Source organism: Mauremys mutica, chromosome 3 (genome assembly GCF_020497125.1).
Source record: "Mauremys mutica isolate MM-2020 ecotype Southern chromosome 3, ASM2049712v1, whole genome shotgun sequence".
Classification (NCBI taxonomy): domain Eukaryota; kingdom Metazoa; phylum Chordata; order Testudines; family Geoemydidae; genus Mauremys; species Mauremys mutica.
The window spans coordinates 150586185-150708080 of record NC_059074.1 but is presented as its reverse complement, the minus strand read 5'-3'; the positions used below and the strand labels follow the sequence as shown (position 1 = coordinate 150708080).

The 121896-nt window shown below is 44.9% G+C and overlaps 1 protein-coding gene and 1 long non-coding RNA gene across 2 annotated transcripts; both read left to right on the top strand.

Annotated features, from left to right (window-relative positions):
• Window positions 1–311: 311 nt before the first annotated feature.
• KCNK5 (potassium two pore domain channel subfamily K member 5) lies at window positions 312–64403 on the top strand. Its single transcript, XM_045011048.1, has 5 exons — window positions 312–625; window positions 54685–54796; window positions 56087–56253; window positions 57349–57517; window positions 58749–64403. Exons 1-5 carry the CDS (start codon window positions 440–442, stop codon window positions 59567–59569), a joined length of 1455 nt encoding a protein of 484 aa, XP_044866983.1. The 5' UTR covers window positions 312–439; the 3' UTR covers window positions 59570–64403.
• Window positions 64404–104303: 39900 nt separating this feature from the next.
• LOC123366079 lies at window positions 104304–110028 on the top strand. Its single transcript, XR_006577907.1, has 3 exons — window positions 104304–104409; window positions 106093–106193; window positions 109977–110028. It is a non-coding gene; the product is annotated as an uncharacterized LOC123366079 (long non-coding RNA).
• The last annotated feature ends 11868 nt before the right edge of the window (window positions 110029–121896 follow it).

Here is a 121896-nt window from a genome sequence, read left to right as displayed (position 1 = left end):
CCTTCCCGGATCTCCGCGGTGCGAGCCTGCCCCGGAGCGGCTCAGGCGAGCCGGAGAACTTTCCCCGCCCGCCGCCCCGCATGCGCCGTCCGGGAAGGGGAGGGGGAGAGTAGGGGCACCAAATTCAAACAGCCGCCGAAGGCGCAAGGGGGGAGACGGAGGCAGCCGGAGGGAGAGGGGAGGGGAGGAGAGGAGACGGTGGGAGGAGAGAGAGCGGGAGGCCAAGGGGAGGGAGAGAGGGAGCCACACAGACTAAAAGGGAGGGAGAAAAGAAAGGTGTGGGGGGAGGGAGCGCAAGGCAGGAGGAGGAGGAAGAAGAGCGTCTCAGTCACTCTCCAGAGAGAGCCCAAGGCTGCTGTTCCTTCCCTTCCTTGCGCCCCGCCACGGCACTGCCAGCGCCCTGCTTGTCACTGTCCCCAAGCCGCCCCCTCCCAGCACCATGGTAGACAGGGGCCCCTTGCTGACTTCTGCCATCATCTTCTACCTGTCCATTGGGGCAGCTATCTTTGAAGTCCTGGAGGAGCCGAACTGGAAAGCAGCGACGGACGATTACAAGGACAAGAAAACTGAGCTGCTCAAGGAGTTTCCCTGCCTGAGCCAGGAGGGGCTGGAGAAGATCCTGCAGGTAAGTGGGGGAAGCTGCCTCCTCTCGCCTGTTCGGGCTGCTCTGGGGGTGACTATGGAGGCGTGGCCGTTTGGGAGTTTCTCTGCATTGTCTGTGACCCTTTTAACGTGAGGATCTCAAAGCGCGGTTAAGAGAGCTTCACAAATCCTCCCTGTGAGGCAAGGCAGCATTAGTAACCCGTAGCTGAGACAGGGAGAGCTAAGGCTGATGTCTCCTTGACCAACATCCTCCCAGTAACAAGACACGTGTGCGTGTCATGCGATTACCCCTCTGAGCCAAAACTTTGAATGAAGGGCTACACCGCAAGAGTGCTTTGTTTTTCCCGTAAATGTCTTACAAGTCTCTTTAAAAGTCCCTGCCCCAAGCAGGTTTCTGACGCCTAGTTGGGACGCCTGTCATGCAAAACCTAGGTCCTAAGTAACTCAAAAGTTTACCTCTGGGGTAAACTTTTGAGTTACTTAGGACCTAGGGGAGATTTCTAACAGGGGAGGGCCGCTCTTCGGGGGGGGGGGTGTTTTGGAGAGTAAATCCCCAAGTAGGGTGCACTTAAAACAGGTGTATGCATGTCTTTAAGGAAGGGGGAGGGGAATTGGTTTTCTAACAAAGTATTTTAATTCATACCTATGAATTTTGAGATTTCATGAAGAATTTTTTATTTTTAAAATGAGAAAGTATTTGTCAAACTCCTTTCTCTTAATTGGTGTATTGAGTTTGAATCCACTTCCTATAAATTTCCCACATTGCAAAAGTCACAGTGCTGAGCATTCAAGGTTTTTTTTGCCAGTTGCAGGCTGGGCATTTGTCTTCCCTGAGGCACTGGCCAGCAGACTGGATTTATATCAGCAGGTGATGTGCTCGGTAGGTTTTTTTCCCCCTCTTTTTTCCTTTTAAGACAATGCAGTATCTTGTATAGTTTTAAAACACATCTCACTGAAAGGAATAGTTGAATTTACAATAAAAATGCAAGGTTTTCCACCAAAGGGAGAGATGCTAATTTTTAAAATGCAGTTGGTTTACTGTAAGCGTAATTTGCCTGTACTGTCTGTGAAACAGTGGTTAGAAAGTTAATTTCATTTCCCTTGGTTTAAAAAATGTATTGACTCCTCCTTAGGCTGCCTCAATAAGGTACTACTCTGTGGAATTACACTACTGAACTGTTTGCTGATGCATTACTGTAGCAACTCTTTAAGGGATGAGATTAGTAGAGCTACCAAAACTAACAGATTCTCCTTTCTTTTTTTTAAACTCAATGTGGATACTTTTGGATATCTGAATGGACCCTAGGTGGTGGCATGAGAATCAGGGAAACAAAAGATGAAGCCAAGCAATTGGTGCACTTGATCCTCTTCTTTGCTTGGCCTGTTTTTGTTTTTTCGATGGGCTGTGGCTCAGATCAAGTGTAGTACCAGTTCTACTTTGAAAAGTTTGCCTGGGATCTGTGTTTAGCTCTAATAACTTGGTCTAGGAAAAACTTGGGTTAAGGGGAAACCAGTCAAAATTGTATGGTTTGCTTGTTTGAGCTTCATTTTTATGAAACTTAGTATGTGTGAAGGGGTAAATACTAGATATTTTAATACACCAATTACTGAGAACCCCTTTATAATATGGTGAGTAAATGAAGCGTATAGTTTAATCTTTGTAATATATAGCAAGTCTATTCTTTGCATCTCATTTAACCTCCATAATTTGTTACATCTATAGCACTGGACCGCTTCCTAACCATAAAGAGTGGTTGGTGGTGGAGGGGACGGGTTCCATGTATGTATAACTCCTCTTTACAACTACTTAATAAGACTCAACAGATCATGCTGTAATACTAACCTGTTAGTGCCTTGCTATGCATCTAGTGTGTGCATTAATTAGCAAAACCATGTAGTCTGTCTTTTCAGAGATCATGCAATAGTTTCTACATGTAAAAAACCCACATATGCTCAGTGAAGCCATGTATGGAGGTGAGCAGTGCGGAACAGAGAATTAAGAAAATGGGGTTGGCCATATGTTTGGTCCCAGCAGGGCCAGATTAACTTTTTGTGGGCCTGGCGCCAAACATATGTGTGGGCCCCTATGGGGTCAATGGAGCATGGCATGGGGGGGGGTGTCGGTCCCCGGAGTGAGGGGCCGGACAGGGGCATGGCATGTCCGCCCAGCCCAGTGTGAGGGCACTTTTTACAAACCAGCAGTTGCCAGATGCACAATGGCCCGCCTGGTCCTGTGCTGCCAGCATGCCCCTTCCCCTCAGGGATGGGCCCATGCTGCGCCACACATCATCCCCACCCCCCGCCAAATACTGGAACACGCCCCCACCCCAATTCCCTATGGCCAGAGCCCCCTGGACCTGCTATGCCAAGCAACCCCCAGACCCTGCCACAAATGCACAGCACCCTGCACAACATCACCCCTGCCCAGCACCCCACACAGAACCCCCACTCCATAGAGCCCCAACTCACAGAGATCTTCTATGCCCCCTCACAGCCAAGCACCCCCTCCAGACCTCCCAGAGACCCACTCCCCCACAGCCTGCCTCCTGGCCACAGTCACTGGCCCTTCTGGAAGGTGACTGTGTCTGCCGGGCTGAGCCAACAGCACAGCCCTGTCTGGTCCTGGGGCAGGGAATCGCTCCAGAGTCTGGCAGAGTCTCAAGGCACAGTGTAAGCAGAGCAGGCCGTGGCCCCTTCTGAGCATGGACCCAGTTCCATGGTGCCCAAAAGGCAGTTGCAGGGGGGTTGCAAGGTTATTTTTTTGGGGGTGGGGTTGCTATACTGCCATCTGTACTTCTGTGCTGCCTTCAGAGCTGGGCAGCTGGAGAGCGGTGACTGTTGGGCAGGATCCCAGCTCTGAAGGCAGCGCCCCACCAGCAGCAGCACAGAAGTAAGGGTGTCAGTACCATACCATGCCATCCTTACTTTTGCGCCACTGCCTTCAGAGCTGGGCAGCCAGAGAGTGGCAGCTGCTGACTGAGGGCCCAGCTCCGCAGGCAGCAGCGCAGAAGTAAGGGTGGCAATACCTTACTATGCCATACTTACTTCTGTGCTGCTGCTGGTGGTGGCTTGGCCTTCAGAGCTAGGCTCCCGACCAGCAGCCACCGCTTTCCAGCTGCCTGGCTCTGAAGGCAGTTCTGCTGTCAGCAGCAGTGCAGAAGTAAGGGGAGCAGTACTGCAATGCCCCTACAATAACCTTATGATCCCCCCCTCCCAAACTCCTTTTTGGGTCAGGACCCCTGCAATTACAACACCATGAAATTTCAGGTTTAAATAGCTGAAATCATGAAATTTATTATTTTTAAAATCCTGTGACTGTGAAATTGACCAAAATGAACTGTGAATTCGGTAGGGCTCAATCTATGAAGCATATCCTTGTGGGCTGTAGGGGAGAGGATTGATGAAAGCTCAGGAGTGTTAAGGGATCCATGAAAGTTAAGTATGCGTGTGTGTATGTGTAAAGACGCAGAGACAAAGAAAACAAGAGCCTGCTACCTCTATCACAGTTGGTCGGGCTCTCCTCCTTGGGCTTTTGTGATTCTGTGCTCACTGAGATCTCGTTCTATTTCTGTAATGCTCCTTCAGCATCTGCCTCTGTGGGTATGTCTTCTCTGCACAGTTAACCCAGACTCTTGCCTTCATTTTAGCCCAACCATCCTTACTGTCCATTCAGAAAAACCTCTGACCTGAGTTTAGAGATGTTTAAACCTTGGACTAGTTCATAAGGCTGGGTTGTAGCTTACTGCCTAAACTCCTCTTTAACTCAGACTGGAACCCACCCACATTGCAATGAGGATGCAGGCAAAATCACTCAAGTGCCAATAGTCCTCCAATGCCCTTCCCACAATTCCCCTCAAAGCAGTAGTGTCAATTCAGATATTGGGTGTGTGTGTGGGGATTCTGGTCCTTCCCTCCCTTCTGACCTACCCCTACCCCCCAGCAAGGACCCCATTCTGGTCCCCATTTGTCCTCCCCATCGTCCTCCAGCAGGCATGCCGGGTCTCCCCCAGTCGGGAGACAAAACAGTTTGTTTACATTGACTGTCCGCAGCTGCCAGTGGCTGTGGTTCGCCGTTCCCGGCCAATGGGAGCTGCGGGAAGCAGCAGCCAGCATGTCCCTGCATCCCGCTCCACTTCCTGCAGCTCCCATTGCCCGGGAAAGGCGAAGCATGGCCACTGGGAGTTGCGGGCGGCCGTACCTGCAGATGGTCAGTGTAAACAAACTGTCTCGCAGCCTGCCAGCGGATTACCCTAATGGGCTGTATGTGGGTCACAGGCTTCCCACCACTGCTCTACACCCTTATCCCTGTTAGACCTCTTCAAGCTCTTATGGCTTCATTCACCATCTCCATGTAGACTACTTCCAAAATAACCACACTTTTCAATATCTAGTCCCACCTCTCTGATAGCTCTTCCTGGGTGTTCTGTTGCGAGCTCAAACTCAACATGGCTAAAATGTGATGCTGATTTTCCCCTTCTCTCACTTCTCTTGGGCCTGGTCTACACTGGGAGGGGGTCGATCTAAGGTACGCAACTTCAGCTACGTGAATAGCGTAGCTGAAGTCGAAGTACCTTAGCTCGAATTACTTACCTATCCTCACGGTGTGGGATCGACGTCCGCGGCTCCCCTGTCGACTCCGCTACCGCCACTCGCTCCGGTGGAGTTCCGGAGTCGACGGGAGCGCGTTCGGGGTTCAATATATCGCGTCTAGATGAGACGCGATATATCAAGCTCCGAGAAATCGATTGCTACCCGCCGATCCGGCGGGTAGTGAAGACGTACCCTTGGTAACAGTTGATGATAATGTTGCTATCATCCAGGTCATCTAGGCTTACAATATTGCTGTCACTATTGTTAGACTATTGTATATAGTGTCACAGTGTGCATGGCATTTCTCACAGAGAATGAAAACATGGAGTGACATCCAGCCCCACTGAAGTCTATGGCAAAAATCCTGTTGATTTCAATGAGGCCCAGGATTTCGCCCATGGTAACTGCATCACTTACAGTCTGGGTCATATTTAAATTTTCTTTCTCCAACCAGTATCTGTGCTTTTATTGACTCCTGCTGGTTCTTAAAACATCTCTAAACTCCATCCTTTTTTTGTCTGTCCATGGTCATCCTGCCTTAACCACTGGAAACCTGTCAACTTACTCCCCCTCCAGCACATCCAAAACTACTATGCTGGTAAAATTATCTTCCTCTCCCACTGCTCAAACTGCCATGCCTCTGTTTGAGTCCCTTCATTTGCTTCCCTGAACTTGTCTTCAAGGTCCTGCATGACTCCAGGCCCACTCACATCTTTACTTTTGTCTCTTCCCTTCTCTCCCTCTACTCTTCTTAAGCCTTCTGCTTGGTTGCTCCTTTTGTATCCTTTCCCTTCAGTACTTGCCTTCTGCAATGCAGCCCCGTGAGGCTTTGAATAGCCTCCTTGATCTTGTGTGTATCAGTCAACTGTCCTCCCTTCTTTAATATCCCTTCTTAAAACCCACTTCTCTGTGAAGCCTTTCGACAAGTGTCCACCAAACTTAGCTTATCTTCTAATAATCAACTCCAAGGAAACCACAAAAAACATGCAGAAAAGGTTAGTTCTGCTGCCCTGCTTTATGTAATAGGATGGTGGGAAAGAAAACAAAAATAACAAGAAATAACTTTGTCCCAAGAGCAGGGCTGCATGCTGTCTTGTCTCATACCCAGCACGCTGTGTTCTGATTTAGTGTCCAATTAAGTAGACACATTGGGCACAGGAACAATGGAAATTCTTTTTGTGGAGTGGCTGCAGAATCTGGTCCTATGATCTTAAGCTCCAAGGAACCAGGGACCTTATCAATTTATTTGCTTATCAAGTCCCATTTAGACTAGCATTTCTATATTAACAGACTAAAATTGCTTTTAAGGGGGATAGCGTCAGGTCAATTTGGCCTAAAATTTAGATTCTGGAAAACAAGGTTTCACTACACTTAATAATAGAAATGCACAGAATTAAAATACATTCTCATGGAAAAAGGTTAATAAACATTCCCTACAGAATTTACAAATGACACATTGCAGTAAATGCTAGAGCATGAGAACCTGCAGATGGATCCAACCAGTCTGTTTTCACCACCAGCACTGAGAGAAAAATTACTCTTCGAATAACCTTATGCAGTGTTTGTAAAAAAGGACACTTGTTCCCTTTTAAGGATTCCTAAATGCTATGTTTGAAGTGTGTCTCACTGAGGCATGTAGAATTATACCAATGTGCACAGTGAGTCTCTAGGTTGTGCAAATGGCTGCTTTCAGCCAGGTGACGCTATGCTTCTAGATAATGCCGTTAAGCCATGTTTCAGCTTTCCTCTGATCAAACCCTGTGTTTTTATTTTGACAATTTTACATACGCCTGCAAGGAAATGTTGGGGATTAGTGGGGAGGCACTCACATACTCAGTGATGGAAATTGGTGTCTGAGGGTCCACTCCCAAAACTTCGTGAAATGCCTTGTGTAATTTTCCACCTCCAAGAAGATTCTGAAGAATTTCAAAACTGCATGTGTTAATTGGTCATTATCTGGAATAACTATAATTTACAGTTAACTAAATTACCAACAAATGATGAACACACAAAGTAGAGGGCCCCAAATGCCCTTGAGAATTATATTTTTAAGTCTTTGCTTTCTAAATCTGCCAGAGCTAACTCAACAGAAGCTGCATGTTGTTTCCAGTGAGGAAGGTTGTCATTTAGCTTCGCGGGGCCAGGCAGCATGATTTTTGTAGTTGAGCTGGCTACCACAGGAGCATAGGAGAGAAGCTTGGGATAGTTTACAGCAGTTCTCAAACTTTATTGCAGAGTGACTCCCTTCTGACAACAAAAGTGACTAAATGAGCCCAGGAGGGGGGATTGAAGCCTGAGCTCACCCAAGCCCTACCACCCCAGGGAGAGCCGGAGCCAAAGCACAAGCCCCACTGCCCTGGGTGGGGAGGTGGGCAAAGTCCTGCCACTCCAGGCAGTGAGGGGCCAAACCCAAAGTCCAAGCCCCGATGCCCAGGGCTTCAGCCCCAGGGAGTTCGGCTTGGGCATTGGCTTCAGTCCCAGGCCCCAGCAAGTCTTACACCAGTCCCAGCGATCCCATTGAAATGGGGTCATGACCGAGTTTGAGAACTGCTGGGATAGTAGCATAAGGCTTGGTCTAAAACACAGTTTTTGTACTGGTATAACTATGTTGGGAGGGGGTTAACCAGTATGGTTGTATTGGTATAACCCCACTACTATGGATGGAGTTATACTGGTATCAGGTGCCTTATACCAGTATAGCTTATTCCTGTTCCTGTATGGAAATAGCTATAGTGTAATGGACCCTTTTATACCAGTATAAAACTGCATCCACTCTAGTGGGGTTGTAGCACTTCAACCATAATAGTATAAAATGGTACAACTTTTTGTGTGCAGACAATGAAATCTGCAAACTTGTATATGCAACCTGCTGTTGCAGCCAGTTGCAGGAGGAAGCCTCTGATAGAGCAGTGAGGCCAGGTGGTGACTTCTGAAGACCTGCTGACTGCTTTTCTTCCTCTGTTGTGGGAGTGCATTTTCAGAGCAGGGGTAGATATGAGGCTATGCAGTCTTCCCCCTTCACTCCAATTTCTGTCTTCTGCTCTTTATTGCCCCACCCAGCATGTGAAACACTGAGGTAACCATTGGGAGCTATACTCATGTGGTGAGTCTTACCGACCTTGATTATTGGGAACTTTTTCTTTTGGCGGTGGTGGGGGCAGTCAAAATATTTATCTTTGATAAGCCAAAAAGTTTGGCTGGTGGCAGTGAAGGAAAGAATTCAAAGCTGTGTGTAGGAAACTTGTTTTGGGAGAAAAAAACATACAAAAGGAAGAGAGAAACTGCCTGTTCCAGCTAGTGATGTTTGCTTCCTTTAGGTTTTTGAACAAATAATTAAGGTCTTTATTCAAAAATCTTACAACGCTATAAACAGAAGGCCTAAAATATATCTGAAGTAACTAGGTAGCTTGACTATTTGGACCAGAGCCCAGGGCTATGAAGAAGTGCTAGAGAACTTCAAGGAGAGCTTGGATTAGTGTGCTTGGGTGTTTTTTGGGGGGGGGAGGGGAGTGTGTGTGGGGCGGAGGGGGGTTGCTAAAGAAAAAAATCTGCAAGGCAGTTCAGAGAGTATGCAAACAGGAGGATATAGAAGTTGACAACTTCAGGCAGGATTTAAGGATTTTGTCTCAATACCATTTTGTAGATGTGGTTGTGGTGTTTTGATTCCCTCTCATATTGCGTTTCTTATAAAAGAAATAAAATACTTTCTTTTGAATGCTCTATATCCAGGGTTCATTACTTCAAAGTTAACATCATATGGTTTAATTTTGCATACAATATTTGTCAGGTTTGAGAGTATCTGTCAACTACTTTTCCAAAACTTGAAAGGCTATTAAGATTTAACTCCACTTGCTCAACGCTCAGTAAAGGGAGTAGAGATTTTTAGTGGTGATTCATTCCCTTCCAAGTTAAGAATTGTGTTGCATGTAAATTGGACACATTGTGTCACAGACCACATAGCTGCCCTGATTTCCTGATTTGCTGCCATCTAAAGAATTGAGGGGAGGGGACAGAATTTAATAGTAATCTGAACTTCATAGTTTGCACCAGGCTGTCTGATTTTTCCCAAAGCAAAATACAACATAGTTTAAATCCATGAAATATTTCCAAATCTTACATGGTTTTTAAAAAATAAAATCAAGCCACCTCCCGCAGGAATGGGACAGGAGATTGCTAATACAAAATTCTTCTTAAGGGAAAATATTATCGTTGTTAATATCTAGAGCCAAAGAATTTTTAAAGCACAAATTAAGTCTTATCTCTGAAAGGTAAGTATTAGTTTACACATTTTAGAAATAGGGGAACTAGGAACTTGGGCCTTAATTGACTTGTTTGAGGTTGCTCAGCAACCAGTTGCAGAGGTGGGAATGGAACCTAGGACTCCTGTCTTCTTTAGGATTGCCAACCCTCCAGGATTGTCCTGGAGTCTCCAGGAATTAAAGATTAATCTTTAATGTCATGTGATGAAACCTCCAAGAATACAGCCAACTAAAACTGGCAATCCTAGTCTTCCTGCTCTAACTACTAGGTTTTACTGCTTAATAGGCAATATCTATACTAGGAAAATTGAGACCCACAATTCACCAATAGAAGACAGCACTGCAATACTCTGTAGTTTAGGTAACTTCAGAGTGAGTAGGTGGAGGCTGGGGAAGGGCTGGGTGTCTTGTGGGCTTTTTTTTGTTGCTGTTTTTTAGTTGCTTTATTGTCTAATCCTATTTGGAGCAGGGTTAAATGGCAAGGCAGAAAAATGCCTGAACCCTATCAATGCTACAGCCTCCCCTATTGCCACTATCTGTGGAAAACTCTTGAGACCTAGTTTTCCTAGCACAGACTACATAGTCTTCCTCTGGTTATTTTAGGAAATAATGCATTACACCATGCCACCATATGTCTGTTGCATCATCCCCCCCCTTGCTTCAGAAGCTTGTAAAAATTCAAGATTACATTCCATTTTTCACTGATCTGCTTTTTGGAACAAAATGTTACTTTCACCATAAATAAGAGTTCAGTTTGTTTTCAATTAGATTTATTTTCCCACAATGCTGTTAAATCCTTAGAACAAACATACTAACAAAACAGAGATACAACCAGAAACAAACTACGTTGCAACTGACATTAACAGTCAAGCAACTGTGCAGTCTCTTTAATAAATAACTAAAACATTTGTTGCTATTAAAAAAACAACCCACAAACCAAAAAAAAAAAAATAGACGTAGTTGGGACACATGGCTGAAAGTTCATATTTAGTCCCTCTTTAAACAAAGTACTGCATTTGTAGCCCTCTCACGGAGTTGTTAACATAGTGCTATATTTTAAAAATGCTTTTATGGTGGGCAACATGGGTGACTGCCTAGGAGACCATGGTTGGGAAAAGCGGGGCACAGTGATCCAGAGAGTGCTGGCACCTGGGCAGAGTAACCCCTGCCACTTGTGGGTGGCTTCATTGGCCCATGCAAAGTCCCAGCTCAGCAGAGCAAGCAGGTGGGTTGGGCCGGCTTCCAGGTTGGAGAGGGGGCTGAAGTTGCAGGTGGAGGGGCTGTTGCAACTTTCCCCTGGCGAGGGTCTGCCCCAGAGATGATCTAGGGGAGCCCTGGTGGGTGCCCTACAGGGCAGGCTGGAGCCAGGGCTGGCCTTGCCCCCGGGGCTGTGCCATGCACTGGGGCGGGGGGGCCAGGAGAGGGCCAGAGGAAGAGCTACTTCTTCCTGGTGTCTCCTGCACTCATGCTGGGCTGCCTGGCACAGTCTGCCAGCCAGGGTAGCTGCTCACCCGCCCCCAAATGCCCATGGAGCAGGGGCAGCTGGAGTGCGCCCGGGCTAGTGGCGAGAGCTCCTGGGAGCACACAGCAATGCATGAAGTTGAGTGGCACTGAGGAGCGGAGCCGGTGGGGCTCCCTGGGGGGTAGGTTCATGGCAGTTCAGGGAAACAGACCCTGTGATGGACGTGTGCTGTGCTAAGCTTCAGTTTGTGCCTTGCAGAGCTGCCTTCCCCCCACCCCAGCATGTCACACTGTCTCTAGCTTGGCATGCTGCCCACTGGTGCCAGGCACTGCCAGTGCCTTTTGCAACGGTCTCTGTGGTAGGTGCACACAGTCCCTACGGTAACTTAAAAGCTTCTCCAGTAAACTCAAGGAGTGTGACCGTACAGCGTATCTGTACTTAAACACAAAGAAAGGGAGCCAAAATACAAGTTTGTCCAGAGTGCCATTTTCTGTAAGGCTGGCCCTGCTTTTACTTGAACCATGTGGTAGCCTTCCTGGGGGGCTAGTAGTTACAGATATAGTAGTTTCTCAGCAGTGGCTCTCAACCTTTCCAGACTACTGTATCCCTTTCAGGAGTCTGATTTGTCTTGCGTACCCCCAAGTTTCACCTCACTTAAAAACTACTTGCTTACAAAATCAGACACAAATACAAAAGTGTCACAGCACAGAAAATATGCTTACTTTCTCATTTTCACCATCTAATTATAAAATTAATCAATTGGAATATAAATATTGTACCTACATTAGGGTGATCATACGTCCCATTTTATCTGTGGCAGTCCCCTTTTTAAGCCCTGTCCTGGATGCCCCCACTTTTTTGGCAAAAATGGGTATGTTGGGGGGAGGGAGAAAGAGACTCAGGCCAGCCCCGTGCAAGCACAGGTCTCAGGCAAGCATCGCCACCTGGCAGCTTAGGCTAGCCCCATGCAGTGTCCTGTTTTTACTTTGGGAAATACGGTCAGCTCTAGTATGTAGAGCAGTATAAACAAATCATTGTCTGTATGAAATTTTAGTTTGTACTGACTGCTGGTGCTTTTTTATGTAGCCTGTTGTAAAACTAGGCAAATATCTATATGAGTTGATGTACCCCAGGGGTACATGTGTCCTTGGTTGAGAACTACTATCTTAGAGGGATCACCTTGTGCAGCAAAATTCCTTTAAAAATACTAACCCAACTGAAAATCCAGGTGACTTGGTTTCTAAAGGATGTAGGTCATGCGAAGACTTCATTTTGACTATAAGTGGAGTATATATTGGAGGAATTATTTGGGTGGCAGTGGTTTGGTTTTTTTAATGTAATGATAAAATCTATGGGGGAGTTTATGTTCATCAAAAATAAACTGGAATTTCAAAATGTAAATTTGTCAAATGCAAAATGGAAATTCTTGAATGCTCATTACCTATCACTTAATATTTTGCTACTAACTTTTTTGACAAGTTTCCTAAATATAACTAACTGCATCTGAATTTTTTTCCCAACTACCTTGGCTTAAGACCTCGATTAATGACTAATTAATTTAAAAAAAAAAGAAAAGTTGTGCACATCATTTTAAGCAAAAAGGCCCCAATTCATAAAATCACTTGAACACATGCTTAAATTCTACTGACCATCTACAGGACTTAAGCATATGATTTGCTGAATCTGGATGCAAGAGCTGGTTTCAGGCCATCTGGCAAGCAGGGACTTTTATGTGCAGAAAACCAGATGTTGTGGCATAGGTGGACTGTGGAGTTTTGGTAGCATGTTGGGGGGCCTAAGAAAGAAAAAGGTTGAGAACCCCTGTTCTGGGATCATGTTGCCTTCTGCCCAGCTCTTACCTCTCTTCTAAGGCTTGCACAAGTTGGCAAATGCTGAAGGGATTCTGTTAGTGTTTTATGAATGCATCCTCCCACGATTATGTATAACCAGTTTCCAGCTGCTCAGAAATAAAATCCAAGCCTTTCAGACTTGTGTGTCTGCTTGATGTATATATAAACTAGCTTGTTTTTGAAGTCACAGCAGGTGCAATACTCTAATAAAATTAGATAATGGATATGTCTGAGTTGGCTCCATCAAGGGAAACTTCCTCTGCTATCCTAGAAATATGAATCGTGGCTCTCTGTAACAACAAGGCTCTACATATTTATCTGTTGTTTAATGGTACTTTGGAGTCCCAAAGCAGCTTTCATCTGACAGTCTCTATAGTTTACAAACTACCATAAGTGACGACTCCTTAGCACCCATCAGCAGTCAGCTCTTCCCCCTCCCCCAAGTGCCTCCTGCCTGCCAGCAGCTCCACCAACCAACTCCTTCCCCTCCCTCCCAGCACCTACCGCCTGCTGCGATCAGCTGTTCTGCAGCATGCAGGAGGCCCTGGGGGTGGGAGGGAGTGGGAATGGAGTGCGCTCAGGGGAGGGGGCGGAACTGGGTGAGGAGTCCGGTGGCACCTTAAAGACTAACAGATTTATTTGGGCATAAGCTTTCATGGGTAAAACAAACGCAGATCCATGCATCTGAAGAAGTGGGGAGGTTTTACCCGCGAAAGCTTCTGCCCAAATGATTGATAGGTTCTGTCCTGATGGCCAAAAAAGTGTCACTAAGTGTGTGTGGTTTTTGTTTTTAATGTGGGAGCCTTCTTGGCTGCCTGTCTTCACCTTAAAGCAGCAAAAAAGGCCACAATCAAGTTCACTGTACCCCTTTGTAGATAAATTGTAAAGCAGGTTTAGATTTTCAAGGCATGATCATAAGAGAAAACGATTGGGTCTTTGGGACAAGGACTATCCTTTTGTTCTATGTTTTATACAGTGCCTACCACAATGTGGATCCTGGTCTTTTACTGGGGCTCCTAGGTACTACAATGATATAAATAATAAATATACTACACCCATCACCTTCGTGTTGTATATGTGGTCTATTTGTGATAACTTTGCTGTACAGTATCTGTTTGGAAGGTCCTAGACCTTACGTCTTACTCAGTAACACTAGTGTAGATACACCTCTTTTATTTTACTTCCGTTAAAAGTAAAATTTAGCTTATATTTTTGGAGCGTCCTGGCTTTATTGGCAAACACTTAAGAATGCATGCTCAGCTTTGCAGCGATATGGCCAGCTGGTCAGTTGGACAGATGTCACAACAGCTGCTTTCTCTTTTCCGGCTGAAGAATGTTTTTGTAATGTAGTTTCAGACTAGATGCTAAAAGAGCTTGCTGCTGAACTTGTGTGTCTTTGAGAGGAAGGGTGTGTAGTTCATCTGCTTACAATTTTTCTAGGGTTCTGATGACCTTCAAAGTGCCCTGATGGTGAGCAGCTCTTAAGCTAAAGATGTTTCTGCATAGCAAAGAGGGAAATTTAATTGAGCAATGACTTCCTTTATCCTGTGGCATGTAAGGAGGAGTAAATAGTCACTTGCTGAGTCTGTTACAGAAGCAGGAAGGAGAGAGAGGGTAGTAAATGGAAGCTTGCAATTTCACAGTAATTGTGCTAGCTAGGTGATCATTTCTTCAGTTAGAAGATCAAGTGTGACTCAGCTTTCCATACCCTCTGGGTTGTTTTTTTTCTGTGCTGCTTATCCTTAAATACACCGCTACCCCGCTATAACGTGGTCGTGGGGAGCCAAAAATCCCTACCATGTTATAGCTGAAACCCTGCTATATCGGGGTAGGGGCAGCAGGGCTCTGGCGGTGATTTAAAGAGCTCTGGGCTCCAGCCACTGCGGGGAGCCCCAGGCCCTTTAAATTGCCGGTGGAGCCCCGCTGCCACAGCCCCGGGGTAGGGGCGGCAGGGCTCCAGCAGGATTTAAAGGGCTAGGGGCTCCCCGCAGCAGCTGCAGCCCCGGACCCTTTAAAGCGCCGCCGGAGCCCCGCTGCTACCGCACTATACGCGAACCCGTGTTATATCGGGTCGCGTTATAGCAGGGTAGACGTGTATCAATATTGCATATTGCTATTGGAAGCAAAAGGCAATCTGTTGGATATGTAAGAATATGCTGCAAATACATAGAAACTATCTTGCTTGTCTAGAAGTGCACACAGTTCAACAGGCAATAGCTCTCATATGACATTTTGGACTTGTTCCAAATACATTAAAACTGTTCTATGCTAAGTGCTGCTCTTGAAATTAAGTGATTACTGCCCCACAGTTTACTTTACTGCGTTGTAAAATCCACTAGCTGAAGTGGAGTCATTAGTGAAATCTCAGACCTATGAATTTGTATGGGTTTTGATTGTTGATTTAAGTGTAATCTTAAATGTTCTTGGCATTTAGTTAAACCATTTGCAAAGAAGTACTATTTATGATGTCATATAGGACATATGGGAATTTATTTAAAATGTTTGTAGGTTAATTTCCAGTTAGCTCCTTTGACTTCTTACTTTTTCGTATGTACCCGCTGACTCCCCTTGAGAGGAGAAATCAGGAATTGTAGATGGAGGGTTATTTAAAAATTATATTTACTTCATGTATAAAACTAACAAAAGATTCCAGTAGTTTCTACGGGGATCTTATGCAATTGTGGAGGTGGTCTGTGAGATAGCAGATTGGAAAAGGAAGTGTTCATGAGGCAGTGTATTGTTAAGATGAGGTCTGTAGTGTGAAAAGCTTTGCGAATCCTTGAGGTACTGTGTACTTCACAAGTCCAGAAATGAGGAAACTAGAACAAAAGTTACCTTCACTTAATTGTTCCCTCTTATTCTCAAGGAAGTAAATTTAGTTCTTACTTTTGTAGTGTTAGGAGGATATAGATCAAAATAACCTTGACATATGTGTCCCAGCTTCTCGATGAGATTAAAAATTAGATTGGAGCTTTCATTATAGAGAGGTGCAGCATGACTTCCTTTTATGACCTGAGTAGCATGATGAGCAGCTTCATATCAGCTCCTTCCAGCAGCCAAGGATTCCACCTCCATGCCTTTGGCAATGTTCTATGATATTTTTTTAAAACACCTGTGAAGTTCTTCAGTTGTTCCAAGTGTCATAGAACAGTCAGCTTTGGCCATATACCATGGAAAACATCCACCTGCTATAGTGTGTTTCTGCTCATAAAGAGAAATTGGAGCAAAATGCTATCCTCAACCAAACCAATTTCAAGCACAAAAAGCAACTATAGAAATTAGGTTATTTCTGAGGTGGGAGAGATTTAACCTCCTGCTGAGGAATATTTGCAAGTATAGATGTGAAAGACGCCACTGAGACTTCTTCATTCCTTCCTACACCATTATGCCACAAGCTGTGGATTCTTTAATAAAACAAACACTAAAGGAGTGGATCTGGTCACATGCTCTCTGATGTAATTCCATTAAGTTACACCAGTGTCAGAGAGACTGGAATCGAGGCCCAAGACTTCTAGAGTCTTAGGGGGATAGTGGCTACTGTAAAACTATATAGTGACACACACAAACGGGAGAAGGTGCATCATTTGCCTTATGTGGCTTGAATTAACTGAAGCTGGGATTTTGACTACTGTACACTCTAAGGCAGGGGTCAGCAACCTTTCAGAAGTGGGGTGCTGAGTCTTCATTTATTCACACTAATTTAAGGTTTCACGTGCCAGTAACACATTTTAACATTTTTAGAAGGTCTCTTTCTAGAAGTCTATAATATAGAACTAAACTATTGTTGTATGTAAAGTAAATAAGGGTTTTAAGATGTTTAAGAAGCTTCATTTAAAATTAAATTAAAATGCAGAGCCCCCTGGATTGGTGGCCAGGACCCAGGCAGTGTGCGTGCCACTGAAAATCAGCACGCGTGCCAGAGGTTGCCTACCCCTGCTCTAAGGGGTGGCCAAACTGCAGCTCATGAGCCACATGCGGCTCTTTTACAGTTAAAGTTGCGGCTCACAGAGCCCCCCACACCCTCTCCCCTATTCTTCACCTCCCAGACTGGGGGGTGTGGGAGTGTGGAAAGCTCAGGGCTTCTGCCCTGTGGGGGGGGAGGGGGGACTTCTGTCCAGCTGGGAGGGGAGTCTCGGGGCTTCAGCCCTGTGGGGTATTCCTGCTGGGGCTCAGGGCTTCAGCAGGAGCAGCGATGAAGCCCTGAGCCCCAACAGTTGCCTCCTGCGGGGCTGAAGCCCTGAGGCTCGGCAGGCGCACCCCATTTCTTGAACTTCTGAAGATTGTCATATTGTTGCTCTGAGGGCCAGAAAGTTTGACCACCTGTGCTCTAAGCTCTTGATTCAGGCAAGGAAGGCTCATGATTCCCCCCCCCTTAGGGATTCCCTATCTCCCTCCCCTCAGATTATTTATTTTTCCCAGTCTGGAAGCTGGCTGTCTCACTTAATGTACACTAGAAAATCACCCTTGTTGTGAAATGTGTTAACATCATTACCACCTCTGGGGACATAACGATGCAGCTTTGCATGATGGCACAACTTTGAAATATCTTGCAAGATACTGTCATGCTGAAACCTGAACAAATCTAGTCTTGTTTTTGAGGGTAGGAGTGCATGTTAAAACCAGCATGTGAGAACTTTGTATTTCTAAGGCTCAACATGAAGATATAATCAAGTTAACCACTGAGAACTGTTAATTTAATAAAGCAGTAAAAACAATTATAGGCCAAACTTTAAAGCTGAACTCAAGCTGTGAAAGTAAGTTTGCTAAAGCTGTCACAGTCAAACAAAATGGCTTTTTATTTATTTATTCAAGATATTTTCCACAGGATATATCCCAGTTAAATGTGACAACTTATTTACAATGGGTTCTTGCCCAAGGACTGAATGTGATGCAAAACTGACAAGAAACTGCTTAGAAAAACAAACTTATTTTCCTGCGCATCCTTTCTTTGTGTGTTCGTGTGTCTGGCTTTTAGGTTGGATGCTCTTTGGGGGCAGAAAATGTCTTTATTCTTGTGTACTGAACACCACAGAGCACAGTGTTAATAATACAATTGTGCTGGACATAGTAAGAGTAGCTAAAGAGTGTATGTTTTGGTGGTGGTGGTGGTTGTTTGTTGTTTCACTTGTTCACAAATATTCATCAAAGATGCACAATACCTCTTTCATTTTGAAAGCGTCCAGAGCTGAGTGCGGAACTTGTGTTGGAGGGAATCATGACACGACAGATGGGACTGCGGTGGATATTGGCCAATGTTTTGTCCTAACAATTGGGAAAACTGGGGTCATTGTGGTGTGGTGGTCAGGACATGCATTAAACTGGATGCATAGTAACGTAAGTCTCAAAGAAAAGTTAGCCTGGTCTACACTGAAAACTTGGGTTGTCCCATCTATGTTGCTTGGGGTGTGAAAAATTTACACCCCTGAGAGATGTAGTTAAGCTGACCTAAGCATACGAATTGGTTGCCAGAAAAATTCTTCTGTTGATCTAGCTACCACCTCTCGGAGGGGTGGATTAATGACAGTGACAGAAAAACCCCTTCCGTCAATGTAGCTGTAGTGTTTGTAGTATAGATGTAGCCATAGTTTTTCTGTGGAATTTTTCCCACTATTCCTGTTAAAATAAAACTATCACCTCGCTGCTCTTAAAATGCATCCTGTCATTGTTGACATTGGAAACTTGCCCTGCTTCCCTCTCTCATTTGTTGAAATGTTACAGAGCAGAAGAGTAACTAATGTGTTTAAGACTTGATTTTTCAGCAGAAGTATTTCCATGGTAGTTAACTAGGGTGACCAGATGTCCCGATTTTATAGGGACAGTCCTGATATTTGGAGCTTTTTTTAATATGGGCTCCTATTACCCCCCACCCCGTCCTGATTTTTCACACTTGCTATCTGGTCACCCTATAGTTAAGTAGGTGAAAGTTAGTAAAGGTACTGCATCGGAACACCTGTATAGCCTACAATGCAGTATCTGCCTCTGTTTTGTAGCCCAAAAAGTCACCCCAATAAAAATGCCATCACCTTACTTAGCACCTATGCACCCTGTGTGTGTTTGAGTCATATCTGCTGATCTTACTTCTGTTAGCTTGTAGCACCCATGGAGCTGTGGAAGAGGAGTAGGATTTTATTCTTCCACAGTTATTAGGCCAATATTTTTGTTCTGCAGACACAGTTACTGGAGATATCAGTCCCCCGTCCACAGACAAACAAAAACCACCAACAGCAGTGGCTTGACTTTCAAATTCTTGATAATGTTCTGGCTCATCCCGCTGTAGGTTTCGGGTTGCCACGCATTAGGAAAATATCCTATTTGGATTTGTAAACTGAGAAAGTTCTTAATGTAAGTTGTTGTGTCTGTTAACTTTCTAACTGTGTGCCATATCTTGGTAGTTTTAAAGTGGGAGGACTAATGTTAATCAGTCCTTCTTTGATTTAAAATATCTGGACAGTATCTTCCAGCTTTCTTCCTTAACGAAGCAAGACCTTGACAATAATGGCTAAATTTGCTAACCTTCAAAACTAACTTGAGACAAGTAAAATCTTTAACCTTTTTACTTTTAGCTGTGTTAGATCTTTCACATAAAAGTTAAATCATCTCTCTCTTTCAAATAACCTCTAGTTGCCTTCACTAAGGTCTGATCTATGTATAATATATTAGTTACTATAGTAAAGTGAGAGGTTGACGGATACAAACATCAATGTGTTCAGTAGCTTATACCACAACATATTCAGTGATTTAAGGGGGTCTTTAGAATTCTGTAGGTTAAGTTGCTAGATAGCTTGGTGGTTCATCTGAATTTTTTCTCATTTTGCTTAATTGTATCCAATTGAAATTATAAGGGGAAACTTTATTCTTCAATTTTACTTCCTCTCCTAGAGACACTTCTATAGCTGCATTTTGCAAATGGGTAAAGTGGTATAGTGAAATTAACACTGGGGTGCTAGTCAAGAGCTCATGAGTTCTTGTCTGCTTGAGGGAGTTGTGCTACTTGAACGAAAGGTGCACTTTTTTTTTAAACCAATTTAGTTTTGGTTTAAACGAGGCTTTTATTGGTTTGGCTTAAGTCTATTAAAAATCTGTTTAAGCTAAATTGAAATAAGCCACTCTTAAACTGAAATAAGTCTCCATACTGGTATGCACCTGTTTGACCAAAATCAGTTTAAAATCACACCTTTAGTTAAACTATACAGATTTCTTGTGTAGACAAGGTCTTAGTCTTGGTTCTAATCCTTGGTATGTCACTGACTTGCTGTGTGGGTTTACCTTTTGTTCCTCCACTTCCTTATCTATAAAATGGGAGGCAACAGCATTTACCCAAGCTGAGCCAGAAGGGAGGTATTTACCCATCATATTGGTATTTTGTTAGATCCACTGGCAGACTAAATTTGCCTCCTTACCAACTTCTTGGTTCAGCTGATGCAACACAACAATATTTGAACAACCCTTCTTCCTTCAAAAGAAAGGGCATGTCTATATGGGGACACTCAGGAAGATTAAGCCAAATTAACTGAAGGTGTGAATTTAAAGTGCATTAGTGAAAATACCGTGATTAAATCCCTGTGTGGATGCTCTCACTCAGAAAAGAAAGTCAGTTCACTTTAGCTTAATTCTATGGCCACTTTCTTTTTTCAATCCGAGCATCCTCTCAGGGGTCTAATGCACCTTAACAAATGTTCTTTAAATTTATACATACAGTTAATTCAGCTTAATTTTCCTGAGTATACGTGCCCTAAGAAGCATTGATACACACAATTATGCCTCATATTTTCATGTCCCGATCATGACTAAGGTAAGTCTACACTACAACCTTTTGTGGAATAGCTGTGTCAGTCAGGGATACAATGAGATGAGATTTGTGACTGACATATCTGTACTGGCAAAACTCACCAGTGTAGACAGTTATACTAACCTATATTGGCAAAAGCATAGTTTTGCTATTTCATTTGGGGGACTGAATAAGCTATGCTGGCAAAAATGAAATTTTTCTGATACAGGTAGTGTCTTCACTAAAAGCATTGTGCTGTTACTATATCAGTATAACTATATGGCAAAGCACTCCTAGTACAGACTTGGCCTAAGTAAATGTCCCAAGTACTGACTGAGGAAAAGGAGTCTGAAGCACTCCATACGGAAGAGGAGACTGAAAGGCCCTGTTAGGGTTCTGTTTTCATGACTTCTGCTGTCATGGGTCAACCAACTCTGTTAATGAAAACTAGGTTTGGTCAGCACTTAAGTTTAGCTATGAAAAATCACACCCTTAGCTGACAGCTAGACCAACAAAAGAGTCTTTTTGCTGATCTAGCTTATTTCATTCAGGAAACTATACTAGTAAAAATGCACTCTTGCCCGCATAAGCTGCATCTACACTAGGAGGATTTGCCGGTATAAGTATACCAGAAAACCCTTTCTAGTGTAGATACAGCCTTAGCTTCCTCTGCTTCTTAATCACAAAAACAGTGATTGTGAGGCACTAAATGGCTACTCAGAGCATTAATTTCTGAAACTGGGTTCTGATCTAGGGCTTGTTTACACTGCAGATGCTATAATGGCACAGATACCGCACTGCTGCTGTAGCACCGTAGTGTAGACTCTTCTTACAGCAATGGAAGGGTTTTTTCCATGGCTATAGTAAGGTCGCCAGAAGAATTCTTCCATCCACTCTAGCTGCGTCTACACTAGGGGTTAGGTCAACCTAACTATAGCTCTTGGGAGTGTAAATTTTCACATCCCTCAGCATCATAGCTAGGTCAAACTAGCTTTTCGGTGTAGACCAGGCCCAGGTAAAAAAGCCTAGCCTTCTTGCATATGTCGTTAGGTGAGAGTGAGTGTGTCTGTTTTCGATAGTCAATGTTGGCCCTTAAACTGTGTAGTCCGTGTCATCTGACAAAGATGCCAATGGCTTATATAGAGTGTACAGCCCTTTTAAAGTACTTCACAAGCAAATGAGGGAAATTCTGTATTAAGTGAAGTAGCATTTGACTGGCTGATATATACATGTGGGATTTGTGAGTGTCGGGGGTGGTAAGTTCTGCAATGACAGAACAGTTCCATCCAACTAAAACTCATAATTCAGCAAGTTATTGTTTAACTCTGCAGAAAAGTACAAGAGGAAATCACCTCTTTGCTCTCTTCCCATTAATACCCCTCACTTTTTTTGTCTGTCCTATGAATTATGGCTTTATAGGAAAACTGTCTGGCATTCTTCATACACAAGCAGATCTTAAACAGTACTTTCTGTGAAAATATTGACATGCCTCCAAGAGATAAATGCACAAACCTATCAGAATTCTTGCCCAGAGAGGATAGTAACATATTCAGTTATTTGTACTGAATGCAGAATGGAAGTAGAGCTCCAAGTTTTAACCTCCCCTTCACATTTCATTGTTCTTTCTCCTGGCAGTGCTCTCTGTCTTCCTAAGCGCTTAAGTGATTTTTACTGTCATGTTCACACTTCATCTTACAAATGACAAATACTCTAAACTTTACTGTTTTATTTTTATTTCTCTGTTGTTCCAAGAAGTATTAAATCACTATATCCCTTTCATGGTTGCTACTGCATAGATCTTGGGACCAACAACAGCATGACTTCTTAAGGACCTGTAATACTACGGGGAAAGGTGGGCAGCAGAGCAGGTTGTGCTGAGGCACTGGAGACCCTGCAGGCTGTCTGCTGCTTTAGAGGCTGAATCTTTTGCCTGTTCCGTGTGGGGCTGGGAGGACCCCATTGTGCTGTACAAGAACAGTGGTTTTGGCCCCAGTGTGAGGAAACCTGTCTGGAGTGAAACATGCAAAATTTTTGCCTTCTCTTACCATTCTGTATCTTTTTGGTAGAGTAGAGAATGGTCTTGTCTTGTTAAAAAATTGGTTAGTTCAACCCATTAAAGACTTGCCTTACAACAACTTTGAAACTGATTTCTAGCAATAAAGGTGCCTCTTTCAGCCCTGCTGTACCTTCCAGTAGGGACGCAGTAGTTACATGAAGTGAAGTAAAACTGAAAAAATGACAAAAGTGGCAACACCCTAAGAGGCAACAGAGTGATGCACTGAAAGAACAACCGATATTTCTTATCTAGGAACCCAAATACAGTCCCACCTCTTTTTTTTTTTTTTTATGGTCATCCCATATGATGATTGTTTTTCATATGTCTTGTTTAGTACATTAAACAAGAAACAAAAATGCTAACGCTTTTTGCTTTCTAAAAGCAGGAGAGAGACTAAGACCTGGTCTACACTTTTAAAAATTACATTGTGCAGGGGTGTGAAAAATCCATGACCCTGAATGACACAGCTGTGCCAGTCTAACCCCTTAGTGTACATGCAGCTAAGTCAGTGGAAGAACGCTTTAGTCAATCTAGCTATCATTGGCTGGGGAAATAGCGTTCCGTCAGTGTAGGCTGTGTCTGCAGGTTTATGCCAGCATCGCAACAGCACCATAGCTAAGCCTGCATAGTCCTGGTAGTGTAAATATAGCCTAAGAGCCGTGGTCTGGTCTCTGCTTCTCTTTTAAAAGGGAGAGAGGGAACAAAAACTAACGCTGGTTCTGATGCTGAACACCCTTATGAGAAAGATTATAAAAAAATCATTCTGGAATTCACTGTTGTGAAAGTTAAATCTCTTTTTGGGGGCGAGGGAGAGAGGAGTGTAGGGGCTGCATGGCAAGAAAGGCTGGCGCTATAATTGCTGCAAATTTCACTTGAATCTGAAGAAGGAATGCTAATATCCATCAGCAGGAATCAAGCTAGAACTCGGCAGAGTGCAACTAAGGTTTATTGTTTACAAAGTGGGGATAATTTTTTTAAGCATTTACATGTTGACTAAACATCTCTCCAACTGTTTCATTTATAAACACACTATATTTTGAGTTTATAGGAATCTCTTAAAGTGGAAGTAATGAAATTGGTGTCTGTCTTGCCACAACAACTATGTAGACAACACTCTGCTCTTGTTTAACGTGTAGCTTGGGGATATCTTGATTTTTTTGTTTTGTTTTTTATTTTTATTCCTTTTTTATAGTTGCAATATACGCCTTGATCTTGATCCTATCTCCATTAACAAGTTAAAATATTTAGATGCAAACTTTCCTTAATCTGAGGACAGCTTTGTATTTTATATCAGCTGTGTCCAAACTTTTGATAATGCAGAAGTTTGTACAAGTAAAGAATCATACGGATTATCACAAAAAGAAATCTGCAGTTTGGTTCTATTTTTTAATAGCAGAGGTTTATACTGAACTATCAAGACTTCATAAAACATTATGTATAAGTTTTGGAACCCCACTGAAACACATGTCAAGAGAAGAAAATATATTTTGTGATTCATGCTCCTTGCTTTTTTAAAAATTTGCCCAAAGAGTTAGCATCTTGTAATCAGTCTTCCAGACAGAAATGCAAATGAGCAAGTTTCTATTGCGTGCTGTTTGTTTTGTTTGTTTGTTTTTTATTAGCTATGTTATTTCCATAGTGATGTGCCCAGGTGATTGACTTTCACCCTTTGGCCTTCCTTTGTTCTGATACATCTTTGTAACATTTTGGCAGCCCTTGCGGGAGAATTCCTGCATATCTTTGTAACATGTTGGTGGAAAGGTGTGATTGTTGGATGTTCCTTGTATGCTCTATACAAAACTTGCTTTTTGTTCCAAAGCTGTGAATAGTATTTAGCAGAAACTTTCAGAGCAGTCATCATCATGAGAATTTCAGAGCTGGAATGATTTGTTCCTCAGAATACATCACCTTTGTCTTATCCTCATTCTTTTGAGCAGCCATGCAAAACTCAATAAAATCGATCAGCCAGGCAGAAAATCCTACTCTCCTGTGATTTACAATTGATAATGTTAACAACGTACTTGTCCAATGGAGGGCAGTGGGGAAATAACTTGCCATTGGTGAGTAGAACTTTTCAGAGCTCGTTTGGAAAATGCAACTGGATGATGAACCACAGAGGGGCCTTTTTCACATTAAAGCAATAGAACTATTCATGTGTACAGTTAAACTTGAGTATAGATGTTTGCAGAATCAGAGCTGAAATCAGTTCAGAACCTATGCTGTCCACAAACCCCGTGAGGTGGTAATGCTTGGCTATACTCAGGATTTCTATTTTATTATTAACAGCATGTGCCATAGAGCAATATGAGTGATCTCCGCAAAGGCATTTTTCCTATGGCATCACTCCCATATCTGTTCATTTTTAAACTATGCAGAAAGGTAAATCCAACATGCCTGATGACTGCTTCTATCATTAACCTCTCTGCTTACTGAAGGACTGCAGTGGCTTATCTCAAAACGGTACACTACAAATTAAGGACCTTTAAATGGCAAATTAAATTTAATGTGAATTAAATGTAAAGTAATGCACATTGGAAAAAATAACCCCAACTATACATATAATATGATGGGGGTTAACTTAGCTACAACTAATCAGGAAAGAGATCTAGGAGTCATAGTGGATAGTTCTCTGAAGACGTCCACGCAGCGTGCAGCAACAGTCAAAAAAGGATAGAGAATAAGACAGAGAATATATTATTGCCCTTATATAAATCCATGGTACGTCCACATCTTGAATACTGCATACAGATGTGGTCTCAACATCTCAAAAAAGATATGCTGTCATAAGAAAAGGTTCAGAGAAAGGCAATTAAAATGGTTAGGGGTTCAGAATGGGTCCCATATGAGGACAGATTAAAGAGGCTAGGACTTTTCAGCTTGGAAAAGAGAAGACTAAGGGGGGATATATTAGATATAAGGTGGTCCTCGGGAGCCAAAAATCTTACCGTGTTTATAGGTGAAAGTGCGTTATATCGAACTTGCTTTGGCCTCGAGCATCTCCGTTATATTAATAGTCAGCACATAGCCCAGCCTGCTATCTGACCCCCACCTACTTCCTGCCCCCTGACTGACCTCTCAGAACCCCCAACCCATTCAACCCCTTTCTCCCCCCCCCCCCTGTCCCTAATCACCCCCAGCACTCCCACACTGAGCCATGCGCCACACAGGGACGGGCACTAGGACCTGGGAAGCCGGTGCACGGAAGCGCTCACACCTGCTCGACCACATCAGCTGGGGTGAGCCCCATAGGGGTGGGACAGGGGGAAGTGGCCTGGCGGCCGCTGCCCTGTCCACAGAGCACGCCCAGTCTGGCACGGCGGCTGAGCCCGCGAGGGGGAGCAGGGTGGGCAGCCTTGCCCAAGATGCCCACATGTGCCTGATCCCCACCCCGTGCCCATGCAGTTCTGGGGGGGTGAGCCATCAGTGGGCAGCTCCTGCCATGCATGCCCACGCTCAGCCCATCTCTCCTCCTCCGCAGAGCCCCACTCAGCCCGTCTCTGGTGAGGACACTGCAGCCAGCTGCTCGCTGGGGCACATGGAGCCCCTGACTGTGGGCAGGTAGTGCAGCACTATGGACCCAGAGAGCCTGCCTGGCGCTGCTGCGAATGTGGTACAGCCTGCCAGCTGGGCCCGCTGTGTGCCAAGCCTTCCAGATCCGGGACAGGGGCACCTGCACAGCACCATCTAGGACAGGCATCTCCTGCCCTGGATCTGCAACTTCCCTGCGTGGACCAGTCTTCCCCAACTTCTCGGCACTGTCTGGAGCCCGTGTGATGTTCCCCTGCACTGCAGCTCCCCGCCTCGGGCTGTGGCTCCCTCTTGTCCCCTGACCACTCCCCCAGGACCCTCTGGCCCTTATCCAGCCTCTTGGCTCCAGCCCGGCACCCTTAACACACCGCTCAGAGCAGCATGTCGGAGCCAGACACGCTGATGCGCTGATCTGCTGGAGCACGCAGCCCCACCTCCCAGAGCGTTGCTTTACCGCGTTATATCCGAATTCGTGTTATATCGGGGTAGAGGTGTATATAAAATCATGAGTGATGTGGAGAAAGTGAATAAGGAAACGTTATTTACTTGTTCCCATAATTTAAGAACTAGGGTCCACCAAATGAAATTAATGGGCAGCAGGTTTAAAACAAATAAATGGAAGTTCTTCACACAGCGCACAGTCAACCTATGGAACTCCTTGCCTGAGGACATTGTGAAGGCTAGGACTATAACTGGGTTTAAAAAAGAACTAGATAACCTCCATGAATTTAAGTCCATTAATGGCTATTAGCCACGATGGGTAAGGAATGGTGTCCCTAGCCTCTGTTTGTCAGAGGGTGGAGATGGATGGCAGGAGAGAGATCACCTGGAGTGAACCTAACAGGTAATCATCCTGTGGGGCACCTGGCATTGGCCACTGTTGGTAGACAGGATACTGTGCTGGATGGACCTTTGGTCTGACCCAGTATGACCATTCTTATGTTCCCGTTGAAGTTGATGGCAAAACTCCTATTGGCTTCAAAGGGCATAGGGTCAAGGCCCAAAACAGCGACGGAGTTTTTGACATCATCTTCTCTACTTTGATTCTGTCTTCAGACCAGCAAGAGAAAAGTTGTACCCATTCATCTGCTTTGTAAGTCTCATCTTGCCTGAACCTGCTTCCTTCTGTGAGAGGACAGAATTAAGCCAAGTCAGCTGGATTCCCAGTGGGTCTGTTTTTGTGTCTGTATGTTAATCTACCTGGACAGGCACATTTCCATTGGCAAAGTGTGTGTGTGTGTGTGTGTGTGTGTGTGTGTGTGTGTGTGTGTAACATCCATCACTTAATAATACATCTGTGGCTTAAGTGCAGTTAAAATCCCCTCCCGGGACTCCTGTTTCTCAATTTGTGACTTCTGCAGTGTTTAAAGATTAATGAAAAGGGGGGTTGGGAGGGTTAAGTGAGGGGAGATTCACTTACTCTCCGCCTGTTTATTTGTAATAAGATAATGTCCCACAGGAGAGTGTTTTCTTGTCAAGTCAATGATCATTATTTCCCAAGATATTTTCCATTTCCTTTAAAATTCTCAGCCCTTGTTCTCTATGCCAAGGAACAAAAATTAAAACAAAAAAGAGAGAGGGCATTTATGTCTCAGGAAGAATCCTGTCCTCAGCTAGATTCACTGCATTAGTGCTTCTTGTTCAGCGGTAATTTTCTGTGTGATAGTTGGAAATGTCACAGAATTCCCCAAAACTTCTATTCGCCCTCCTCCCCCTACACACACTCTGGGAACAATACCAGCATCAGTCAGAACTGGTGGTGCCAGAGTATTTTTATTGGAGATGCCAGCTAACGCTGGTTGAACAAATAGTTTAGACTACCTTACAGTGGCATTGAAGGACACTGTCTCTCTGAAGAGATATAGATCCCTTGGAATTCATTGTATCTAAGTGCATATTTTATTTTAAGGAGCACCTGCTAACATGAACTCTTAAGGCAATTAGCACGTAACTGTCTGATCTGGATGGAGTATACTTTGCTCTCTTGTATTTAGACTACATAACTTTTAAAAGTATGCAGAGAATGAGCACACTAGAAATTCCCAAGATTAAATTGCTCATCTCTTTGTACCTCGTGCACTTTCTCCCTATCTATCCTGTGACTAACTCTGATTGTAAGCTCTCCAAGGCAGGAAGTTTATGTATAAAGCAGTGTCTCTGTGCATGCCTGGTGCTGTAGAAATAATGTCTTAAAGTCGAATACAAAGTAGCTCTTTGAGTCGCTTCTGATGATACTTTAAGAATCAATCACTCAGGGCTTGTCTAAACATAAAGTTATTCTGGAATAATACATGTTACAAAATAACTCTGTCTGGATATTCTGATTCCAGAATAATGATGATTCCTAGCTCAGTAGATATCAAAACACTTTACACAGGAAGTCAGTATCCTCCCTTTCTTACAGATGGGGAAACTGAGGTTGGGCCCACCCCCGCACTCACCAGCAGCAGCGGCAGGAAGCAGAGTGACCAGGCCCCAGCCTGCTCCACCAGCTCCCAGCCGTGTTGCTCCGCTTCCCGCTGCTGCCGCTGGTGAGTACAGGGGTGGGCCTCATCCCTTCCTCCAAGCCCCCTCCCCCAAGAAAAAGGGCTGGGAGTTGCGGGAGCAGAGCGGGCTGGGGCCAGGTCGCTCTGCTTCCTGCTGCCACTGGTGAGTGCGGGAGCGGGCCTGACTGGCGCCAGGCCCCTCATTAATCCTCCGCGCTGCCCTGGGCCTCTCTGCCCTGCTACTGCCCCCCACAGCTCCTGCCCCCGCGGCACTGCAGCCCTTGAACACAGCTCCCTACCCCCTGTGGAGGGCTTCCCCCCCCCCGCCCCAGCAGAAGGGGTGCAGGGGCTCAGGCTGTGTAGGGAATCACCATAGATAGGGATGGCCCTGACTTTTTGTATATAGTTGTTTAGTCCCGGACGGTTCATAGCTTTGGGACAGATCATGCCACGGTCCCTGGGCTTAAAGTCCTGTGACTGCTGCAAGACACCTGTGCCAGTCAGTGATCCCCATAAAAGCTGTCTAAAGTGCTTGGGGGACACCCACGTGAGCGACAAGCGTCGCATCCTTAAGAGCTTCAGCCCTCGAACAAAAAAGGAGCAGGACATTCGTCTTCCAGCACTCCTTATGGAGTCGGCCGTCATACTGGCATTGGAGCCGACTAGATCAGACTCTGCTCCGAGCACTGCAGCCTCGGTGCAGAGCGCGCCGCCGGCAGCAACCTCAGACCAGTGCTGATCCCCATCCCCAGTACCAGCTGAAAAGCAAAGAAAGGCTGGGAGGGGGCATTCTCCTGAGTCCTGTAAAGGGAAGGAGAGAGCTGGAGGACAGCAAAGATCCCGAGTGGCGGCTCTATCTCTGAGGATGGTGGCTGGGCTCCAGCACCTACTGAGCTGTTGAGCTCCCTTTGAGACCCGCCCACCACCCTAGAAAGTGGCAGAGGCACTCGGCACCTGACAGTGCCATCCATGCCAGAGGCCTTTCAGGCTGCTAAGGATATATTGTCCCTGCCAGGTCCGCCCATGCCAACTACTGAGGTGCCTCATTCAAGGGGAAAACCCGCCTAGGGACCCTTCCAGCCATATCCATCAGTGCAGCACCATTCCCCACCACAGGGAGTGTCCCGCCAACTTTCCACCTGAACAGCGCCACCACCCCCCGGAAGTGCGTCGGCTTACCTGCCAGAGTCCCTGGCGTTATTCCCCACTCTCTAGGCAGTGTTCACTGGGATCTCAGTGTCAATCGCCGGCTGCCTGGCGCTGACCCTTGGAGGCATGTCCCCAGAGGCCTAGCGCCTGGAGTGTCCAAATCTGTCTCCAGGCTCGCAGCACCATTCCGGAGGGTTGATATGCTGTCCCCAGAGTCCCGTCTCCAGTTCGCCAGTATGGATCCCCACAGGTGCGTCGACGGTCTCCAAAATATTGATCCTCCAGCTCCCGTTCTTGCTTCCGGTCCACAGAGCACCACCGCTCTCCTAATGTGAGACGTCGATCGTCGGGGTACTGTCGACAATCCACTGAATGCAGTCACCTGAATCGCGGCACCGAGAGACAATGCAACTCCCCAGCAGAGGTCCACAGAGCGAGCCAATGGGAATGGGTTAGACTGGCGACATCAGTCCTGTCCTGGTCCCCCAGACAAGCCTCCCCATTCTCAGGCTCTGAAAAAGTGAGGAGGAAGAACTGCCTGCGGGCCAAGGCCACCTCTGGAACCCTTGGGCATTTCCCCCAACGGTCGCAGGGGCATCAGTCGGTCTCGGGCATCAGAAATACGGTCAGCCACAGTCCCTTGCCCACCTCCGACTCAGAAACGGAGTCAGAGAAAGCTCCCCAGGGATAGCCAGCTCCAACCGAAGCTCCCTAGGCAGATGCAGTGAAGTTACCAGGCCCATCTATACCTGCCTCATCATCATCTTTGCCTGATGAGGCGATAGTGAGGTCCTCTCACGCAGTCCCCTAGGATGATGCAAAAACCCACCTGAAGCTTTTGAAGAGGGTGGCATTGAACCTCAGGCTGGAAGCCCAGGAGCTGGCAGAGCCCTCAGACTCCCTGTTGGATGTGCTGAGTGCAACGGCCCCCTCAAAGGTGGCATTACCAGTCCACAAGGGAGTTGTGAAACTGATCAAAGCCCTTTGGCAAACCCCCTCCTCCCTGCCACCTTCTCTAAGCAGACGGAGTGGAAGTACTATGTTCCCGCTAAGGGGTTTGAATACCTGTACACACACCCCGCCCTAAGCTCACTGGTGGTGTCAACAGCCAATGAGTGTGATAAACAAGGCCAACCTGGATCAACCCCTAAGAATAAGGAGGCGAAGAGGCTCGATCTTTTTGGTAGAAAGATTTATTCTATAGCCAGCCTCCAGCTAAGAGTGGCCAACCATCAGGTCCTATTTGGCCACTATTATTTTAACATTTGGCAATCAATGGCCAAGTTCGCAGAGTTGCTGCCTGAGGAGCCCAGGAAGGAATTCCTGGCTATTCTAGAGGAGAGCAGAGCAGTAGCCAGGGCAGCCCTCCAAGTGCCTCAGATGTGGTGGACTCTGAAATGGCCGAAGCCATAGACTGGGCCACAATGAGGCGGGCATCCTGGTTTCAGTCGTCAGGCTTGTCAGCAGAGGTCCAACAATCCATCCAGGATCTTCCCTTCGACGGCTTGGTGCTGTTCGCAGAATAGACAGACACAGCAAGTTGCATGGAACTAAAAGACTCTAGTGCCACCTGTACATGCAGGCGCCCGCAAGGAAGCGGTTCAAGCCACAACAGTCCCACAGGTTCAGAGGCCCTTCCCATTCAGAGCCCTTCCATAAAAAGGGCATGGGCTACAAGCACTGGCAAGGCCATCAGCTGGCCTTCTCAGCTCACTCGAGCTCTACCCGTACCCAACTGGGTAATAAGCAGGCATTTTGAGGGTGTGCTCAAGAGCGACCTTCCAGCCTCTGTCTTGGATCCAACATCCCTATTTATTTGCAACGGCCTGTCTCCCCTCCTCCCTGCCTGAGCCTCTAGAACATCAGACTAGTGGGTCCTCAGCACAGTAGCAGGAGGATATACCCTCTACTTATTTCTATTTTCCTCCCTCCTACCCAGTCCCTCTTCAGGGACCCGTCTCATGAGCATCTACTCAGTCAGGAGGTGCAGGGCCTTCTGCAGGCAGGAACAGTAAAGGACGTTCCTCTGCACTTAAGGGGAAAAGGGTTTTACTCCTGCTGTTTTGTTTTTTTTATTCCAAAGGCCAAAAGGGATCTACACCCTATCCTTGACCTGCGGGCCCTCAACAAGTATCTCAAGAAGTTGAAGTTCCACATGGTCTCCCTGGCCTCCATCATTCCTTCCCTGGATCTGGGAGACTGATACGCTGCCCTCGACCTGAAGGACACCTACTTTCACATATCGGTATTTCAGGGACATAGACGGTTCCTACGTTTCGTAGTTGGGACCACCCACTACCAATTCGTGGTGCTTCCCTTTGGCCTAGCAACGGCACCAAGGCTATTCACAAAGCGCATGTTGGTGGTAGCAGCCTACCTCAGACGTCAAGGTATCCAGATCTGCCCATACCTCGGCAACTGGCTTATCAAGGGCCATCCCAGGTCCAACGCAGTGTGGAAGTTGCAGGCCACTTTCCAAGCTGTAGGCCTGTTGATAAATGATCAGAAATCAACATTAATCCCAGTTCAAAGGATAGAATTTGTTGGAGCAGTACTCGACTCTATCCGAGCCAGAAGATTCCTGCCAGAGACCAGGTTCAGGGCAATAGCAGATCTGATCACCAGCGTCACGGCCCATCCGCTAACCGCTGCCTGGGTCTGCCTCAGACTGTTGGAGCACATGGCAGCTTGCATGTACATTGTCCATCACACTAGACTCAGTCTGCATTCCCTCCAGATGTGGCTGATGTTGGTCTATTGCCCGACCATACATCACCTTGACGAGATTGTCACAATCCCACCACAGGTCACAATCCCACCACAGGTACTTATCTCCCTGCAGTGGGAGTCCGATCCAACTCTGGTAATGGAAGATGTGCTGGTCATGAGCCCATGACCTATGGTCTCTCTGATTTTGGATGTGTCCAACCTCGGTTGGGGAGTGCATCTCCATGTACTGCAGACACAGGGATTATGGTCACGGAAGGAGCTCATGTTACATATAAATGTCAGAGAATTCAGAGTCATCCGCCTGGTTTGCGGAGTCTTCCTTCCCCAACTGTCTGGGTGGATGGTGCAGGTGTTGACAGACAACACAGCCTCTATGTTCTCTGTCAACAGGCATGGGGGAGCTCATTTGTGGCTCTGTGTCAAGAAGCCCTCCGTCTATGGGACTTCTTCATTCAGCATGCAATCCATCTGGAAGCCTTGCACCTCCTCAGCGTTTGGAACACGCTGGCAGATCACCTCAGCAGGTCCTTCTCTCACCATGAGTGGTCCCTTTACTGGGAGGTCGTCAGGATGCTCTTTCAGAAGTGGGGAGCTCCCCGTGTGGACCTGTTTGCCACCAGACAGAACAGAAAGTGTCCTCAGTTCTGCTCTCTGCAAGGTCTAGGCAGAGGCTCGCTTTCTGATGCCTTTCTCCAATTTTGGTCAGGAGACCTGATGTATACCTTCCCACCAACTTCGCTCATCAGCAAGGTTCTCTTGAAGATCAAGAGGGACAAGGTGCGGGACATTATGATTGCCCCAGCATAGTCGCATCAGGATTGGTTCAGCATGCTCATGGACCTGGCCATAGCGAACTACTCTTGCAGGATCACGGTCAGCTCTTGCACCTGAACCGTGCCTCTCTCCACCTCATGGCTTGGATGCTGTGTAGCTGAACCTAGTGGAACAAGCCTGCACTAGGTACAGCAAGCTCTCTTGGAGAGCAGAAAGCTCTCCACCAGACTTACCTGGCAAAGTGGGAGCATTTTCTCCTGCTGGGTGTCGGAGTGGAATATTTTCCCCAACCCAGACATCTCCTACAGTCCATCCTGGATTACCTGCTTCACTTGAAACAGCAGGACCTCACCTTTTCCTCGATCAAGGTGCATCTGGCTATCATATCGGTATTCTCACATGAGATGATCGTTGTCCTGAAAGGCCCTGAAAGACTCTCTTTCCGCTGATCCGGGGCCCAGTTCCCCAATAGGACCTTAACCTGGTCCTCTTCCAGTCTCACAGGTCCACCCTTTGAACCTATGGCTTCTTGTTCCCTCTCCCACCTCTCATGGAAGATTGCATTCCTTGTAGCCATTACTGAGGCGAGGCGAGTCTCCGAGATTAAAGCCCTCTCTTCAGAGCCCCCATATACAGTATTATACAAGGACAAGATTCAGCTGTGGCCCCATCCAGCCTTGCTGCCGAAGGTGGTGTTGCACGTCCATGTCAACCAGGATATCTTCCTCCAAGTGTTCTGCCCAAAGCCTCACACGACCAACAAGGCGAGACGCCTGCACACTCTAGATGTCAGGCGTGCCCTGGCTTTGTACTTGGAGCACACCAGGCCTTTCTGCAGATCGACTCAGCTCTTTATTGCGATCGCTGACAGGATGAAGGGCCTTACGGTGTCCTCTCAGAGGACTTCAAACTGGATCACCACCTGCATCTGCACTTGTTACGGGTTGGCGCAGGATGTGCCTCCACCGATTGTGAAGGCTCACTCTACTAGGGCTCAGGCATCTTCAGCTGCCTTCCTGGCGCATGTCGTCTTTAGTACACACATTGACCACGTTACACCATTATCCAGCAGGCCACAGATGATGCTGGATTTGGCAGAGCTGTGTTGCAATCGACACGTCAATGAACTCCTGCCCGCCTCCAGAGGTACTGCTTGAGAATCATCTACAATGGAAAGGACATGAGCAATCACTCGAAGAAAAATGATTACTAACATTTTGTAATTGCTGTTCTTCGAGATGTGTTGTCATGTCCATTCCATGACCCACCCTCCATCCCCTCTGTCAGAGTTCAGGCAAGAAGGAAGTTGGGTGGGGGGAGCTGGTGGCACCCCTTATAAGGGTGCATACACGCGCCACTCCGGAAGTCGCCAGAACCAGTCCCCTACGGATAGCACTGAGGGAAATATTTCCGGCACCGGTGCATGTGGCAAGTGCACACACCTACAATGGAATGGACATGAGCAACACATCTCGAAGAACAGCAGTTACAAAAGGTTAGTAACCGTTTTTTCTGTCACTGTATTAACTGTCTACACTACAACAGCAGCACAGCAGCTGTGCCACTGTAGCACTTGTAGTATAGACCTACCCTGAGTGTCCCCATGTAAATGTGCTTGTGGTAAAAATTTCAAAAGCACTTCAGTTCCTAAGTCCCATAAAGTCAATGGAATCTAGGAGCTTTTTGAAAATGTTCTCTCTGTGAGTAAGAGCCTAGAAATCTATCCTACCTTTGCAGAGGTGCAGAAGGGAAAGACTCACTGATCTAGTGGTCTTTTCTACTCTGATTGGTACCATTCTGTTTCCAGGATTTCTTAAATAGGTCTTTTTCCCCCTCCTTCTAAGTGCTGTTGACAGTATTTTTCTCTTTAGACCAGGGGTGGGCAAACTATGGCCCATGGGCCACATCTGGCCCATGAGCCATTTTAAGCCATCCCATGAGCTCCCACTGAGGAGCAGGGTCTGGGGCTTCCCCAGCTCTGGTACTCCAGCTGGGACACAGGGTCAGGGGCTGCACCACGCGGCTCCCAGAAGTTGCGGCATGGCCCTGCTCTGGCTTCTATGCACTCCAATGGCCCCTTCCGATGCTCCAATGGGAGCTGCAGGGGCGGTGCCTGTGGATGGGGCAGTGCGCAGAGCCACCTGCCTGTGCCTCTGCGTAGGAGCTGGAGAAAGGACATGCCATTGCTTCCAGGAGCCGCTTGAGGAAAGCGCCGCAGTCACTTGGAACCTGCACCCCTGAGCCTCTCCCCACTCCCCAACCCCCTGCCCCAGCCCGGATCCCCCTCCCGCTCTCCAAACCCCTTGGTCTCAGCCCAGAGCACCCTCCAACACCCCAAACTCCTCATCCTCCACTCTAGAGCCCACACCCCCAATCAGAGCCCACACCCTCACCCCAACCCCAATTTTGTGAGCATTCATGGACCACCATACAATTTCTATTCCCAAATGTGGACCTCAGGCCAAAAAGTTTGCCCACCCCTGCTTTAGACCCTTTCTTTTATACCACATTATGAATTATCTGTATGTTTATATGAGAATTTTGTGGAGAGGGTCTTATGAGCAATAGAAAGGAGAAAAAATATGGTTTTTGGTGGGAGGGAGGATTTTTAAAAACCGAAACTGTTCTGGGTGCTGAGTATCAAGCTTATTACTTCATTTGTAACTGTTCCAGCAGCTGCAGTTCGAGAGGAACTTGATTGTTCCGCTTGTGAAACAGGAACATCTGCAGTAAAGACAGTGGCTAGAGGCAGAATCTTAATCCACTGTTTTTTGTATTTATGGTGTTGCATCATTGTACTTGATTTCTGAAGAGGGATTCAACCAAACGAACTCCTACCCATTTTCCCCTGAGAGGTCACAGAGAATCAGTGTTGTGAACAGGAATCTCTGTAATAACCAGGAGCATTCACTTTCTCTTGTTTAGAGAGGTTGCTCATTTGTTTCTTGTCAGAGGTTTACAATTTAACCAGAATAGGTGATCCTTAAAAAGAAGATTGGTTAATCAACCCCTTATCAGAACAAGTCATTCTCTTCAAGGATGACCTGTAACTTATTAACCAGAAATGGCTAGTGTTGGTCAGAGTCAAAGTAGTAACAAAAGTTTTCTTCAAATACAATGATGTAGAAATGAAAGGAGATTCCTTTCCTATGTTTTTCTACTTGTTGTATAGACTACGCAAGCAGGTCTAAAGCTCAGTGGAGATGCAAATAACAATGTCTGTATGAGGTTGATCCTGAAACCCTTTCAATAACTTTACTGAGGCTAGTGCTCGTGTAGTCAGAGGCTGCAAGATGGAGTCCTGAACAACTGACTTACATCCGTGTCTTCCTTAGTCCAGTTATGATATGTATCATAGTGGTTTTGGGCACCCAGAATAGATACTCTTGAAACTCAAAGCCTTGTCAGTTGTTGGTCATCTCCCTTAGTTGTTCTTCACACCTGTACAAAGCCCTGAAACTAACTTCCCCAGGACCACAATAACGTTAACGTTGGTGTTGTAAGAGCATGGCTTTTTTTTCCCTTTCTTTCTTTTAATCCCCTGTTCTAGATAACCATGTTGATTTTTATTTTGGAACTAAACATAGCCTTCCTCAAGGCAAGGAGTGGGTGGTGCAGTCATTGAGGCAAGAATATTTTTGCCATATCAAAACTCATCATTAGGTGTCTTAGTATCTTACGTGCTTTGCTGTGTTTGTCATCTTGGTCTTCGTGTATTTATGCTAGAACAATCTGTTCCGTGGTTGTGTGTTTTGTTTTGTTTTTTTTCTGGCTAATCAGTGATTTTTGGAAGAACCTCCAGCACTGATCCTTAGTCTCCCCTCCTAATCTATGCTTGATTGCTTTCCTTGGAACCTGACTGGTTCTAAAGTCCTGTGCAGTGCAAGCTGATTAGGGGTTCTCTTCCTTCTGCGAAACTAGCCAGTCTGCTGATAAAGCAGTACTGCAAGGAGTAGAAATGGGGAAGGAAAGAAACAAAAAATCCCCATTAGTGGGGTTTCTAAAAACCCATAGGGAATTCTGAAGATACTGAGCAATTAATTAGTAGACCTACGCTGTAAAAACAGCAGAAAAATAGTTTGGCCTGTCACCTCCCAAATCATATCTGGTTTGTTGTCCTTTTTCAAAACCAATATGCAAAGCAGCGACCAGGCATGTATTTACTTGCATGCTTTAAATATCAGACTCGAAGGCAAGGACAGCTCTGTATGAAGCTGGAGGCTCTTTATGTGCTGGAGGCTCTATGAGGTAAGGAGAAATTTGCTCACATTTAAGTCCTGGTTGTGGACAGAGTAAAGTTAGGAGCAATAACTACAAGTAGCGTAACTTGGATCCTCCAAATATCTATGTGCAGAGCTGCACTGTTGCATAATTAGCATGAAAAGCCGAGAAACTGACTGGGCAAATGGAAAAAGAGCAGCTTTTTAGCTTAACAACTTACAGGTGTTAGGTACCATGGAGCCAAAGTTCTTTGTTTTTATTTTTTATCTTATTTTGATAAGAGTTAAATATTTGATAACTAAATTGCATACGACTCGTCTAAGGGCTCATTAAAGCTTCATGTTCTGCCTGTAAAGTTATCTGTGGTTTGTTTAAAAGAATTGCTAGTGTAGGTAGCAGGAAGTTGCTGCTCATCTTGTTAAAACTTGTCACATCATGTTGACTTGACCCCTATTTAGAGAATACATTCCCCTTCCTCTGAGGATTGAGGAAAATTGAGCAGGTCACTTGCACACTTCAGAATTGTACATTAAAATGTTGACACACCCGTGACTGGATTATGTTTGCACCCTAAAGTAAAAGCCTGTTAGTGTCCCACTGTAGTACACAAAGCTATACATTGAATAAAACTGGGAAAAGAGCAGTTGAAACTTAGTTAACTTTGCTTTTGGCCTGCTGTGGGAATCTATTAAGATAAAAAAATCAGTTAAAACAATTGTTGAAATGATTGTTGCTAGCTGATATCATTTAATCACTGGTTTTGGCCCCATTGTGTCATAAACTATTCAATGCGATGATCATATGCTGCCGCTAGATGGAATCCTGCTAATGTTCTCCTTGGGAAGAATAAAACTACTACAGGAATTCAAGGGTCTCTGCATATCCTAGAAGTCTGGAGTGCTGGGATTAGATGGCTGGGAAGAGACACCTCTCAAAGCATCTTCTCTAACTGAGGGTCTGTTTACAACACGCTCAGTTGATCAGGAATTGAATTTGTGCTGCCAACGGATGTCTTATTTAAAAACTGGAATTTATTTCTCACTGGATTTATCACTCACCATCCTTCCCTCATGCAGGTGCAATTGAATGCTGCTGCTGACTCATATCCTGGAGGCTTTGCCCCACACACCTCCTAACAGCTACAATCTACATAGATCATAAATGACAGTTAAACTCTCACAGGTTTGTACGGCACCAGGGTGTTGCCTGTTAGTTCAAGACAATGTGGTTAACCTGTCTTATTTTTATTTCTACAAAAAAAGTCACAAGCCATTCCCACAAAAGCAAACTAGGAAATCCAGGACTCTCTTAAAAAATTTTTCTCATCTGGCATGGCTGTTATCCTGATGAACATCAAAATCATATTCCAGCCCCAGATAATGCTGAAAGAGAGGGGAAATGAAAGGTCAACCATCCTAAGTGCTGTTGATCTCCAGAGTCGCAGAGACACTTTATCAAGTGCCTGAGGCTTCCTGAAAGGCTCTCTTGCTTGGCTGTGCACACTGACCTTGGTCATGTGCCAGCATGTTTCAAGCAGCCGAGGATTGAGGGGCCAAGTGAACAATCATGATGATGCTGTCATTGTGTCTAAGATGGAAAACTGGGATGGGCAGTAACCAAAAGTGTGTGCTTTCCTGCTGATTTAGATCCATTTGGAAGGAGTCGTTGTCCTGTATTCCTGAGAATTCATACATTACACACATACCATGAACAACTTACCTCATACCAAATGACTGGGAGAAATATACAAAAGTAGAAGGAGAGTCTTAAAAGGGTGCAGCTGTTTTGTACATGGCTACATGTGCTTTGGTTCCTTCCTTTGCAGCTTTCTCAGCTGTCCCTGAAATCATGAGCTATAGTCTCCCCCTTTGCCACCATTCTTGCATTTTTGCTACACAGACCTTCCGTTATAACCTTTTAATCAAGAGGAAAAAGGCAGAAAACAGTTTGTCTAAGTTTACACTTCGATAAAGCCACTAATCAGATTATCACCTTCTCTTCCACCCCTAGCCCAAGAGTGTTTACAGATGAGAATATTTATTTTACCCTGTATACTGTATCAGGTCACAGTACATAAAAGGACTCTGTTGGCTTTAAATCCTTTTTTGTAGTACTGCAGGTCACACAGCAAAGGCTAGATTGTGAGAGTTCATAAAATGAAACTTTCACTGCTAAAAACACAATGATCTGTGTTTGCTACACACAAGTAGGGAATGCTGTCCACCAGTACTGATACACTCAAGGTTTGTTGAAACCTTCAGACTTTAATTCCATCATATGTAATGTGCCTAAACTCATTGACACTTACTGTGAATCTCCCAAAAGAAGGTTGCCTTAGTGAATAACTGAACCTGTGAATCAGTTTCTTGTTTAATATTGCAACGGTCAACATATTATTATATTCAAGCTGCTGAATGTATAAACTCTCTGATTATTTTCAGTGCCAAACACTTATTATTTCTTTACTAGCATACAAAGAGCTTTGCATCCTTCTAATATTGTTTCTTGGTTTCTGGGCTTACCCATATTCATTAGTTGCGCAGGTTTAATCCTAGGTGTGTCTTTAAACCAATGTAGTTCAAATTGTGCAAAATCCTGTGCCGACACTCTCTTAATTCTGTTTAATTTAGGTTAATAAACTGGTTTATATTGATTTTATTTTAATTCAATTCCATAAATAACGCCTAGCGTTAAACTGGTGCAACTCTGAATATAGACTAGGCCTCTGTCTCTAGGTGGCTGGATATGGAGATAATGCAACATGAATTGCTTTCACCTGTACACATTGGGATTGAGTCTCTTATTGTCCTGGGAATGTGCATACGCTCACCTACATTAATATAGGACTTTCTGGAGGGGTCTGAGCAAATGCTTTCCAAGTACCTTTATTTTATTTTCCCCTCTCTTAATGTAGCTCCCTCCTCCATAGCCTGCTCCGTCATTACCATTGCACCCCACTTCAGGTTCTTTCTACATGAATGCTTTTACTACAGAGACTTTCCTGACAGCCAGGGATAAAAAAAGAGGGATGGAAGTTCTCTTTCAGTAGGTACAGGTGGAGACTTCACTCCCCTTGGACTGAGCCATTGCTACCCTGTGGATGCATACGTACAAGCATATCTGGCTCTTCCTCCACCCTGGGGCTCCTTCCTCATTTGTTGACTTGATCTCTCTTTCCCCTCTTGAAATGGGATATAGTAAAATCAAAGATGTGACTGTGGTGCCGATTGCCTGAGGATTAGTTGTGTCCTGCTATTTCACTCTGTTGCTGCTGGATTCTGTTAAAATAAAAACTGCTGAAAGAGGAATGGCAGTATAAAGTTTCATCTGATTATAAATGCAAACCCCTTGCCTCTGGACTGTGATTGGCTAAATTGTTGGTATTGTATGTACTCGTGATTAGATAACTGATCCACAGTGTTTTTTCTATCTTTAAATTTACGTTCAAGGCTCTGGATGTAGGCATGAAAAATGAGATCTCCGTTAAAATCTGAGGTACAGCAAGTAATGAAAAGAAACATGAGCAGGTTATGGGAATTCAGAGCTTTTTGGTGACTTAGGCCAGTAAATGTTAACTGAGTCTGCTGTAAAGGAGCCAAATACTAAGTGCATATTATGCAGAAGGTAGTTGATCAGGAAAAGGATTTGACGATTGCATACAAATCTTTAGATGCCTGCTTAGCATATGTTTCAGAGTGTTTGTGAGGTAAACAATCTATAGAATAGGATGCAATCCCAAAAAGCAATACTGTTACTGTACACATTATCAGTTAGTTTTCATTTACCTTATGCTTTGCATTTGTCTAGCATATTTTTACTGGAGGGTCTCTAAAGCACTTTGAAAACCTCTTGGAACACCCCTGTGGGCTGTCCTAATTTCACAAATGAGGAATATATAAGGTATTGAGAACTGAAGTACAGTTTTGTCTATACTGTGCACCTTTTAGTGACACAGCTGTGCTGCTATAGCCGTGCCATTACAAGGCACGCAGCGTAGCTGCTGTTTGTAGGCAGGAGAGAGCTCTTCTGCCGACAAAAAAACTTCCACCCCGCAATGAGCAGCAGCAGCTTTGCTGGCAGGAGAGCGCTCCTGCCAACAAAGCATTGTTCACACCGGCGCTTTTCTTAACACCCCAGAACAACAAAAGTTTTGCCGACGAAGTTCCGGTGTCAACAAAGCCCAACGTTTTAGGGTCATTCAGTGTTGGGGTCAGAGCAGGGGACAGAGCAAAGGGCTACTGACAGGGCACATCACAACCACTGCTTTAATCAATAGAGTGTGCTCTCAAATGCAGTATTCAGTACTGACCACTGTGGCATATAGAGTAGACATGGTGCTGCCAGGGTGAGAGTATAATGAAAGCTGACTGCGCTGATTCTAGGCTTACAGGATTCGGTTACTCCGACCTGCTCTGACTAAAGAGAATTATTTCATTAGGACAAGATCATTGTTCACACTGTGGAGTTTTAAAATGCCATGAAAGAAACTGGGAAACTTGGAGAACTGTTTTGCTCAATGAGTGCAACATAAAACAAATTGCAAGTTAAAGCCAAGCTGAATCTAATGGGTAAATGTAGGAAAGGATATGCAGAGATTATCTATGCAACTGCCGCTGCCTTGTGTGATCAGATCTGCCCAGTATGACTTTATATAATGACTTGAGTGTGTTTATGGGAAGAGAGGAAATGCAGCTAAGGGTTTGGCTACACTTGCAGGTGTGCAGCGCTGGGAGTTAAAGCTGTCTTCATACAGCTGTGTAGAGAAAGCGCTGGAGTGTGACCACACTGACAGCTACCAGCGCTGCAGTGTGGCCACATTTGCAGCATTTGCAGCGGTATTGGGAGTGGTGCATTATGGGCAGCTATCCCAGAGAGCACCTTGTCCCATTTTGGCGCCGTGGGTTGTGGGAAGGGGGCGGAGGGTGCGGGTCATTCTGCTTCCTGTCCCAACGCCCCGTGATGCATCGCTTCACATTCCAGCAATCCCTGTTTTTTCCGTCCACGTTTGGCGCCATCTTGACTCTCTCAGCGGTTTCTGTGCAGCGCGATTTCTGTGGGAAATGGAGGCCGAACTGCTGAGGAGTATGCTGACGAGTCTCGCTAGCACATCACGTTTGGCAGTTGAGCTATTCCTTAAGATACAAAGCGATGAGGAGTCTGACTATGATAGCGAGTCGCCTGATGCGTATGACACTAAATTTGCTTCTGGCATTCACGGAAATGCTCAGCATCGTGGAACGCCGCTTTTGGGCTCGGGAAACAAGCACTGAGTGGTGGGATCACATCGTCATGAAAGTCTGGGTTGATGAGCAGTGGCTGCATAACTTTCGGATGAGAAAAGCCACTTTCATGGGACTGTGTGCTGAGCTCGCCCCGACCCTGCAGCGCAAGGACACGAGATTGAGAGCTGTCCTGACGGTGGAGAAGCGGGTGGCTATTGCAGTCTGGAAGCTGGCAACTCCAGACAGCTACCGATCGGTCGGGAATCAGTTTGGAGTGGGAAAGTCGACCACTGGAATCGTGTTGATGCAAGTTTGCAGGGCCATTAATCGCATCCTGCTAAGAAGAATCGTGACTCCGGGGAACGTGCAGGACATTGTGGATGGCTTTGCACAAATGGGTTTCCCTAACTGTGGAGGGGCGATAGATGGGATGCATATTCCTATTCTGGCACCACCCCACCTAGCATCCGAGTACGTTAATCGGAAGGGGTATTTCTCTATGGTTCTCCAGGCGCTTGTGGATCACCGTGGGCGTTTCATTGACATTAACACAGGCTGGCCTGGAAAGGTGCATGATGCACACATCTTTCGGAACAGTGGCCTGTTCAGGAAGATGCAGGCAGGGACTTTTTTTTCCCAGACCAGAAGGTCACAGTAGGGGACGTTGGAAATGCCCATTGTGATCCTTGGAGACCCCGCTTACCCGTTAATGCCTTGGCTCATGAAACCGTATACAGGGAAGCTTGACAGGAGCAAGGACCGGTTCAACTACAGGCTGAGCCGGTGCCGAATGACTGTGGAGTGTGCTTTTGGCTGTTTAAAGGGGTGCTGGCGATCTCTGTATGGGAAGCTAGACTTGGGGGAAAGCAGCATCCCCGCGGTTATATCCGCGTGCTGTACCCTCCATAATATTTGTGAAGGGAAGGGTGAAAGATTCAGTCAGGCATGGACCTCCGAGGTTCAACGCCTGGAGGCTGAATTTGCACAGCCAGAGAGCAGGGCTACTAGAGAGGCCCAGCACAGGGCTTCAAGGATTAGGGATGCCTTGAGGGAGGAATTTGAGGCTGAAAACCAACAGTAATGTTTGGTGCCTTGCACGGGAGTGAAGTGCAGTGGTTACAATGTTAGTAGGAATCTGTTTTTCCTAAGCTGATTTGCAGTGCCTGTTTCTTTTCTGGGCTAAGGTATCTTTGACTTTCTGCAATAATAAAGACTCTTTTCAAAGCCAAGAATTCATTTATTGAAAAGAAAATAACTTTACTGACAGACACACAACATTTTGGGAACCTAAAAGGGCAGGGGGGTGGGGAACTGTACAGGCACAGGTTTGAATATGTCCTGTCTGGAGTGCTGTGCAATGACTGCTGCACTTCAGAATGCCTATACTGCATGGTGATGGGGGTTGAGTGCAGAGGGTAAGGGTCGTAGTTCTCAGGGCTGGTTGGTGAACGTACAGGTGTTGGAGGCAGCTGGGGGTGGTAAGAACCTGGATGCTGGGGAAGGTGGTTTTGAGCTGCCATTGAGGCACAAGGGAAGGAGCTTTGGGACGGGGGCGGCGCGGCGCGGTAGTGCTCTGCCTGCATGGCTATGAGCGCCTGGATAGAGTCCGCTTGGCGCGCCAGGATGCTTATCAGCTGCTTTGTGCTTTTCTTCCTGGCCGCTGTGTTTTTCTGGCGGATCCTGCTTTGCCTTTCCCTCCAGTCCTGCACTTTTTGATTCTCTGTGGCAGAGTGCTGCATAACTGCTTGCAGCAGGTCTTCTTTGCTTTTTCGTGGCTTCTTCCGGAGGTTTTGGAGTCTTTGAGCTGTTGATAACACGGGCAGCCGAGAACTCAAGGTTGCTTGTGGAAAGGCAAAAAAGGCAACACTTAACAGAGGCAGCATTCTTTATATCAGACAGTTATTCCCACACAGTGAAGGAGTAACATTCTTCACAATAGCATAATTTTCCCATAATTTTCCCATAATCCACAGGAGACCCGAAATGGTAAGTAAGGAGAACTGATTGCTTCAGGGCTGTACTGTCCTCGGGGTTTCTGTGCGTTGGGGAAAGCAAACAGCTGCAGGGGGCACCTACACTGAACACACTCCCAACATTTTCCACAGGAGTTGATCCTGGAAGATATCTCGCTGCTGCAGGTCACCTGGGAAGAGCAGGAGGGTCTTCTACAGCAATGCAGATTCCGCTCTGGTCCCTATGCAGCTTGCCTGTGTGCAGCAATGGTCCCCCCAACCCCTCGCTATTCCACATGTAGGCATGCATGCATACAGAACCCTCCCTCCTCTCCCGAAAAATTTCCATCCTGAAAATAAAAGCCACTCACCGGGAACCCGCTCCTCTGTTTGTCCTCCACCAAGTACCGGCTGCTGCGACTGGCTACCTTCCTCCTGGCTTGAGAAGAGCTCCTGGCTGCATGCCTCCAGGGACTCCGGGGTGTCTCCCCCCACCCCAGTACCCTCACTCTGTTTCCTCCTCCCCCCCTTCTCCTCCCCCCCCCCCGCTCTGAAGTGTCCATCGTGGTCCTCGGATTGGCGGTGGGGTCACCCCCAAGTATCACGTCCAGCTCTTTGTAAAAACGGCAGGTCATGGGAGCAGTGCTGGAGCGGCGGTTTCCCTCGCGGGCTTTGCAATAGGCACTCCGCAGCTCCTTCACTTTAACCCTGCACTGCAGCGCGTCCCGGTCATGGCCCCTTTCCAGCATGGCCCTTGATACCTGCCCAAAGGTATCGTAATTCCTATGGCTAGAGCGCAGCTGGGACTGCACAGCTTCCTCCCCCCAAACACTGATGAGGTCCAGCAACTCGCCATTGCTCCATGCTGGGGCTCGTTTGGCGCGTGGAGGCATGGTCACCTGTAAAGATTCACTGATTGCACTCCACACCTGGCTGAGCAAACAGGAAGGGGATTTTTAAAATTCCCGGGGCATTTAAAGGGTGGGGTCACCTGAGGCCAGGGCAGTAGAGTTTGAACTGATGAGCAGAGTGGCTGAACAGGCATTCTGGGATACCTCCGAATACCTCTGGAGGCCAATAACAGCGCTTTTGGTGGCCACACTGGCGAAGCAGCGCTGCATCACCAGCGCTGCAGTCGTTTATTCCCCAGGCCGATGTGGAATATAGCCAGCGCTGTATATGCCTTGCAAGTGTGGACGGTGTGTAAGTTGCAGCGCTGTAAAGCCACCACCAGCGCTGCAACTCTCTAGTGTAGCCAAGCCCTAAAGGGGGATCTAGTCTTTAGGCCAAGTGGTTTCTTGCTGTCCTTTCCAGGCAGAAATAAAGTGCTTGTTGGGCAGGGTGAACTATTCTGGCTTGTAGCATCCCTGTAGTTACCTACCATGTTCAGCTCTCCCACCTGGCTAATGCTCAGGAAATCTCCTTTTCTGTTGCTTATGTAACCTTGCCCAGCCATTCCTTTCCAAACATATACAAGTTTACTTTATTTAAAAAAAAAAAAAAAGATAGGGGGCGATGATTCCTAAAGGGTTAATGGGGACTGGTTCATACAACCCTCTCGTATTCCTTAACTCTTACTGTAGTATTTCTTACTGGGTGTTCTACTTGCACTGAAATTCAATCAGCCTTGTGCCCAAGGACAGAGCGATAACAGGCATTACCTGGCCAAAACCTGTTGCTGCTGTAACAAAGCAGATTTTTTAATGTACATCTCATTCTTCTGCCTTATCTGGGCAGATTAAAATTTTGAATGTACTGACTTATCTTCAGATAATGCTGTGCTAGTTACAGCCATAACACTCCAATTAAAGAGCTTACCTGGATGGGAGATGAGCCAGAAAATCACTGCAGGTGTCTAAACAAGGAGACAGTGTGTGACCAATGTCAATTTTTTTTCTCCCTCATGAAGAGAGATGTAATGTGGATTTTTTCCCTCATGTATATGTGACCAGACTTTCCTAAAACAAAGTGTCCATTTGCTCCTGAATGGTATTCTGTGGTTGTAAAGGCCCGCTGTGTTGCAGAATTGACCACATTTGTTTAACAAAGTTGCATCTTATTGCTGTGGATGTAACCATAACTATGTTACATGTTTGGTTTGGTTTGTTTAAAAAGAAGCGGGGAAGGAGCCATGTACAGGTTTATTTGCAAAGGCAAAATGTAAAAGTCTACTTTTTTTAAAGTTTAAAAACGGGGGCTAAAGCAGCATGCTTTTTGTATATCTGGCTACAATATGGCTCACTCCTATTCACATAGGCAGGGTCCAACTGTTGTAATTTAACATGGCCAGGTGGCTTTGATTAATAGCATAGACAAGCCCTGGGGGTACTGTGGCCAAGTTTGCTTGTCATTCTACAGTTGTATTCTTCATCCAAGTCCCCACCATTCTCTTGCTCTTTTCTCAGAGGGCTGGGTGCATGCTCTCCTTTGTCCCCTTTGCACTGACCCAAAGGTCTTGTCTACAGTACCATTTTTATTCAAATTTCCGACCACTGCACTAACAGCAGGTCTGGCAATAGTTGAAACAGACCCACTGGCAGGGGCGGCTCTAGTAATTTGGCCGCCCCAAGCAGGGCGGCATGCCGCAGGGGGCGCGCTGCCGGTCCCGCAGCTCCGCGGGATCTCTTGCAGGCGCGCCTGCGGAGGGTGCGCTGGAAGGGCGGCAGGTGGCTCTGGCGGACCTTCCGCAGTCATGCCTGCGGGAGGTCCACCCGAGCCGCGGGACCAGCGAACCCTCCGCAGTTATGCCTGCGGGAGATCCGCTGGTCCTGCGCCTCCGGTGGACCTCCCGCAGGCATGACTGTGGAACGTCCGCCAGAGCCGCCTGTCGCCTGTCGGCAAAATGCCACCCCAAGCACGTGCTTGGCGCGCTGGGGTCTGGAGCCGGCCCTGCCCACTGGCTGCTTTTGAACCACCTTAAAGACCTGCTCTGAGCATAATCAGACAGCCTGAAAGTTGAAATACAAGTGGCTTGTCTTTAGTGGCACATTCATCCTTGCTAGCACTGGAGCTGTGCTGATATTGCAGTGATGGGAAATTTGAAAGGAAAATGCTGGTGTAGGCACAGCCAAAGTATATGCGTGTGTGGTTTTGGTTGTTTGGAAAGGCACAGCCTCCTTACACATTCTTGTTTTGCTATCTAAGCTTTCTTTCTCCCTCCTTTCCATACTACCAGAAAAGGAAGATGTCAGGAGAGAGATCCCTCTATCCATCCATAATATCTGTTTTTCCTTACTCTTTTATCTTCCTGCAAACTAACTTTTTTAAGTGCTCTTTTGTTCTTGTTTGCAGTCATAACCTTATTTTGATTGTCCAATCAAATACCAATAGTAATAGTTTTGGTCCCTACCAAGAAACTTTCACGTTGTGCTATTTAAGGGACATTACTTCTATACAAAGTGGGGGAGGGAAGGAGAAGGGCATGTTTTATCTTATGTTTCTACAGCTGGGTTGTAAAAGGTGAATGTGCCTTTTGGCCTCACATCCACACGCAAGCTTATTACAGCCAAAAAATACTAAGACAAGAATGAAAGTGGAGACGGACAGGCAAGACTGCAGTTCATAGATAATTGCATGTCATTGTGGACAAGAGGGAGGTGCGGCTTTGGTGGGGGGGGAAGTCTATGAATCTAAATTGTGAAGTGTTTACACAGCATTGAGAAGAGTTGGCCCTGTGTCTTTCTTAGGACATTAATTGAATCATTGTGAAGGTCACTAAGCCAGGGGTGGGCTTCTCTTCCATTCTAGCATCCTTCTTCCTCTTGAGTTGTCTCCCCCTCACAGGACCAAAACCACCACCACTTGCAGATAGTGCTCTTAACTGCTTTCACAGACTGGTAAACAGAGCTCCTTAGCTCGAGTTGAGGGTGCAATAATGTGGTATGATATAATCGCCCAATGACCATGAAGACTGAAATTTCAACATGTAGGATTTAGTGTGTATTTTGAGGTCAGTTGTCTTGTGAGGAATTAAACTAATTCAGTATATTTTTGGAGCGTGGGATGTAATTGGAGAGTGAATGTATTAGACCAACATCTAGTGCTGTTTTAATATACATCTTCTCCGGGTGATGGATGAAGTTCAGGCATCCATGCAGAGTTCCCCATATCTGTCAGCTGCCTTGGACACCACTGATTTGTGAGGTTTGAAGCTACCTGCAGTCCCTAGCAAGAGTTGAAGCCCATTTTGGAATGGCTCCATTCATCTCCCCCAGCCACCCCCAAAAAAAGGGGAGGACAGAGGATTGTGTAAGCAGTTCATCTGTTCCAAGGGTTTCCTCATTTTGGGATTTCACTGAGGTTTTGTCTACACAGAGAAAGCGCACTGTTGAACTTAAACTCATACAAAGCCCTGTATGGACATTCACTGATCTTGGTGCAAGAGTAGCTTATTTCAGTTTAACTTAAACCTATTCCCAACTGACTTAAACTAAACAGAAAGGCCATTCTTGCATCAAAGAAGTGTCCATGCACGCAGTTTAACTACATCGGTTTAAACTGACACCTTAGTTTATACTAGGTTATCATATTTGAACATTCAAAGAAGAGGACACTCCACGGGGGGTGTCGGCCCCGCCCATAGTCCACCCACGCTCTGCCCCCACTCTGCCCCAGGTCCTGCCCCCTCCCGCTCGGCCCTGCCACCGCACCCTTCCTCACCCCCTGGCCTGCCGCTGGCTTGCTGCGTCCCTCCTCAGTCCCTCACCCACCGCCCGCCTCCTCCCACCTGCCACCTACCTCCTCACTCCCCAGCCAGAAACCCCCATGCCCACCCCGAGAACCCCCACCTGCCGCTGATCACCGCTTCTTGCCTCCTCACCCCCGCCGACCGCCCACCCACTGCTGGCTCCCTCACTGCTCGCCTCTTCAACTCCCGCTGGCCTTTTCACCCCTCCCCACTGCTCACCTACACACCCCTCACCTACTCAACCCCTGCTGCTCACTGCTCGCCTCTTCACTCCGCCCCACTCATCTACTCTCCCCTCCTGCCGCAAGTCCCTCTGGCTCCTAGGATCAGGGGCAGCCGAGGGGTCTCCACATGCTGCACCTGCCACAAGCGCAAGCTCCGTTGCGCCCATTGGCCCGGAAAAGTGCCTGTGGGAGCTGCCGGAGCAGCGGGGCTTGCAGGCACTGGCAGCACGCAGAGACCCCCTCCGCCTCTAGGCTCCTGCCGGCGGGCGGGCGCCAGGAACTCCCCAAGGAAGCGCCGCCAGCCCTGGAACTTTGGACTTAGGGTTACCAGATGCCCATATTTTCCCGGATGTTTTTAGATATTTAAAAATTCTTCCCAGATGGCGATTTAAGAACTAAAAAGCTGGACATGTCTGGGAAAATACGGACGTATGGTAACCCTAGTTTATACCAGTGCAACTTTCTCATGTAGGCCTTAGTTTTCTCATTTCCTTCCTGCTCAACGTGTATATGAGGAGCGTATGGGCTGTCAGCTGGCATTCAGCTCTGCATTTCTATTTCGTATGATCTGCCTGGCTGCTGCAATTAGGGTGACCAGATGTCCCAGTTTTATAGGGACAGTCCCGATTTTTGGAGCTTTTTCTTACATAGGCTCCTATTACCCCCCACCTCCTGTCCCGATTTTTCACACTTGCTGTCTGGTCACCCTAGCTGTAATTGAAAGACTTAGGCCATGTGTATTCAGTGTAGGCTACAGCAGCTTAACTGTGGCACCATAGCACAAATGCTTCCTACAATGGAAGAACAGGTTTTTCTATCACTGTAGGAACTCCAGCCTCTGCTGTGTCTAGAACAGGGGTAGGCAACCCATGGCACGAGTGCCGAAGGCGGCACACGAGCTGATTTTAAATGGCACTCACACTGCTTGGGTCCTGGCCACCGGTCCGGGGGGGCTCTGTATTTTAATTTAATTTTAAATGAAGCTTCTTAAACATTTTTAAAACCTTATTTACTTTACATACAAGAATATTTTAGTTACATATTATAGACTTATAGAAAGAGACCTTCTACAAACATTAAAATTTATTGCTGGCACGTGAAACCTTAAGTTAGAGTGAATAAATGAAGACTCGGAACACCACTTCTGAAAGGTTGCTGACCCCTGGTCTAGTACACCTGCCTCTTCTAGGGGCACTTGTGGCTTCAACAAATCTGCCTACAGCAACACCCATCTTTGTGGTTTCTATAAACTGATAACAGTCCTCAGCAGGCCAGACCTGTTTTCTACCTGTGTCTCTAGCTATAACCTTTAGCCTACAACAAATATTTTACACAATCTTGCATGCTTGTCAAGCTTCCCCAGTAGAGAGCTCTGTAGTTCCTTCATCCAGACTCCAAAGCTCCCTTCTTTTTATCTCTAAATGGGCTCCAATAGTGAAATGCATTTTAATTTTAAAAAAATTGTGTTTCTCCACCACATACCCAATAAATGCACTTTGAGGACAATGTTGTTGCAGGAGGGGTAGTTGTATGTATTAGGGCCCAAAATTAAATAACCTGGGGTTTATTATATTTATTTAATTAGTGCTGTGTGTTTGTTTATTAATTGGGTTTGAGTCTCTGTGCTAAGTACAGTATCTGATCCACATTGGCAAGGAAGGAAGGGTAGGTGCATGGGTGAGAGAGAGAGACTTACCTGCATGGTGTTGGCCAGTGTAAGGAGAGTCTTCTCAGAAAACCCGTATATAATGTACTGAGCTATCCCTCCCCCATGTTGTCTCTGACCCTAGAAGAGATCATTTCTCTGTGCTTAGATTAGACTAGCCTATATTAAAAGTGCCTGGAGTGCAACCTCAGAAGTCCTAAATTGCATTTTGAATTGAAGAGTGAGGACTAACTAATCAGTTATGGATTTCTATTAAGGGCTTGTCTTCACTAGACTTTTGAATTAATTGAGTTAATTGCCAATTAAGAGTAAAGAACAAACATTTATAGTCAGGATCAAACGTGTGGGGAAGGTGCATGCCAGCTTTTACAAATGTGTTAACTACCTCGAATTAATTGTAATCAAAAGTCTAGTGAAGACGTATCCTAAGGCCATATCTACACTACCACTTTCGTTGGTATAATTTGTCGCTGAGTGACATAAGTTACACCAACAGAAGTGCTGTGGAAGTGGACAGCACTATGTTGACAGGAGAGCTCTCTCCCATCGGCGTAGAGCAGCTACACAAGTGAGCTTACAGCAGCGCAGCTACACTGGTACAGCTGTGCTGTTGTAAGCTCGCTAGTGTAGACAGGGCATAAGAGTAAACTGGGTAAGCAATTTCTAGTGAGGAAGGTTCAAGTATATATCAGAACTGTGGTCAGATGCATTATTTATTTATTTAAAATCTTGTACACTTCTATACAAATTATCTGTTGCCACTGGGCTTTGGTGTTTCCAATGCAGCCTCCCTGTGTTTCAGTTTGAGAAATGCTGGGCTAGGCTAAAATACCTCCAAAGATTGTCCCCACAAATGTGAGGATTCTCCATGAGTCTTCAGTGCCCTGTAGGCCTGAGCTGATTTGCTAGACTTTTGATTTGCTAGCTCTGCAAAGCAAAAATATTGACCTTTCCGACCACAAAATATTATAAACAAACATTTAGCATTCAAATCAGCTCAGTTAATACAAAGACATGTTATGAGGAAAAAAAAAAGCTGAATGAGAAGCAGGGCTGATTCAAGAAACTGGAGACCAGATAGCATGAAATAACTTGGAAAAGTTAAGCAAAGGAAAACAAATTAAAAGGACCCCAGTTTTGTGCTGGCTCTTCAGCCTTCGCCAGGGACAGCAGGCGAAATAGCACTTGCCTATGCTTTATTTTGTTTGCATTTGTGTAACTTGGCCAAAGGATTCCATTAGGCCCTGTGCATGTCCAAGCTACTCTAGGCCTTGTAACAATGTTTGAAAGTTTTACAATTTGATTGTTTTGCAGAATATGTTCCCACTAAACCATATTCAGTAACCGTGCTAGACATCAGCTGAATACTACTTCACCAACATAATGTGGGAGTTAGCTCACGAGCTGCGTGGGGAACCATGTAACTCTAGCTATAGCTTATTCTCAAGTAAACCTGTTTAAACACTGCTACAGTTTTGCAAAACTCTACTTGTGTGGAGAGAAGTTTAAATAGCTAAGAAAATTTTCATTAGTGGATTGGGCAATTCTGAGGAACTGGCCCAGATTGAGGTGTTATTGGAGGAGATTTTGGAAAAAATTGATAAACAGTGATAAATCATTAGAACCAAATGGTATTCACCAAGAGTTCTGAAGGAACTCAAATATGAAAGTGCAGAACTACTAACTATGGTATGTAACCTGTCATTTATAACAGCTTTTGTACCAGACGACTGGAGGATAGCTAATGTGATGCCAATTATTAAAAAAGGCTCCAGAGGTGATCCCAGCAATTACAGGCCGGTACGCCTAACTTCAGTAACAGGCAAATTGGTTGAAACTTTAGTAAAGAACAGACTTATCAGACACATAGATGAACATTATTTGTTGGGGAAAAGTCAACATGGTTTTTGTAAAGGGAAATCATGCCTCCCCAATCTACTAGAATTTTTTGAGGGGTCAACAAGCAAGTGGACAAGGATAATCCAGTGGATATAGTATACTTAGATTTTCAGAAAGCATTTGACAAGGTCCCTCACCAAAGGCTCTTAAGTAAAGTAAGCTGTCATGGGATAAGAAGGAAGGTCCTCTCATGGATCAGTAACTGGCTAAAAGACAAGAAACAAAGGGTCGGAATAAATGGTCTGTTTTCAAAATGGAGAGAGATAAATAGTGGTGTCCCCCAGGGGTCTGTACTGGGACCAGCACTGTTCAACATATTCATAAATGATTAGGAAAAAGGGGTAAACAATGGAGTGGCAAAATTTGCAGATGATACAAAACTACTCAAGATAGTTGAGTCCCAGGCAGACTGCGAAGAGCTACAAAAGGATCTGTCAAAACTGGGTGACTGGGCAACAAAATGGCAAATGAAATTCAGTGTTGATAAATGCAAAGTAATGCACATTGGAAAACATAATCCCAACTATACATATAAAATGATGGGGTCTAAATTAGCTGTTACCACTCAAAAAAGATCTTGGAGTCACTGTGGATAGTTCTCTGAAAACATCCACTCAATGTGCAGCGGCAGTCAAAAAAGCAAATAGAATGTTGGGAATTAGGAAAGGGATAGATGATAATATAGAAAATATCATATTCCCTCTATGTAAATCCATGGTATGCTGACCCCTTGAATACTGTGTGCAGTTCTGGTTGCCCCATCTCAAAAAAAGATATATTGGAATTGGAGAAAGTACAGAAAAGGGCAACAAAAATTATTAGCTTCCATTTGAGGAAAGATTAATAAGACTAAGACTCTTCATCTTGGAAAAGAGATGACTAAGGGGGGGATAGGATAGAGGTCTATAAAATCATGACTGGTGTAGAGAAAGTGAATAAGGAAGTGTTATTTACTCCTCATAATGGAAGAACTAGCGGTCACCCACTGAAATTAATAGGCAGCAGGTTTAAACAAAAGGAAACATTTCTCCACACAGTCAACCAGTGAAACTCTTTGCCAGAGGATTTTGTGAAGGCCAAGATTATAATAGGGCTCAGAAAAGAACTAGATAAATTCATGGAGGATAGATCCATCAATGGCTATTAGCCAGGATGGGTTATGATGCAAAACCACGCTCTGAAGTGTCCCTAGCCTCTGTTTTCTAGAAGCTAGGAATGGGTGACAGGGGATGGATCACTTGATGATTGCCTGTTCTGTCCATTCCCTCTGAAACACCTGGCATTGGCCACTGTCAGAAGACAGGATACTGGGCTAAATTGACCATTGGTCTGACCCACTATGGCCATTCATGTGGTTGGTTGTGTCTCCTTCTTTCCCTCTTCCCCCAGTCTTAGCAAGGATGGGTGAGTAAACTTTGTACCTGGTGTCCAGTAAAATTTCATTACCATTTTTCAAGGTTGAACTAAGGGGAAGTCTTGACTGGTATAACTTTCTACTTCAAGCTTCGTGTTGGGCATTATGTCCAGATGATTTTATCTATAAATTGTTTCCTTGTAGGTGGTGTCAGATGCTGCTGGGCAAGGGGTTGCTATCACTGGGAACAACACCTTCAACAACTGGAATTGGCCTAATGCTGTCATCTTTGCTGCTACAGTAATCACAACAATCGGTGGGTATTTAGTATGTAAAGTCTCCTGGCCTTTAAGTCCAATGGGCTGGTACCCTCTCTTGTCCAACTGGCTGTCCACTGAAGGAAGATAAAAGCTTATAGGAAGTGGATACAAATCAATAAAAACCTTAGAAAATGTATCTTTAAGGCACATTTGGTGAGGCGATCACAGTTTTTCAGTTTGTGTCCACAGAACTCAAATCCTTGAAATACATAATAGAAATATTTCCCTTGCTGAGTAGTTACAATCCTATGTGCTGACAAGGTAGGATTAATGTGTTCTTAGTTCAAATCAAGGCTTACACTTGCAAGTCTGTGTGATATAAATTTAGCACAGAGTGTTGCCTTTAACTTAAAGGAATATTCTTTGGGGCTTGGCACATCCACACATGCATGAGATTTTTGTGAAACTCGCCTATCCCGTACAATCCCACACACTCCCAAACAAGCTGTTGATAAATGCATTGTCATTAGTGAAAGAGAGAGATCAGAAGGCCTTCCTGTTTGTCTCCTGTATTTCTTGGAGAAAGCTGGGCAGAATTGATGCACTCTCCTTAATCTCACTGCTGATTTGTTCATGTGGAATCCTATTGCACTGTAAGGCTTATTCCTCATCTCGGAAATGCAGACAGACTGTGCTGCAGGACTTGCAAAATCAGCTGCTACCCTTTTGCAAAAATCTGCCTTTGCTTTTGCAGAAGGTCTTTGCTGATATGTCGAGAGAACCCTGCAAGATGCAAGAAAACATATGGGGCACTGTTTGTTGTTTTTGTCCTGACAAGGAACACACACAGTGTTTGCAAACACAAATTGACCAGGGGAGATGGAAACCTTACTGCAAAACCAAATACAGCATCATGTTCTGCTTGTTACTATTATTAAAAACCTTTTGGGAAAAAAAACCTGACTTCATTATTCTTTAACTTCCAGTAAAAAGTTCAAGAAAGCAAAAACTGGTTTAAACAAGAGAATTCTGGCAGAGGGTTAGAAATCGGACTAGTTGCCCTTCTTGGGTCCGTGCTCAGAATATCTGCTCACCTCAGTTGCTATCAGAGGGCCAAAGCCCTCACCAAGGCAACTTGTTCTATCCCAACCTTTCCTCCACTTCTTCACTACCAGGCTTCCTTTATCTGCAGAAATACCAGGGCGAGGCGTAGATGTTCATAATGGATCTCATAAAAGAGATGTCTTACCTGGGGCTTCTTGTACAGCAGATGTCAGGGAACAATTCCCTATATGCTGAACTGTCTTGAATTGGCATCTGTGCAAATGGTCTTTTATCTCTTTCAGGCTATGGAAATGTTGCTCCTAAAACACCTGCTGGACGTGTCTTCTGCATATTTTATGGGCTTTTTGGAGTTCCTCTCTGCTTGACATGGATCAGTGCTTTGGGGAAGTTCTTTGGTGGGCGTGCCAAGAGGCTGGGCCAGTTCCTAACAAAGCGAGGAGTAAGCCTGGTATGGATTTCTGCTTGTTTTTCCTCCTGCAGGGTGTGGTTGGTGTGTGATTTGAACTTCTAGTTCTTCAGCTATCTGCTAATCTAGGTAGTATACTTGGCTATTAAGGACCGTATTCTGCAATGAGATTACATGGATTGAACTGAGAAAAAGACTCAGCCCTGTTTGTAAGTTTGCAAGAGGCAGGATCCGTGACCACTAGAGTTTGTACAGCACCTAGCACAATGGGGCCCTGATTGGGCCCTCTGGGTTATATGACAATACAAACATTTGATGATATCGTAGTCACTGTGGAGACATTTACAAAACATTGTTACAAAAATGTGTATAATCGGTATACGTAACTGAGTGTTAATGCAGTAAAACCAAGCAGGTACAGGAAACTATTGAGGGTGAAATACATGTATGTACACAAGCAGGTAAATAGGTTTTGTGCAGGCGTTGGGGGAGAATGGGAAGGAAAGTGCTAAAATTCTCTCCACATGTGCCATGAATTGCAGTGTGTATGGTGATCACTCTTATGGCTGCTCCAGCCACAACATCCCATCTCTCCAGCACAGAGCTTATGCGCTGTGGGGGCCACGTTCTACCTCTCTGTATCAGGATGAGTTTTGCCTATAGAGAATTAATAGACTGATATGGATTACAGGGCTGTTGTTCTCTCAAAGGTGTTAGTGGTGTCACCTACACCTTAGTGCAGCTTGAGTGGGTTGTGTAGTTCCCAAAACCCTTTGATAGAAATGAAGCCTAGGAATTCAGAATACTGCAGGTTTAGTTCATGTAACATGCCCTGGCTCTCCTTTTTCTCTTGAACCCTCCAGTGCTATCGCCTGTCAGTCCCATAGTGCTTCTTCACTGATCACTTGCTCCTATTCTGTCAACTGTGCTCCTACCTCCACTGGCCTTTTACAACCCCCTTCCTTACTACCAGAGCACTCCTTATCTTTTGCTCCAGGAGCCACTGTGCAGGGTTGGTGATATGCTCATGGACTTCAGTATTTGGGCTAACATTGATGGACACACTGTAAAATGCACTGGAGTGGAAGAAAACTTGACTTGTGTTTCTGAATAATTTTTTTTCTTTATCCTTCACAGAGAAAGGCACAAATTACATGCACAGCTATTTTCATTGTCTGGGGAGTCTTAGTCCATCTGGTCATTCCTCCCTTTGTCTTTATGGTGACTGAAGGCTGGGACTACGTTGAAGGTCTCTATTTCTCATTCATCACAATCACCACTATAGGATTTGGAGACTTTGTTGCTGGTCAGTTTACTCCCTATTTTATTATTTGTATATTGCCTGAGGTGTGTCTGTCTTCAATGTAAATATCAGTGCTCTGGTGTATGTGTTCAACTTCCTGAGGTCTGGGTGCATCTGGAGGCTTTTGCATTACTGAAGCTTTTATTAAAGATCAGCACTACTCCAAGAGACTCTGGAGCTGGCCCTGCAACTTCTCAAAATGGCACTTCCTAGACCCTGAGCTCAGTGCTCCGCAGAGGTTGTGGGAAACTGGCGTGGGGAGGTAAAGAGAGTTGTCTCAGCATTGTGGAGTGGGAGACGCTGCTCCATTCCTGCCCTTGCTTCCACTGGTCCTATCAACCACAAGATTTTGCTAGTATCTCATCATGTGGGAGTGACCCAGAGGGCTTGTGACCTAACCCCATCAGTAAAAAAGTATTGGGTAAGGCCAAAGCACTGGGAAACCATGGAGCCTCTAACTTTTAGGTGACATCAAGAAAATCCATTGAATTCTTTATACCTGTCTCAATAATCTTAATTTGAGTTAAGTATTCTCTCTCTCTCACTCACACTCACACACATTTAGAGCAATCAAAACTTTTAGAAACAAGCCTCATAGCATCACTGGGGTAAGCACAAGCATTGTCCCTGTTTCTCAGATGGGAGTAAATGAGGCACAGAGGTGTTGAGGCCTAATCTTTAAGGAGTGACCTTTAATCTTGGTTGCCCAACTTCAGCCACCTAGGCTCTGCTTTGGTGAGTTGTATTTGTTCCCCAGAAGTGCCAAGCGCTCATAACTTAACTGAAGTCAATGGGAGCTGTGGGCGACCAGCACCTCTGAATATTGAGCCCAAGATATCTAGAGTACAATGCCCTAGATTAGAGGGCACTCCTGAAAATTTGGGCATAGCTTGTCCAAAACCATGCAGGAGAGTTTGAAACAGAATCCGGAATCTTAATTACTGACCTCTGCTTTGATAACTAGATTGTCCTTTCTCCCTAACCCATTTAAAAAAAATGGTTTTTTTTAACGAAAGATCATTCAGATGCAGTAGCTCATTCTAGGAGAGTTTAAATGCAAACCTCCACATGTTTTCTGTTTCAGCTTTCCTCTTGGAAGGCAGGTATGAAAATGGTAGTCTGAAAACTCTTGAAGATTCTTCATTGGATTTCAAGTTACATCCAGACTAAAACTTCCTTAAACTTTGTATATACTTGTTGTTATATAACCTTTCTTGTTTTGAATTCATTATAGGTGTAAACCCGGACGTGAACTACCATGCCCTTTACAGATATTTTGTGGAGTTATGGATCTACCTGGGCCTAGCTTGGCTTTCACTCTTTGTCAATTGGAAGGTCAGCATGTTTGTGGAAGTCCACAAAGCAATCAAGAAACGGAGGAAAAAAAGGAAAGAGTCCTTTGAAAATCACTCTCCCTCTAAAAAAGCCCATCAGATGGGCAGCTCCAAGGATGTGAACATCTTCAGCTTCCTTTCCAAGAAGGAAGAGACGTACAATGATCTCATCAAGCAGATTGGGAAGAAGGCTCTGAAGACAACCAATGACAAAATGATTAAAGCAGAAAATGCCAAACCAAATATCCAGAATGCCAGCAAGGATGCCCTGGTGACATACACAAAGAGCAAATCATTCGATTATGACAGCGTTTCCCTAGGACTCAAAAACGGTCACATCATGAGGCACCTAAATGACAAACGCACTGGAGACAGCCCCCTGGAGGGCACCGTGTTTATAAACCAGCTGGACCGGATCAGCGAGGAAGAAGGGGAAGTTTGGGACTCCAGGGATTACCGACCCTTAATCTTTGAGAGTGCCAATATACATTTTGTAAATGAGGAAGAAGACGATGAAGAAGATCTTTCAGATGATGAGGAAACTTCAAAGTCCTCCATGGATGACAATCTTGCAGAGGAACCTGAGACTCCCAAAAAACTGGTGAATTTCCCATCCTCTGATGAATCTACCTTTACCAGTAATGAGTCGGAGATTTCTGTGCCTTATGAACAACTGATGAATGTGTACAATACAGTAAACAACGTAACAGCTACAACGTGAAGCAGCACGCATTTTGGCATAGTTTTTTGAAGGTGGTTAATACTGTCTATTCAAAATTTATGCAGGAGGAAGGCAGATTTGTTGCTAGCACCTCCTGTCTCTAACACCCAAACAAAAAACCTCCTATGTCTTAATGTCATCAACAGTTGTTAGCATTCTGGAGTCCAATCAGCTTTGCTTGTCTATGTTAGAACAGTTGCAAGATGACAATTTAAAGCTTGAGGCATCTTGCTTCCTCTTGGGACTCTAGTTCTTGAAGAAAGTGGGAGGAAATGACTAAAGTTGTTACACTGGACCTATTTTTTTTTTAATTGTGCTTTTCATGGGAGAATTCATTTGGGTGTAAACCTATACAGTTGCAGACAAACTGGTTTAGGCATATAGAACATGTTAGATTACTGCACTAGCCTCTCACCTCTGGAAAGCTGGATTCAAGTCCTGCCTAGCTCACAAGTGAAAACAAGTGTGAGGTCTTATCCTAGCCACACATCAACTTGCTACCACTAGATGTGGCATAACTGGTAGTCTCTCTCCAAGAGAAGCTTGGGATTGGAATAGCAGGATGTACTTAAGATCAGAGTTGAGGTGCATTGGCAGGGGTGAGTAAAGAAGCTTCAGAGCTACCATGGTGTTTGTCTGGGTTATGCCAGTGCTATTAGTAAAATGGTGAGCAGTGAATTTATGAACAAAATATTAAATTAAAAAAACGCCAAAGGAACTGACTTAAAGAGAGCCTGCTTCGCAAACAAGAACCTACCTGGGATGAAATCATCCTTAGGGACATGAAAAGCACTTGTGACTAAAGTTCACTGTGTCCAGCAGCCAAGACCTGTGCAAGAAGAAGGTGTGGAGGAAGCCACCGTGATCAAAGTAAAGAGGAGCACAAAGGATATGACAGACTTTTTACATGGAAAGTGTCCTTCCACTGTCCATATTTTAGAGAAAATACTTGAATACACTTTGTCTGTACAGATGAAGTTTTAGTTAAACTGTCCTTTTGAGTAAAATCACCTTTTGGGTATCAGATCCTGTCTGAATGTTGCAATGCCTGTCAAAGCTGTTACAGAAACCTGTACGGTATGATCACTATCGCTGGTTCAGAAACTCTTGCTGGACCTCCCCAACTTGATACTTCAGATTAGACTTGAAGTTGAGATGGTTTTAAAAACAGTCACATTTTGAATGTTTTTTTAAAAGCATGACCCACTTGGGTATTCAATGGTTATTCTACCCTACTTACAAGAAGGTTGTGTAATTGTAGACATGGGTAAAATTTTCAGAAGTGCCACTGACTTAGGGATTGTCTACTCAGAGGATTAGTGCGCAGCAGATAAGAATGTGAATCGATAGTGCGCTAGTTTGCTGCATGCTAGCTGGCCATGTGGACCCTGCTACCATGCACTAAAATCTCTTTAGTGTGCTTTGACATATTCCCATATGAAAGCATACTGTGGAACTTTGTGTTGTAGCAGGGTCCACTTGACCAGTTAGTGTGCACCGAGCGAGTGCACTGTAGATTTATACCCTGGCTTGCTTCATGCTAACTCTCTGTGTAGACAAGCCCTTAGGAGTCTGAGTCACTTTTGAAAAAGGGACTTGGGCTCCTAAGTTACTTGGGCATATCTGAAAATTTTACTTCTTGCTTCTAATTAGAGCTTTTGATTGGTTGTGGGGCACATGGGCTGTTTTTTTTTTTAAATGTTAACCCCAGATGTTTTGAGTAAAAAGAAAACGGTAATATATTTTTCTTCCCTTTAAAAAAAAAAAAAAAAAGATATCCATTCATACACCATGTAAAACTCTCTCAAATGAGCTCTTAATTACATGTTGGCAAGAGGTGCTGCTACTCTGGCTACTGGGGACACTGCGGAGGAGGGTGTGCTGAGGGAGGGGAAAGGACAGTGTCCCAGTATCCAAAGTATTTTTAGAACAGAGAATTGTCAAGACCTTTGGACTTAAAATGGCAAGCTTTTGTTTTTGTTTTACAGTATCTAAATCATTCCAAGATGCCCTAGAAATGTTGAAAGTTCAGAGAACAGTTAAAACTGAAATATATGGATTTGGGAAGGAGAGAGGTAAATATTGCTGCCTCTAGAACTCGGTGAGAAGGAGTGTGTGGAATTTTGTAATACTAATGTTGAATGACTAAATGTACTAATAACTGTAAATATTGGCCGCTGCTTGAATCATGGGTGTCTCCTTACATGTTAGGAGGAGAAACTGTGGGAACCCAGCACTCCAGTTAGATATCATGTTGACAAGAAGTTCTGAAGCCACCTACTGTAAAACAAGGAATGTCTATATTGATTGCTTTATGGAAACTTGTATTATGTTCATGAAGGTGTGTAACCTAATTGTAACAAAGGGCAAGATCCTACGCTGTTAAAAATGTTGGCAAAAATGTGGAATTAACTTTATTGGTTGCAGCGGTTATTCCACCTTTACAATATTATAGCTGAAGAGAGAATCTAACTCAAAGTGTAATTTCATACTTTTACTGCTTTTTGGAGTCTTGGTGACTAGGTGATCAGATTTGCAACAGGCTGGAATGAATGAGTGTCTGTACTAGAAAGGTTTTGATGAGTTCTAATAGGTTTTCTTTCCACAGCCTTTCATCATGACTCCAAGCCCCTCAGGTATGCCTCCTTGTGGAGAGGGTTTTGGGTGATAACTATTTCTTGATGCCACTGTTTTTGGGGTTTTTTTCTTCAACCATAAGAAATGGGAGGCAGTGCTCCATTTATAGAGGTGTGACTTTTACTGTGGCAGGTCTAATATTCTCATTAAAGAAATGCACATCACAAAACAAAACACTCCAAAAAACTATTCTTGTTCTCCAGCTTGTCTTCCATTGTTGACACAAAGATCAAAGGTTTAGTGACAGTTAATGCAGTGTTAGGGTAAGGCAGAAAGGGACACTGAAAAAGATGGAGAAAGTAAGTCCAGCTTGGTATTCTCTGTTAAGTAGAGAAGAGGAGCAGCCAAAGTGTGGTCCATGGAGCTTTAGAATGTGGCTCCTCTTTAGTACAGAAATTACATGACCCAGACACTTCTCTTGGCTGCTCTGACTGAGATGGAATATTGCACAATCTCCATATCAAATTGCAGCTGTGTCTTTAAAGATGTGGAGGGATGTAGTCTGTTTCATGTTATCAAGTTAGGTGCAGCTCTCTGCCTTCTGCCAAGCTGCTGACGTGGCCCTCAATTGGACCTTCCCGACATAAAATATAAAAGTCTACATTATAAACACCATAGATGTTCAGGTACTGATTAACTTTCCTGGAACTAAGTGCAGGATTCTTTTTTTGAGACATAAACACATCTCACTCAAGTCAACCCACCCACGTGCCTTACTGTAACGCTACTGGGCAAAATTCACCTCTTTGCAGTGGGCCAGCACAAGGGCTGTGCAGCAATTAAATCCTGCTTTGCACCTGAAGATTAATTGGGATTTAATTGGTACATTGCAGAGGGCCAGCACAAAACCGAAGAGGTGATTTCCTCCTCCCCCGCCAGTATTTTTCAGATCTGGTGCCATCTCAGAATTGCTCGAGTTCTAAGCCAGCCAGCCCTCTTTGTCCACCTGTCTTCCACATTTTAAGAAAAGCAACAGCCTGGGGCCTTAACTAGCATTGTCTTCTTGCCCTTTGATTCTCATGTAATGAATCAGAAGTGTGTCCAGTATTTTATCTCTTCAACATAAAAATGCCTATAGCTAGTTTCAATTCCCAGATGCTGCTTGGGGAAAATTTTGTATAATGTGAAGGTAGTTCAAGGAAACTTAAGTTTACTGTTTGCCACCATTTAGAATTTCACTGGGGTTTGTGAACTGGGGCTGTGGTTTGTTCCTCAATAATTTAAGTTTATAGGTGGGATTATGTGGGTCAGCTGCGAACTTTAATAAAAAAACAAATTTATGGCAGATATAGACGTGGGGGTGGGGGACAGGGAGAATCCTTCCAGCTGCTAACCTATTTCCAGCCACTTCTGGGCCATTAAATCTGAGCATGGTTTCCCCTTTCATGCCTGATTTCCATTTGCCAAGATGATCCAATGTTGTAAAAGGCATTGGCGGTTGCAACAAGGTCTTTATGTTGTATTTTAAAATGTTGTTCCTACATCCAAATTAAAAAGACAAGGTGGCCTCATCTTCCACTTTGCTCTCCCCTCTGTCTTATGCCAATTAGACTGGCTTGAGGGTGATTAAATGGGCTTCAATTGTGATTGTGTGTGTGTGTGTGTGTGTGTGTTTGTTTTCTGGCAGGCAGACTAACAAATCTGATACATTGGTACGAAACTGCTGAGTAATAGAAAAAAAAAAGCCGTGTTCTTCCAGTGCTGGGGGTTTGTGTGAATCCATTGCTGCCAATGGATGCCACAAAACTTAAACCAAAACCAGTGCTTACTGACAAACGCCTTGTCATCCTGCATAAGAGATGATTTTTTTTCTCCATTTGATTTGAGTGGTACAGATAAAAAATATACCAACATTCTCAGTAAAATAGGAACAAAAAAGTTATACAGAAACCTATTGACCTTAATAGGAGCCTGAGAGCTCTATCTTTTCTATACTCTTCTTGCCTTCTAGGCTTCAGTCTACTAATTTGATGCATTTAACTTAAATATATATATATATATATAAAATATGTAAAAGAGCCCCTAATTTTTAGTCTGTACAGTCCTGGTGATCTCACTTCTGTCACTCCGTCACATGAACAGATACAACATCTGTTTGTTCTTTGTTTGGTGATTGTCACTGGAATCACAATGTATGTAAATATTGGATAACTCTGTGTCAAATGTAATTTATTTTAATATTTTGCAATAAAACGTGAAATGTACAAGTTGTTTTCTCCAGTCATAATTGGGAGGGGAGTGGAGAAGTATCAAGGAACTGAGTCTTATTTCTATGACACTATACATTTGTATTGCAATTCACAGACAAGGCTGGTCTTGTTTCAAAAAGCTAAGGCCCTGATACAGCAAGTTGTAAGTTAATACACTGCACTTTGAGGGAGCAAAGTCTGTCAAAAAGACAGGCATGTTGGAACAGAGGTCAGCATTTGGAAGGCTAGCCAAAAGGTCATATGGATATGCTTGTGTACCCACAACCGCTCTCCAGATCTTTTACTCCACAATGTCTGAATGGGAGGTAGATGACCCAAAAAAACCAACAAAAAACCTGTATTAAAACTGTAGGAACAATCCTACGGTGGCCATTGAATGGGCTAGAAGACCTAACGGCACTTTTCTGTCTCCAGCAGTTTAATGTGTGGAGCACCAGCAGCTCCCATAGAAATCAGTGGGAGATGGGGTGACCGACACTTGAGAAAAAATCAGGCCACTTACTGTACATGCCTAACTTTAGGCACCCAAGTCTGAACATGGCCTGATAGGTATGTGTATGATATTTACATACTCAATGGCACACTCCAGCTATTTAACACCTAGCTATTGATGACGGGAAGTGCCAGACTGGAATACTGTTAAGTTCTGACTCGTGGGGTTAAGTTTTACCCTTTGGAATCTCGGACACAACTTCCTGTAAGACCTGGTGATTTCCTTTGAGTGCTCTCCCCAAAAGGGCCTAACCAGCCTTGCGCCTGGAAGTTTGGGGATGTGATCCTGTCTATGTTTATGTGGTGGCATCCCTGCTGCTATGAGGTAGTGTTGTCTAGTGGCTAGAACGGGGCCATGGATCTAGTTACTATTTGATTGCTGCTGACTCATCATATATCTTTGAGCAAGTCACTTCACCTCTTTGCCTTAGTGTTTACACTCCTGTAAAACATGGATGATACATAGTGCTGTAAGACCCCTTGAATGAAAGGTTACTATGCAAGTGCAATATTTATTAGACTTTGCCCCTCTCTCTTGCAAATAGGTAGAATTACACTCTGTGGTTTTATTTTGGTTGCATACGTGATGAAAAGAGGGACATGGGAGGAAAATTTAACCCTGTCCATAATAAACAGGGCTGGCAGGTGTCCTGTATGGCCTGTGAAACTCGCACATTGGACAGCCTTCTCGCAGCTGCCTGCATTTCAGCTGGGTTCTCTGGCATGCATCCATCCAGCTGAGCTGTGGGCAGGCATCAGGCTTGTGGCTGTGCCTCCTGGCCACTTGGAGCCATTGTGCAGAGATCCATCTGCCCTTTGTGTCTCAGCTCCTGCAGCTCACATGCTGCAGCACAGCCAGGAGGGAACAGCTGGGAGGAGATGATGGTGTAGTGGTGGCCCAAAGTGAGGAGCCCAGTACTGACCCCAGGCTCCCTGAGCTCCCCAGGATCTCCCATCACAAGCTGCCAGGCATCTGGGAGAGTAGTTGGGGTTCTTGGGTTTGTGATGAGGAACAGGCATCCAGGCTGCCTCTTTTCTGTCTCCTGCTACTGCTCCCACTTGGCTGTGAGGAAGAAGAGGTGGCTGCTGCAGTCTCTCTCACAGGGCAGGTTAGAGGTCCCTTTCACAATGAAAGAAAAGGGAATGTGGTATCGCCTACCCCAACAGTTCAAAAATCATGAGTCAGACCTTAAATCTTGAGACTTACCCCCCCCCCCAAAAGGGTTTGGGTCTGTCTCTTTAGTTTCTGAACTCCCGCGGCCCATCCCCAGTCTGTGTCAATTAGTGTTGCCAACTCCCCCAAAAGGTGATGTTGATCCCCTAGGGCAGAAGCTCTCACCCCCAAATCAATCCTGCCTCAGTTTCCCCCACTTCTCTGCCTCCTCTCTACTCCTCCTGCAGCTCTAGAGTTGTTTAACCCCCCTCTCCCAGGTCGGGGGCAGGGGGGGCTGCAGCAAAGTCCCCTCTGCCCCTTCCCAGGATGGGTGTTGCAGGGAGGGAGGGGAGAGGAGCTGTCCCTGTTACTCGCACGAGGGAGAGGAGGGCTCTTTCTGTTCCCAATTAGGGTTACTATACATCTGGGTTTTCCAGGATATAGCCTCTTTTTTGAGCCTCTAGCCAGTGGAATTTTTCAAATAACATGAAATGTCCAGGGTTTTTGCAGAGCAGAGGCTTCACCTCAGAAAGAGCCCCGATTTGGTCCCTCCCCTGCAGTGGCATCAGGTTCATTTCTGGCAATCACAGCTGCTGGACCCCAAACAGCTCCCAGCCCTAGGGGAGGGTCCCGCAGGGTGACGCTGACTGATGGCTCTAACTGCATTCGTGACAGGGAACAACACTGCCCCCCCGCACCTCCAGTGAGTCCCCTTCCCTCCCACAGTGTCCCAATCCTCTCCCCTCTTTGCCTCTCTGAGAATGGTGTTGGCTCTTGAGAGCGAAGGAGGAGGAGGGGGAGGCAGGGGCTGTGGAGAAGCCAGCCAGTCAGAGGGGTTCCCCCCTCTTCCCGACCAGTGCTGAAATGCTCCACAGGGCTGGAGCTTCTGGTGTCCTCACTGGACTGGCTCCATTCAGCCCTTGCTGAAATCTCATGACTTGCAAAGGTATCCTGACAGTTGGTGACACTATAAATGAGGGGAGCATCCCCTGGCCTCCCCACACACTTGCTCCTGTGATGTGTAACTTGAAGAGCTGCCCTACCCTTGACAGCCACGAATATAGGTGGGAGGAAAGGAAGGAGCTATAGACCTTATCATTCCTCTCAACATTAAGGCAGCAGGGATCCTGCTGGCTGGAGGGAGGAGAGTTGCAGAGCAAACCACCCCATGCTGCAGCAGCTCTAGTCCTGCAGGACTGGCTAGGCACAGCTCCCCGTTCAAGGCATTGTGACCCGATGTATGGGGACAAAGCGCATACAGATTTGGCCTGGCCGCAAAGGGCAGCTGAGCTTAGCCAACCCTCCGGGACAAGAGCCACTTCAACCAAGACAGGGAATTTTGTGGGTCAAAGCAGGACTGTCTCATGAAACCTGGGACTCGGGAGGTCTGCCCTACCCCGTCCTAGTGTACATCCCTTGATGTTGATATTAGGCTTTCAGACCCTCTTTTTCCATAGGTCCTTTTGGCTGTTTACCCTGTGGTGACTAGATTAAAATATTAGCTGTAGACCTTGCACAGCCTGGGATATTTAAAGTATTTGGGGGAATGTTGTTTAATTTCCATGTTGACAGACACCAGCCTGCCTATGGCATCTGGCACCATTTCTGCTGACGCATGTGCAGGCACGCTCCCAGCAGAACAGAGGTTGCCTTTGTAACACTGCTCAATTAGGTGTTCCTTCCTCCCACCCTTGCCCTAAACTCTCAAGAAAATCAAACTGAAAGAAGCCTTTTTGGCCAACTTGGGGGAGAGAGGAGTAGAAGTCCACCGAAGGGTGTGGGGTGGAGCGGATATTAAAAGTCCCATCATGTAATCAGCACCAGGATGGGCTATCCTTGTTTCACATCATAACTAGAGAAGAAACAAATCCTGTCTTTAGGGTATAGTATTGTGCCTAATACAAACCAGCTATAAATGTATACAAAAACCAGGCTCAGGGCCCATAGAAATTAACAATTCCAGATAAAAAGGGGTAAAAGATAATCCCAAAAGGAAGAGTGGGAGCAGAAAGAGTTCAGAGGGAGAGCGAGAGAGACCATCTTCCAGAAACAGAACTTTGAAAACAAGCTGAGTCACTCTAGGCTGGAAGCGCTTTCTCTGATGTTCAAATTCCCAAATTGAGCTTTACTTCTGGACAGAATCCTGTTGACATACAGGACTGCGGGTTTACACATGTTTTATCTGCTGCTGGTGTAAGCTACTCAAATACAATGGTGTCAAGAATGGTATAAGACCCCAGATAAGACACTATTAAAAAACGATTATATTTTAAAAATATTGATCAGACTAGTTGTAGGATAATTATTAAAAAGAGTCAAAAAACAAAAAGTTGACTGAAAAACTTTTCCATCAGGTTTCAGAGTGGTAGCTGTGTCAGTCTGTATAAGCAAAAACAACGAGGAGTCCTTGTGGCACCTTAGAGACTAACAAATGTATTTGGACATAAGCTTTCGTGGGCTAAAACCCACTTCATCAGATGCATGGAGTGAAAAATACAGTAAACAGTATATATATTACAACAAACTTATGCCCAAATAAATTTGTTAGTGTCTAAGGTGCCACAAGGACTCTTTGTTGTTTTTCCATCAGAAAATGTAGTTTTTGTTGACACTGGCATTTCTATAGGAAAATTTTGATGAAATATTCTAATTTTCTTATTGGAAAAGTCTATAGTTGTTTGGAGTAACCGTATAACCGTGAAAATTCAAAACTTTTTTTCCATTTTGAATTGATGTTTTGAAATTAAATACATTTTTTGATAATTTAGAAATTAAATTTCTTTCAGTTTTTGGAAACCAAAACAATATCAGTTTTCCATTTTCAGATTTTGGATTTTTGGAGGGGAAGCAATCTGAAAAGGTAAAACTGAAATCTTTTGATTTCTAAAAATTGAAAAAAAAATCATTTTGACTTAATGTTTCATTTTAAAATGTTTTAAAATTTCTCACAGAAAACAACTTTTTTTACTGAGAAAATTCAAATGGGTATTTTTCCCCATAATTTTTTGTGGGGGAAAGATGTTGATTTTTCCCCCCCACAACCAACTCTAGTATTTTTGAGAAATAACAAAGAATCTCCAAACTTGTCTGTCATTCTGCCTTAGCTTGAGTGTATTGCAGTACAGTGCACTCTACCTTTAATTGTACTCAATGCATCACCTCTTCTTTCAAAGGAGCACAGGCCTACACTGAAAATAAGAGTGCCAGTCTACGCTGATCAGAGTCCTTACTTCGTCGTATAGCTTTAGGCATTTGCTGATTGCATCTGTTTACACCTTTCTAGTCAGTTTCTGGGTGTATAAGGAAATATTGTAATTAGTTTCTAATGCTTTTCAGATCACAGCTTTAAAAACTCTTGTGCTTATTTATGGGCTGAGCACTGCTTATACTTATGCTTAAAAATAGGCTGCGGTCAGAGAAGCACTTATCCCAACCATACACCCTGTCCATGGATGGGACATAAAAAAATATGTATGGCCAAAAGCGTGGAGAAAATCAATTTGTTCCCCTGCATGCAGGCCTACAGAAAGAGTCTCATAAAAACTAGAAAGCAGCTATAAAAAAAAGCAGAGACCACCTAATGAAAACTTCCTCTTTGCCTTCTTGCATGTGGCTGGCTATATTTTTACTGCCAGAAATGAATGCTGTATTTCTCAGATTGGATTTAACTCCCACACCCTCTGAGGTAAGATTATAGGGTTTCATTTACAATGCCAAGGCTGTTCTTCCCATACAGCCCCCAGACCTGTTGCGTATCCACTGCATGTTGGCAGTCAGTGGAAAAGTGGGGGCGCAGCTCAAGACTCCAGGCACGGACAGCCTCCTCCAATATTTTTCTACTCCTTTCAGGCTGGGACCGCTGCCAGCTCCATCTCTGGCACAGCTGGAAAAGAAGGCAAAATTAGTAAGGAAATTGACGTGATTTTTAATTTACGACTAAAATGGGAAATGAATGAAAAACTAGCAAGATGCCTTGGGCATTTGTTGGGGAACACTGCCTACTGTGACTAATTTTATGGCCATCTGCTGTTATAAAGCGATACAGTAGTTGTGGCTTACCCCAAAGAAAATCAGAAGGGTTCACAAGGAGGGCTCTGATAAAACAAAGCAGTGATTTATGAGAGACCTGCTATTCTCTTCCATCGTTTCCCAAAGGAAAGTGGAAGCCGCATCCTTTGAGTCATAGAACAAATAAACAAAAAAACACTTAGACTGGACTAATAAATATACCATGCAGAACAGTTCAGTATTGGCAGGTAGATGGGGTAGATCACAGGTTCTCACAGCACATACCACACCGTGCTTGCTGGTCATGTGATTATGACTCTTCTTTCCTACAGTTGCCTGCCTGCCTGTCTGTAGAAATAAGCAGTCAAGGGGCAAGCCTAGCAGGGAATGTTGTAACCACCAGTAGGAAAAGAGACAGGAGGTACTTGAGGAAGCAGAAAGGAGTGAGGAACAGGAAAGTAATTCATAAGATCAAAGACCTGCTTTCCTGTCTTAGTATGTACTCTGTGAAGCCTTTCCTGATGGGCCCCAGAATGAAAGCTGTTCTAGAACCAAGAGGGGGGGAATTGAGAGGGGTCGTGTGCATGGAAGGGAGGAGGATATATCTCACATTAAACTGTTCACGGAAGTAAGCTGTCAGAGAACCCCTGCTATAAGCCCAGCACAAAACATCATAGGAGATTTAAAGGAAGCTGATTCCCAAGCTCAGGAAAGGTGGAAATATGGCTAAATAGAGTAACTAAAACAGAGGCAGAGCATCAATGGCACCCGGTGCACGGCTAGAACCAGAGCCAGTAAGGGGACCTGCTTGGAGACCGATAATTCACACTCTGCGGGCCGAGCTGCTGCAGGAGGGGTGCACGATTCAGGAACCGGGACCAGAGGATCTGGCAAATGATGCAATGACTTCTTGCTCTTGTGAGCCTTGGAACGCACCCCTCCTCTGTGGCCGGAACTCATGGAGGGTGCAGTGTCCTCCTTGGGTTTGGAGGAAGACTTACTGCCATACTTATGCACATCCTTCCATGGTTATGGCTAGGCCCCAGCATGGGGTCCATAGCGCTGGTACTGGCGGAACCAGACTGGGACTCCGCGGTAGGAAGTGCACTCCTGGATTGCTCAGGCCAATGTCCAGAGGGGATCCCCTGGCCAGGATCTGACTGAGGCCTCATGGCAACCTCCATGAGGTACTTCTTAAGGCGTAGGGCAGGGAAGGAGAGACAGATACTGCACCTGGATGTGACGTGGGCTTCCCCCAAGCAGTACAGACAGTGTTGATGCTAGTGAATGAGTGAAAAAGAGTGAGGGCATCAAGGCAGGAAGTGCAGACCTTGAATCTTATCATCATAATCCAGTACCCAGACACAGGTGGTGGGGAGGGATGGTTGGGTGGGACTACTGAAGTGACGTCCCAAAATCTTTAATCGTACAAGAATAACTATGAACACTAAATCTACTACAAAATCAGTAAAATCCTAATTACGTACAAGAACAAAAACAGATTTTCTGGAGAGTTTGGAAAGTGCGTCACCAAGGACGAGAGAAAAGCAAAAGCTCCGACTCAGACCACGTAGCAGTGAGAAGGAACTGAAGGTGTGATTATTATTACTAGTTATTACTTGCATCATGTGTGCCATGTATTATTCATAGTTCCATATAGTGTGCACAGTGCTTTATAATAGAATGAAGAGGAATTCCCTGCCCCCAAAAGTTTACAGTCTAAGTCAAGACAAGAAGAACAGGGAGGGACATGAGAAAGGGAGGACAAAAGCGAAGGCTATGTTGAGGCAGTCATACGGGAGGCTAAAACACAAATCTAGAGAACAGTGATGCAATGCTCCATCTTGATAAGGTTAGCCTTCTGCATGGCTCATTGCATTCAGAGAACAGTATTCTCTGTGCACATGGTCCTCTCTGTTAAAGATGGAGGATGGTTGAATTCCACATTTTAGCCAACTTGGAAGTTTCTCTGCAGCTTGAGGTTTTCAAACCTCAGGACTTCAGTAACTCAGACATAGGTTAGGGGTTTGTTATTGATTCTGTGGCCTGCATTGTGCAGGAGGTCAGACTAGATGATTATAATGGTCCCTTCTGACTTTAAAGTCTATGAATCTATGTGGTTGGTCCCCCCTGCCCTTTATCACCTCAGGCAAAACCAGGAAGCAATGCAAGGACGCATATGTGTACCTACGGACACTACTACTTTGAAAAGGTCCAACTCCAGCCGCATGGCGCATGCACATTAACCCTCAGTGCAATACAATAGGGACCATCACTCGAAGAACTATCAAAATCAGATGGGACATCAAGGAACATCAAATACAAAGGATTGGTTAATGGCTATCGCACCTTGGAAATGCTATGTGCAAGGAAGCTCATCCTATGCATTTGGAGGCTAAACAAAAGAAATAAAATAGACACAAGAAAATTTCCCATCTCTTTGTTGTGTGAACTCTGGGGCTAGAGATTCTAAACTGATGCAGAGATCCCCAAAGGTTACCCCCTGGATCTGCCCTGAAAGACATCTTGAATTGATAGACTAACACATCTGTCATGTTTAGGAATCAGAGATGTGTTTGCTTGCTATAACCTGTAAATAACTCTTCCTTTTTCCTAGTTAATAAACCTTTGTTAGTTTATTACAGGAATGGCTACACAGGTGTTGTTTTCGTGTGAGATCTAAGATTCAAATTGGTTTGGGGTAAGTGAATGGTGAGACTATTATAGTGATTCAGGAGTTCACATTTGTTACTTGCTTGTGGAAATCTAATTATAGAACATACCATCAGTGTGAGGTGTCTGCCCTCTCCTAGGCACTCATGTTCGTGAGCCATTCCAGGCAGCGTGACACTGCCAATCCCTAAAAATGCCCAGGCATGAGAGACATTGTTTTCTATCTCAAAATACTTGATCTGTTAGAGATTTTAAATAGGGGGAAAAATGGATTAAAGCTTAAAATTTGCTGTCCTTTATAAATTGCCGCCTTCCGACCCAATATGTGACCTTGTGCATTCATACAATGTATCGTCTTGGAAATGTTTATGATAAACTTATCTTCCCTTGGCCAAGAGAAGGAGAGGGGGAAAGGGAGGAAAAGGCTCAGAGATTGGCGTAGTTTATTTACTTTTAAATGTTCATTCTTTCAAAAACCACAAGACCTAGGACTAAGAGGTCAGTAACTGCTTCCAAAAGCTATATTACATGCAAACTTTTTATGCAGTAATCACCCAGGCTCTTCTTTAAAGAGGGATATTACTGCTGTCAACTGCCCCTGTCTTTTTCTTGCAGCTCCCATTGATATGTTCCCCTTGCCTGGACATCCTAATTTCCCTTTCCTCTGCTGTGCTACATTTGTCCTATCCTATAACAACTCCTGTGACCACATAAGTATGCCGTACTTGTCCCTATGCAGTGTAGTTGTAGCCATGTTGGTCCCAAGATATTAGAGAAACAGCTTGGTGAGGTAATATCTTTTATTGGACCAACTTCTGTTGATGAGAGAGATGAGCTTTCAAGCCACCCAGAGCTCTTCTTCAGGTCTGGGAAAGTACTCTGAGCATCACAGCTAAATGCTGTGGACCAGATTGTTTAGCACAAGTAATTAGTGCATATTGTGAGGGACCATTCAAGGCAGAATGGCCCGTTAGCACCTCTGTGGTCATAAGACAAAAAGGGAGGGTTAGTGCAGGGGTTCTCAAACTGGGGGTTGGGACCCCTCAGGGAGTCGCAAGGTTATTACATGAGGGGTTGTGAGCTGTCAGCCTCCACCCTAACCCCTGCTTTGCCTCCAGCATTGTAATGGTGTTAAATATATTTAAAAGTGTTTTTAATTCATAAGGGGGGGTCACACTCAGAGACTTGCTGTGTGAAAGGGGTCACCAGTTCAAAAGGTTGAGAGCCACCGGGTTAGTGGGTTACAGATTGTTGTAACTCACACTAATTGTGACCCACTCACGGCCTCTTTTTAATCTTGTCTCTGTTACCAACAGAAGTTGATCTAATAAAAGATGCTACCTCACCCACCTTGTCTCTAGTAGCTGTCCCTATTATGCAGCCCACCATGGCAACTTGGCATTGCACACTGACAGCAGAGCCCATACTTGGATTCTCCTGTAATAAAAGCACAGGGCCTTACTGCTTGAATCAGAGGCTACTCTCTGTTAGCAATATGCGGCCCCTGCCACACAGCTGAACAGTTTGGGGGCTCTCTCCATTAAGGACACCGACGCACATACATGTTATTTTATCCATTATGGGTTTGATCCTGGGGTCTCATGATTAAGAAAAGAGAGCACAGATGTATTCTGACTATTTGGACCCTATGTACACTGGGCCAGAAACTGGGTTAAGGACACATCTAATCATTTGCCAGTGGGTCTGGTGTTACCTGAAATGGCTTTCACAGCAGGGCCTTGCCTATTTTGAGTGAATTGCAACTGCTTCTTTTTCAGCCCCACTTGCCCCTGCTCCATCCCACTGCAGCACCTGTCTGCCACCAAACCTGAACTCCTCACCACCTCTCTTTCACAGGGTTCCCTCCTCCCACCACCTCAGCCCCAAACCTGAGCGCCCCAACCTGGTTTAAAGCACAGTTCCCCTTCTGCAGTGTAGATAAGACCTCTATTGTAAGAATCATGCTGAAGCTCAGGAAAGGGGTACACTGAACTACTTTTGTATTCAGGTCTGCTGACATGATTGCATTTGTAGTGTGGATGGAATCTAAATTGGTGTCTTTGTAGCACAAAATAGGCAGCTAAAATTGTCACCTGCACAAACAAACCTTTGGCTCCAAATCAGCAATTCAACAAAGGAAAAGAAAATGAACGGAGCAAAATGTGCCTGCTTATTCACTGAAGACAGGATGACCTAGAGAATGAAAACAAAGAGAAGGGATGAGAGTCAGAAGCAGTCAGCATAACCCAGTCAGTTTGCACTGGGTGCTTTTATGCTATGAAATACTGGTGGTAGAATTCTATACAATGCTTGAAAATGCCACTGATGCTTCCCCTCCATATTGCATTTATTTCGGATAAATGCCAAGATGACAGGTCCTTTAGAGATCCCCTGGGTGGATGTCAGGAATTTTGTGGTCTGTGCTACATAAGACACTAAATTTAATCCTCAGGGTGAAATGAAAATGATATCAAGCCCGCATTCCTGTGCTGAATGTCTCCACTAACCAGACTTCTAACTAAAGGCTGAGTTGTATGCTCTTCATAGAGGATGCACCTTCCTGTTGCGGGGGAATCAGCACAGTTAGGGTCCTTTTGCATGGGGCTCCAGTAGGTTATCCAGTCATCTCACCTGCCTCATGGCAGAACAGAGTTCAGTATCCCTAAATAAGGAGCACAGAGCCAGTTCAAGTATATCCTTGGAGACCACCTAATTTGGGGTCCTATTAAGAAATGGTTCTTACCCCATCCTCCCATTTTATAATTCAAATAGTGTCTTATTTATTTAACGAAAACACATAACTTCCACAGGTTAGGTCAGGTTGCCTGTGACTGGGGAAGAGAGAGGGTGCAGGGCAGGCTGGGAAAAAGGGCAGACATGATTGAGGTGAGGCTGCCTGAAGGGAGGGGAGCTCTGGGACAGGAACAGAAAGCAGCAGGTAGCATGAAAATAGTGATTCCTGAAGAGCTTCATATCAGGTTCAGTATGAAGTGGCCAAAATGGGAGTGAGCCAGAGGAAGCAGCAACAGCTGGTAAGGGTGGGGAGGAGCCTGGAGAATGCCTGTAAAGGAGAGGAAGAAAAGGAGGAAGTAGCTGGGAAGGGCACAAAAGAAATCCCCAGTAGGGAGAAAGTAAGGCAACAGGGAGCCATTGAGGAAAGGACCCTGATTCTCACCACTACTTCCTAAAGTAAAACATCAAATTATCTCCTTCCCTGCAGCCACTTCCTTCTAGCCTGCCTTGCTTCTCACTGGTGTGGGGTGGAGACTTTCTTAGGCCAGGTCTAGAGTCTAGACAGGGTCTGGGAACAAGCAGACTTGGGGTCCAGGAGGTGTAGCACAGGCTCAGCTTCCTCACACTGTGGTGGTATGGGACTTGGAGGAGTGAGGAGCATGTGCATGCTGTCTCCCTGTGAGTGACCTCCTCCCCAGCTCACAACCCCTTGCAACCAGGGGTTCTGTCTGAGCTGGCTCTGACATTGAGGGTGCAGTCTTAGCCTTGATTAGCTCAAGTGATGGTGTTTCTACCTTGGCAGGTTTTTCCAACAGGCATAATTGTTCTTAAGTATTTTCTAATAAGTAAATGCCATTTTTCTAACTGAAGTTTATTTTAATTACCATTTCCTGACCTTGTTAGAGAGGGGAAATAATTGGTTCCTGTCCGTATTCTTATATCTTTCAGTTTCTGGCTGCCCAGGGCCTGGAGTTGTCAGGGCACCATAACAAGAAGAAACTAAAAACAGAACTCATCAAAACAAAGCAGCATGGTTGAATACAGATCCCAGATCAAGAACAAGAAACCCTTCATGCTCCAACCCTCTGTCCTCCAACATACAATGTGGACGACTCAGGTTCTTAAAAGATAATAAGATGTCTTGTGCCCAGGTCTGACAGCTAGCTGTGAGGTCCTGTTGTGTAGCTTTAACGTTCATTAATGTACGTGTAGGCAATTATCAAGTTTGCCCTCAGTATATTTCAGTCTGTCTAAGGCTAGGTACTCACTGGTTGAGTGATTGTGGGTTAGTCAATATGCAGTTGCATAGCTGACTTTAACATAACCATACAGTCGATATAAGCACTCTGCTGTTAGGTCTTTCATCCACCCTGGTGCTATATGTGGCTGGGATAGGCAATACAGCTATCTGGGTGCATCTCCTGAGATTCATAGTGCTACAACTTGCTATATCACTCTCTGTTCGCATTCACAGGGTGTTGTGGGGCAACTTGCCTGCCCAGTCAGGGGATTGAGAGAGAAAATAAACTAGGTACAGGAAATTCATTTCCTGGCAGGACCCAACTGGTGTGGTGGTATGCTGTTATGTGTCAAAGGAATGGTTCCTGCTTGCCCCAATAACCCAGACCAACAGCTGCAGCTTTTTATGAAGGCAATGATTCTTTTTTTGTGCTTTCATGGAAGCTTCTGCCAAGAGATAGTGGAAGGTGTTTCAGAGGCTGCTTTTAGACTGGAGAAGATGGAGGCAGCAGAAGCACAACAATAGGAGATGGGGACCATGAATATGACTGAGCAGATGCAGTTTCCCATGGCAGATGCTCCCAGCGCAGACCACCTCTTCTGAACCAGGAGCACAAGCACACAGTAGTGGGACTACATTGTGATGGAAACATGAGATGCATAGCAGTGGGGCCAGAACTTTTGCATAAGAAAAGCCACTCTCTTTAGATCTATGTAAGGAGCCTGTCATAGCCCTTGAGCAGCAGAACTTCCAGATGCAAAAGTGGCAGCCAATAACGATCCAGAAGTGTGTTGCTACCACTCTGTGGAAGTTGGCAACCCCAGACTGTTACAGATCTGCCAGTAATCAGTTCATAGTCGATGTATCCATGGTGATGGAGGTTTGCAAGGCAATTAATGCTGTGTTTTCTCCTAGGGTGGAAAAAAATGGAAATAATCCTGAAATAATTTTGGGGTTTGAACAGATGTGATTCCCAAGCTATGTAGCATGATTGATGGGGCTCATATATACCCATCCTATGCTCACCATGTCAAGGAATTAAATACATTAACAGGAAAGGATACTACTCCTTCATTATGCAGATCCTCGTAGACCACTGCAACATATTCATGGACACCTACATTGGATGCATAAGGATCCATGATCTTCTGGAAGTCTGGACTGTTCCAACAAAGAGATCCTACTATCTGGATTCACCCCCATGGCTCATGGGCCCAAATAGTCTCTCAAATATGTCCCTTTGAAACTCTATGTCTTGCTCTCTCATATCACAATCATGGTGGAGAAACTCTGCCAGCAACTTCTCCTCAGACTCCTTATTCTCCTTTTTTATTTTTCTTCCAACTTCTTATTGCTTCTCCTTCAACTCCATAGATTTTTCTGATCAGATGGAGCAGTCCTTTTGCACCTCCATTATTACATCATCTCAGGTCCTCCATGATGTTGAACTCAATTTCTGAAGCCTGTCACTGACCCTGAGTGGTCTCCTAGTTGGCCTCCCATCTCTCAATGAGACCATTTCTGTCTCACTTGGTCCTGACCGAGGAAAGAAAAGGCTGTGCGTGTCCTTGACTCCCTATATTCATACTCAGTGTGCACAGCCACAACTAAAAAGTAGCAACGGTTATCTCAAAAGAATGCCATTCTCTTTGCTGATTCTTACACCCAACAAACTTCTGCAAGTTGTGAATCTTTCTAAAGGAGTTTTTTTCAGGAAATTAAATGAGGAGTTGATTTTATTTTCCAAATCTCTCAAAAAACTCTTTTTGGAAAAGGGGGATGGGTGGGCACGGGAGAGAGTACCATGTCCTGGCTGACAGAATGGCAATGGGGATTATATTAAACCTCTTTCAGGCAGCTGCAACCTTACAAGACATCATGCTGCTTCAGATTCCAGAATAGAAGAGGGATCAGTTATTCCAGGCCTTAGGGAGAAGACTTTCTCTAGATACAAAGGAAATCTTCCTATGTCTTGTGACAGATGAACTTATAAGTGACTGGACAGGGATTGCAAGTTATAATGGTGGCAGAAGGAGGCTTGCTTTACCAAGGAATCTCAGAGGCTGCCTGTAATATTTACTGAGCAGGGGGGAAAAAATCTCCAGGAACGGACCAAAAGGCAGATCAGCAATAAAATGACTTCTATGCTAGTGGGAATGTGCCTTAACATGCAGGTATATTTGGATTGTAGTGTGTTCTGGCAAGCTACATTTTGCCTGGACTTAGGTACAGCCAAGAAGCTTTTTACTTTCATATGAATGTTTTTTCATTAAGAAAATATATTGCATTCAGCTGCTATAAGATGCTGGTTTGCAGATGGGTTTTAATCCACTTGCACACCATTTTAAACAGCATAGTCAGGATGGATGGATGGACAAGTGTAATGACAGCATTTGCCCCCAGCTGAAGCAGCAGCTAGGATTAGAGGTAAAACCCACCCAAATATTTTGTAATATCCTTCATAACAACAGAGGTGGCTGTGCCCATCTTACTTGGCAGAGAGACTGAGTCCTCTCCTAGTTCTTCTGTGTGATGCCTTTTGCAGTGGGGAAAAAGCTAGGCTGATTGGGGAAGCAGCCACAGCTGGGGCCATGCCCAAGCAGGCCATAGCTGGCCCTATAAAAGGGCTGTGAGCCAGGAACTGAGTGAGTCTCTCTCCAGACTTGGAGGGAGAAGGACCTAGCTGCCTGGGGATAGGGTACCTGAAGCAGAGCAGAGCAGGGCTGGGGAAGGCAAGAGGAGCTGGGGTGCTCCAGCCCAGCAACTCCCCAGGCTGAGGCCTTGATAAAGGCCTACACAGGTACTGGGGCTAGGAGGTGCAGCCCGGGGATAGGCAGAGGCAGCTGGTCCAACCCCCTTGCCAGTGATGAGTGGCCATTACAGACTGAAGTTTGCCCCAGTGAAAGGGGGCTAGATCACGACTGGCAGTAGCCACTGAGGCAAGGTGGGCCTAGAGAGTGGGGGGTTCCCCTGGGAGTGAGGGTAATGCTCAGACAGAACCCTGAGGTAAAGGGCACTAGGGTCCAGGAGGGACACAGGGGCCTGAGGTAGGTGAGAGACTGCCAGCAGGGGGCACTCCGGAGCTGGAATTGAGCTAATTCCCAGACTGACCAGCAGGAGGCGCCGTGGTAGTGAGTGCGATCTGCTACCCCTTTCCACTCCACTGTGCTCTTCCTGGACCGGATCAGGAAAGAGTTCCTGTGATTCATGGTTGAGATCATCTCTGAACCTAGTGTCATTAGCCACCCACCCTTTTAGAGCTGTCTAGTGGGGTGGAGCATGTCTTCTCAGACATCTGAGTTCTAAACATACACCCATCCTGGCTCCACAGCTAAGTCCATGCTGAAATCAGGCTCTATACATGACATGCTTCTCAGAACATGGTCCAGTTCCTCATGAAATAAACATGCTGTCAGGTAGTCCTGGACTGGCCTTCTGGTACTACACCTTGAGCCTCTTTATATTCTCCCTGCACTGCTGTCTGGTCCATTTCATCAGCCAGCAGCTGCTGAGATATACCCATCATACAGTCTGAGGTTCTTCTTTGAGGAGTTAGAAGTCATAGTTTTGGATGCTTCAGCCCAGAGCTGTATCAACATTCTGGTCTGATTCTCCTGCGAGGTGACTGCACACTGATACATGGGCTTCTGAGTAGGCACTGTTCTGCTGTATTAAACACTGGAGATGGATGGAGCTAGAGGATGGTGAGCAGAGGCCTATGAAGGCAGACCACTTCCAGTCAGGGGTCAGACCACAGGCAGATGGCAAAGATAATACACAGGAGTGGGTGCCCAAGAGGCTTGTGGGGAAGCAACTGAAGGACCATGAAGTATCTATTTTTGTGACTGGCTGTGGTTGCATTTTCCCTGCAGATATCTCAGGTTAGCAATATATGGAACAAGCTCACTCACCTCAGGGCATGGTGGGTGCCTTGCCATGTGGTACAAATAGAGGCTTGTGGATGTGGGAGAGTGGAGCATGTTTAACAGTGGGTTTTCTCCTTAATTCTAGTTAAGCCTGCAGCAAAGACAAGGCCTAAACTGAACATGCCTAGATTTTGCAACTGTTCCTGCCACTATATTTTTCGAACCACTGATAATTTTGCCCCTCATCTCTTCAGAGCAAACCTTTTTTCTTTAATGTGGTGCCAAGAGTTGAATGCCAAGGTCCAGTCAGGGCCTACCTAGTGCAGACTAATTACTTCATTGTTTTAATCATAGAATCATAGAATTGGATTAATACCTCATTATTACTCCTAACTCACTAATAATTCACATTTAAAGTTCATCGTCAATGAACAAAAGTTACTATCACTAGGAAAAAGAGAATTCAACCTCCCTTTGTGTAGTAACCTGCTACACTTCAGTGCATTTATTATTTGTTTTTGGTAGTGCCCATGATTAGCTAGGAACTTTCCAAATAAAAGAGAGAACATAGCGCTCTCCACCTCCACCCCAGGAGATTACAGTCTAAAAGACAATGAGACAAACACACATAAGGTGTTTTCATCAGTATGGTTAGGATTAGAGGGCCAATCCTGCAAGCACACTGAAATCTGCAGGAGTTACACAGACAGGCTTTGAAGAATAGCATGAAATGAAGGACAATGGTATGAAAAAACACTGACAGTTATTTTTTAGAGGTGGCACCGCCCAGTGTTTTTATTCATAGTATAAAATCAGATTGTTACATCACAGTGAATGAACCTTTGCAGGAATGTTGTTTGAAAACATATTCTACTTTTCAGCAGATCTAATGTTTTTTTTAATAATTCCCTACCAGAATCTGAACAGAATGCATCAAACAACAGATGCCCCTTTAAATTAATGCTCACCCTCTGCTAAGTAGGATCAGGCCCTAGGTTAGTGTCCTATGATGTTATAAATTTTGTCATAAAGTAGGTTTGTTCATTCTTATAATACTAACTAGAGTTGATGTTGGATTTTAGCTCATGTAGAAGTTCCCCTGAGACATTTGTACTTTAACATGAAACAAACACACAACAAAATATGACTATTGCTGGTAAGTGTCAGGATATTCCAACTGTTTTAGAGACAGACCCAAACCAATACTTTGAGTCTGAACACCCCAAAATTCTGAGTTGTTCAAAATCCAGATCTGCACTCTGCCACTTGAGCTGATTTTTAAAGACGACTGAGCATTAGGAGAGGCTGCCCTCTCCATACAGTGCTGTGCTCTCTGTTAAAGCACTGGAGAAAACCTTCCTCAAGAAACTGCTCACTGCCCAGAATTGTCAGTTTCACCTGTCACAATAACTTACTGGAGCTTTGGAGAATTTTCCAACTGGGTGGCAATTTTTGCAGGGTAGGGGAAGGAGAACTGGCTGGATTTTCACACAGAATTCAGATCCATCTCCAAACTTCCCCAACTTTTATGCTACTGTCATCTTCCTGGGAAGAAGTAATGCCTTCCCCAGAAAAAGTGATCCCTTCCATGTGATTCTGTTACACTGAGAAGATAACTCATGAGTTTCAATTTTGCAAGTAAACGTGCTCATCCGATCATGAAGAAGAGCTCTGTGTGGCTCGAAAGCTTGTTTCTCTGACCAACAGAAGTTGGCCCAATAAAAGATATTACCTCACCCACCTTGTCTCTCAGTCTCATATAAAGTGTAAACTCTTCCCTTGGAACTGTCTGCCCTCCTCTGGAATCCTGTGTAACTACAAGAAGCACTGAGAGCAATAGCTCCAATATTTTAGCTCTTCAAAATCATGTGTCAGAGAGACGGAGAGAGCAAGGAGATTTAGAGAGCTGTCCACTATGAGACCACTCTCTCGGGATCCTGAATGACAATCCTGAGAAAAAAGCTTGGTTCAACTGGTGTGATGTCCTCAGAATCCTGGCACTTGTTATAGCCCTTGTTCCATTTCCTTGTAGTAGGATGGAACAAGGAAGTTTTTAACTGCTCCTCACCCAACCCTGCTCAGGTTTTGACAAGAGAAAAATTGTGGGTCTTTTTTGAAATAGTGAGGTCTGATTACAAGCTAGTTATGAACAGATCATTGCTGGATGGTGAGAGGTAACTACCAGTCATATTTCATACTGTTTCGTTCCTTTGTCTGCATAATGTAGTCCTACTGGTTAAGGTGATGGTAAAACATAAAGATCTGGGTCCGTGACCTGCATGGCTCAAGATGTATGTGAGAACAGATCAATAATTTTAGATAGCACTTTTTGTCCTGAAAAATCCCAAAGTGCCTTAACAAACTGTACACTTGGATCACTGCATTCACAGCTGAAATGAAGTGCCTAGAGTGGAATGCAGCTGCTATTTAATAGCCTGCAGCAACAGTACACAGCGGTTTAGGACTGAAAGCAAAGATATTCTTATCCATGTGAAACGACATGGGTAATTTAGGTTGACAGTAGAATCGCGTGAGTTTATAGAACAGGGGTTAGGGCACTGTTTTTTGTGAAAAGCCAGATCCCAGTTCAGATTTAAAGCTTTGTCCATTCCCACCCTACAGCAAAGTTTGGAAGGGTTTCCGGATCCTAGCTTTTGGTTTGGGGCCATCTCTACTAGATACAATTCCCAGATATAAGATATGCTGTAAAAAGAAACAGACAATGGCATGGGACAGTTTGTTAGTATAAAATGTTTGCAACAGCGAGAAGCTAATGCCAATTAATTCCCTAGTTATTTACTGTAATCTCATTAATTTAAAAAAAGAACTCATTTGTCTTGGGTGTAACTATGCAGCATCATATGGTTTCCCTTAAGATGATATTTAAAAGGAAATAAATAAAGTAACAGTTTTTAGAAAAATTATGTAGTTTTCTTCATCCCCTATATCAGCACTGATTTGTTCACACCATAAAAAATGATAGTGAGTTTACCACCACAAACTGCACAGCTAGTTTAAATATGGTGTGTACCCACCACTTATCTTCCAGAGGAAATGTTCATGGGGTAACTGTGGATGAACATTTTTAGGTGTGGCCCTGTGGCAATCCTTACCTGCAAGCACACCAGCATGGAGTGATTTAAATCAAAATGATTAAAATAACCAATTTTAATCATGATTTAATTCTGCAAGGAGGAAACCATGATTTAAATAATGGATTTTAATATTGTTTTACATGTGTACTTTTTAGTTATTTTCATAAAGAAAGGCTGATTCTCATTGATATAAACTGGTAGCTTTATTTATTTATTTATTGCTAACCAGGAGGATACACCACAACTATACACATTTATTTAAGCAATTATATAGCCAAACCTGCATCTATTCAGATTCTTAATATTTACTTGTTTTATTATGTTAGAAAAGGGGAATGATGCATTTTTTGTTTATTAGATTATTTATTTTTGACTTGTGATTTGTGTCGAGCTACATTTGCAGGCAAATTGGAATTCAATTAAGATGCACAAAAACAGCATTTCAAAATTGTTTTTCATTTGTTAAATAAAAGCTACCTAACATGTTGGATACATAAAAAAAAGTTTAGAAAAGCATGTTTTGCATTTAAAATAAACTGCTTTATTAAACAAAAGAAATATTATCTGTAGATATTATGGACTTGATCTGATTGTTTCTGGTCCCTATGTCCTTCATAATTTTAGAGCTAGACAATCTCATCCTCTCACACTCATTTTTCTTCATAGATGGGAAGAGGAAAACAAGCTTTCCTGCTTGTTCGTTCCCAATTTATTTCTCAACTTTGAATGAACTAGTCATTGAACTGAACTAGTTGAACAAAATTAGATGAAGAAAATATTCTCTCTGCGCCTGCAGAAGAGGCTAGGACTGTCAAAATCATGGTAGAACACAACTTTGAGGAGTCACGGTAACTAGCATGATGTTACATTCAGTGTAGACAGGGACCAGTGTGTCTAACATCATCTCCCCTGGACATAATTAACCCCAGGTGGGGTGACCAGATGTCCCGATTTTATAGGACAGTCTCAATATTCGAGGCTTTGTCTTATATAGGCACCTATTACTCCTCACCCCTGTCCCGATTTTTCACACTTGCTATTTGGTAATCCTAATCATACCAGTTGACATGATGTTAAACACGACAGTTCATGTCATGCTGAGTGCCATGTTGTGTTTAACATCATTGTCATTATGAGAGCTCCTCAAGATTGTGTTCTAGCACAATGCAATTTCCCAATGTAGACAGGCCCTTAGAGTGAGTGTGGCTCTGAACATGGGGCAGCAGGACTCAAGCATGGTAATACCTTGTTGAGGGAGCCTAGGGGTTGTGGAAACAGGCAGTAACAGAGAATGCGGAAGAAGGAGGGAAGCTGACGCAGAGAAGGGTAGGAGGACTGCAGGTGCTCTTCTAGATATCTGTGTATTTTATAGCTACTCCTGGAGGGAAGTGCCTACACAGAACTCACGGCAGCAGGACTAGAAACTAATGCTTTGAGTAAAGCTGGGAACCACAGAGTGAAGTGTGTGCTGATGCTAAGAATAGAGAAAGCAGGAGATAATCGTAGTAAAACGTTGCATCACTAAGCACTAAGTGGGCATTGAAACTGAGGCACAGAGGTTAAATGTTTTGCCCAAGGTCAAGCAAGTTAGTGTCAGACCTTGCAAAAGAACTTAGGTAACATTACCTCTCAAGAAAAGGCAAATGTATCATCAAACAAAAATGTACAGGTAATTCAGACAGACTTTTGCCAGGATCCCATGTACTCCATGATTCTGTAGCCATTTGCTGCAGAATGTACCCCTTGCCACTGAACACGCTCCAGAAGTTGAGCTTTCATTTTTTTTTAAATTGTTTCTAGCCTTTATGGTTGCAAAGAAAACTTTCCAAATGTCAACTGAGTATAAACTGTTAGCCTGAGTCTGCCAACCAGAAAAATAGCTGTCAGGGTGGTGAAAGCTGCCTAATTCATCTCAAAGGATGTTGACTTTGGAACCTAATAACAACAAAGACACCATTGTGGGTTTTTTTTGTTTTTTTGCTACTGATCACTTTAACAGCAGAATCCAACTAATGTGTTTATCCCACAATCTCAAATTGCCTCCCATGCCTCCACAAGCGCCAAAAATATCATTTGTCAACTACACAGCTGCCAAAGCCTCTAGCTCCACTCTAATAACTTCTGCAATGTGGTTATGCATTTTCAATACAAAACGCTTTAGCATGCTGGATGTTTTAAAATGAAGGGGCAGTATAAAACCAATTAAATATCAAATTAAATGGCCCAGGCACTATTATATTCATAATATCCATTTTTATTTTTCAGTAAAGACCTCCAATTTTTTTAACTGATCTGCAGATGGATTTTCTCATCTATTGCACTGGTATGCTGTAGAAATCAGGCACCGTGCTGCAGAAATTAGATTCTGTGGCAGAGTGCACACGCCCTTGATCTAAATAAGTGTCTGCCACTGGTTGCCGTGCAAATGTTTTAGGGCTTGTCTACATGGAGCCATTCAGGAAAGTTAAGATGAATTAACTAAAAGTGTGGAAGTTAAGGCACATAAATTAAAGCGCATTAAAGCCCTGTGTGGACGCTCTCATTCAGAAGTAACATTCCCTTATTTGCTGAAGTTTATTCTTCCTCCAGGAAGTACTCATATGCAAATCAGTGGTAAAATACTGAACTTCAATGGCAATTAAATGAAACACAATGTGTTCTTTTTAGACTGATGTTTCCTCCACCACACCCAAGACACGCACTGTAAGGAAACTGGCAGTGCTGTGTAATGAAAGCATTTAAAACAAAAGGTGGGGGGAGGGGAGAGAAAGACAAGCCTTCAAGTAACTAGGGCCATCCCAAGCCATTTGGGTGCCCAACACAGCCCCTTCATGGGGAGGTTTGTGGGGACCCAGGCCTCCCCCCCCCAGAGTCCGGGAGGCAGGAGCTGTCGGGGGGGGCCACTTTTGGGGGCCCCACAGGCCTAGAGTGGCCTGGGGGATTAGTGGGTGGATGGAAACAGCCCGCTCCTCTTCCCTCGCCCTGGCCCAAGCCGTGTCACTCAGGGGAGGAGGTTTGGGGGAAGGGATCCCCCACTAACCGGCAGCGGTGGGAAGTGGAGCAGCCCGGCCCCAGCCTGCTCTACTGTGCCAGCTCCCAGCCATGGTGCTCTGCTTCCCACTGCCAGTGAGAGCCGGAGGTGGTCCTTTCCCCAACCCAAGCAACATGACTGTGGCCGGGGCCAGGGAAGCGGATCAGGCTGGGGTCACATCTCTCCACTTCCCGCCGCCAATGAGTGCGGGGGATGATCCTTTCCCCGCATTCACCAGCAGCAGGAAACGGAGCGCCACCACTGGGAGCTGGCTGGGGCCGGGTTGCTCTGCTTCCTGCCACTGCTGGTGAGTGAGGGGTCGCTGCGGGAAGAGGTGGAATGGGGGCAGGTGGATGGGGCTGGTTGCCGGGGCTGGTGCTGCAGCGTATGCAGCACGCAGCTGCCTGGGGCACCAAATTTCATGGTGCCCCAAATTTCATGGTGCCCTATGCAGCTGCATATGCTGCGTATGCCTAAGGACAGCCCTGCAAGTAACCGCTGTGAATGACAGAGCCAGGTTAAAGATTTACTTGATGATGAGATTATCCAACAATTTCATCCCCCCACAAAAAGTAAAAACAATTACAAATATTTCTGAGGGAACAGGGAAAAATAATGTAATTGAATGATCCATTTTAGGGGCTCTGCAGTTCAGCCAACAACTTCTCACCCTCCCGAAGTAGCATTTCCAATATCCTCTGCTTCTGGAAAAGCTGCTTCATTCAGGCACCCTGGAGGGAAGCAACCAGTGTATTGACATCAGCCCATAATGGATTCATCTAGTATATCTTTTCTTCTCTCCTGGGAATATTTCTAGTTTGATGGGGACATTGGCTCCCATACCCAAGAGAAGTCTTCAATTCTTCATGATTCTATGATTCTATAGTGCAGAACCATGAGGTTTTTGTGTGTGTGTGTGTATGTCACTCCCATAAGGTTAATGTGGTGAACATGTGCAGCCAGGAGTACTCACAACCGAGATAGCATGGTCCCTTAAGCCCACTAGATTGCCACTCCTTTGCACTACCTTCCCATCTACCTGTGCTTCCTGCGCTGTGACCTCTGACCAAGTGGTTATATCCCTTTGCTTGATGTCACAGTCCCACCCTGCCTGCAGTTTCTCCAGACTTGGCCATGCCTAGTAATTGAAGCAGCAGAACAATGGCCCCTGATAAGGCTGTCTATCATTGTGCGTCCACCTGACTATAAGAACACCAGAAAGTTGGGGCAACTTTGAGCCAAAGTGAGCACAAGCCATGATTTTAACAATACAAAGAATTGTGGGAAGGTATATCTAAAAAGCTGCAGGAAGAACATGGGATCACGTGGACATACACAGCATCTCAGGGAGAGGCTAAAGGGGCTGAAGACGAGCTAGTAGAAGTCCAAGGATAAGCATAAGAGAATCAGGGGTGCCCCAACAACCTGTTTCTTATCTGATGAATTGGACTGTGTTCCGAGCACCCATGAGCACAGCGTCCCATTTCAGTATGGACTCATCTGTGGAGCTGAGACGAGTGTGGGTTAAAAACCTGGATGTCTGCAAAGACCCAACCCAGGCTGCCCTGGACAACCAGCAGGGAGAGGGAGAAGGCGAAGAAAGGTGGAAGAGGCTGTGGGAAGGAGTACTGACACTAGTCACAGAGAAGAGCTCATCCCCAATTCATAGGAACTGTTCCCCTTTATGACCCAGGCAAAGCACGGTATGGAGGAGGTTTCCCAAGCTGAAGAAGCAGGGGAGGACAGCAGCTCAGGCTGGTAAGATGGAGGCTGCCATTATTGTTGTTATTATGAAGGATATTACAAAATATTTGGTCAGACGCTTACCCTATAGCCCTAGCTGCTGGTTCAGCTCAGGATGGAGGCAGCACCATTACAGCCCTCCCTGCTATCCCCCTCTCCCAAGTGATCAGTTCAAAATGGCAGACAAGACGAGAGGAAAAAATCAAAGTGGCACTTTGCAGCAGCTTTAATTAAAAATCATGAATGAGAAAGGTAACTATAACCCATATTCCAGGCAAAATATAAATGATCATGAAATTATGCTTGAAGGCACTCATTACTATTGCAAGCCACCAGCATGTTAAGACACCCTGCCACTAGCATAGTTTCAAGCGTAGACCTAGCCACACGTGCATGAGCTATCCCAAGTTAAAATCACAGGGAAGAAAATACACTTTTATCGTGAGGTAAAGTCACCTCCAGCCTGACTGCTAACAGGGTAAGCTAGCTAATGTTATGCACAGAGATAGGCCTGAGCCAAAACACCAGTTCCTAACCCCCTTCCCTTTAAAGTTTGATTTGGAGGGTTAAAATCTGGATAATAACTTTTCACTCGACCCCTATCTCTATGACAGGATGAACCAACCCCCCTCCCCCAACCCCCAGATCCAACCCCTCGAAACACTGGACTATTTGAAATCCAGATCTGAATTTTGCAACTTCGGTTCTCTTGTGGCACTTCTAAGGCAACTAGTCGTAAACCTATCTGACAGGCAGCTTGAGTGACTCCCCTTCTCCCCACAACCCCTGCAGTCAAAAACAATTGCCACCAGGAAAAATATAATTTTTACTGATGGTTTTTTCCTAAACTTTACAAAAATAACAGTTCAGTGTTTTAATGGAAAAAGTTTTTGCATTGGAAAACGATGCAATGGAAGGACCAAGAAGATGTACCGGTATGTGAGAGATTTCCATTTGTTTTGCTAGAGATGAGAGGAGCAATATGCATTTTGCAGGGTAGACAGTACCTCCCGTTTGAATGCACTTCCCCCTGCCCCTTCTGCGACTGCTTTGGAAGAAGAAGTTAGAGCATAACTACTGCTGTAATCTTAGTAATACAATGACAATAGATAAATATCATGTATGCAATATACCTTCTTTCCTCAATATAGAATAGCCTCCTTCAACTCACTAATTGCTGTAGAGAAACTTGGGACACACAAACCTCACTCCCTTCCAAGGAATATTAATTACACTCAGATGGAAAGGGTGGTTGTTCTGTGGTGAGGGTGATTCTCAGTATGCTGACAGTGCAATGTGCCTTTTGATCACTAGTTTAAACAAAGAAAAGTCTGGAAGTGGGAATACTGATATTTCGCACTGCAGTGGAGAATGTCTATGGTTAACACAGTGTTACCAGACCCTTACACAAAGTTTTCAACTTACTGATGTAACAGATTTATGCATGGTGCAGGCATTTTTGCAGAAGAGAGAGAAGATGCAAAGTTCTTGACTACTTTGACTCTCTCTATCACCTTTCATCTAAGGATGGACAAGTGTTTTACGAACATTCATTAATGAAGCTTCAGAACACCCCTATAAGTAAGCATTATTAGTCCCATTTTAGAGTAATAGAGACACAGGCAGGTTTCCCAAGGTTACACAGCGCTTCAGTGCCAGATCCAGGAGTGACACCTCCCTCTCCTGCACATCCCCTGATCTAACAACTGGCCAACTCAAAAAAATGGGGCAAATTCATCCCTAGTGTAACTCCAGTGACTTCAGTGGAGTTGTCCAAGGGACTAAGTTCTGTCAGCCAAAAATATCACTATCAAGCTTTTTAAACAAACACCAGATTTGTATCTATTTGGAAGAAAAGCCATTTAAACCTGAAATAAAACTAAAAGATGGAATTGCTGGAACTAGCTTGAAAAACAGTTTTCCAATCCTATGTAAATTTTTGTGATATCAAAAAAATGTCCTGTCCTAATTCAGGATGAAAAGTCAATCTCAAAATTACTCACACACTGAAAATCTGGGGGAAAATTAGTAGAGGCCAAATGAAACATTTCATTCCAATCATTTCAAAATGTGTACTTGTAATTTCAATTTTTTAAAATAAACTATTTTAGTTTAAATTCAAAACAAAGTTATTTTGAACCAGAAAAATGGATTTTTTTTTCATTTTGAAAACTTAGAAACAAAACACTGAAAAATTTTATGAGTTGAAATATTTGTTGAAACTGATCATTTCCCATGAAAAGTTTTTATTTTGACAAATTGGCATTTTCTGATGGAAAAACACTTTGCCAAATTCCCAACTGGTTCTATTTGAAATGTGGTTTTAGTGTGTTAACATCCACATGGAATGAAGAGCTCATAGAAAATATTGCTGTCAAGTTCTGTCAGAATTAGGGAATGAATGTAGTTTGCTGGACCCGTACCAAATAATTAGGCCAGCCTGGAATCAGAATAAGAAAACAACTGAAATAGTCTCTTTTAATTGATTATTCCTAATCTGTTACAAAATAAACTTTGAGTCATAAAAAGCTCAAAAAGAGTAAGTGCTCTGTCTTTAGATGACTCTTAAAAGAACAGTTGTATAAACAGTATGAAAAGGCTAAGGAATCCAAAGGCAGGCTATGTCAACTCTTCCATGAGAGACAAGGTAGGGAAGATAATATCTTTTATTGCATCAACTGAAGAAGAGCCCTGTGTAAACTCAAAAGCTTGTCTCTCCAAAAAATTCAGTCCAATAAAACGTATTATTTAATTCACCTTGTCTCTCTAATATCCTGGAGCCAGCACAGCTACAACAAGACTGCATACAACTCTTCCACGTGTCACCTTCAGCAGACGAGAGCTCTCTCCATCATTAAGAACTTGAGAAAGAAACGTGTATTATCTTTTCAATATATCTAGGAAATTGAAGTCTAATTCACTCAGAATACTATTCCTCTAAGAACGGCAAGTCTGAAAACTCATCTCACAGGAAGTTATACAGGGTTTTCATTCATAGCGTCTATTGCTGAAGGAGGTTAAATGCGCAGAATGATGGTTGTGCACTGTGAAGAAGTTGCATTATACTTTGCATTGAAGTGATCCAAGCAAGCCCACTATTGATGAAATGCAATGGCTGAGGAAGGCTTGGAAAAGAAAATGTCAAATGCTACTTAGTGATGGGGATGATTCAACCTTTACAGTAAGAGCGAGTGGTCCAGGAATAGTCTATGCTAGTTCTTCACCTTTTGGGACACCAGTGCCAGTTCATTATACTAAGAAAGCCAGTGCCCACCATTCCCTATTTAATTGTATATGTTTTGTCCCCAGGGCCGGCTCCAGACCCCAGCGCGCCAAGCGCGCGCTTGGGGCGGCATTTTGCCGGCAGGGCGGCAGGCGGCTCTGGTGGACCTTCCACAGTCATGCCTGCGGGAGGTCCAGCGGAGCCGCGGGACCAGCAGACCTCCCGCAGGCATGACTGCGGAGGGTTCGGTGGTCCCGCAGCTCCGGTGGACCTCCCGCAGACATGACTGCGGAGGGTTCGGTGGTCCTGCGGCTCGGGTAGACCTCCCGCAGACATGACTGCAGAGGGTTCGGTGGTCCCGCAGCTCCGGTGGACCTCCCGCAGACATGACTGCGGAGGGTTTGGTGGTCCCGCGGCTCGGGTGGACCTCCTGCAGGCAAGCCTGCGGATGCTCCACCAGAGCCGCGGGACCAGCGCACCCTCCGCAGGCACGTCTGCAAGAGGTCCCCCGGAGCCGCGGGACCAGCGACCGGCAGCGCACCCCCTGTGCTGTGCCGCCCTGCTTGGGGCGGCCAAATTCCTAGAGCCGCCCCTGTTTGTCCCACATCCTCCAACCCTCAGTCTTGTGATCAAACATCACTGAATGGAGGTGGGCAGCAGCTGAGTCTGACTCATTAGGGGCCTGACTCATGAGGAGTAGTACTCAGTCATGAGGCCAGGAGTAAGGATGGTAGAGTGGGATGCCCCAAACCCTGAAATATCAGTCCCCAAACCCTAAAATATTAGTGTAAACATGCAAACACTGTACTTATAGCTCATGGAGTTAATGAGACTATTGCGCTCCATTGCTAGTTTTTGTTTTTTATTGGGCAGTTATAGATTTTGTCCAAAATATTGGGGAATCCCTTCCAGGGTCCTGTCCTGTTAGGTGCTTAGTGCTCTCAAGCACTATTGACTTTAGTGGAAGTTGAGTGCATTCAATAGCTTAGAGAACTGGGTCCCTAAGTGAGAGGCATCTGATGCGGGAATGACTGAAACACTGATTCTGTCGCGGATCTGTAAACACTGACTGTTTCTGAGTGATTTAATGGTTGTCTTTTACCAATGTTGCACCAAATGCATTAAAGAGACAGACCAAAACATAGTGGAAAAAATGAGCTAATAATGATTCATCACTGCATCCCCAGCATTGAAATGGCAAGGATATTAGGTTAAAATTCAAGCATACAAGTTTCTGGCTGAACAATATGTTCCCAATGAATGCTGTTATTCATGAGTTATAGCTGCATAGCAGCAATATACAGTGAGGATCCAGCATAATACAGATATATATTTCTTTACAATTAGAGAGATTTGGTACGGTGCCTTCTAGGAGGTATAACCCAGGAAGTGGAGAACAAAGATGATTTATGACCTCAGTCTATCTTGGGCTGTTGCACAGAATCTTCATAACACTCAGCACTATGATCACTCTGTGGTTCTGTCTCTGACATGTTCCCTACAGTGGGGTTGTGAGAGGACAGCACAGGACTGCAAATAGCAGCTCTAAATTTCCCCTGCATGGAGGAGAATTCCTATATTCACCACCAGAGCAGGACAGAGGTACAAGGGCCAGAACTGGCCCCTTTAATTTTTATTCAAGCAACTCACAGATTAGTAATGTGGGAATGGGTTTGATTAATGTTCTTTAGAGTTTTGCATGCATGGAAAGTAAAATAATAAAATGAGATGTCCTGGGTATATTTTGAGAATAGTCTATGCACAATATGGTAGTATAAATGCTTCTTCCTCATCTGTTCAAATGTCCCCTCCTCCCTTTCAGTAATAAACCAATCCTGATTAAAATTTCTTTTCTTAGGAGTTTTAGGTGAGTTCCATCTCTTTGTAATGAATGCATTATTATTGTTTGCAGTTTTGTTGTGGTCATTCTGGTCCCAGAATATTTGAGAGACAGGGTGGGTGAGGTAATATCTTTTACTGGACGAACTTCCATTGGTGAAAGAGACACTTTCAAGCTACACAGAGCTTCTCTCTTTCACCAACAGAAGTTGGTTCAGTAAAAGATATTACCTCATCCAGGGCCGGCTCCAGGGTTTTTGCCACCCCAAGCAGCAAATAGAAAAAAAAGCCGCGATCGTGATCTGTAGCTCTACCGCCGCCGCTTCAATCTTCGGCGGCAATTCGGCGGCTGGTCCTTCGCTCTGAGAGGGAGTGAGGGACCCGCCGCCGAACTGCCTCCAAAGACTCGGATGTGCCACCTCTCACCGTTGGCTGCCCCAAGCAGCTGCTTACTGGGCTGGTGCCTGGAGTGGCCCTGACCTCACCCATCTTGCCTTTCTGCATTATCAGTGGCAGTGTACTATAGATAACTGGATCTTCAAATCAGATCAGAACAGTCCTGTGAGGCCAAGATATCCAAGATCTCAACTCTCTGTCAGTGTCTCTTCCATTACTGAATCAATAACTTCTCTATGTGCTCTAACCTTCCCTAGTCTGGGCCCAACTACACAATGGGGTATTCCTTGGAACTTAATGACCCACAATCTCTTCAACATCTGAGATATTTTCTTTTCAATAGTAGGCAATTTTTACGGTGGGAGATTAATCTTTACTCTATCTATTTGAAGCTGGCACTAGTGCCACTGTGGCCAATACGTAGGTCAGAGAGATGCAAATACTTCTCTGAAGTCTCAGTTTTCAACTCTGGCTCCCCTCTAGCTTTGCATGGGGCTTGTCTACTGAAGTGGCACAAACACAAGCTGTGCAGTTCAGAGAAAACAGGACATCAGCGTTGTTAGATCCTCTTGCAAATAAGAGAGTGATAGGAGCTAGAGCTGGTTGGAAAACAGGAGATTTTTCCACTGAGAATTTAAAAAAAAGTTTTTGTTGACAATCATTTTTATTAAAATTAATATTTCAGCTTTTCATTTAAAAATAATGAAAACTTTAGTTCAAAATCTGAATGTTTTTTGGTTTGGAGCTGAAAATTTTCCAAGGAAACCAGACACTTCTCTCACACACTTTTTGTTGATGTTTATTTAATCAAAAATCCAATTTTTCCATCAAAATTTTTGACAAGCCCTACCATTATCCCCATTTAATGTAAACAGAGCCAATTCCTCTCCTAGTAGCCATTGTCTTAGGATCCCAAGCCTATATAAGATGAATGATCTCTCATTAGATATTAATGCCACAATCCCCATTGAGATCTTGGCCCTGCAAATCCTTGCATGGTGCACAGCGGGGTTGTACTCTGGTATAGATGTGAATGGAGGAGATGTGTGGAAACATAAAACTAGAGTGCTACTCATAGTCCTCCAACTGCTTAACAGGTCTGGCCCTGGCATGCCTGCCCCTTTACTTACACGTGCCTAAGGTAAAAATCTGAGGGAGAAGGAAAAAAACCTCAAACAACTGAAACAGTCTCAGGGTTTCTATGACTAAAAACTGCTCCTTGGCCTCGACTCCCGTTGGTCCTTGCAGATAAAAAGAAAACTCCATCTACTTTGTGTTTACCTGCCCTTCTCCTCAACATTTCTGTGTAATTTGCAGGGCTTTGCAAAGTGACAGCAGGTAAAGCAAACAAGCATCCCCACTCCAGGCAGTTTCCTGCTCTGTTCCCCTCTGATCCTAGATAGAAAGTGTTTGCAGCAACAGTTCTTGTTTATTGTGGGAAATCAGACAAGCTCCTGACTGAGAGGGAATTTGCCTGATTCCCTTACACACCAGAACAAGTTCTCACATAATGCAAGTGACTTCTTCATAGGCAAACTTTATGTCATTGCAGAATTCTTCAGGACAAGATGGCTTTCCAGTCTCCAGCATGCCCACCCTTGAGGATTTAATTGCCTGAATATTATTTCCTGACATTGTGCATGTCTCCACATTTTCACAGGGGCTTTTTCCTCTGTTGAAATGATAGGCTCATTTCGGAAGCAGATTGTAGCTTTTCTTTGCTTTGTAGGAGAACAAAGTGTGAAATACAGCACGTTTTGGAAACTGGGCGGTAACACGGTATAAATGCTGTCTACCGTGATTCTGATACTTCTGGGACCAAGACCAATGTTAGCCCCTCAGGCCCATTGAGGCAGAATCCATTCTTGAAACACATTTAGCTTTCATGTGACTTCATTTCAAACTCCATGAAGGTGGAGGTTCACAGAGCCCAGGCTCCACCCTGAGCCCAAATGTCTGCACCAAAATTTTACAGCCCTGCCAGCCCAAGTCACCCGACACAGGCCTGCCACAGTGTAGACATACCCTTATAGACTGAAGGCTGCTGGTCATTCCCAGAACAGGTAGATCATGGGTATGCATTCTTTGGGTATCTCTTGGAGATAAAAATGAAAACTATGTAGAGCACTGGAGTGTTACCGACATCACTGTAGGCAATGTGAAGGTAGAAAGGAATGCAAGAGTCTTTTCCCTTTGGAGAGCCCTTTTAACTTCTTGGCTGGAAGCGGTGTGCCCTGCCACAACCTTAACTGTCACTAGCTATGGTCTGTGAATATTTTTCTAAGCTTTCCTTTAGTTTTAACCCCATCGGTTCCCAAAAATCATGCTGGGTGTGTCTCCATCTCTACTGTGACGCGGCAGAATTCACTGTTCTGTGAAGTCACAGCCACCATTACGCTCCACTGTAGAAAGGAGCCAGTCCATAAGGGTCAGGAAGGAGGCCCTTTTCTTTTTTTTACTACATACCCTGGTTCTGAATCTTTTAAATTATTGTTTAATGCCCTTTGGTTGAGTGATGAAGTTCACAAGTTCTGGTCTGACCAGCCTTATTACAGACTTTCTCAGTAGCAATAAAAAAGAAATAAAAAAATCCCCCATAAAGAACTTAAGCTCCATGATCCTTATGAAGGCAAAACTCCCACTGAAGTGGAGGGATGGGACTGAGGAAGGAAGATTGCAATGGGAGTTTTGCCTCCATGAAGAGACACAGAATAAGGCCCAGAGCAGATCGTTGCTCAAATAAACCACAAAGATATTTTTTGCTTGTGGGTTTCTTTATAATATGATGATATGCTAAGTCAGTCATTTCTGTGGAAATTACTCTACTCCATTATTCAGGACAGAAATCAGCACTGAGTAAGAAAACATGACATACAATGCTGTGGACAAACTTTCTAACAGAAACAGAAGCAGCCAGTTTGAATGTAACCCAGGTCAGTAGTGACTGAAAGCACTGACTCTTAACATATGTCTACACAGCCTAGAGCAGCGAGTCTCCCAGCCTAGGTTGACAGACTTGGCTAGTGGGACTTGTGCTAGTAATGTAAAAATAGCTGTATAGACAGCGCTTTGAAGTTGTGGATCAGGTTCAAGCTTGGGCTATGAAGCCTAGGGTGGGGGCTGGGCTTCAGAGGCTGAGCTCCAGCCCAAGCCACAACTTCAAAGCTCTGTCTGTGCACCTATTTTTAGAGTGTGAGCACAAGCCCAAGTCTGTTAGCCCAAGCTGAGGCTCACTGCCATGGGCTGTATATACATACCCGTAGGCACCCTGTGTGACTGAGTTGGTGGTTTTAATCCAGTCTGCGGTGGACAAGTGACCAAATGACAAAACTGACACTAGTTTGTCCCCTTGTTGGCCATCTCAGAAGAGGATTAAAGAGACATGGAGTCTAAACTTTGAACTGATCTCTCTGTGATAAGGCACATTGTGTCAGAGAGAGAGAGAAAGAGAGAAGCTTGCACTGCTTGCCCATGGTCTACCTAGTCTCTGGACAGGGCCGCCCAGGGGATTCAGGGGGCCTGGGGCAAACAGGGCCGGCTTTAGGAAGTGCGGGGCCCAATTCAAACAGTTTTGACGGGGCCCCAGCAGGGATGACTGGGAAAAAAAAATGTAAAAAAACACATGGGGCTTGTATTCACCGGGCGGTGCTCTGAGTCTTTGGCGGCATTCGGCGGTGGGTCCTTCACTCACTCAGGTCTTCAGCAGCACTGAAGGACCCGCTGCCGAAGTGCCACCGAAGACCCGGAGCGAGCGAAGGACCTGCCGCTGAAGTGTCGCTGAAGACCCGAAGCGTTGCCAGGTGAGTAAAAATTTAAAAAGCGCCTCTAGCCAGGGAAGGGATTCTCACTGGGCGCGGGGCCCTCTTAGGCACGGGGCCCGATTTGGGGGAATTGGTGGAATAGGCCTAAAGCCGGCCTTGGGGGCAAAGCGGGGGAGCTGTGGCGCTTGTACTCACCCGGCGGCAGTCCAGGTCTTCAGCGGCATTTCGGCGGCCGGGGGCCCTTCAGTCGCACCGCGTCTTCGGCAGCACTGAAGGGCCCCCCGCCGCCGAAATACTGCCGAAGACCCGGAACAACTGAAGGGACCCCCGCTGCTGAAATGCTGCCGAAGACCCAGACCGCTGCTGGGCCAGAGCTCGCGGGGCCCCTGCGGGGCCCAGGGCCTGGGGCAAATTGCCCAACTTGCCCTCCCCTCTGGGCAGCCCTATCTCTGGATGATCAGAAGCCTTCATTCTTCAATGCTATCAGTCCAGCAGCTTTCACCAGCAGTAAACCACTTAGAAAATCTATTTTTGAAATGTTTAAGAATTATATGCAAATTCAAGATCAGCTGCTTGAAACAAGTTCTGATGTGATGGGGGGGTTAGGAGGAGAGCATTAGTAAGAAAATCTGTGGGTGTCAGATTGTTTCTGGGTGCACATGTGTGGGATGCTGGTAAGGTTTGAGAGGGAACCACAAATGGTTTTGTAAAGTCTGTGGGGGCAAAAGGAGGAAATGACTATTTTAGAAGCCAAACACATCACTAGCGGGGAGGAGAGAAATTAAATACCCACACTGTGGAGACTTTTAGTGGCAAGAGGCAGAAATGGGAAAGGCTGCAAGAAGAAAAGACAACAAATAGTCCAAGAAGAACTGTAGCTGCAATTGGTGCCCTAGAATATTTTTGGTGCCCCATTCATATCAAGAAGGCAGGCTCCCAACCATAGGTCATTTCCCTTCCCTCCCTCACTAGAGCAGGGAACTTGCTTTCTGAATGGCTAACCTCTACCTACATCTCATGCTCCCGGCATGTAGTCCGGGGCACAGAATCTTCTGGCCCTTCCTCTTCCAGCTCTGGGGAGTAGCTCCAGGAATACATAAGTCTTCTGTGTTCAGCTGGTCCTTATACCACTGTTGGCAGGGATCCTCTAGCTGGCTGACTTTCTCCTGCAATGGAACTCTTCTCAGTCATGCCTCACCCACCCCAGATTGAGGTACATTAGGCATAGGCTGGATGGAGGCTACCCAAAGTCACTTTTGAAGGTGGCTTTTGTTAAAGAGAGCCTTCTGGAATGTCATAGTCATAGAGTTTAAGACCAGAAGGGACCACCAGATCATCTAGTTCAGTGGTTCTCAACCAGGGGTACACAAAGGTCTTCCAGGGTGTACTTCAACTCATCTATCGGGGGTAGCCGTCTTAGTCTGTATCCACAAAAACAAGGAGTCCAGTGGCACCTTAAAGACTAACAGATTTATTTGGACATAAGCTTTTGTGGGTAAAAAAACACTTCTTCAGATGCATCCAAAGAAGTGGCTTTTTTACCCACAAAAGCTTATGTCCAAATAAATCTGTTAGTCTTTAAGGTGCCACTGGACTCCTTGTTCAACTCATCTAGATATTTGCCTAGTTTTACATCAGGCTATATAAAAAGCAGTAGCAAAGTCAGTACAAACTAAAATTTCATACAGACAATGACTTGTTTATACTCAGGCCTGCCGACAGTGGGAGGTCAAAGGGGGCAATTGTCCAGGGGCCTGGGCGATTTAAAAGGGGCCGGGGGCACCCGACCACCGCCGTGGCGGTGGCCGGGAGCCCAGGGCCCTTTTAAATCACCCAGGCAGGCCGCAGGGCTCCTAGGCGTGTGTGACCGCTTCGGGCCCCGCACTTTGGGGTGCCCTGGGGGCCGGTACAAGCAGCCAGTGCGGTCCATCCCAAAAGTGACGGATTTGTCACTTCTGCCCCGCCCCCCCAGGGATGGTCCTGAGGCCCAGAATTGCTGTCGACAGACCTGTTTACACTGCTCTATATACTGTACACTGAAATGTAAGTAGAATATTTATATTCCAGTTGATTTATTTTATAATTATAAAATAAAAATGAGAAAGTAAGCAATTTTTCAGTATTAGTGTGCTGTGACACTTTTGGATTTTTATGCCTGATTTTGTAAGCAAGTAGTTTTTAAGTGAAGTGAAAGGGGTACAGTAGTCTGGAAAGTTGAGAGCCACTGATCTAGTCAGATGTCCTATATATCATAGGCCACTAACTCCACCCAGTCATCCCCACACTAAACCCAACAACTGGAATTAGACCAAGCTGGTTAATTTGGAATGGGGGGCTCAGCAGGGGTGATGGGTGATGGACTCTTTCTAAAAGTGTGGCGGGGTTGTGAGCCCCAGCCCCCTCCAGAGCCTTGCCCCTCCTCCTCCCCCTGAGACCCTGCCCCCAGACTAAGTTGGAATCCAGAGCCAGGTTGAGGAGCCTGGGGGGCGAGAGAAGCAGGCAGGTGAAGGGTTGGTAGCTCTTACCCCAACTTGGCTCCAGCTTCTGGCTTGGCCTGGGGTACGAATAGCCACAGCCAGGCCATGATAAGAGCTGCCCAGGCAGCTGTAGGGAGACGGGGACCCTCCATCTGCCCTGGGCAGGGGACCCAGAGGGTGGGGACACAAATCAGGTGCTGCTCTCGGGCCCCCCCAACCCAGGCATGTGAAGGGTCTGCATCTCCCCATAGCTGTCCGGGCTCCCTGGGCCACTCTTACCCAGGCCAAGCTTCAGCTTCCAGGCCAGGGGGCGGGGCTTGGGGGAAGAGGAGGGGCTGGAGGCCGGGCCTGTGGCAAAAAGTGGACAGGACAGGCCCATCCACTTTCAAAAGTGGGAGGACCATGCCCCGTTCTCTCTGTCTCCTCCTCCCCCCTCACCCCATTCCAACACTCCTGGCACTTTGTACAAAACCTTGGAGGTAGACACCACATTAAAACAGGAGGGAGGGAGACAGAGAGAAACCACTTAAAGGAAGCTTTGCTGGGCTTGGTAAGTCTGAAAGGAATGGGAACTACATTGCCTTTGCCTCATAGACTCAGAGCTTAATTTATTCAGGGAGTTTGTCAGGGCTGAGTATCGGCATCTCTTTTCATGCTGGGACTGTGGCCTGGCACCTTTTCTGTCGGCAGCATGCAAGACATTCAGTGTATGCAAGACCGTGCTGTGCAGAGGATGCCATCTTTATTGCTTGATCCCTGGCACCTCTTATTCTACACTTTAAGAACTGAAGACTTTCCTGCCGAGCATCACTTGTATTTACTTCATTGTTCTTACATTTACCTACCAATGGTGAAGGGAACAGCAGTGAAACTAAGTTTAAATGCATAGAAGTCCCTTTCTCTTAACTACATGGCAGAGCCTGCAAGGAAAGGCTTTGATTGGGCTTTTACTACTGAGTCTGCTGTAAGCTTCGTAAAGAGTGACTTGTAGCTGAGATCAGTTTAGCACATCTTCTACGGGCTTGGAAAGATGAAGTCTTCCTTTTCGTTCACCTGGCAGAACTTGTGGATCTTGTATGGCATATAGTCTATAGAAGTCTCCACTGCAGTTAATGTGCAGGACACCCTCAGAGGGTCTCCAGCTGTCAATCCTATTTACTTCCAGTAGATCAAACCAAGAATATACTGCAGAGAACAATCCTACATTGGCAGGGGACAGACGACACAAGGGTCTCTCTTCATTTCTAATTTATAGGATTCAGCCAAAAGACAATTTGAGACTGAACAGGAAAATCCACAGGAACTGAGTAACAAAATCTGTAAATGTGGGTGTGTGGTTTTGTTTTGTAGTATTTTATTGATAAGTCTGAAGAATTACATGGTACATCAGTTCTGAGCTGCTGGAAATGTCTAGCACCACTAGGTTTTCTGTTATTTTTGGCCTTAAAAAGTCACCTACAACTCTGCTTCCTGCTGGGAATGGATAATGCAGCTGAGGTTTTCCTATACCCGTGAATCTGTTTTATTGATTCCATATTGGAAACCCAATATACAGATGTGGAACACAAGAGGCTGCTGTCTATGATAGAAAAGCATGTGAGTGGTATGGAAGGAACAAATAAAAATAACAAAGACATTGCCAGGACCAAATCAATAATGACAAATATAAATGTAAGGCCCAAGACTGGAATAGCAGAGAGGGCCTCCAACCAGGAATGTCCTACAGGGAGGAAGAGCTCTGTCAGATGGGATGTCCTGTAGGTTAAATGATCCAGATCAGGTGACTTGCCAGAGTTAGAACAGAATAAACTGCATTAGCACACGTGCAAGTGAGCAAGGCTGGAAGCAGAGATGCTATCTGTGATGGAGGCAGAGCTGTTACATCGCTGTACTCTAACAGCAGCTGCCTTTGAAGCAAGAATGAATAATGTGGGTTATGAACAGTGGGGTATGGTCACTGCTAAAAAGGAGAGATTATCTGAGGGTTAGTGCTATAAATAGTAGTGCTGGGACACTCCCAAATAAAATGACATGTTGCTCTGCAAAATCAGGACTGCCCTTCTCTGTAATGTGCCGCTGAGGACAAAGATGGGCAGAAAGTCTTTTCCCAGCCCTGAAGCAGCTCAAGCCATAGATAGTTAAAATGCTTCCCCCAGCTTGAGTGCATTTATACAACTTTACATATTAAATAAACGAGTTCTTCCTTGTCTGCCTCTCAGCCTGGCTGCTTGACTTAAAGAAATGTGCTGAGTCTCAGAGTGGGTCCTCACCCTGGTTTGGACAGGACCTACTCTTGACTATCCTTTAGTGCAGAGGTGGCCAACCTGTGGCTCCAGAGCCACATGCGGCTCTTCAGAAGTTAATATGTGGCTCCTTGTATAGGCACCAACTCCAGGGCTGGAGCTACAGGCACTAACTTTCCAATGTGCCAGGGGCTGCTCACTGCTCAACCCCTGGCTCTGCCACAGGCCCTGCTCCCATTCCATTCCTTCCTGCCCCCGGCCCTGAGCCTGCCGTGTCCTTGCTCCTTCCCCTTCCCCGTCCCCAGAGCCTCCTACAAACCACGAAACAGCTGAACGGGAGGTATGGGGAGGGAGGGGGAGGTGCTGATTGGCAGGGCTGCTGATGGGTGGGAGGCGCTAGGAGCCGGGGTGTGGGAAGCTGATGGGGGGACTGCTGATGTATTACTGAGGCTCTTTGGCAATGTACATTGGTAAATTCTGGCTCCTTCTCAGGCTTAGGTTGGCCACCCCCGCTTTAGTGAGTGGTTCGGATTCCTCTCCTTGCACTAGCCTGGACACCTTCTCTTCAAAGGGATTCAGCCTGAGGGAAGGCAAGAGGTGCTTCTCAATTTGAGCTCTCGATGAGTAGGGCAGCTTTGTTTTCTACCTGGGATTTCCTAAGAGTCTTGCCTAAAGATGTGATGAAATAGCAGAAGTATTGCTATGTCCCTTCCTGGGCAGGGCTGCATCATACCCCTCAATGGGTTGTTAGCAGTAGGTTTCAAACCTTGGTCAGGTGGATTTGAACACTCTAGCCTCTTCAGCAGAGATGGGCAAACTGCGGCCCGCAGGACCCTCTTGCCCGGCCCTTGAGCTCCCAGCCAGAGAGGCTAGCCCCCGGCCCCTCCCCTGCTGTCACCCCTCCCACAGCCTCAGCTTGCTCTGGACGGCAGGGCTTCGAGCTCCTCCCAGGCGGCGGGGCTGGGAGAGCTGCCGGCCTGCCCTGGTGCTCTAGACTGCATGGTGGCGTGGCTGGCTCTGGCCAGGTGGCACAGCTGCTAGTCCTGGTGCTCTGAGCAGCATGGTAAGGGGGCGGGGAGCGGGGGGGTTGGATAAGGGGCAGGGGGTTCCTGGGGCAGTCAGGGGACAGGGAGTAGGGGGTGGTTGGATGGGGCAGAGGTTCTGGCGGGGACGGTCAGGGGACGGTGAGGGGGGTTGGATAGGTGTGGGAGTCCTGGGGGGCCTGCCAGGGGGCAGGGGTGTAGATAGGGGTCAGGGAAGTCAGGGGAAAGGGAGCAGGAGGGGTTCGATAGGGAGTGGGGTCCCTGGAGGGGGCAGTCAGGGGACAAGGAGCAGGAGCGGTTGGATGGGTCAGGGGTTGTGAGGGGGGCAGCCAGTGGGTGGGAAGTGGGAGGGGGTGGATAGGGGGCGGGGGCCAGGCTGTTTGGGGAGGCACAGCCTTCCCTACCTGGCCCTCCATACAGTTTCGGAACCCCGATGTGGCCTTCAGGCCAAAAAGTTTGCCCACCCGGCCACCCCTGTTCTACACTCTAGGGTGACCAGCTGTCCCGATTTTATAGGGACTGTCCTGATATTCAGGGCTTTTTCTTATGTAGGCACCTATTACCCCCCAACCCCTGTCCTGATTTTTCACATTTGCTATCTGATCATCCTACTACACTCTGAGCTAAAACCCTGTTTGCCCAGGCTCATCAACCTCTCTATGTGGCCCAGCCACAGAGTGTGGTTTGCACAGGCAGCATTATATGGTGAACAGCTTTCCACCAGTCTCCTCTTTCATTAGCTGCAGCTGAGCCTGTAATGACCATCAGGAAGTAGTTGTTGATTTTGAAAACTCAGACTTTTTCTGCCTCTTCCTGAAACGGAGGAAGCCCCTGTTACTTCTTTCTCAGACAAGCCAGCTTTCTTGATGGAGGGACACACACAGAGAAAGGGTTGTTTATGCCATGGCAGCATGGGGAGAAGTGTAGAAACTGAAATACTGCAGCAATTTGAAGAAGCGAGAGCAAAGGAAGGACAGGTAAGTCTCAGCCACTCCCCCACCCCCCATCCATATCAAATTGATAAGCAGAAAGTTTCCAGAGCTGAAGAGGCTACTGTGGAAAGGGCACATCCCCCAGAGTCCTACTAGGGTGACCAGATGTCCTGATTTTATAGGGACAGTCCTGATATTTGAGGCTTTTTCTTATATAAAAGCCTATTACCCCCACCCTCCACCCCCATCCCGATTTTTCACACTTGCTGTCTGGTCACCCTAGTTACTACAGCCATGTCAGAGGAGAGATGGCAGGAATCGCCTCTGCTTCTTGCTCTGCTACACCCCTGAGAGTCGTCCTCCCCGTATCAAGACCTCACAGGCATTGAAGTCAAAAAATCTTTCCTTGCAAGAGTCAGTCATACTGTGTCAGAAGCGTTTCTCCTAATGTTGTGCTGCTCAGAGAGAAGGGATTGTGGGCCAGAATTGCCCCTAGATTGAGTCTTGGTTTTGCAAAACTAGGTCTCCTCAGCCCATTTCTAATTTGCATTTAAAATTGGGGGCCAGATCCTCAGGACCATCCTTTTGGTACTCAATGAAGTTTGGGAGTGGGGAAGATTGCACAAAGGTGGCTTTAACTCTAGCCAGTCTCCAGGCATAATACAGAGCCATTCCAGCCCTCAAGGAGCACTCCAGCCATACCCATTTCCCCCTGGACATGATCCTGCATGGGATCAGGGCTGTGGCACAGAACTATGTAATCTGGGGATTACCCTGAGCAGGGAGGTGCCCTCCTGGAGGCAAATATGGACGCTTTAGGGCTGCTTGGCACTGCCATAGAGGGACTGAGACTCTGCCCCAGAAATTTTTTGGCTTCATCTTCTCCAGCATGAGAGCACAGTCACTGTGCAACTATCCCTTGTTTTGGAAAGTGAGTGCAAGTTTGTGGTGGCAGACACTAAGCTCCTGTTTGTGGTGAAGCAGCTTTTAATAACTGCTCTGGAGTCAATGCCAAATTGCACGTTATGTGGCTATTGGGTGGTTACAATCTGTTTCTTGCCATGTCACTTACAGCAAATAGCATCAGGTGCCATGTTCTTATGACGCTCTATATCAATTACTGCTCCTCGGGCTGCACATTAACTGTTTCCATGCTCAGGCCCCACGTGGGCACAGCACTTAGACACGTGAATTGGCCTGGGTGTGATCTAGGGCCTGAGCCAGTGAGGTTCTGAACGCCCTCAACTCCAAGCCCTTACTGAGTGCATTTATCTGGAGAGACCCAGCCTGCCCTTGACATTCCAGGCAGTTGAATGGCCAGTCCACAGAGCTGTTTGTAGAACTGTTGTCAGAACCCATGCCCACACCAGTGGCAACGAAGGGGCAAAATACCAATTAAAGGGCTCAATCTTGCGGGTTGCTGAGCACCTCCCTGAGAGATGTTGAGTGCCTTCAACTCCCTTTGAAACTAATGGGAGCTAAAAATGCTCAGCGCTTCTCAGCATCAAGCCCAAAGAGTTTAAATTTATCCAAGAACAAACAATGACTATCAAGCCCTTGTTTACTTTTGCTGCCTTTGCTGAGAACATTGAGTGGGAGTGATTCTGTTTGTTGGTGCATAAGCTTATTCTGCTTGTATCTGTGCTACAGTGTAACACCAAAAGCATCCACTGTCGGCTTGTAGTTGATCCAGATGGCTTTAAACAGCAACTATTTTCTGTGTTTCAGGGGACTCATTGCAAAACCTTCCTAGGATGTGCAGAGACTGGCACTCTTCCATCAATCCTATTTGTTTGGGTGGCATTGATACAGTGGATCAGACTCCAAGAGTAAGTCTTCACCACTATGTGCACAGCTTTCTTTTAGATGGGATCTTAAGGAACATGTGGTGGTTTATGGGTTTGGGATGTGTAAGATTATACCCCTGGACCTGCAGAGATTGATTGTAAAACTGACCACTTGGCTATCAAGAGAGTATTTTGATTTACTGGTAACATGTTATATTTTAAAGACACGTATAATTCCTTGTAAAATGCCACTACAGAATTCTGAAGTCCTGTCTCAAAACATAGCAGCTTACAGTAGTGACAGTGCAGTGTGATAACTGCAGAGTACTGTAGTATTTCCTTTTATAAGGGATGTTTTATGCCTAAATTTAATCTCTTACCCACCACCTCATTTCCTCAAGTGTTTGCAGAACATCATCTCCTAGTCAGTAAGAGACCAGAAGAGACAGTGTTTCAAGATCTTTACAGTCCTTCAGTTATTCTGCGAGCAAATTGCCATCGTTCCTTTTCATGTCTCCTCTTTCTGAGACACACGCTTCTCTTATCATCAGCTCTTGATCTAACAATGCCATGTCCGTCCCTTGACTACTATACAGTTTGACATGCTTGGTGCCATTGGAAGTTTTGCTATAAATCGACATCAGAAAATACTGAAATTTGAAATTTTGTTTTATGTCCTACTACAATCCGAGCTGCCTTCATGGTCTAGAAAAAAGCGACAAAGAGTCCTGTGGCACCTTATAGACTAACAGATGTATTGGAGCATAAGCTTTCGTGGGTGAATACCCACTTCGTCAGATGCATGTAGTGGAAATTTCCAGAGGCAGGTATAAATATGCAGGCAAGAATCCTGAGCTGATGGTGTCAAACAAAGACTGTGAATGGCTAGCCAACTACAAAAGCAGTTTCTCCTCCCTTGGTATTCACACCTCAACTGCTAGAAGAGGGCCTCATCCTCCCTGATTGAACTAACCTCATTATTTCTAGACTGATTCTTGCCTGCATATTTATACCTGCCTCTGGAAATTTCCACTACATGCATCTGGTGAAGTGGGTATTCACTCACGAAAGCTTATGCTCCAATACGTCTGTTAGTCTATAAGGTGCCACAGGACTTTTTGTCACTTTTTACAGCTCCAGACTAACATGGCTACCCCTCTGATGCTTGACTTCATGATCTAGTAAATTTTACTACGGTTTCATGGAGTCCATCAGGCTAAAGTGTTTACTAGTGCCTGTATGTCCATTAAAGCAAAAAACTATATTGGTTACACACACGAGGTGATGGCAATTTTTTTTTCTTAGAGCCATTGCATGTCATTTGGATCCTTATCTGAAAGTACCTAGAGATCTAATATTTGTTAAGAACACAGACACTGTAATATCAATGACAGGCCAGTTCAGCTCTGAAGCTGCAGTTGTTAAAACAGTGAGAGGAAGTTCAAATTAATTAGCACAATATCCTTATGAATGTCCTCTTGATTTAATAATTAAGCTGCGGTTCTCAAGAAGGAAATGGAGAATGCACTGAATCTGATTTTATAAAAGATGTCCTTTGGCTCCGCAGTGGCAGTTCTTCCAACCACAGTGAATTCCCAGAGGAGATACAAGTTTTTAAATAATAATAAAAACAACAAAGAGGAAGGATCCTGCATTTTGATTTTTTTTGACCAGCCTCCAGAAGTTACCAGTAAATTTAAACCAGATGATGTTAGTAAAACCAATCAGGCAGTTGGCATAGTACATAGTAATTTGCACTGAACATTGTATAAATGAACTTGGACAAATTTGTAGCCTCTCCTGGAAATGTGTAGAAAAATGTACCGCAGAGCACCCAATGTGGAATCCTGGGAGCGTCCAGAGAAATATGCTTCCTTGTCTTCTTTTCTTTTCCCACAGGACTGTTGCATTGTTAGATAGAAAGAGCCCAGCAAGCCACCAAGGCTTAGTTTTGCACTATGGCTCAGTAAACCTGCCGGGGCGGGGCAGGGCTGGGAGAGGGGAGAAATAAGCTAGAACTTCTAGTTGTTTTTCCCTCCTTCCTCCCCCACATCCTTTTTTTCATGTTTGAATCAGCTTGGGACATCATACAGCTCCTCTCCCACAAAATGAAAACAACTTTGATTTATCCACCTGTCTGCTAGTGTATGGGGAAGGCTACTTAGATGAAATCCTATGAGTAGGATTTGCATTTCATTAATGCTTTCCTTCTAGGGATCTCAAATCACTTTACCAGCAATGCAGAGTTAAGCCTCTTTACTGAGAAACAGAGGCACAGAATGGGGAAATTACATGCAAACACACAATAGAATCATAGAAATGTAGGACTAGATGTGATCTTAATAGGTCATCTAGTCCAGTCCCCTGCACTGAGGCAGGACTAAATGTTATCTAGACCATCCCTGACAGGTGTTTGTCTAACCTGTTCTTAAAAGCCTCCAACGATGGAGATTCCATAACCTCCCTAGGTAATTTGTTCCTGTGTTTAACTATCCTGCCAGGAAGCTTTTCCTAATGTCTAACCTAAACTACTCATGCTGCAATTTTAGCCCATTACTTCTTGACTTGTCCTCCGTGGATAAGAAGAACAGTTTATCCTTCTCTTTATAACAACCTTTTACATACTTGAAGACTATTATCATGTCCCCACTCTGTCTTCTCTACTCCAGACTAAACAAACTCATGTTTTTCAATCTTTCCTCATAGGTCATGTTTTCTAGACCTTTAATCATTTTTGTTGCTTGCCTCTGGAGTTGCTCCAATTTGTCCATATCCTGCCCTAAGCGTGGTGTCCAGAACTGGACACACTACTCCAGGTGAGGCTTTATCAATCCTGAGTAGAGTAAAACAGGGGTTCTCAAACTGGGGATTGGGACCCTGCAGGGGGTCACAAGATTCTTACATGGGGGGTCACGAGCTGTCATCCTCCAGCCCAGCCCGCCCTTTGCCTCCAGCATTTATAATGGTGTTAAATATATAAAAAGTGTTTTTAATTTATAAGGAGGGGTCGCACTCAGAGGCTTTCTATGTGAAAGGGGTCACCAGTACAAAAGTTTGAGAACCACTGGAGTAAAAGAATTACTTCTCGTGTCTTGCTGACAATATTCCTGCGAATACATCCCAGAACGATGTTTGCTTTTTTTGCCACAGCGTTACATTTTTGACTTGTATTTAGTTTGTGATCCACATTATGTTCTTGACACCAGATTCTTTTCTAGGCAGTCATTTCCCATTTTGTATTCATTCAATGGATTATTCCTTCCTAAGTGTAATACTTTTTTTATTTGTCCATTTTGAATTTCATCCTACTTATTTCAGACCATTTCTCCAGTTCGTCAAGATCATTTTGAATTCTAATCCTGGTCTCCAAAGTACGTGGTATCATCTCCAAACTTTATGAGTGTCCTTTCTATGCCATTATCCAAATCATTTATGAAGATATTGAATAGAACTGGACCCAGGACAGATCCTTGCAGGACCACATTTGATATAGTCTTCCAGATAGAGTAGTTATCAATGATTCTCAGTCAGAGTACAGTTTTCCAATTATGCACCCACCTTATATTAGGTTCATTTAAACTATATTTCCCTAGTTTGTTTATGAGCAGGTCATGTGAGATAGTATTAAAAGCCTTACCAAAATCAAGATATCACATCTACTACTTCCCCCTAGCCACAAGGATTGTTAGCCTGTCAAAGAAGGATATTGGGTTGGTTTGACATGATTTGTTCTTGACAAATCCATATTGACTGTTACTTATCACTTTATTTTCTTCTTGATGCTTACCAATTGATTTTGTTTATTTGATTTCATTATCTTTCCAGGTATGGAAGTTAAGCTGACTGGACTATAATTCCCTGGGTTGTCCATATTCCCCTTTTTTATAGATAAGTACTATATTTGCCCTTTTCCTGTCCTCTGGGATCTCTCCCATGCTCCACTAGTTCTCAGAGATAATCACTAATGACTCAGAGATCTCTTCAGCCAATTCCTTAAGTATTCTAGGATGTACTTCATTAGGCCCTGCTGACTTAAAGACATCTAGCTTGTTCTATTCCTATTTTAGCCTCAGGGTATGTCTCCACTAGCAATGTTAAAGCGCTAAAGTTGCAGCACTATAAAGTGGTAGTGTAGACAAGGCCTTAGATGGTACCCCATTGATGTTCAGTATCTTAGTTGTCAGACCCCTGCTAACCTTTTTGGTGAAAACTGAAGCAAAAAAGGCATTCAACACTTCTGCCACTGCTGCATTTTCTGTTTTTTTGTCTTTCCCTCCTCACTGAGTAAAGGGTCTACCCTGTCCTTGGTTTTCCTCTTGCTTCTAATGTATTTGTCAATTTTTTTTTTAAATCTTTTACATCCCTAGCTAGTTCAATCTCATTTTGTGCCTTGGCTTTTCTAATTTTATCCCTACATGCTTATGTTGGTTTTTATATTCTTCATTAGTAATCTGACCTCGTTTCCACTTTCTGTGTCACTCTTTTTTGAGTTTCAGATCATTTGGAGATCTCTTGGTTAAGCCAGGGTGGACTCTTACCATGATTCTTATCTTTCCGGATAGTTTGCGCATGTTCCATTAGAAATGTTGCATTTAAAAAACTGTCAACTTTTCTGAATGCTCCTCCCTGCTCCCCCTTAGGGTGTGTCTACACTACGAAATTAGGTCAATTTTATAGAAGTCGATTTTTTTAGAATTCGATTTTACACAGTCTATTGCATATGTGCACACTAAGCGCATTAAGTCGGTGGAGTGTGTCCTCACTACCGGGGCTAGCATCGACTTATAGAGCATCTCACAGTTCCCGCAGTCTCTGCTGCCCATTGGAATTCTGGGTTAAGCTCCCAATGCCTGATGGGGCAAAAACTTTGTTGTGGGTGGTTTTGGGTAAATGTCTTCAGGCCCCCCTCCCTCCCGCCTTCCGTGAAAGCAATGGCAGACAATCGCTTTGTGCCTTTTTTTCCGGGGTCCCGTCCACCGGACCCGCTCAGCCCACTGTCTGCCTGGATGATCAGAACCCCAGGCAGGCAGCGGGCTGAGTGGGGCTGACAGATGGAGCCCCAGACCGGCAGTGGGCTGAGCCGCTCAACCTGCTGCTGGTCTGGGGCTCCGTCTGCCGGCTCCTGCCAGCCGGGGTCCCGCTCAGCCCCACTCAGCTGGCAGACCTCGGTGAGGTTGATATGGGTTGCCTGGATAGACATGGCTATCCTCCTCTTAGAGCACCAAATGGGAGTGACTCCAGGTCATTCTCTTAAGTTTTGTCTCATGGAGATTCAGTCCTGCCTGGAATATCATGCGAGCTGGAGGCTTCTGCCTCAGGCTGCTCTCCCAGCCGGCAGCACCACGCAGTCGCACCTACCCCAGCCTGCCCCTTGTTCCCATGGCTCATGAAGACTGGACAGTAGTAAGGAGCAGTTCAACTTGTGGAATGACAAATCCAGAACGAAGGATTGCACTCTATGGGCCACGTTAAGATTATTTCAAAGTCCTAGATAGCATTTAGTCTCTATAAAAGTCTTCCCCCGCCCCTAACAAAGATGTTAATTTATCAGAGCAGCTGAAAGAGTAAGGAATCCGATACTATAACTTAGAGAGAGCTTCCATATTATTTAACTCATAATTGGATATAATTCAAAGTAAAATTTCACAGCATGGTCTATTCTAAAACTAAAAATGCAGGAGGGGAGTCAGAAAAAGGAACAGTGACCTGCTTCTGCCTGGTTTCAAACCGGAGACATTTCGTGTGTTAGGTGAACATGATGACCACTACACTAAGGGACTTTTGTGTGTTAGGTGAATGTGATAACCACTACACTACAGGGCTTCTCTTTTTTCCCCCACAGACTTTGCCGAATGCACAGGAATGTTTTCTCTAGCTACAGAAGCTACCTAATGCAATGTCTATATCGATCACCTTCCTGCTCACAAAGCGGTCATGCCCCCAAGGCTGACACAGCGCGGAGTGCATGTGACACAACGACCTGGCTTGGGCAGGATCGCTAGCGAGGCATGATACTTTTGCTGTTAAGCAAACACAGCAATTCTTTCGTGGCCTCTGCCACTGAATGCCTCCATGCATTACGCTGTGCCCTATCAGTGCGGGAGGACTGCATGAGCTCGGAAAACATGTCATCGCGAGTGCATTTTTTTTCACCTTCTAATCTGCGATAACCTCAGGGACGGAGATGATAGGGGGAGCGTAGAAACATTCTGGGGGGGACTGCATGGTCACCTGTGCTGCTGAGTTTGCCACGCTGGCCAAACAGGAAATGAAATTCAAAAGTTCCCGGGGCTTTTCCTGTGTACCTGGCTAGTGCATTTGAGTTCAAAGTGCTGTCCTGAGTGGTCACAATGGAGCACTCTGGGATAGCTCCTGAAGGCCAATACCATCGAATTGCATCCACACTACCCCAAATTCGACCCGGCGATATCAATTTCAGCCCTAATCCCCTCGTTGGGGAGGAGTACAGAAACTGATTTTAGGAGCCCTTTAAGTCAACAAAAATGGCTTCGTCGTGTGGACGGGTGCAGGGTTAAATCGATCTAACACTGCTAAATTCAACCTAAACTCGTAGTGTAGACCAGGGCTTAGACTTGCCTCCCATGGCATCTTACCTACCAGTTGTCTGAGTTTGCTGAAGTCTACCTTCTTGAAGTCCATTGTCTTTATTCTGCTATTCTCCCTTAGAATTATGAACTCTTATTTCATGATCACTTTCACCCAAACTGCCTTCCACCTTCAAATTCTCAACCAGTTCATCCCTATTTGTCAGAATCAAATCTAAAACAGCATCTCCCTAGTTGTTTTATCCACCTTCTGTAATAAAAAGTTTATTTCAATGTATTCCATTAACTTGTTGGATAATCTATGCCTTGTTGTATTATTTAAATACTTGCTAAAAACTCACCTAGTAGTGTGTTCATAATAACAAATTAAAGTAATTGTTCCTCCTCCTTTGGATTACGCAATGTGTTCTGTCTCCTCTGTTTGTATGCTTGACTGGAAGATCTTTGGGACAGGTATTGTTTTGGTTTTTGCATTTTGAACAGCGCTGCACACACTGCTGGTGCTAAACAAAAAAAATAAGGCTAACATCCTCCTTTCAGAACCAGAGTGGATCTCAACTCCAGTTTTTTTGTCTTCCACATGTGTACTTTTATCTGAGGCCATGACTAAACTAGAAAAATATGGTATGTTTTAAAACCCATTGGCTCTCACATCTTAACTTTGCATCGAATGTAGGTAGGATAAATTGTCTTTTAAAAGAGTCAGCTGGTCTTGATCAACCCCCCTGGGTGCATAATCTTGTGTAAATCATGCTGGTTAAAATGTTTTTGCTAACACATCTTAAAGCACAATCTCTTTTCATAGTCTAGATATGGCCTGAAAGGCATGTATGGAAAGCCAAATTTACAGCTAGGATCTGCCATGTAGATATGAGACGTGAATTTTGTCCTAACTTGGCAAGGAAAGAGGAAACTTAAAAAAAAAATGCAAAGCCCTGACTAAGGATTTTTAAAGTATTTATTCCACTGTGGAAGTTCAAGTGTATTGTACAATATTATTAAACAGGCTTCTAAAAGTCCTGTGTCTGCAGACATTGCTGGCACTATCTATGCACACAAAATTGCCTTGAATTTGTCCATAAAAATAGAACAAATATTGATTTGTAGGCCCTTGTGCAGGGGTTTACATGAATGGTTTGATTTGCTTGTAATTTTTGTAGTACATTTTTAGAAGCAAGTTTGAGAATGTCTTCCTCACATTCCTGGTAATTCAAACCCATTTGTTCAGGGTTTGACTTCTTGGCAGAGCAATGTTCACAAGAAATGGCTGTCATTGTCTTTTCTATAGCAGTGGACTAAACCACACACCTGCATAAATTGGAGCTGTTCCAGTAAAGTCAATGGAAATACTTTAGATTAACACTGGTGTGACTGAGAACAGAATTTGCTCCTTTTCTTATATATAATGTACAGAGCAGCAAATTTTGCTTTTAGATGCGTACGTGGGGCAGCTATGGAAATCAGTGGGTGTTTTATCACAAGCGAGGGAAAAGCCACGTCATGCTTATTAAAAACCAAAAATGATGAAATGCAAATACATTGATAGATCTGTAAAACAGACCCTCAGCTGCTACAACTTAGCTTAGCTCCATGGAGCTGATTTGCACCAACTGAGGATCTGGCTCCATGAGTCTATTAAGTTTATGCAAAGGCATCCATAACTTTAGCATAACTGAACAGAGGATTGGAATAAAGGGGTGTTTAGCTCTCTGGGGGAAGATACAGGTCACCAACCTCCTAACATGCTGCAATAAACTTCCGAAGAAGAAACTGTTCAATAGGATATGTTTTCCAAGACCTTAATCATCAGGCTAAAAGGGAGGGATAATGGACAGTGGTGCTGAATTCTCACATTGAAGAATCATGAAGTGGGTCCTCAGGTTCACTGTTACAAACAAATAAACCAAGGGCCAGTGTGGAATTGTTCCCTCTAGTGCTTTTCCAAGCAGTTTTTTGAACTGTTTAATGAAAAATTACCTTCTTACCACTCCATGAATCTTCTAATGCAAGAGATTGTCCTCTGGAGACTAGTCAGAGTAAAGGCACTGTGGTGAAGCCACAAACTGACTTTTGCTCTCCTGGATTTAGACTCCAATACTACCCTGTGTTCGGAAGGCCAGGTTAGAAATGACCCATAAGGGAATGTTTCTACCATTTTTCTTTAAACTCTAATTGGGCAAAATCAGTCACGATGCACTTTGTAGCTTCACTTGTGTTTTCACAGTGACAGTTCTTATCTCCAAACATTTGAGGGTTCTGTTTAGAATAATCTTCAGAAGCAGAAGTGCTACCCTTCCTTCTGGAAATGAGGAGAACACAACATAAGCCTTTTGTATTTTTAGTCAAACAATCTCCAACCATTTTAATATTTGCCCAGCAGTAATGGTCTATGTATTTCCTTGTAACTTAAGTAATATGTGGAGTTTGAGGGCTGTTCCACATAGAAATCACTTGTGTGTCTGTTCTGGTTTTACCCTCCTTTTATAAAAGATGCATTTGATACTGTGGTTAGAGAAAAGAAATGCTTTGAGGGCTTCTTGGTTCTACTCTTGTCTCTGCTTCTGGTTTACTGCAAATCACTTCAACTTTTTCTGCCTCAACTTCCACTCCTTTCAAACGGGGATCATGAATGACCTGACCGGGAGGAGGGATTGACTTGTGAGTGTTTTCAGCTCTCTGGATGAAAGATGCTATTGAAATGCCTAGTATTCATAGTCTGTTGTTCATGGCTTGTTGGAAAACAAAGTCTGCTCTTTTCCCTGAAAATTAAATACATAAAACTAAACATAAGCACCTTTACTACAGCAAGATAGACTACCCTGTACTAAGTGTGTGCTTCCAGCTTGACATCTTTGACACTGTACGTAGCTTTAAGTCAAAGCCAGTTTTGCCCTTTGATATATTGTTTCCTGTAGGTTTAGTGGAGTAGCTTACATACTAACTGAAATTATCTTTGTGTGACACTAAGATGCTGAATGTGTGGTAATAAGTAACGGCACTGTTTTTTAATATCCAATGTGCTCTTGGTGAGAAATTAATAATTTGAAGGCACGTTTATAAAACATAATTTGATACGACAGGAACAAAATGTCATGAACCCCTCCACCCCCGGCAGCAGCAAACATTCCATCAGCATATTTTCCATTGGGGTTAACAGCATCCTAATTGGGTGAGATGTTTTGGGTTTGGTCCAGTGTGTATGCTGCTTTGAAGAAGTCTTAAGTATCAGATAATGTTTATGATGGGACTAAAATATGGCCCTTTCCTGGATATTTCAGTGATTTTGTGATGACAAAACCAAAAGAATGCATGAAAATGTGTCACACGTGAACATTGCACCTGATTCTCAGTGACTCCGTTGCTGCTATTGGAGCAGGGCAAGCCACTTGGAGAGGAGTGTGGGGCAGGGCAAGCCACATTTGCATTTCCTGTATTCTGGGGCCATGCAGAGGCCTGTCTGTTCCCCAGTAAAAGTTAGAACTGCTTTAACTTAGGCTGGGTCTTCACTGCCATTTTCAGCGCTAAAACTTTTGTCCAGGGATGTGAAAAAACATACACCCCCGAGTGACAAAAGTTTTAGCACTGAAAAGCACCAGTACAGACAGCAGTGCTCCCGGCAGGAAAGCTACCACCACTCATTCAGGGTGGGTTTTTGTAAATAGCCAGGAGAGCTCTGCCCCGGTGATAAAGCACGTCTACACTGCCCACGTCGCAGCGCGGCCACGGTGTAACTTGGGCAGTGTAGACACCCTTGCAGTCTGCACCCTACAGCCCTGTAATCCTGAGAAGCAGAGAGTGACTATGGTGTAGTGCCCTATTGCCCCACCCTCAAGCTGTCCTTTGCACTGAAGGCTGGGAGTGGGACCAACAGCGTATAGACTTTATGCCAGTTCCACACAGTCTAGGGCGGCCTTTTGTGGCGAGGGTATTCGGAGGGGGTTTGTTCTTCCCCCTTGAAGGCCCCTTATGTTGCCTGCACGGCAAAAAGGGGCATTAATGTAACTGAGAATCAATCCCTTTATCTTCAGCACCAAATCTACCACATAGGAAGCAGTAAATCATGTAAGACTGTCTCAAAAGAAAATGAAATGGATTATTTCTCTTTCTATATAGAGAAACTAAAACTCCAGAGGAAAAGTCCATTGATAGCCACCCATCATAAAACCAAGATTAGAGTCCAAACAAAGTTTGCTTTATGGTCACAGTTATTCTTGCTCTCTAAACAGGAAAGTTATCGGCCCATACAAACTGTTCCACAGAGAGTTTCTAACCAGGTAATTAAGAACCAAAACACTGCTTTCAAGGTTTTGTCATGTATCACTCCCTGTTTGTTTTTATTGTGCAAGCTCAGTTCGTGCAATGATAAATTGTTTTCTCTATGGCCTTGCTGTGGTACATGGAAAACTTTCCATGACTGAATTGCTATAGAACAGAAATAGCCAGGCATTTTCCAAACAGCTTTGTGAAAACCCATTTTGGATCCTGACGAAAAGGGGATTGTTCAGAGGCTCATCAAGGTCCCGACTACCATACGACTTAGCTGTTTTGCACCACTTCAGATCTTTTTTTTAAAAAACATGTAACAGATCAAGGGGTATATTTTTCTAATACAGTGTAATACTGTTATACTAGGGAGAATGGCCTTTTGAAACTAAATATTCTTTTGCTGCTTCTGAATATCCTGCTGTGTTGAAGTAACAGTGTCATTTTCCCCCCATACTTTTCAGAAAAAAAATGTATCTGGGCTAAGGGATACACAGATCTGTGTGTCATAGGGGCTGAGGTCCAGAGATTTAGATATTTAGGCCCTGCTGCTCTCAGCATTGCAAACCCTAACTGATTTAGGAACCTGAATCTAATTTTCAAATGTGATTTAGGCACTTCAGATACTAAGTCCCATTGACAGTTGATGGGATTTAAGCTCTTAAATCCCTAACTCCCTTTTGAAAGTGAGATTTAGGTTTTAATCAGTTTGGCATTGCAATGCCGAGAGCAGCAATGCCTAAATATCTTAAAAGCTAGACCTTGGAGCTTATATTAATTTTAGAAAATGCAGTATTTAAATTGATAATCCTCGTTTAAAGTGTACCTACTAGGCAGAATTCTCTCTTAAATATGCAAGGTGGGTCGTGATGCCCACATTTTCCTCTTCCCCATGAGCATTCCTGACACTGAGGGGAGGAAATGTGTTGTGAACAGGAATGGGCTTATGGTTAAGCCACTGGACTGGGACTTGGGAGACTGGGGTTTATTTCCTAGCTCTGACACAAACTTTGTCTATGACCTACCCTCTTTGTGCCTCAGTTCCCTGGCTGTAAAAGTGGGATAATGATGCTTCCTTCCTCTGACCCTTCTGTCTTTCCTATTTACACTGTAAGCTCTTGAGGAGGGGGGAAATGGCTGTCTTCCTATGTGTATGTACAGTACCTGAAGGCTTGATCTGAGAGGAAGATTTTTGTCCAGAGAATTTAGAGTTTATAAGGAAAGAAAGTAAACTTCTGGATCCTGACTGTGTCTGCACTTCAAGGGTCTCATACAAACTGATTTGCTACTGTGACAGGATCCAGATAAGAATGACAAGACTTTAGGTGAAGGGAAAAAGTATAGTTTATGGTAAAGGATCAGGAATAGGAGAGTGACTAAATTCTAAGGTCTGGCAGGTGGGTCAGCACTCTGATCACTGTAGCCTCAATTAGTTTCCACAGTAACAGCTGATTAAATAAGTAGCTAATCAGAAGGAGAGGCTAGGGAGGTAAGCCCTCAGCTGGTCTATCTGAGAAGAAGCCAGGAAGAAAATGTTAGAGGGAGCAGGACAGGGCTAACTGAGCCTGGACTAAAGGCACTCCCTAGAGAGAAGGAGGCCTCCTCTCCTCCTAGGGCCCCAACAAGAAGGGCTGAAAGAAGTAGAAGTTAAAACTGAGGTTGCATGGTACTGGTGTTGGAGGATGGGTTTAGAATAAAATACAGCCTGTCCACAAGACAAAAATTGGTCAAAGCAGTTTATGGGGCATCAGAGGACAGGAACAGATTGTGGCCCCATCACAAGGAGTAAGGAGGACTTAGCTTCCCAACTCAAGTTCCATCCAAACTGACAAACTTTTTCAGGGTCTCTTAGCACTAGCTTCACCATTATGATATCAATAATTTAGAAGAATTAAAAAGACTCTCAGTAGATGGAGGTCTGTGAGGAACACAAACTATGGCTCTGATGCTGTGGAGTGATGAGCACCATTAACACCAGTGAGATCACACCGTTAAGGCTTAAAAGGACAGTGAGTGGCAGCAATACCATCCTGCTTTCTGATGTTCTCCTCCATTCTTCAGACAGCCAGATTGCCCCTAAAGTTAAATGCTCCAGTGCCTTTTGTCTTTAAAAAAAATAACCCTTTGTTATGCGGGAGTGAGGGTAATTACTGCACATTTCCTCCTTTGGGTCCTGTTGAAATTTCTCCAGCAGTATTCCTGCCTGTTTAATAATTATCCATGGTTTTGCAAATTGATTGTGAGCTGGAACATTAAATCCCACAGGAAATCTGGTTTTGCACGATCTATGGAGGCTTTTCTAGCAGCCTGAGCGATTAAAGGTTGAATGTGACTTTTTTCTAATGTAGATATAGTGTAAATGATTTCCAGAAAAGGGTTAATCTCAGAAGCTGAGCTTTAGTCAGAAACAGAACTTTAGGAGGACTAGAAGGTTCAGACCTTGGTAATGAGATAAGGAGCTGTACACTTATAAGGATCTGGTTTGAATCTGGTGGTGGATTCAGTATCTGCAGTAGGTAGATGCCAGTATCACAAATCCATCCTCATAACTGGTCCCCTTGTTGATAAGCTCAGCAGAGAGTACAAGGCTTGGACAGATGATGCCTTGGAGGCTAAACTTTCCCTTTCAAGTGACTCCTCCAATGCCAGGTTGAGGTGCATTGGCAGGGAGAAGTGTCCGAGAAGCTCATGTTTACCCATTCTGCAGTATGTCTCCCACATACCAGTTCTCCTGCATGCTGTTCATCCATCACACCACCAGGTCCAAAGACCTCTCCTCAGCCTCCTCCTGGCATTGGCCAAAGTGGCCATCTATTAGTCCAGGAGGAAGAAACAATGTGTTTTTTGTTGTTGTTTTTTGCAGTGATGGGGCCTGTGGCAGTGTATGCACACCCTGTCCCAAAAAGGGAGTTCAGGGGGTATGTGGACATCGCCATTAAGTTTGCTTGTCCATCTCCGACCTCACCACCCCAGAGTCTAAGGATCAGAGTAAAGGTAATAGCCTAGCGGCCAGAGTCAATAGTGCAGCCCTTTGGCAGAGGGGCCTAGCAGCCAGAACCCAAGGGGTCACTAGCAAAGGGGGGGTGAGGAGGTTAGCAGCCCAGGCAGGGGGGCTTGGGCCCACCCAACTCTTCAGGGCCCCAACCCAGGGCCCTAGCAGTGGCAGAGCAGTCCAGCAGTGGCAGAGTGGTCTGCCACTGGGTCAGTGGGGAATCCCACCAAAACAAGCTGAGCTTACCTGGGTGGAAGATACCACTCCATTACCCTCCCTGGGTCACTTCCTACCATTGTCTCTGGTGTGGCAGTCCATGAGGCTTTGGGGTCTCCAGGCTCCACCGCACAGGTCACTTCCTGGAGCTCCATTGGTCACAGGGGTCCAAGCCTGTCCTTGGGTCCTCTGGTCTCTGCAGATAGGGGCCATAGCCAGTCCTCAGTTGAACCACCTAGCACAGGTCCTTCCCCTCCAACATCTAGCCCCAAATGATCTGGGCTTCCTCCCTTTATACTGCTGCAGCATCTGGAGCATGCCCAGTCCGGCCTAGGGGGCAGGACTTCTGCTGTCCATAATGTGGGTTTAACCCCCTTGGCTAGTGTGAGGTATGCACACCCCATCACAGGGCCTTTTTCCCCGCTATTGTTTGTTTGTGCACACATCAGGGCAGTTCCTCTGTGCTGCATTCAATTTCTCTTCGGACACTTTTTCATAGTAGTGAGTGTTATCTGAGGTTCTCTGCTCAGTGCTCCCTTCTGGTTCCCTCATTTTGGACCTGTGACCTGCACTTGTCCCTGCAGTTCTCTTTTATCCCTCATACTCTGTTAATGTCTGGGTTCTGTGGTCCTTCCCTCACCAGTCTCAGTCATGAAATACACTGACACCATTCACTAGCACTTCACAGACAGTCACAAAGAAAAATATCTGTACTCTGAAAACTGTAAAGAACATAGAATCATAGAATATCAGGGTTGGAAGGGACCTCAGGAGGTCATCTAGTCCAACCCCCTGCTCAAAGCAGGACCAATTCCCAACTACATCATCCCAGCCAGGGCTTTGTCAAGCCTGACCTTAAAAACCTCTAAGGAAGGAGATTCCACCACCTCCCTAGGTAACCCATTCCAGTGCTTCACCACCCTCCTAGTGAAAAAAGTTTTCCTAATATCCAACCTAGACCTCCCCCACTGCAACTTGAGACCATTACTCCTTGTTCTGTCATCTAACATATTCAATGCAGTAATAATATAGCTCTGCCTTTGATTGTTCTCAGCATTAGAGCTGGATGGAAGTGGGCTACAGTCTCTGATGCTGATCTTTCATAAAGAGATGCCATTAGTATGGTTGCTTTCACTGCTAGCAAACATGCCAGTTTTGATTTCTAGAAATCCCATCTTGATATCAAATTCTATTCAAAATGTATCCATGCAAAGATGGGCTTTCTCATCAGAAAAACCTTGAACCAACTACCATGGGCAGTTTCCTTTCAGTGCAAACTTCTTTAGCAATGCAGAGCTTTTGAACTGACAACTCAAAAATATTTTGTTATGATTGTTTCAAGATTTACCAGCTGTGACATCACGACCCCTTGTTTTATAGCAGTGATGTTACTTCATTGGATAAAAACAACTCTCACATCTTCCCACAAAAATGTAGTTGTTTTAATTTTATTACATAATTTTTTTATACATCATTGATAAAGTGCTAGAATTCTGGGACCATGGCTCTGAACTCAGAGCCAGCCCAGACCTTCCTGATGTCATGTAAATAATTATTTGGTTCAGGTTTTATGCACCTCTCATCAGACTCTGCAAAGTCTGTCTCACACCTCTGTCAGCAGTCACAATGTTAGAACTGCAGTGTGTTGCCATTCATAAGTGTCCTTATGCTTCCGAGTGGGCTGGCAGAATCTCCAAGGCAGAGGGCT

Bases quoted from the DNA above. Each gene is read 5' to 3' on its own strand.
- KCNK5 (XM_045011048.1), top strand. From the start codon at position 440: ATGGTAGACAGGGGCCCCTTGCTGACTTCTGCCATCATCTTCTACCTG. The intron at 54,797-56,086 runs GTGGGTATTTAG...TATCTCTTTCAG, and splicing joins TACAGTAATCACAACAATCG to GCTATGGAAATGTTGCTCCT. The intron at 56,254-57,348 runs GTATGGATTTCT...TATCCTTCACAG, and splicing joins CAAAGCGAGGAGTAAGCCTG to AGAAAGGCACAAATTACATG.